Source organism: Gopherus evgoodei, chromosome 7 (assembly GCF_007399415.2).
Source record: "Gopherus evgoodei ecotype Sinaloan lineage chromosome 7, rGopEvg1_v1.p, whole genome shotgun sequence".
NCBI classification, from domain to species: Eukaryota; Metazoa; Chordata; order Testudines; family Testudinidae; genus Gopherus; species Gopherus evgoodei.
Window position 1 is genome coordinate 66903984 of NC_044328.1, and position 144179 is coordinate 67048162.

Below are 144179 nucleotides of genomic sequence, written 5' to 3' on the forward strand. Positions count from 1 at the left end.
CAGCTAGCTGAAAATGTCATTAAAACAGTTAGCCTTTTCAGTGTCATTGATTGTCCCTACCAAATAACTAAGAAACACTGTTAAGTGTTCCAGACTGCCAATTCAAGCTTGAGTAAAGTCCACGTGTCATACCACCATATGGAAACTACTGGAATATACAGTGCATAAATGAGAAGTGTATCTCTGGGATTACAGAATTCATGAAAAGAGAATCTTCAAAAGTGAAAAGAATAAAAATTGTCAATGTGTTGGAAGCAATTTTGAGATGCTTTCCGAAGATGTTTAAATGCATATTTTTATAATTAATGCCCTTAGAATGGGGCATTAGCATAAGCTAATTTTAAGATCATGTTTACAGCACATTTTGCTGTTAAATTCTCTTCTGCTTCAAAAAGGCTTTTTATATTACAGAAGATAATGTTAGTTGGCAGTTGTTTACTGATACCAAGGAGTCTTTCTAACCCAGCGAAGAGTGAATCCAGCATCTGTTCTAATCTTAATAGACGCTGCTTCTGCTTCTCTCACAGTCTCCTTTACAGATTGCATAAGGTTCTGGGCATTGTGAACCAACATCTCAGTAGCCTGCAGACAAAGGAAAGGTGTTATTCTTTCAAGTTCTTAAATACGCATAGAGGTAGAACAGTGTTCACATAGATGAGCAATTGTTTAACTCAGAAACATAAATCCCACCCTGCCTGGGGACTTACAACAGGAACACGATGTTACATCATTCTTGCTAATTTACGTTTCATGATAGTCAACTGTAAAAAAAAACCTTTTCCATAATTTGGAAAAAGAAGCAAGTGATTCTCTCGTTCACAATTAGAGGTTACACACCTTATGCTGTAACTGGAGTTCTCTCAGACATGTCCCTTTATGGGTGCTCCACTTCAAGTATGCCTGTGCCCTGCAACTTTGACAGGAGATTTTTGGTAGCGGTGCCTATTCAGCCTGTGCATGCACTGCACATATACTTGTGCCCCGCACCACGGTTACATAGGGCTATGTGGATGTACCACCCTCAGTTCCTTCTCTACCGAAGCAGAGGGAAAGGAGGATGGGTAAAAGACGGTTACTCACCTTTGTAACTGTTGTTCTTCGAGATATGTTGCTCATATCCATTCCAGTTAGGTATGCGCGCACCGCGTGCACGTTCATCAGAGATTTTTACCCTAGCAACGCTCGGTGGGCCGGCAGGGCGCCCTCTGGAGTGGCGCCGCTATGGCACCTGATATATACCCCTGCCGGCCCATCCGCTTCTCAGTTCCTTCTTGCCGGCTACTCCGACAGTGGGGAAGGAGGGCGGGTGTGGAATGGATATGAGCAACACATCTTGAAGAACAACAGTCTTTTCTTCTTCGAGTGCTTGCTCATATCCATTCCAGTTAGGTGATTCCCAAGACTTAACTAGGCGGTGGGGTCGGAGCGAGACGTTGTGGAATGTAAGATGGCATCGTCTCTGGATTGTTGGACCAATGCATAGTGCGATGCAAAGGTGTGGATGGAAGACCAGGTGGCCGTGCGGCAGATTTCCTGTATGGGATCATGAGCCAAGAACGCGGCAGATGAGGCTTGAGCCCAAGCAGAGTGGGCGGTGAGATGGCCAGTCGCGACGTGAGCCAAGTCATAGCATGCCTGAATACAGGATGTCACCCAAGATGCAATCCGTTGGGAAGAGATTGCCATGCCCTTCATATGTTCTGCTACCGCTACAAATAGCTGAGGTGAATGCTGAAGGGTCTGGTCCTCTCAATGTAAAAAGCGAGAGCCCTGCGGACATCCAGAGTATGCAGCTGCTGTTCCCGTCGCGATGAGTGCAGCTTTGGGAAAAAGACTGGCAGGAAGATGTCCTGATTAACGTGAAAGGCAGAGACGACCTTAGGGATGAACGCCAGGTGTGGTCGCAGCTGTACCTTGTCCTTATGGAACACCGTATACGGAGGATCCACAGTCAAAGATCGAAGTTCTGAGATTCGCCTAGCCGAGGTGACAGCGACTAGGAACGCTGTCTTCCAGGACAGGTACAGCAGCGAGCATGTGGCTAAAGGCTCAAAGGGGGGCCCCCCATGAGCCTGGTTATGGGTTCAGGTCCCAGGTAGGGGTTGGGCGTTTGACCTGGGGATAGAGTTGCTCCAAGCCCTTGAGGAATCTGGAAACGATAGGATGGGAAAAAACGGAACTGCCAGCCTCCCCAGGATGGAAGGTGGAAATAGCTGCAAGATGCACTCTTAGAGAAGAGATCGCTAGACCTTGCTCTTTGAGAGACCATAAATAGTCCAAGATAGTGGGGACTAATACAGACTGCAGAGAAAGGTCCTGCTGGGCGCACCAGTGACAGAAGCGCTTCCATTTAGCGAGGTATGTTGAACGCGTGGAGGGCTTTCTGCTTCCCAGTAGCACCTGTTGCACTGTGGCGGAACAACGCAACTCCGATTGGCTCAACCAGCCAGCAGCCATGCAGTCAGACGAAGGGACTGCAGGTCCGGGTGGTGCAGCCTGCCGAAGTCCTGCGTGATCAGGTCTCGGCAGAGTGGCAGGAGAATCAGGTCTGAGAGACAGGTCAAGCAGCATGGTGTACCAATGTTGCCTCGGCCAAACCAGAACGATCAAGATAAGGTGGGCTTTGTCCCTGCGGAGTTTGAGAAGAACTTGGTGGACGAGAGGAAACGGTGGAAAGGCATAATAGAGGTGGCCCGTCCACGGGATGAGGAACGCGTCCGACAGGAAGTCCGGGGAGCAACCTTGTAGGGAGCAGAACACCTGGCATTTCCTGTTCTCCCGAGAGGCAAAGAGGTCTATGTGGGGAAAGCCCCTCCTCCAGAAAACTGAATGGAGAATGTCCAGACGGATGGACCAGTCGTGCGCCAGGAGGGACCTGCTCAGGTGATCTGCGAGCATGTTCCGGACTCCTGGAAGGAAGGAGGCTATTAGGTCTATGGAGTGGGCTATGCAGAAGTCCCACAGTTGGATCGCTTCCTGACACAAGGGGAAGGACTGTGTCCCTCCCCGTTTGTTTATATAATACATGGCTGTTGTGTTGTCTGTGAATACTGCAACACAACAGCCCTGCAGATGGCGCTGGAACGCTTGGCATGCCAGCCAGACCGCTCTCAGCTCCCGGACATTGATGTGTAACATCAACTCCTGGGACGACCAAAGGTCTTGGGTACGCAGGCGCCCTAGGTGAGCACCCCAGCCCAGAGAGGGTGTTTTAGGGACGTGGAGGGCTGGGGATGATGGAACGACAGGCCTGCACACACCTGAGACGACGTTCGCCACCAGTCAAGGTAGCCGAGAACGCTCGGCGGAACTGTCAGAATGATGTCTATGGCGTCTCTGCCTGGCCGATAGACGGAGGCAAGCCAGATTTGGAGAGGACGCATTCGCAGCCTGGCGTGCTTTGTGACGAATGTGCATGCAGCCATGTGACCGAGGAGACCAAGGCAAGTGCGAGCAGAGGTTGTTGGAAAACTCTGAAGACTTTGAAAAAGAGAGACTATGGCCTGAAACCGGTGGGGGGGGGGGCGGGGAAACTGGCCGTCGCCAGGCTGGAGTCCAGCATTGCCCCGATAAATTCTATTCTCTGTGTAGGCACCAGAGTTGACTTGTCCAGATTGAGGATCAGGCCTAGACGCATAAACAGGTCCTTGATAATGGTCACATGGCTGATGACTTGTGCCTTGGAGGCCCCTCGGATAAGCCAGTCGTCAAGGTAAGGGAAAACGTGTATTCGACAACGGCGTAGGGAAGCGGCGCCGACCGCCATGCACTTCGTGAAGACACGAGGGGCCGAGGAGAGGCCAAAGGGGAGGACAGTAAACTGGTAGTGTCGATGATTTACCACAAAGCGCAGATACCGCCTGTGCGGGGGATAAATTGCAATGTGGAAATATGCATCCTGCATGACGAGAGCGGCGTACCAATCTCCGGGATCCAGGGAAGGAATAATCGTTCCCAGGGATACCATGCGGAACTTGAACCTTTTGATGAATTTGTTCAGTCCTCGCAGGTCCAGATTAGGCCGGAGGCCCCCTTTCGCCTTGGGAATTGGAAAATATCGGGAATAAAAACCTTGCCCCTTAACTCCTCCAGTACCTCCTCTATAGCTCCGATTGAGAGGAGCCTGCGGACCTCCTGGATGAGGAGTTGCTCGTGAGAGGGGTCCCTGAAGAGGAACGAGGAGGGGGGGGAAGAAGGGGGTGAAACAAACTGAAGATGGTATCCAAGTTCCACCGTACGTAGGACCCGACGATTTGACGTCAACTGGGACCACGCAGGAAGGAACGGGGAAAGGCGGTTGTAGAACTGAAAGGGATCCGGGGAGGCAATTGGTACACTGCTCTCGGGCGCACCCTCAAAAGTTTGATTTGGGTCCCGGTGTTGGTTTGGTGGGACCGGAATTGTTACCCCCTTGAGGTCCAGACTGACGTCTGCGATTGGTACAACCTCATCTTCTGGCAAAGTCTTGCCTTGGCCGAGGCGGGAGGTAAGGACGCTGAGGTTGGGAACGGAAGGACCGTCTTTGAGTCTGCGGTGTATGCATTCCCAACGAGTGCATAATTACACGGTTGTCCTTCAGACTCTGCAGTCTGGGGTCCGTCTTTTGGGAGAACAAGCCTTGTCCATCGAACTGCAAGTCTTGTATGGTGTGTTGCAACTCAGGTGGCAGGCCGGACACTTACAACCATGATATATGGCACATGGCTATGCCAGAGGCGTCCGTTCTAGCTGCTGAATCAGCGGCATCTAGCAAGGCTTGTAAGGAGGTCCTCACGACCCTCTTCCCCTCCTCCAGGAGTGCTGCAAATTCCTGGCGGGAATCCTGCGGAACCAACTCGGCAAACTTCCCGACCGCCTCCCAGATATTGTAATTGTATCTACCTAGGAGGGCTTGTTGGTTCGCTACTTGGAGTTGGAGGCCTCCTGCAGAATAGATTTTCCATCCAAACAAATCCATGCACTGGGCCTCCCTGGATTTAGGTGCAGGGGCTTGTTGGCTGTGGCGCTCCTGTTCGTTGACGGACTGTACCACCAATGAACAGGGAGCAGAGTGCACATAGAGGTACTCATACCCCTGGGAAGGCACCATGTATTTCCATTCAACCCCCTTGGCTGTAGGTGGGATGGAAGCCGGGGATTGCCAGATAGTGTCTGCTCTAGCGTGGATCGAACGAATGAAGGGGAGAGCCACTCTGGTGGGTGTCTCTGCGGACAAGATGCTAATGACCGGGTCCTCCACCTCTGGAACCTCCTCTACCAGCAGGTTGATATTCTGGGCGACACGCCGCAGAAGGTCCTGTGTGACCGGAGGTCAATCAGAGGTGGCCCCAATGCTGACGTGCCCGCTACCGCCTCATCCGGGGAAGAGGAGGATGACAGCCCCGGGAGGAGTGGGTCCTACACTGACGCCTGGTCTGGGGGGGACCTCTGTCTCCGGAAGATCATGCGGGTCCGGAGCGTGTGCACTGGTTTCCTCCGTGCCAGCGGGGGGAGGTCGGCTGACGGTGGCCTCGGGCACATGGTGCTCTGAGTGACCGGAGCATGATGGGCCAGTCAGTTCACCTTGGGTTTGATGATATGCCCAAGGCGTCCAAAAGGACCACTGGTGAGGTCCGTGGTCCGGGCCATGGGCATGCGTATCCAAATCCCCATAGGAGGCACTGTCCTCATGGGAGGAGATGGATGGATGATGCGAAGGCCACGGAGGAGCTGAAGTCGATTGGACTAGGTCTCTGCGTCCATTGGACTCCTGTCTGCGTGGTACCGGCGAACGGTACTGAGAGTTGTAGCGGTGCCGGGGTGGGACCGGGACCTGTGACCAGCACGGTGCCGAGAGGTCAACCGGTACCTCACATCTCCATGCTGAGATCGGCTGCGAGAGGTACCGCGGTGCCGGGATCTGGACCGGTGCCGAGAGTACCGTGATGGAGACCGGGATCTTGAGTGGTGCCGCGAGTACGACCGGTACTGGGATGGAGAGCGGTACCAGGACTGCGAGCGGCGCCGGGAGCGGGAGCAATGGCGGGACCGAGAGCGTCCATGGGACCTGGATCGGGACCGGCGGCGTTCCGCAGTGCCTAGCAAAGATGGCCTCATCATGGCGGGCTTGCCCAGTGACTGAACAACCCGCACCGGCGGTGCCAGGGGTTGGGGCAGCTCAGGCTCTGTCAGAGCAATCAGTTCCCAAGCCATAGAGAAAGTCTCTGGCGTCGAGGGCACGACGTGCTCGACCACAGCGTGCGCTGGGGAGCTGGCAGGCACCGGAATCGACAGCTCCTGAGAGACCGGAATCAATGGTGCGGAGGCAAGCGGTGCCGCGGTAGTTGACGGTGCCAGGCGGTCCGCCTTGGATGTACACTCTGACTGTGGCGTACATACAGGTGCCGCAGGAGCCTTGTGCCTCTTGCTCCTCTGGGAGAGGGATCGGTGCCGGCCAGAGGGTTGAGACAGTGAAGGCTGGTGCCAAGGAGCCTTTACTGGAACCGTGCGTTCCGGTGCGGAGGAAGCACTCGTCCCCAGTGCTGGAGTCGGTGCCGAGGATGGAGGAGTTAGAGCTGCCTCCATCAAAAGTTGCTTGAGGCGAATGTCCCGCTCTTTCTTCGTCCGGGGCTTGAAAGCCTTGCAGATTTGGCACTTGTCTGCAACGTGGGATGCGCCCAAACACTTTAAACAGGAGTCATGCGGGTCTCCTGTGGGCATCAGCCGATGACCGGCCGCGCAGGGTTTGAAGCCCGGTGAACCGGGCATGGGCCCCGGTACCGGGGGAGGAGAAGGGGCTAGCCCCCGATCCCCTCTAACTATATGCACAACTACTATAAAACTACTACTATAAAAGTTAACTAGAACTATAGAGAACGAACTATGTACACAATTACTATACAAACGAGCGAAGAGCTAGGGAGGTGGAGATCAGCTAAGCTGCGCTCCACTGTTCCAACGACTGACATGGGTGGTAAGAAGGAACTGAGGAGCGGATGGGCCGGCAGGGGTATATATCAGGCGCCATAGCGGCGCCACTCCAGAGGGTGCCCTGCCGGCCTATCAAGTGTTGCTAGGGTAAAAATCTCCAACGAACGTGCACGCGGCGCATGCACACCTAACTGGAATGGATATGAGCAAGCACTCGAAGAAGAACAGAGCATTCACAGGGACACGCATCTCAAAGAACTCCAGTTACTGCAAAGAAGTAACCTCTCTTCTGTGGGTGCTCAACTTCAGGTGTCTCCAAAGGTGTCCTAAGAAGATGGGAGGTTCAGACCGGAGTCCACCAGAAAAAAGAACGGACCTGCCTACAAGCAGCATCTGATCTAGCTCTGGGCACCATGGCATAAATGTTTAGAAAACATATGAACAGAAGACCAACTTGCCATTCTACAGATCTCTGCAATTCGTACATCCTTAAGTAAGGCTATAAACATAGATTGTGCTCTTGTCGGACATATCACTCTCAATGTGGGCTGAACAAATCTTAATACAACCGGAGATCCTCTTTCGTAACCTGTTTTGAAACTGCCGAAAAGACGGTTACTCACCTTTGTAACTGTTGTTCTTCAAGATGTGTTGCTCATTTCCATTCCAGGTAGGTGTATGCGCCGCGCATGCACGTCTGCCGGAAACTTTTTACCCTAGCAACTCCAGTGGGCCGGCAGCTCGCCCCCTAGAGTGGCGCCAGTATGGCACCAGATATATACCCTTGCCAGCCCGCCCGCTCCTCAGTTCCTTCTTGCCGGCTACTCCGACAGTGGGGAAGGAGGGCAGGTGTGGAATGGATATGAGCAACACATCTCGAAGAACAACAGTTACAAAGGTGAGTAACGGTCTTTTCTTCTTTGAGTGATTGCTCATATCCATTCCAGGTAGGTGATTCCCAAGCCTTACCTAGGCGGTGGGGTCGGAGTGAGAAGTCGCGGCCTGGAGCACTGCAGAACCAAAGGCCGCATCATCTCTGGACTGCTGGACCAGGGCGTAATGGGAAGCGAATGTATGGACCGATGACCAGGTCGCTGCCCTACAGATCTCTTGTATTGGCACGCGGGCGAGGAAAACCAGCGATAATGCCTGTGCTCTGGTGGAGTGAGCAGTCATACGGCCCATCGGAACTTGGGCCAGATCGTAGCAGGTCCTGATGCAGGAGGTAACCCATGAAGATAACCTTTGGGAGTAAATCTGCAGCCCCTTGACCCGGTCCGCTACTGCCACAAATAACTGAGGGGACTTGCGGAAGGGTTTGGTCCTGTCCACATAAAATGCTAGTGCCCGTCGGACATCTAGCGAGTGGAGCTGCTGCTCCCTGCGGGACGAATGGGGCTTGGGGAAGAAGACTGGGAGGAAAATCTCTTGGTTCACATGGAAAGCTGAGACCACCTTGGGAAGAAAGGCAGGGTGAGGCCTCAGCTGTACCTTGTCCCTATAGAAGACGGTATACGGTGGGTCCACCGTGAGGGCCCTCAGCTCTGACACTCATCTAGCTGAGGTAATGGCCACAAGGAAGGCGGTCTTCCACGAGAGGTAGAGCAGGGAGCAAGTAGCTAATGGTTCGAATGGAGGGCCCATGAGCCGAGTCAGGACCAGGTTGAGGTCCCATGAAGGGGCCGGAGGGCGAATTTGTGGATAAAGCCACTCTAGCCCCTTCAGGAATCTCGCCACCATAGGGTGAGAGAAGACAGAACATCCGTCCACTCCAGGATGAAACGCGGAGATGGCGGCTAGGTGGACTCGGAGGGACGACAATGCCAGACCCTGGGTGTTAAGGGACCAGATGTAGTCCAAAAGAGTGGTGACGGGAGTCTCCATAGGGCGAAGAGCTTTCTCTGAACACCAGCAAGAGAAACGCTTCCACTTAGCTGTGTAAGTCGCTCTGGTGGAAGGCTTTCTGCTGCCCATGAGAACCTCGCGAACCGGGGTGGAACATCGCAACTCGGAGTCTGTCAACCACGCAGGAGCCATGCCGTAAGGTGTAGAGACGGAAGGTCTGGGTGACAGAGCCTGCCGTGGTCCTGAGTGATCAGGTCCCGATGAAGGGGCAGGGTAACTGGGCTGGCTACTGAGAGGTCCAGCAACATGGGGTACCAGTGCTGTCTGGCCCATGCTGGAGCTATGAGAATCACCCGGGCTCTGTCTCTGCGCACCTTGATGAGAACTCTGTGAATCAGCGGAATGGGTGGGAAAGCATAACACAGGTGGGCTGTCCATGGGATCAGGAATGCATCCGCTATAGACCCTGACTCCCGACCCTGGAAGGAGCAGAATGTTCGACACTTCCTGTTCACCCTGGACGTGAAGAGGTCCATCCGGGGACGACCCCATCTCTGGAAGAGTGAGAGGGCGACGTCCGGACGGAGGGACCACTCGTGCGAACGGAAGGACCTGCTCAGCCGATCCGCTAGGGTGTTCCGCACTCCCGGGAGATAGGAGGCGGAAAGGTGAATCGAATGGGCTATGCAAAACTCCCAGAGACATATTGCCTCGAGACAGAGGGGAGAGGACCTGGTGCCGCCCTACTTGTTGATGTAAAACATGGTCGTCGTGTTGTCGGTGAACACCGCGACACAACAACCTTGAAGGAGATGGACAAACGCTTGACAAGCAAGGCGGACCGCTCTCAACTCTCGTACATTGATATGGAGGTTGATCTCTTGTGGTGTCCACAAGCCCTGAGTTCTCTGGGTGCCGCAGTGAGCCCCCCAGCCCAGATCGGAGGCGTCCGTGGTCAGGGATGCCGAAGGTTGGGGCGGATGGAACTGGAGCCCCGCACAGACTACGGATTGGTCCAGCCACCAGCGAAGAGAGTCCAGCACCCTCTGAGGGACGGTGACGACCGTGTCCAACAACTGTCTGGCCGGCCGATACTGCGCAATGAGCCATGATTGAAGAGGTCTCATGCGGAGTCGGGCATATGCCGTTACAAACGTGCAGGCTGCCATGTGGCCTAGGAGGGCCAGACATGTTCGTATTGAGGTCAGCGGGGCCGCTTGCAACCGTAGAATGATATCCGACAACGACTGGAACCTGGGCAAGGGTAACAAGGCCCTGGCCAGGGCAGAGTCTAGAACGGCCCCGATAAACTCTATCCGCTGCGTGGGGAGTAGAGTAGACTTGTCCACATTGATTACGAGGCCCAAGGCCGCAAAGAGGGTGCTGATCCTGGCGACATGGTCGCGGACATGCAGTTCCGACGTGCCTCGGATCAGCCAGTCGTCCAAGTAGGGGAACACGTGGATGCGGCAGCGTTGAAGGTGTGCGACGACGACTGCCATGCATTTTGTAAACACTCTTGGGGCCGTAGAGAGGCCAAACGGAAGGACCGCAAATTGGTAATGTTGGCGGTCGGCCACAAAACGGAGGAAACGCCTGTGTTGGGGGGCAATAGAGATGTGAAAGTAGGCGTCCTGCATATCGAGGGCGGCGTACCAGTCTCCGGGATCCAGGGATGGGATGATGGTTCCAAGGGATACCATGCAGAACTTCAACTTCATGATATACTTTGTTGAGTTCCCGCAGGTCGAGGATGGGCCTGAGGCCGCCCTTGGATTTGGGGATTAGAAAGTAATGGGAATAAAACCCCTTGCCCTTCTCGTTTTCCGGAACCGCCTCTATGGCTCCCTTGGCAAGGAGCGCGTGCACTTCCTGACGGAGGAATTGCTTGTGAGAGGGGTCCCTGAAGAGGGACAGGGACGGGGATGGTGGATAGGAGGGTGGGGGCGAAGAAAACTGCAGGCGATAACCGGCCTGCACCGTACGCAAGACCCAACGGTCTGACATTATTTGGGTCCACGCCGGGAGGAAAAAGGAAAGGTGGTTGGAAAACTGCGGGGAAGGATCCGGAGGGGAAACTGGTACTGCGCCCTCGGGCGCACATTCAAAATGAAGGCTTAGGCCCTGGAGGGACCTTGGTGGAGCCTTGGTTCTGCCCCGTTTGCCCACCAGACTGCCTGCGGCGGTTGTTTCTGCCTCGGCGCCTCGAAGGGTCCTGCCGCGGGCGGAACTGAGAGTATGGCGGCCGCTGCTGCTGCTGGTTTTGCTGCCTGAATGGCCTGCGTTGTGTCGCCGGCGTATGCATGCCCAGCGACCTTATTATGACCCTGTTATCTTTAAGATCTTTCAGTCTAGGGTCTGTTTTATCCGAAAACAGGCCCTGGCCTTCGAAGGGGAGGTCCTGGATTGTGTGCTGGAGCTCCGGCGGAAGGCCAGAGACCTGCAGCCAAGAGATCCGGCGCATCGTGAGCCCCGAAGCTAGGGTCCGAGCGGCCGAGTCGGCAGCATCAAGGGAGGCCTGTAGCGATGTTCTTGCTACTTTCTTGCCCTCGTCCAGGATGGTGGAAAATTCCTGGCATGCATCCTGGGGCAAGAGCTCCGCAAACTTCCCCGCCGCTACCCAGGAATTGAAGGAGTAGCGACTGAGGAGGGCCTGTTGGTTCGATACCCGGAGCTGCAGCGCCCCCGCTGAATAGACCTTGCGGCCCAGGAGGTCCATCCGCCTCGCCTCCTTCGACTTGGGCGCTGGGGCCTCTTGCCCGTGGCGCTCCCTATCGTTCACTGACTGGACCACCAACGAGCAGGGGGTCGGGTGAACATATAAATATTCATAGCCCTTTGAGGGGGCCATGTACTTTCGCTCCACCCCTCGAGCGGTCGGAGGGATGGAGGCCGATGACTGCCAGATGTTAGTGGCATTAGTCTGTATCGTTTTTATGAAGGGTAGGGCCACTCTGGTGGGCGCATCAGCTGAAAGGATGGTCACCACCGGGTCCTCAATTTCCGACACCTCCTCCGCCTGCAAGTTCAGGTTCTGTGCCACTCGGCGGAGGTGGTCTTGGTGTGCCCTCAAATCCAGTGGGGGGGGACTGGAGGACGAGGTACCCGCCACTGCCTCATCCGGAGACGAGGACGAGGAGACCCCCGGCAACAAAGTGTCCACGGGGAGTTCCGTGAGGGGCTGCACCTCCGTTTCTGCAGGGAGCTCTGGGTCCCGGTGAGTACCGTCTGTTTCCGGGGAGTGAGGGGGTCTAGACACCGTCGCCTCCGGTGGTCTGTGCTCCGCCACAGGGCAGGGGGTAATGTGTTGCGGACCCTGGGCCTGAGAGTATGCCCATGGGGTCCAAAACCCTCACTGTGGAGGCCCTCGTTCTTGTGGTGGAGGGTCTTGGAACAGGGCCACGTGTCTGTCCTGTGCCATGGCATAGGCACTGTCAGTGTGGGAGGAGACTGACGGCTCCCTAGAAGGCCAGGGGAGCGCTGAGCTTGGTTGGTATGCAGCTCTATGCGCCATGACTGACGCTCCCCTCGGTGCCGAGGCTCGGTGCCGCGACCCACATCGGTACTGGGATCGGGACTGAGAACGGCGTGATGATCTGTGCTGAGATCCCGACCGGGATCGGGAGCGATGTCGGTGCCAGGAGCGGGACTGCAACCTTCTGAGAACATGGTGCGGGGACGGCAGCGGAGACCGGGACCTACCACCAGCACGGTGCCAGGAGGTCGACCGGGTTCGGGACCTGCCACCAGTTCGGTGCCGGGAGGTCGACCGTGGGGCCGAACGCCGAGGTGAACAGCTCCTGGAGTCTCGGTGCCGGCAGTGAGATGAGCCCGACCAGGACCGTGCGGATGGTGATCGGTGCCGCGAGTACGACCGGTACCGTCTGGGCGACCGGTGCCGGGACTCCGAGCGGTGCTCCGAGCGTGAGCGTTCGCGCCTCCGGGGTGATCGGTGCCGGGACTCGGGAGACAGCGCTCGAAACATTGGCTTACCCCTGGAAGTTATGCGTCCCGGGGGTGCCGGCTGAGGCTGAGATGGCTCCGTCAGTGCAATTAAGTCCTGAGCCGAGGCGAAAGTCTCCGGTGTCGACGGGACCCTTAGCTCGACCCCTGATCTTATGGGGGAGCTAGGTGGGGCTGGACTCGACGGACCTTTCGGGCCCGGAGTCAACAGCAGTCCTGCAGGCGGTGCCGCGGCTAAGGTAGGTGCCGGGCGGTCCACTCGGGCCTGCCTTGATGGTGTCGCAGACGCCGAGGAACGTAGATCTGCTCCCGGTGCCGGAGATGGTCGGTGCCGGGGAGTCTTGCCGGTGCCGGCGCGGTCCGGTGCCGGAGTAGAACTGGCTGACTGCGCCGCCGGTGCCGGAGACAGAGCCGCTTCCATAAGGAGAGCACGGAGTCTTTGGTCTCTCTCCTTTTTAGTGCGAGGGTTAAAAGCCTTGCAAATGCGGCACTTGTCGTTAATGTGCAATTCCCCTAGGCACTTAAGGCACGCGTCTTGGGGATCGCTCGTGGGCATTGGCTTCTTGCACGCCGAGCACTGCTTGAAACCCGGCGAGCCAGGCATGGGCCCGGTGCCGGGTGCCGGGGAGGGCAACGGCCCACATGCAGGCAACGTTAGATAACTATTTACAAGATTCTAACTAACTATTTCTATACTAAAAGACTATCTACTACTTAACTAAGAATTATTTACAAGTCAAACGACAAACAGGAACAGGAGAGCTAGGGACGTGGAGGTCAGCAAGCCGCACTCCACAGTTCCAGCAACCGACATGGCGGTAAGAAGGAACTGAGGAGCGGGCGGGCCGGCAAGGGTATATATTTGGTGCCATACTGGCGCCACTCTAGGGGGCGACCTGCCGGCCCACTGGAGTTGCTAGGGTAAAAAGTTTCCGGCAGACGTGCACGCACGGCGCGTACACCTACCTGGAATGGATATGAGCAATCACTCGAAGAAGAACCCTTGTTTCTGTCTGCAATGGATACAAATAGTTTAGGAGATCTTCTAAATGGTTTGGAGCTGGGTGACAACATAGAAACTCTGGTTCCATGGCAGGGACATAATATTTTTCCCTCTGCCCTCTTGCAGGTAGGTAGTGCTGTAGCTGGTGTTTGTCAAACAGTCTTAGCAGGCTCCATAAGCGCTTCAGTGCCCGGAATGGCAAGCCTCATAGATGTCAAAGTTTGCAAGATATCCAGGAGTTTATGGTGGGACACCTGAAACACCTCAAAGAGAATCTGCAGCATGCCCACAATTCGCTTAAATCAGTTCTTGGAACTGCCTGTAGTCATCTGCCATAGGAAGAGGTGGAGGCATCACAGCTTCATCAGGTGATGAGGAAGAAATATTAGAAGAGTCATCTCCTTATCCCTCCCTTGCTTCGAATAGGAGGTTGAGGAGAATGGGCCCTTTCCTGCTCCCTCCTGTGGTGTGAAAATTTCTTTGTAAACTGTTAAGAGAACGCCCACAGGACCCAGTGAGGCCATGGATGGGTGTCACTTGAGGTTTATTCTCCTGTATTACATCAGTGGAGGAGGGACAACGATGTGTCCTGGAATACACTGGGGAACCCTACACTGATATCTAAGTCAGAAATATCCTCTTCCATATACTCCAACATGGGGAAAGGGGTGGAGGGGCAGAGGCATAGCTGTCCGGCTTGCAAAGATGATGAGGGCAAGTATGGTACTCCAGGCGTTGGTGACCTAGAGAGAGTCTCGATGCTGACAACTCCCCACCCCCCTCCGCTTATTAAGAGATGAGGCGCTGACTCCCAAGATAACAGCAGATCTTCAGGGTACCTAAATTCTTTTAGTCCTGATGGTATAAAAGATAGGGTTGAGCAAGAATCTGTGGAAGACAGATTTCTGGTGATGAAGCTGGAGTACCAAACATTTGGCATAGGAGTAAGTCAACTCAGATTCCACTGGTACCACAGGTAGCTGAACGGTCTTTGTCCGGTACTCAGTGCTGCTCAGGGACAGGCTCAGAACTTTTTTCACCAGTGTCTCTGCCGCTCTGGGTACAGGTACCTGAATTCAGTACTGTGTCTGTCTTAGACAACTGCCTCCTATTCACCTCTGAGGTACCAGCATCACTCAGAGCCTGAATAGAAGTCCCCTTGGGACCAGAGGTCTCTGTAGTCGTCATTTCCGTTGGTGATGAAGATTTTCTTGTAAAAGCAGCAAAGAATCCTGTGGCACCTTATAGACTAACAGACGTTTTGGAGCATGAGCTTTCGTGGGTGAATACCCACTTCTTCAGATGCATGTGGTCGAAATATCCAGGGGCAGGTATATATATGCTAGCAAGCAAGCTAGAGATAACGAGGTCAGTTCAATCAGGGAGGATGAGGCCCTGTTCTAGCAGTTGAGGTGTGAAAACCAAGAGAGGAGAAACTGGTTCTGTAGTTGGCACAGAACCAGTTTCTCCTCTCTTGGTTTTCACACCTCAACTGCTAGAACAGGGCCTCATCCTCCCTGATTGAACTGACCTCGTTATCTCTAGCTTGCTTGCTAGCATATATATACCTGCCCCTGGATATTTCGACCACATGCATCTGAAGAAGTGGGTATTCACCCACGAAAGCTCATGCTCCAAAACGTCTGTTAGTCTATAAGGTGCCACAGGATTCTTTGCTGCTTTTACAGATCCAGACTAACACAGCTACCCCTCTGATACTTGACACCATGGAAGATTTTCTTGGTGATTTACTCTTTACTGCCTTCTGCTTCAAGGCAGATCTTGAGGCTACTCATAGAAGAACAGCACGCTGGCTCCTGTTCTTCACAGCCTACCTTTTGAAAAGCTGAGTGAAAGCTAATGTCTGAACACAAGCTGAATAACTCACTATTCCTAACACATCCATCTACCAAACGAAGGTTTCAGAGAACCTACAGGAATTCTAGATCAAAAATGTAACTAAGTATACCCAGAGCCATTGAAGGTAGCTGCAGAAGTCAAAGTTTCACAAAACTATGATGAAATTGCTGGTTAATGAAGCAGGGAGAGCTGAAACTAAAAATGTTTTAAATGATTGCCCACTTTAGCTACAGTATTCTTAAACTAGTATTCATTGTAAACCACCAGAGGGCACTAATGAATAATTTCTTATGCCAAAAAACAGCTCTACCTTTTTATTTTAGACTGTGGATTGTTTTAAAACAAGAGACAAAGTCAGGTTAGAAGCAAATTAAGTCTTCTCCATGAGACAGAGGAATGTACTATTGTTAACTGCAGAATATATACCAAGGTGTATTAAAATTAACACTTTTACTGGACACTGGGTCAGATTTACTAACTCTCAGTATCTGGGACACATCTGATTGTATAAAGGACACACAACTGATCGCCCTCTCCCCACCCCACATCAGGTAGCAAGAAGGAGTTTATATTACAATCAGTTACGCAGCTCTTACCTGTTCTGACTCTTCATCACTGATGTTCGTCCTACCCAACATAGTAGCTTTAACAGTGGAGAGAATTTTGAGTTGTGTGCTGATGGTTGGGATTCGCTCACAGACCTAAGAAGTCGGGAAGGTGCATCATTTTAATTTTTAAACTTGAACCAAATGATATTTCATTTTTAAAGTAAAACTAAGATTTTGCTTAACTCTACAGCAGTTTCTCTTTGCTTATGGCTAAGGTACAAGCATACAATGTACATGTAAACTTCAAGGGTGATGTCCCTAAAGCCATGTTTACAAGCTGGGTTGGAAATCTACAGCGCTCCAGCATGCTGTGCACTAACGCACCATATGGACCCTGCTGCTACACACTAAAAGTTCCCTAGAACACATTGATGTACTGGGGTTTGAAACAGAACAACGTCAAAGTGCACTCAGGAACTTTTAGCAAGCATCAGCAGGAACCATGTGGACAGTTAGTGCCCAGCACGCTGGAGTGCTATAGATTTACATTCCCATTCCTTCCTGATAAGTTTGAGTGACCATTCTAGCAGTGTGGATCTTCGCTAAAGCAGAATTCACTTTTCCTTTGCCCCAAACAGTCTGTTTCATCAGGAATGGAGGATGAGATTTGGGGCTGTATTGGTTTATGCTATTGCCAATACCCTCTGACTTGATAAGGTTGACTGTGTGGATGGCCAAGGTGATACAGACATTGCTAGACTGGTCTCTTGACATTCATGGATTTTTCAAAGTGTTTCTTACAGGACACTGATATATCTTCTCCCATCTGAATAAAAAGGACCTGATCTTGCAAAGTGGGAGTTGAAGAAAATCAACATTTCCATACTTGGGCCTCAAGACTCACAAAAGCGGGGATAGGGAGCCAAGGGGATCCAGAGGTGACTCTCCAGCCGTGAGCCATACTGAAAGAGCAGGACACAGAAAGGAAAGTGATATGTGCATGGTTTTAAAGTTAGCCCAAGTTATTACCTGCAAGAGGTTTGTTCTAATGCGCTTGTCAGTGCACTGCTTTGCCACCTCCTTGGCCAATCGAGTCACTTCATCCGATGCTTTAGCAATATCCTTGGCACACTGAATAAGGGCGCGCTTGTTTCCACTGACACCTCTCACTAGGCGGGACATCTCTGCCATCAGCAGGGCCATTCGCTTTGCAGCAGCAATTATATCATTACCCTGCAGGGAACAAATATAACAATGAATGTTAGACACAAAAGGTTAGACCTGAACTGTAATCCACGCTCACTAGCAAACCCTTTCATTAAGTCAAGGAAGAAAGAACAATTCAAGTCTATTGAAAAAGATTCTTCATAAGGAGCACTGAAGATTTGTACAAATGTTTAGGAAATACTTTCCCCTCCAACACTCAATGACAACATTTCAAAACTGAAAAGGAAAAAAAAATGGTGACCAAAGTGATAGTTTGTCCCTGGAGTGGAAATGACTAGGCTGCTGTCTGGATTTTAAGACCAAGTGTGTTCAAGTGTTATAGACATTCTAGATTTCCCCAATAAAAGCAGCATTATTGAAAACACAAGTGCCAATTAAAAAAAAAAGTAAGTTAAACCAAACAGTACCAATTCTCTGAAGTTAAATGATCTACTGTGAACAGCTGAACATAAAATTTTAAATGGCATCTGAAAATGAAGTATGAAAGTATGTCAACTACACTACCACTTAATAGTATCCACAGAAGACAATGGGAAAGGAATTTATACATAAGATTTGCCACTTAACTGGACATTCTAAAGTGGAAACCATTTGTTAAAATATTTTTTCCTTCCAGTTGGCCATCTTTGCTAGTTTTCTCATAAAAATACCAAAATATATATATGATTTTTAACTAAAGAAGAACAACTCCAATAGATTACCTTTTAATGCTTAACTGACTCTTCTCCTAGAGATGTTTCAAAGGGGAAATTATTTTTCAAGTGAAATTATAGTAAAATACTCTTGAGAAGTATTTGTAATTGGTGACATATATGCATGACTGAGGCAAAAAGTATTTTGTCCTCAGTTCCAAAGTCAATACCACGTGCAAGAGAAGTCAAATCACTGAGATGAACTGTTAGTATATTCTGTCTCACTTTTATAATAAATTCTAGATTTGTGAAATATTCACATTTGTGGATAAAGTGAGGTATTAGCATGATGAGCTGACAAAGGAGAACAAAAATACAGCTCCTTTTGTACACTTCTTTTTTTAGGCAAAAAGGTGTTAATCCTTGGGTAATAATGTGTAGAAAGTCTGTTGCAAAAAGTACACACTGAAAACCTGGTTCAGTGAATTTGTTTCCTACATCCATGGAAATTCCCTCCAGGGTTTGGTGGTATTAAATTTAAAGATATTCTGACTTTGTCATTGCAGGTTGCATAGTGAGATCATATAAAAAGATTTGTTACTTGTTGTTATAAATTTCAACAGTTTACTAATCCACTATGCCATTTCTAATCCATTAAAGAAAGAGGTGACAGAACAGGCAACTTTTCAATTCATTCGTAAAGAGGGATAAAGTAATTAGGAATATTCAATAACATCATTTGTGAAATCCTCTAATTATCCAGCACTAGAAACTGAAAAGGACAGGAATTTTTTTTTTTGAAGGCCCTTTCTATTAAAAATGAATGACTGACCCCATATGACACACACAAACACACTCACTCTCTCTCTCTCTCTCACTGGAGAGCAACAACCTTACATATCTTGAAGCACGCCGGTTCCACAATGAAGTAAGTGACCAGCCTTGCAAAAACTTTTTTGTGTTTAGACACGAGAGAATACTTGTGAATGTCTGAACTGCAGCTTAGCTCTCCATTGGTACCATATAAACAGTTTTGATCATAGCAACTAATGCATTCAGTGGAGGTTCTTTAAAAGGAATTCTCTCATCCAAGCCAGCATTTGCAGTACAGCCAAGTGCAAGTCAGCAGAAAGTCCTCTTTGATAACACTGCCATACAAAGCCATTCCTTGTCACACGGATTTTAGTTGAAGCCGTCAACAGAGGCAAAGCACAACAGACATGTTAAATGACTTCTTGAATGACTTAGGTTCTATTATTATCTGGAAGTCATTGAGAAACCAACCATCGCTTCACAGGTGATCAGAAAATTGCCTTTTACATTTTTGAATACTGCCATACGCAGAAAGATAGACAGATGCAATCAAAGGGAAAATAAGCCTTTTTATTCTAAAAAGTGACCCAAAAAATCAAGCTGAAATCTGGCACTGACAGACCTACCGAACTTGTGAAGCCACTCTCAATCCTTAAAATGAAGTGCAGGCAAACTTTTATTCATTCAAACTCATGGGGCCCAGCAAGTATCAAGAGTGATGCAAATGTGTCAGCGTTCCAAATGGCTGGATGCACACAGATCAGTTGCCAGTGGGAAACTGAGGAGTACCTTACTAGACCACTTGGTTGCTTCCCGATGCAGAGACTGAGCAGCGGCCAGAATGGGCTGGTTAACAGGCTGACTGGTTGGCATTAACAGCAGCTCAGGCTCGTAATCATCTTCAGTGTCAGAGGGGAGAGTGAATTCAACATCATCTGTATCCTCCTGCTCATCTACATCTACATCAGCCTCAGTGGCTTCATTAGGCTTTGAAGGTGGCAGGGAGATTGGAGAAACAGGGACAGTTAGTATTAGAAGCAGGATTTGGTAGAAGAGCTGAGCTGGTTTAGTAATCAAACAACCTCTTGATCTATGAAAGGAAAATGAAAGCAATCTAAGGATCAGCAGAAAGGGGGCCAACCATTTCACCTGTGAACCAGTATTACTAAGAAATTAAGGAGAGAAAAAGTTAGGATTATTTGAAAGATGTGGAAAGAAATATTATTCAGATGAGTACACATGATTTATCTTATGCATTTCAAGGAAATCTGAATTTCAGAACATTTTCTGGCAAGACAATGATTGTATTTTTTTTTTTATATAAGCCAATGAGACTAGAAGTACATGCATAGCAGACAAGGACCCAGTACTGGTGAAAACAAACTTTGCCTGTGGATGTGGTTTCACATAAGGATGTCTAGATGGGATAAGAATAGGATGAGGTAATACAGGTGCCGGACACTGCTTTCTGTTCCCTTAGGGCATGGCTACACTTGCAGATGTAGAGCACTGGGAGTTAAACTCCCCTTCGGAGAGCACAGTAGGGAAAGCGCTGCAGTCTGTCCACACTGACAGCTGCTTGTGCACTGGTGTGGCCACATTTGCAGCACTTGCAGTGGCATTGGGAATGGTGCATTATGGGCAGCTATCCCAGCATGCAAGTGACTGCAATGTGCTTTTCAAATGGTGGGGGTGGAGTGGAGTGTAACAGAGAGTGTGTTGCATATATGTGGAGGAGCGAGAGTGGGGTTTTGCGGGGCTTAGAGCATGTCAGCATGCTGTCTTGTTAGTCCAGACAGTAGCGGACCCCTCCTTACCGCCCCCTTCTCTCTCTCACACACAGCATTGCACACTAATGGCTTGCATGCCTGCTATCAGAAACAGAGCTGTAGGGATGTGGAAATGCCCTTTCAAAGGAGTTCAAAACAATGACAAGAGTGGCCACTTGACTTACGGAGATTATGGGACATTTCCGGAGGCCCATCAGAGTGCAATAACCCAACACCTCGTTCACACTGACACCTGTGCGTTGCAGCCAAGGTGCAGCAAACATTATTCCTCTCGCCAAGGTGGAGTACTAGCAGCGCTGTAGCCGCGGAGACAGAGCATTCTACATGCCTTGCCAGTGTGGACAGGGAGTGAGCTAGGGCGCCCGGGGCTCCTTTACTGTGCTGTAACTCACAAGTGTAGTCAAGCCCTTAGAGAAGTAAAGAAAAGAATTAACAACAGAGTAGCAGCAGGATTGGATATGAAGGGCTATCAGAGTACACAGAGAACAAAAAGATTAAAGGGAAAGGAAATCATTCTTCGTAAATGAAGTTATTAGTGTTTGTTAGACTGAAAATGGAGTTAGGAAAACAAAGCACTGTGAATAAGAATGTTTAGAGTACAAAGGGATTATGAAGAGGACTATATTGCTTTGCCATAATGTTGCAGTTATTACCTTTTTGTGTGTGAAAAAATGATGATTTAATGCCTATAGTGCAGAGTGTGGGGAGGAGATACCTAAGAAAACAACGTCACAGCATATTTTGCATGGCATGTTACCATAGCCAACACTTTCAGGACCATTGCATTATACAAAATTACTAATCACATTCTTCATACCAGATGAAGAGAGTGAAACAAGCCAAACAATCCTTATCAAGAAGGTATGTATTTTGTAATGTGCCTTGTTTTTAAGGCAAGGCCTTTTATGGACAAAATCTACACAAGAAAAACATTGAAAGGGAAAAGCTATAATTTAAACTCAATAAATGACTCATCTTAAAAAAAACACAAACGTAATCATGCAGAGCATTTTCCAGACATTACAAAATATAAGCCTCTTTTGATTGATGGGCTTTATAATTCTTTATACTGAAGCCTAATTTAACTCTCAAAACCTAATGCCAAAGCTATGCTGATATAGAGAATGCAGAGGCGGAAACTGACCTACCTGGGCTTATGGACCCTCCATAAGACATTATGGAGGTGAGAGAACTCCAGGGTTTGCCCAGTGAAAAACGACATTTGTAAAAGGATTAAATTGGTAACTTTTGAGTCTTATAAAGACAGAGCATTAAGAAGCCTGTTAAAAAAATATTAAGCACTCCCTCTTCGTCCCCCCCAAAAAAGATATAGACGCGTCTGTTTGTGACAATAAAACCCCAGGAAAACACAAAAGTGAAAGATTGGCTTTGTGAACTGACAGCCTGCCTCAGCCTGAAGTCCGGCAGGCTTGGGATGAGCTGATCTTGTGTCTCATGATCTGTCAAATCCCACACACCATGCTCAGTGTCTGCCATGCTAGATTTTCTCCATAAGAGAAGGCCACCTCCTGTGGCTGCAGTGGAAAGTTAAAGAAAGACTCATCTTTTAAATACACCTCTACTCAGATATAACATGACCAGATATAACATGAATTCGGATATAACGCGGTAAAGCAGTGCTCAGGGAGGGCAGGGCTGTGCACTCCGGCAGATCAAAGCAAGTTCGATGTAAGGTGGTTTCACCTATAATGCAGTGAGATTTTTTTTGGCTCCCGAGGACAGCGTTATATCGGAGTAGAGGTGTAGCTTCTCTGAGGATCATTACTGCTCAAAAGAAAACATTTTAAAACTAAACCCAGAGTAAATCCAAGATGGTATCCATGATCTGTGGGGAAGAGTGGGAGCAGGGGACACACACCATGGGACACTGCAATTTCCTGAAGTTGTACTCATGGGACCAGCTTGCTTTGCAGCCGGTGTGACTTTAAAACCATGAACAAAGGATGAAAAGTTAGACTTCAATTTCCTGGTTTTGTTGGTCTGAATCACTCTTCTTGAAAGGTTCTGAAAATGTTGTTTTATAAGCCAGAGTTTACCTTAGAGTTTAGACTGATGCTAAAAACAGGAGAAGTTGTACATTGTTATTTTTTTAAGCTGTATTGGTGTTTTGCTCTCATAGGTAAATATTTTAGTGGGCATATTACTTAACATATAAACTACATATGGTAACCAAATATTTCAGTACGTATTGTATTTAATTGTATTGTCAGCTTTAAAATCCAAACCACTAAGCACTTTTTGAAAAGTGCAAATTATAACCCATTGTTCCTCAAAATTACCTTTCAAGATGATTAACACGATAAAGGAGTAATCCTTTTGGGATATAAACACACACAGGTAACAATAGCAAGCAGAAAATATACTGAACTTCTCATGTAAAACACAGTTCTAGTCGGAAAAGTGGCTCCAAAATGGATTTGTGAGGTTTCTTGTTTATTACATCAATGATCCTGATCAATTTTCCTCATTTTACAAGTAAAGAGGCCTTTTCCAACTCAGTGCTCCTAACTCATTAGAATTTGTTCTCATATCATCCCAAACAATGGCAATGCTGCAGACCAAATTCTGGCCTACAAGTTACACCTGTGGAAGCCCACACCTAATGCCAGAATGGGCTTTTTACAGCTGCAAATGAGGGCAGAATTTGTTTCTATAACTGTAACATAGCAAAAACCTACAGTGATGTGCAAGCCAGAACAGACTCAGTGTGTGTAAGCGTGACTGAATAAAAAGGAGTGAGGTGGTCTCATTTTTATACTATCACTTTGACCATAACTGCACCTTACAAACTTTAAAGTAATTTCTACACAGTATATTTATACAGCTATTGTAGAAAGGCTCTCCCCAGAATTAACACAACCCAGCTCACAACTGCTGCAAGTTTCACTTTTCCTATGCATGGAATTCTAATGCACCAAGCATTAATGTCCCAATTCAGTGCTAATTATAACTCTTTAAACTGAATGATCTTTGACCCCAAAGTCATACAATGGCTTTTAATAATAAGGTGTCTTAACAAATAGTACCTTCCTAGAACACACAGCTCAAAAGGAGAGGGGTTATTTTAAACAAAGATGATACATCTTCTAGAAACAGATGGCTCAGGAGGAGAAGAGTTAAATGGATGAGCCACCTACAGTCACCCTATCTAGCCTGATGGGTTGGTTTCTGTGATGTCCAGCAGAACTACTTACAGTAGTTGTAACATAGTTATCAGTTTCCTACCTTAAAAAGGCAAAAAATATCAATTGTTCTGTGACATACTCACCAGCTTTGATGACCACAAACACAAAGTGAGCATGGAAGGCAAACCCATGTTTACACAGAATGTAAGGTGCATTATAGTAGCTCTCCACATAAGAATAACCTTGAGAGAATCTGTTCTGCTATTTTATGTTTTGAAGGTAAAAAGCTTCTAATTTCTCCAGCAGCAATGATTCAAGAATCGCTATCCAGTGGATGGTATAAACATTCAAACTGAGTGGCTATAATCAAGGGCCTGTCTACTTCACAACAAGCCTGGCCTAATTCTGTGGCAATCCTCTTGTGTTCTGCAGCCACATTATAGCAGTGAGGAGATTCTGTGGCATCTTCCAACTGCATTTTCATATTTAATTAAAAAAAAACTAATTATAAAATTGTACCCTTTGTTTCATGTAATATAAAATTCCATTTATTTTATTCTGCCCCCAACATTTACATTTTCAGCACACTCCAGAACTTAGGGTAAGTCTACTCAAGTGCAGCTGCAGCTACACCACTGTAATGTAGACACTTCCCTTCTGTTGCTGTAGTGTGTTTATTCCAGTTGCTGTAGTAAATCTGTCCTCTTGAGAGGAAGTAGGTAGGTCAATGGTAGAATTCTTCCATCGAACTAGCTGTATTTACAGCAGGAGTTAGGTCGATCTACTTACATCACACAGGGTGCAAAATTTTTCCACAGCCCTGAGCAATGTAGTTAGGTTGACCTAAGTTTTAGGTGTAGATCATTGCTTAGCAGAACAAATGTATACATTCTTCTATAAAAGGAGGTAGGAGAAAGCAGGAGGTTTGAAGCAGCAGAAGGGGAAACTAGGAGGTGGTTCCAGCATCTGAGAAGCTGTGGAAGGCAGTCTGGGTTTGTGGGATAAGCACATTAATTTGGCATGTTAACCTGTTCACTAGCACTTAACGATATTGCCACTGAAATATGCATCATTAGTTTTCAAAATTAACACCCCATGAAGGCATATGGAGCATGTCATGTCTCACAGAGCCATTTTTTAGGGATTTACACACATCATTGCATTGACTCCTAGTCTGAGAAGTATACAAGGTTGGAAAAATGAATGCCTGTAATCTTCAGCATAATGCTGTGACAAATATCCAGCTGTTTAATCATGGCATACACAGAATCCCACCTACAATGCTTCGTTTTATCCAGGAAATCAAAGGAATGGCAACAGCTGACTTTGGACAGTCAAGCTCATGATTGGTTCTGGAGAATGATTCTGATTTCTTTCAGTTCTAGATCTTTGACTATTATTTCTCATTTCCAGAGATAAACACCTTTCTTACATTAGTTATTAAGAGTCAATAGAAACAAGCCCTTTTATTCACTTCACTTACCTTGCTAGACCATTTTCGGGCTTCATCGTGTAGCTGCCTAGCTGCCATCATCATGGGCTGATTAATCACCTCTCCCGCTTTCTGCTCTGGGAACTCTTCATCCTTCTCTTCGGGAGGAGGTGGTCTGGGTGGTGGAACTTCACCCTCTGGAAGGGGTGGTTTTGGAGGCGCAAGTTCATCAGTCAGCTAAGCAAGAAAGGAATATATTCTGTACACTTGAAAATATACTCGCACAAAACGTGGTACCAGGTTGTTAGACTCTGCAGGACAATGAGCAGCTCATGCTGTCCCACATTTAAAAAGGACTCTCCATCACAAGAAAAGTACGTTCATAGTAGTTTACGCCTTTTCACACTGAAGGCTGACCCGCTAAGTTTCTGGCGCTGACTGGCCAAATACAAACTACCATTTTTATTTAAAGAATAAAACAAATGTTTTCCATTTGCTCAAAATCAGTACTTCTCCTCTACCTTAAACTCAAATCATTGTCCTGGACTTATGGCCTCTGCTTAATAGAAAGGGTAGGCCAACTCCATATAAATTCACAGGGGTTCCTTTTCTCCCAAAAGCACATTGCAGGATCCATGTAACCAGAGATATAAATGGATCCAAAAGGATTCATTTTAGAGGGGCAGGGGAAGAGTGGCATGAAAGTAGCAAGAAAAACCTGTGCTATTCCCTTGTCTTGTAGTTAGAATATGCTCTGTGGCTTACCTTCCTAAGTGCTGTTTTACACTAGATGAGGCTTAAACTAAACCATATCACAGGCAAAAGTATGGGAGATCATAACGAACATGAACTAGTGGGCAGAATTTGAGACTTCCCCACTCCTCACTACATGAGATAAAGCATAGAAGAGTGAGGTGATGATATTTCTAATCATTTTATTTGCTAAGACAAAAATTACAACCATTGCGCTGAAAGACACTCTCTTTAGAAGATGAAGTTAATTTCTGTATTTCCTGTTTGAAAGTCCTGTCACTTAAGAAACATGGATCTATAAAGCAAACAATGGATGGAGTCTAGCTGTCTCAAAGGTTGCCTCTCTCCCTGCTTCAGAAGGGTTCTGTGATGTTTGTACCTCATCCAAAGTCCACTGAAGTCAACTAAAGTCTTCCATTGACTTCAGTGGTCTTTATATCAGACTCTTTCATGAAGTGCTTCAATCTTAAATTAAGCAATTATGCTAGCTTCTAAAAAAGGACCACCAAAGCTATTTAAAAGTGAAAAGTGAAGTCCAGTACATCCCCGCACGACTCTACCTGAACCGAAGTGTCTCTGAAAAAAGTTTTATTGTCACTGGATGCAATCAGTATTTTAATCAGTGCAACTCAAATATACTATTACTGAGAAAATGAACTGCACTTACATGAAGCTGCTCAATGTCAGGGGGAGGAGGAGGAGGGAAATCAGGTTCTTGAGGCTGGAAGGCTTCTCTGACTTTTGCCACAGCTCCCAGAATCCTATATCCAGAATCCAGGAAGCTCTTCTGCAAACCTGATCAGAAGATCCAATGCTTAATTTAATATGTCCTTGTTACCTTGCATGCTTGGGGAAGGTGGGGGGCAGGGGGAGAAGCACTACTCTCAGGAGTATTTGCAGTTTGCACAATACCTGGTTCAAATTATTTAGGTACCTTCAAAATTTAGTTGCAAAATATAATGGTATTTAAACAACAGACAGCATGTTGTACAGTGAGTTTTAATTTTTGGAATGTTAATTGTAGAATAGCCAGTGGGTTTAAACCAGTGCTAAGGCTGGAGTAAGAATCTACTATGAATAGCCAAAGTAGACTCAGGCACAAACAAACATCTTGCCATTTTACAGAAAAAATACAGGTGGTCCTCTTGCCAGCACATTTCAAATATTCACCTGGGACAAAGATCACAAGACACAAGTCTCTTCATAGGTGGTAACAAAAGTAGTAACAAACTAAGGGCTATCCTGTTCCCTTTAACTCACTGGAGGATTTCTCATTGAATTTAATAGAAGCATTAAGTAATGTGCATCTTGATTGCACAATACTGGGATTTTTGAGGTCATGATATATGAACAAGGAGAAAAACTAATACATCTCTACCTCGATATAACACCGCCCTTGGGAGCCAAAAAAATCTTACCACGTTTAGGTGAAACCATGTTATATTGAACTTGCTTTGATCCACCGGAATGTGCAGTCCCGCTCCCGCCCCCCACCCCCGGAGCACTGCTTTATCACGTTATATCCAAATTCGTGTTATGCTGGGTGGCATTATATTGAGGTAGCGGTGTAATTTCAAATCTGCAAAAGCTTCAAGCATTAAAAAGGGGAAAAATGCTCTTTGCTTAATCCTTACCAGGATCGGAAATGTTTCCTGCCACAGCTTTAGCATCCATTACCATTGGTGATATAGTTTTGCTTAAGTCGTCAGAGGCTGCCTTAACAGCTTCACGGAATTTGAGATCCTCTGAATTTTCAACCTCCTTCTTTGCCACCAACAGAATCCGGTTTGCTCGCCGAGCAATGCTGGTGGCACCAGCTACAAGCATCTGAGGTTGGATATTGGCCATTGCAACTTTACATTTATCTAGGTCTTTCTTAATAGCTTCTTCTGATGCATCCAACAGAGACTTGGTATCAATTGCTTCATCTACCAACCCTAGGATAAAAATTGAACATGTTAACATTCCACTTCCATGTATGAAAAGGGAAATGGGTATTTAAGGCTCAGGAGGTTGTTCACATTTGGAAGTATTTACTTTTCTGAATGTTTGGTTCCTTAGATACAGAGTTTAGATTGTTAGAGAAAAGTGTGCCAGAGAAAAGTTACATACGTAGCACAAAGATACAGCATCATCTTCATCATCTGTAACAACTTAAAACAAATTTTCCCAACTATTGTCATAGGTCACCTTGAAAGAAAGGACAAGAAATGCCATATCTAGAAATGTTATTGCATGAACAGTATATAATCCACAATCCACTCATGCCTGCCCTCATCCACAGCATGCCTGCAGCAACATGTACCACATCAGAAAGGGTGACTTCTAGAAGAAATTTGTTTTGATTGACAAGATATCCCAGTGTGGAAATACCATGTTGAAAGTGCATTAGAAATACCTATGTAAGTTTGAACTAGAGCAGCAGTTCTCAAACTGTGTGTCGGGACCCCAAAGTGGGTCTCAACCCCATTTTAATGGGGTTGCCAGGGCTGGCTTAGACTTTCTGGGGCCCCCTGGCCTGAGGCAATGGCTCCCCGCTAGGGTGGCGAGGCATGCACAGGCTCAGGATTTGATCCCCTCTCCTGGGGTCCTGTAGTAATTTTTATTATCAGAAGGGGGTCGTGGTGCAATAAAGTTTGAAAACCCCTGAACTAGAGAATAATGGATGGGTTTCATTTAGCACCTATATTGAAACAAGAAACCAGTATTATTAGTACTATGGAACATAGGTGTTTTCCTGGGTCAAACTGTAGGCCTGCTATTTATTTCAGACATAAAAAGTTGTGCAGCCATTATTTTCTGCACGTTTCATCCACCTTAACAGGAGAAAAATACCAAAAATTAGCAATGAGTAACAAAGCTTTCAACAAGAATTCTTTACCTGTCATTTTTTCCACATTATCAATCCATTGGTTTTTCATGGTCTCAAAATGTTCATAAGCAGCTTGATTTCCAGGGTTTCTTAAGAGAATACGAGCAGCAGATATTACCTGCCAAATGTCAAATATTTAATACAAAAATATTGTTACACAGGGACACTCTACATTGTCATGAAAATACACTACTTTTAATACAACTAGTTGTCCAGTTTTACTTTTAATACTTATATGTCAATTTTAGTTCCACTATGAAAAGCCTTCAGCTGCACAAAGAATTCCACAGTGTGAAAATGTTTTAAAATTGCCCTTGGACACCAGGTATCTCGAATTGCAATTCACGTGTCACACAAAAACATCCACTTTCATGATACAATTTTGCTCAAAGGAGTTAAAGCAAATGAGCAGTATACAGCAAACACAGATCTATATGACTGTACAAAATTATGCTTTTACATAAAGTTAGAAAATCATTTTAAAAGAAATGAAAAATTATTTTCTACTCATATATGTTTTGTTAAAAATAATTTGTTAGGAGGAAAATTCATTGGAATTACTGCCCAAAAGTTGGAGAGCATGAAACTGTCTCCATCATCTATTCAGCCTTGTATGTAATGGCTAAACACAATATCCTCATTTTTATAGTTCCACTTTAAAATGGACGTCACAACACAAATACATACAGAGTTCTTCACGTTAGTTACATCTTAACACAAATGCTAATGGTAATATCACCAACAACTTGTTTTGGTGAATGGGATCATACAGAAAATTCCTTGGGAGATTAACAATGCCAACTAATTTATCATATTTCTGAGATAAGTAAAGAGACCTGCGGCGTGAGTTCTCTTGCTGATTTAACAGCTGCCTGAATGCCTTCCACAGTGGTTTTATTAGCAGTTCCAACAGCAGCTGCTTTTTCTGCTGTTGCTCCAAGTCTCGCAGCATGGTTTTCAAAGTTTGCTGCCCTTTCATCAAACACCTGTGAGAGAAAGTGCATTAATAGCAGTTTGCCCTCTCAAAGAGATGCTTTCTTTTCTATTCAGAGCGTCATATCATACCCTGCACCATGATGTCTGACCAACTAATAGATTTACTTCAGACACTGGGGGGATTTGAACCCAAGATTTCCTATTTACTAGTCAGGTGCTTTTACCAATTAGCATCTTCAGACAACAATGTTTTACTTTGTAATTCTTATGTTATTGCGAAGTTTTTCTAATCGAATTAACAGCATTTTAAACTGCTAATCCATCCTGTACAATCTGTTGGCAAGGGGTGTTATCACACTTCCACTGATGCATGGTATTTCTTACATTATTCTGTACTAGAACTAGTCAGGAATGCCTCATACTGCATAATAAAAGGCATTTTGTCACAGCAGCTTTGAACCCATAGCTCCCTAGGAATTTGCCTACCAAAAACTAGGTGTTGTTGATGGGAAGAAAGCAGCATATGCCAAAGGTTATGACTGTCATTCTTGATACAATTATTTCTAATTCATTAGAAGTTACACAGATTTTTCCTAAAAGGCTTTCATATGTTTAATTTTAAAAGTAAGAGAAATAAAACAGAAAAGAATTTTCCATGGAAGGTTATAATAAAGTGGATATTTATTCTAGAAACTAAAACGTTCTAAATAGAAAAATCTCTACACACACACACACACACACACACACTCTCTGTTTTATGTACTTATTTTCGGAATATATGCTCTAGTCTTGGGGGTGCATTCTGGCCCTATGCCAACCAGCTGGCCAAATACAACTTTCAAGTACAGTACTTCGTACACTTTGCATAAAGCCAGCGATCAGAAGCATAGAAAGTGGGTTTCATATTGAAAAAAATTAGGTCTAACACATTAATTGATGCGTCCTTGCATGAACATGATCAGCATCTATTACATATAAAACTATAAAAATGATTAACTAGTTTAAATACCCATCTGTCATACAAGTAGCTTAAGAATGTCAATAGTATCAGGACAGGAAGATCCTTGGTAAAATCCTAGGATTTACTGCATGTTTAAGGATTAATTTTCCAGTGAATCATGACACAGCCTTCAACTCCCAGTAGTTCAGACTACTGCTCTTCCATTCTTTATTAGCAATTATGGATCAGAAGAGTAAGGGCAAAACCTTGTTTTGTAAAACTGTGTAGTTAGTATTAGAAGCTGAATGTAAGAAAATATTGGTTGTTCCTACCACACTTACCTCATCCCTATTGGGCGCATCAGGAGGTGCAGTGGCTGCCACTGCCAATAGTTTAATTGGGGTTGTAGTGTCACTAAAAATATCAGAAACCTCCTGGGTCATAGCTTCTTGCATCCTTGTTTTCAGATCCTGAAAAACATGGCATGAAAATTATAAGATTTTGTAGGACCATCAAATCACAGAAACAGCATTCTTGCAAAAACAAAGTTCATGGGACCACACAAAATGGCAACCAATAGAAATATCCTCTACCAAGTATTTTTAAATACTGCTTCTTAAAGCCATCTGTAATGTTAATCCTTTGGCTACTAGTGATTACAGACCAAATTACCATTGAAGGAATGAATAGTATAGTATGAGACCTTAGATAGCCTCACATAAATAGCTGCTGATGTGGTATCTTTGGTAAGTGAAAAACTTTAAATACTTGGCCAATTTTCTGAGCAACCCCTTCCATGTACAAAACACATCCTGCTACTCATCAGGAATCGCAGATAGAATAGACTCTTTAAATTAATCTGTCTATCCCACAGCACATCAAGATTTGGTCCCTAAAGTATGAAATCAAGTGCTTTAAGTCTCACTTGAAGCATGGAGCTCTCTATACTTCCAGTGAAAGCTGCTTCCACAGTCACGTATTCAGTGTAAGTTTTCCTATGCTACTTCATACTGAATTTAATATTTATTTAACCACCCCACCAGCATGAGCAGAGGCTTCCATAGCACTTAAACTGCTATAAAATGGTGATGGTTCTACCTATAGTGAAGTTTTACCTTCAAAGAATCCTGGAGCTGAGTGGCAATCGCCCTAGCCTGAGGAGACTCTCCTTCTCCTCTTGCTGCCAGATCAGCTAGCTGGGCAGCCAGCTGTTCTACACGATCACATTTGGCAAGGAGATCTTGACGATAAGGTCCTATCATGACATTGGCTAAACGACGACCTTCAGCCACCAGTCCCCGGATTGCAGCCTGGCCTACAATAAAATGAAGTACTTCAATAATTCACAGACCCCAGAGGTAGAGGGAGAAACTCAGTTATACTGTCACGTGAGTAGCAATTAAGGACAAATTTTATTTTTTGGTTCAACAATTAACCTTCTGGTTATTCAGCTGTATTTGAAGAAAGAGATTTGCATTCAGCAGCAATGGAGAGTTAAAGTGTCTTCAAACTCTCCTTTTATGCAATAATCTGATGCTTGGCCTGAGCCTCACCATCCTTAGCTAGGGTAGGTTGGCAAGAACAGAATATTAGTTAATTGTGTTCCCACTGATCTAATCACCATGAACTTGATACCACTTTAACAATACTCACCAATTCTGATTACTGTAAATTGGCCTCCATCCCTCAAAAATTATTTTAGGAAAAAAAAGTTTAGGTGCAGTAACTCAGTGTTTCTCAAACTGGGCTCACAGCTTGTGTAGGGAAAGCCCCTGGCAGGCCGGGCTGGTTTGTCTACCTGCCCCGTCTGCAGATCTGGCTGATCGCAGTTCCCACTGGCCGCAGATCACCACTGCAGGCCAATGGGAGCTGCTGGAAGTGGCACAGGCCGAGGGACTTACTGACCGTGCTGCAAAGGCAACAAGGAGGAAGAGACAAAGGGATAGAAAACAGAGTAGTGATGTGCATTATATCCTCTTTTCTTCAGACATCATAGATAGGAGAGATTTATCAGCTGTGATGTGAGACTTAAGTTTCCACGGGTTGGGGCGGAGGTGGAGGGGGGGGGATAACAACCATTTTGTTTTGCAAATTATCGCCACATTTAGTCTTGACAATCTCTTGTGTTCATTTGTTTAGAGATTGGTGCTCTTTGTTTTTCTAATACCACAGCAAAGTTCTTTTAAATAGGAGTAATTACATGCAAGTCTTAAAGATACATGGAGTATGGCTATCTTCACTTAAGTCTAACACATACAAATTTGGCTGACTGACTGTGCAACAGAGAAGTTTAGAGCTCAGGAAATAAATTTACAGATTTGGTCATGGAGAGATGAGAACAATTTTGTCACAGTCCCAGAATATACGAGATGCAACGCAGAGTACTGACAGCAATGTTTTGTGACATCTCTTAGTTTAGCCAAGTAGAGTCTTGTTAGAATCCAGTAATATCTATTCAGGTTGTTGTTTTGGAGTAAGCAAAGAGAAGGTGATGAAGACATTCGCTTGACATTTCACCCTATCCTGCCCAATTTTTAATCTGGCAGTGAGAATTAAAGATTTCAATCCATTTATCGCTCAGTAGAAGCAGATTACAATAAAGCTGTTTACAAAGCAAACAGAGGAGATGCCAGCAAAATGACCTATACCATTATAGAACAACATATGTTTTATGGTTCAGAATTTAAATCAATCCATACTATAGTGTCAAGTTTTACACTGGGAGAAGTGTAAACATGCAAAAAATTATTTGAGACACGGTCAACTCCCTATTCAGAGAACAGCACAGAAATATTTTCATAAGGCTAAATTTACCAGGCCAAATTCTTTGAATAGTACCGTACAGATCTAACAGAGCACTGTGTTCTCAATGAATCCTTCGTAGAGAAATCTTACCAACGGCCATAACAAATGCAACAGATTTAAAATAAAAGTCAAAACCAACACACATTAATGCAACATTATGACAAATTTTTAAACACTTAAATGCAGATGTTAGGGCTCCCACAACTACTTATTCTGTCTCTTCACACATTTTTGGTATTATATATTATTGTATCTATTGACTAAAGCCTTACTTCCAGTGCAGGAGAGTTCCAATTCCTATGGAAATTGGATAATTTGCATATAAAATCTCAAACGTAACTATGCAATTATATATTTTTTTCACCTACATTTTTGCTTATTGTTTCTTTTAAAGGGGAAAGAGTGATCATATCTGTTTACATTTCATGCTTCCAGGAGCTGAATGCTGATGTAGGATGCAGTGGATTCTGGGGCAGTTTGAAATTGGAGATGCTTCCATCAACCAGACCTCCTGGGACACTTTTTCACAGTTTCCAGAAGGCCTGGGAGTCTCATCACACTTTGGTGTATAGTTCCTGCATCAGGAAATGGCTAAAATTGCATGGTATAGTTCCATGTTGTCAACTTCCAGAGAAAATGTGCAAAGTTCAAAAATAAAAAGGTCTCTTTAACTGCTAGCCCTGTAATCCCTACCTATGATCTAAAAATCAGGTTGTTCATGCACCAACAGAAGTAATCCTGACTGCACCGAAATATGGGGGCAGGCACTGAAGGTCTACAGCTGCACTACACCTGGGTCAGGTTAGGATTCCTGGTGGTCTTCACAGCTCTGCTGCCTGCACCTCACTACTATGATGAATGAGATCATAAAACAAAGATTTCAAAGAAGCCTTTACTGAAACTATTTTTTGGATAAAAGCCATCCTGCAAGCTAGAAAGCTGGTCAGAAAACAAAAACACCACAAATGTGGTGGGCGTGGATGAATCATTTGTCTTCGTAGAAAGGTTTAATTAGTTTTCCCACCACTTCCAATTATTAACAAAAAAGTAACTCCTGAATCATTACTATATGCCTGCAAGTGACATACCATGACTATCTGATCACTTTTTCCATTGTTTGCTGGCAACAAAATAATACTGCTGTTCCATAAGATTGTGTAGAAACTGTACCAGGTGAAGCCATATCTTTAAGAAAAACCTTACAGAATGAAACATCTACTTTCTATTTACATGGGAGTTAATTTCCTAATTTGCCAGCCAATATACAAATGTGTATTTTAGGTATTGTACTTCAATTACAAACAATACAAAGCAGTGTAAAAATATAGCACTATGTTTTGTTCCTACTTACAGGTATGGATATTAGAAAGTAAATCCAAGGCATGAATGGTACCACTTGTTGACTCATCAAGTTTTTTGTAAGCACAATGATTTTATACCAATTTTTATTTAGAATAGCGAACGCTTGTTAAATCCAATTGATCTGACCATCACCTTAGAAAGTTTTCTTAGCCTTTATGCCCTATCTACATTGCAAGCTCTCCCATCTTTGATATGATGCTCATTTTCCTCTGTATAGGTTCAAGTGGAGCATCCATCACCACACTTCACCATTCACCAGCAGAAGCAGCACAGAATGCTGCAATGAGCCACATGCTATGAACTACACACGTCTACATAAATCAAATGTCTCAAATATGCTAAACAAAAATCTCAGGAGACGCAGTTTTATTGTTCCGATTTATTATGAAGCCAAACAGTGATTCAGCAAACAGCTCACCTACTCCACGGTCATCAACTGTTGGACTGTCAATCCACCTTTGAGCTTGCTCAATCTTGCCCTCCAAATGAACAGCTGCCTTAACTGGCCTGGTGTTTGCTACGGCCCTGTTTGTTTTAGACTGTAAATTCTGCAGTGATGTAGCTACTTGCTTAGCCAGTACCCGGGCCTCTGGAGAGTCTCCTTTCCCACTGAAAATCCAAGAAAGATAGTTGCAGTCACACACTCAACTGAAATCAAGACATTATATATTTTTGAAAACAGATTTAACTATCAAGTATCAGAGAGGGGTAGCTGTGTTAGTCTGTATCCACAAAAACAATGAGTAGCCATACAGAACGCAACGCCATCCACAGCCTCAGAAATAACTCTGACATTATAATCGAATGGGGCTTCTAAAAGAAACCACAGAGCTACAGTTCATTTGCAAACTTAACACCATTAATTTTGGCTTGGACTGGGAGTGGCTAGCTCACTACAAAAGCAATTTTCCCTCTCTTAGTATTGACCCCTTCCTCATCAATTATTGGGAGTGGACCACATCTACCCTGATTGAATTGGCCTTGTAATCACTGGTTCTCCACTTGTAAGGTAACTCCTTCCTTAGAGGGTTTTAAGGTCAGGCTTGACAAAGCCCTGGCTGGGATGATATAGTTGGGGATTGGTCCTGCTCTGAGCAGGGGGTTGGACTAGATGACCTCCTGAGGTCCCTTCTAACCCTGATATTCTGTGATTCTATGATTGCCTTCTCTTCATGTGCCAGTATATTTATGCTTGTATCTGTAATTTTCACTCCATGCATCTGAAGAAGTGTTTTTTTACCCACAAATGCTTATGCCCAAATAAACATGTTAGTCTTTAAGATGCCACCGGACTCCTCATTGTTTTTGGAGATTTAACTGCGATACTCTCGTGACTCAATTCACGATAACGATGTTCATTACATACAAAAACAGAAATTAAGAATAATGACCAACTTTATTTATGGGGTTAGAAAGACATCAATGTAAGGACTGTAGAGTTGCAAAATCTGAAGAAAACCCTATGTTAAAAGCACTAACTACAAATGGAAAAAATGAGATTTAGTATTAAAGGCCACTGTTGACACCACATAAGCGTAACCTTCCTATTCCACCATGCACTTTCTTTTCTGATTTGATACTGAAACACTTTCTTTAGCTAAGCATTGAACTTAAGCTGACAGATCCTTGTGGGGCCATTTTAATGCTACGCTTTTCTAAGATTTATCTGTATTAGAACATAGGTATAATGATTAATGATCCAAGTACTTGAAAGATCATCTGACAGTTTAGTAACTTTCTTAAAGAACCAGAGTTATCATTTGGGATGGCAATTGTATATGTAAATGCATATGTGCACCTTAGTTAGTATTACAGACTGTGGCAAAATTCTGTGTTATTCTGCAGCTCCTTTCTACTACTTCAGTGGTGCAAAGAGGACAGTTTCTGGCTTCACTTTGCCTGTTGAGAATTTTTATGGCAGAGGAGATAAATATCTTCTTATAGGAGGACCTCAAGCCATCTAATGTTCTGCAGTAGAGATATGGTACAGGAAGGAATCCTTTGCTACAAGCTACTAGTCAATCTGAAGTGTAAGACTATGATATTCTCTGTCCCATGAAAATGTTTTGCTCCATGCAGGAGGAAAACCCACAGTATGAGAACAGCTAATTATACTTTCAGGATGCAAATTTCTCTGTGTAACTAGTTTGAATTTCCTGATCCATCGAATTCATGCACTCAAACTACAACTGCAAGATGCTCAAATACCACAATCTGTGCAGTATAGATACATACTGTCTTCGTAGATCTGACAGTTTAGCTGTCAGAGCAGAGATTTCTCCCAGGGAACGCAGAATATCATCTCTATCTTTGGGGTCCTCACAGAGTTCTGCAATTTTCCTGGCTTCGGCCATAATTCCCCGAATTTGTTCTTCCCCTTCACTTCCCCCATTAGGGTCTGCGAGCCAGTTCTTCATATAAAGAAATAGGTACAAATAAAGATTAAATCATCTACTTCTATAAAATCTTTTGAACAAGGGCATTTCACAAGAGATTCTTATATTGATATTCCAATGGCAACCAGGTATTTTGTTATATGAGGCAAGCATACAAAAAGTTATGTACATCTTAGCTTCCACTGTCAAGTCCCACTCACATACACAGTTTTCACAAGTGCACTTTAACTAGATTCGGTTTAAGTATTCACAACTGTTTTATACCTATGTTTCTCACAAGATAAGATTTTTTTTTTTATTTTGACAATGTAGAGTTCTTTTTAGGAATCATTCTAAAAATGTACAATAGAATGTTGGATAATAGTTCTTTTTTAGCACTGAATTAATGGAGTGCATGACCTAACAATTGAAGATTAAGTTTTGCTGTTAAGAAGATACTGTAGTACATATTCTTCTTCCATTATAAAGCTGAATAAACTACTCTCTTGATCAACAATGTACTGTTTTACAATTTGCATAAACACACAGCAGCTCTCAAACTGCATTTGTTTTTCCCACAGAGAGCCAAAAGGAGTTTAAAATTGCAAAACTTTCAAAGTATTGGCTCCATAATTCTTTAACAAAAATGTTATGGCTAAAATTAGACTGTGCCTCCCCCTTTATTTTCAGAAATGTATCAGCTTACATCTGTGTTAAAAGAATTTCCATCTTGAGAGAGAGAGAGATTGTGAGAAACTGTATCAGAACTTCTGTGAGCTCCCACTAGATAGTGAAATCAGAAAGAAGAGACTTACGTACGTTCAAGAAAGCATCCCCAATATATAGCTCATGTAAAGTAATCACTGTGTTTGGGGATGCCTGCAATAGTTCAGCACAGTAACTTAAAGGCACAGTTTGAGAGACTTTGGGAATTCATAAAATTACTATGTACCTGAGCAGCATCAATTTTTTTAGCAATCGCCTGTTTAGAGTTAGTCATGGCCTCCAGTTTGTGGGCTGCATTTTCCACTTTTGCTGTAAGTAAATCCAGACCTTGAGACACCTGCTGTGCTTTCTGCATGGCCATTGGTGTAGCACCTTGTCCTCTACTCAAAAAACACAAAGATCATCATAGGAATATCATTTAAAAAGTATTTTTTTAAATTACAAAAGGCACTACCTGTTATTTTTAAACTTTTCATCAATTCTTATCACAGCCATGATATTGCAAAGGTGTTCAGGAGACATGTTTAAAAAATACGCTGGGGCGCAGGAACAAGAAGGCAACAGCTCATCTGAACACTGGCTAGGACAGGTGCCTCTTAAAAAGGAAACACAAATGGTGCCTTTCTCTTACTAGAGTTTTACATGCAGCATCAGCACAAGAACTGAATTTTTTGAAGGCTCCCTAGTATGACAACGAGAAGAGGAAAGGGCATTATGGAAGCCGAGTGCAATTGAATTATCCATGGCAGAGCTCGGTGTCTACTTCCTCTGTTCATTCCTCAGAGGCTTCCCAACACTCCTAGGACAGTTTAAACAATGGCACTTAGGGGGAAGGACAAGGAGGACTGTTTTAAATGAGTTATGTACTGCAATTCAAAGGGACACTCTTCTTTGGTTCCCATATTTACACCAGGTCAAAATACTGAAAAATACACACAGGCTCTTGGTAGGACATCTTACTAAATTGGAACCCGAGGGAAGGTTATTGAAATACATGTAGGAGATCAGCAAGGTGCTGCAGGAGAAGAATTGAAACCACTACAGGTGGCTGTTCAAACATTTAGAAATAAAGTACAACTGAAGAGGAACATTCTTTAAAGTAAAAGCCCAAGAATCTTACAGGTTTTTAGATGTGGCTGTAGAAATCTCAGGTTCTAAGTGTGTGAAGTACTTGGGTTAATAAAGAGATTTTTCCTCTTATAAAAGAATACTTTGTTAGTTTAAGAGAGCATGCATGGATGATGGGGGGGAGGGGGAGAACACCAAACAAGGAGGTTGTGGATAATTATGTAACAGGAAGTATAAAGGTCCCCTCTTCTGAGTCAGGCCAGATCTCTAGATATGCCTCTTCAACCCTAACCTCTGAGAAATTAAGTATAAGGACTTTTAACTATTTAGCCAGCACAGAAATTAACTGGTGGGGGGTGGGGGGTAATGGGGAGAGAGAGGTTTGTCATTGTCCTGGACGTCTCAAGCCAATACAAGACTGGCATCAACTGTTGCTTTGTGAAAGCAAGAAAACGCAACCTTGAGACTGAATTTGTCCTTGATGCTCTGCAAAAAAACAAACAGGTAAAATTTCAAGGCAAATCCTGCATTATTTCTTTATGAATCTGCTAGAAGCTTTCAGACTGAAGTTTTAACTTTTTTCTTCCATTGCTCCCATGAAGGCTGAAATGGATCGACACCTTGAAACTGGTTTTGAGGACAATGCAACTAATACATTTAGAGACTGCTTCAGGTTTAAGAATTGTACAAATGGAATCATTAAGCAACTAAGTTAATATTCTGAACGTTGGAACAGATTTGTGCCTTTTGATGTACAAGGACTGTGAACTGATAACGACTGTTAATGTACATAGGTGCTTATTTAGCTAAATACGAAAGAAGTATTCCAAGCATGAGCGTATACCACCAAAATGTTTTACGGTTTAGCATACAGTGGATTTAATAGCCTTTTAAAAAAAAAAAAAAAGAGAGCGAGCTCAAAATAAGTAACTTGTAAGTAATTTCTGGCTTTGTTCACGTCTCACCCATATTTCACTAGGAGGCTTATGCCAGAAGAGGCCATTTGGTTTACGCAAGTTTGAAAAACATGCTATTTATGAAGTTTTGTTTTACATGCCCTCCTCTTACCAATTTCTGTTGCCACTCCTGGCAATATGCAAGATTCATTAATATTTCAAAAGAAAATAATTGTGCCAGGAAGCCACTGCATAACTACCTAATGGATCACTGGAACCGTTTATTTTGTTGAGGTTAGATCAATGTTAGGAAACTGACAGTCTTCAACTGCATATCAATTTTGTGTTCTCAGCCACCAAAATTCAATTATAAAATTCATATTACAAGGTATTTTGAAACCCTCCTGCCTTTCCACTTTCACTAAGGAACAAAAGATCCCCTGAGCTTTTGAGTATAATAAGTTCTTAGTGCTTTGGCAGTGCCTTTCCTGTTCAAAGTGCTCTACAAAACATGACCTAGTTGATCCCATTAGGCTACCATATATTGAACTGTGTCTGCTACAAAATTGCTCTTCCAGCCCAGAACCAGAATTTCATCATGGGACACTGGGCATGATTCTCCTCTCAAAATACTGTATAAGTCTGGAGTAACTCTTGCAGTCAATGAAGTTACACAGATGGAAGACTGGTGTAAGCAAAAGGATCAGGCTCATCAAGGTCAAATGCAAAATTGAAACAAAAAGAACGGTAGGTGAAGACAAACTTCTACATTATTTATCAGGGTGATGAGCAACTGCTATCTTCTGGTACATCACCTCTGGCAACCCAAAAGACTAGGGTACTCTGAATCACATGAAATGTATTGATTTATACAAGGCACCTCAGCTTGTAGAATGATTTATACTGAGCTGAAGACCCCATTTCTGCTTGTTGATTTTTCAGGCAAATGTTTGCAATTGAGTGAAGTCTGAATGATCTAACTGAACTATTTTGTTTGCTTTGTCCCAAGAACACTTGTAAATATGAATTCACATATATGTTTTATCCTTCTGGAAGAGACGGCAAGACAAAACAAATAAGGTAATGTATACGCTTTTACAATGTAACCTGTTGTACCACACAGTGATGAACATCACAGCCTAAACAGCTATATGCTTCAGAGACTCCCTTTTATTAATAATAGAAGGTTTACCTAGCTCGGAGATCAGCCACTTGATCAGTCATCTGGCCTAGCATTTTACAGGTTCCCAGAATCTCTCTGCGTTCTTTGCCTGCACACAGTTCTCCCACTTTTCCGGCTTCATCAAGGATCTGCCGTATAGCTTGCTCACCAGCATCCCCTAATATGCAGAGACAGTCAATAAGTACACTGAAAGACACTCATTACTTATTAAGAGGAAACTGCTAATTCCACCAAGACCTGCTGCACTAATCATACTGCTTTCACTGAGTAAAGTACATTAATTTAAATGGTTGGAAAGGCATCCAGAGTGCAAGAAATCCAATACCTTGTACACAGACAAATGTTCCTGCAACAGTATAGTGTTGTTTTAATAGCATATCCTGTCCCATGAATTAGGCATGAAATGAATCCCTAAAAATGGTTTCATTTCTACTGATGAAGTTTCTATATAAAAGTTTAGGAATGTAAAAACATTTTAAAAACATGATTTTGGATTGTGGGGTGGGAGGCAAGGGAAAGAGGGACTAACTTTCAAATTATTAGCTGTAGCCTACAGCAAAGCTTTCTTGGTGTTCAACAAAGAGCATGGTAGTTCTTAATTCTCTTTTTATTTTTAAAAAACCACCCAGGTGTTGTAGGCACCTCCAGCACTCACAGAACAACGTTCATGTGCCAAAGAGCTTACAATTTAGGAATGACCAATGAAAGGGGCAAAAAAACAGTAGGGACAGCAGATTTGGGATTACTTAAGTTACTTCAATTAATTTAGTGTGCTACATGATGGACTCATTTTTTTTCATCTAGAAACTAATAAATTGTCTCACTTCTTAAAACTGGATTATGACTTTTCTATAATGCTATACACACCTAGTTAATACAATAATTAAAATCCAAGTGTAAGATGCAAAAATTATTTTAAAAGGAAAGTTACAATCCAGTTTTAACTGGATTGTATTAGTAACACATTCATTAAATTGCTATTTTGTAGGATGCATTTCAATTACTTTTAGCCACAGGAAACCGAAGTTGCCACGGTTGACTATGCAGAGGGAGGGAGAGAGAGAGAGAGACTGAGAGGGAGGTTTAAAACAGTGACACCATACACAGCAAAAAATAAACACTTCCAGTACTGATACTCAGGTGTACATTGACCTCTACCTTAAAAAAATATATATTGTTTAGATCTTTGATGCACAAATGAAAAACAAAAACTGGCAACTGGTTATGTTTAGCCACAGGAAAGTCTTACAGGAATTTTTTTTTTTGAAGTGTCAGATAGTAGTTTTATATGTTAATAACATATTTCTGAGAAGACCAATGGGGGGGAGACGGGTATAGGTGTAAATATAAATAAATAAATAAATAAATAAATAGTGGAAATATAGCCTGATCAATACTATATAGAACTAAGAGTATCAAGCACGGAAGTGAGGAAGGGATTTTTTTATTCTCTGGGCTGCTGAGCCACATTTTCCCATATCAATTGTAGCATATTACACTTTTTTACTTGCAAAGGAAGATAAATACACTATTAAATATTGAACACATTTTCTAACAAAATGGAAAAGAGAAGATTAGTTTACACATGGTTTGAACTATATCATTTGAACAACGGGGGGGGGGGGGGGAGGAGAAGCTTTCCAAAGCACTTTGCATATACATTATGTTCTTAACATTAATATTTGAAGGAAGGAACGTCTAAATATTTCTTTTCAGAATACTTCACCTGTGATTTAGTAATATACCAGAATTTTCTCTAAAAGAAACACAAATCATTTAGACAGTAAGGCTCTGAACACTGCATGGTGGAGTATGATTATTACCTGGTGATGCATTGGGATCCCTTAGCCAGCCCTTCGCCTGGTTCATCTTGGAATCTATTAAGGCCAAAGCTCTCTTCATAGCTTCAGTGTCCTTTACAAAATAGAAAGCTTCATAATCATTCTCTTTGCCAAAGCACAGATAGTAAACACAATCAAAGCTGACAGAAAATTAACCTTAAAAACAAGTCGATTCTCCTATTAAAACAGCTCAAAAAAGTATTGGACAGAAGCAGGTCACAGTCTTTTCTTGAGAATTAAAACCAATAGATATGTTTTCATTTCACGCAAAATGCAAAGAACTCTTACATGCAAGTTTTTAGTTACTTTTTCTGTTCAGTTATTTTCCCAGTGCTACAATTCCTGCAGAAAAAAAGCTGCAACAATTTTCAGACATAGTATCTTGGAAATCAGGATTTTTAAGAGTATACCAAGACTCTGTAGCAACTACAGTAAATTTAGCAATAAGATTATGGTTTACAGGTGTTTTCAGAAATGACTTGATACTACTGGAAATGATGTCTTATAGTTAAGAGGTCAATGACAATTTTAATGCCCCTTTCTGCCTAATCTGTTGAACAGCTACATGTTTGGAATTCATCTGCCCTTCAAAGTCAGACACTAGCTTAATGTCACTTTCAATGGAAGAAGATACAGATTTACTGTCAACTATTAGGATTCAGAGAATAATCAGAACTTTTAAATCTATAGAGACTAAGGCACACATACACTTTAGGTCCTTTCTAGTAAGTAAAACCTTTATCTACTCTACTCCTGGCAATGAGAGTTTCTTCCTGAGAAGCGCTATTCTAACAATAATAAATGTATTGGCTCACTAACACTCCTTCACCTAGAAAAGCCGAAAACATGGGGTCCTTTCTCTGTGTGTACTTGCCAGTGTTGATCTGTTAACTCTCCACTAGAAGGCACTGTGAGTTTTCTATCCAACACAGTAGGAGGGAACAAGAACAATCAACTGCAAGAAGTCTGGGCAGTGCCAAAATAATCGCTCTTCAATAAGCATGTGATAAAAGTAACTTACATTTGTTTATTCTAAATGGTGTTAATGAACTGCTCCTGCCACAGAGGCATGTCTTTATGACAGCATCTTTATGCAGAGTTCTGGTACTTAACACAGTAAGTCAGCAGAACCCAGCCCTCCTTCTCCCTCCCCTACCCCCACCATTACACAACCCCAATGCACCCATGTCAGATCTCTTATTTAGACTGCAAGATACTTGGGACAGGATTCAGTGTCTTGAATACTTGCCTGTGTCTTGCACAAAGAGGGGTACACTGGCGGCAATAAAGAGGTTGAAACCCTTCTTTGAAGTGGATCAGTGTATCCCAGAGGTGAAAGTAAGCCGGTACGCACCAGTATGCCATACTGGACCGGCTTTCCCAGGTGGCAATTTAAAGCGCCGGGGGCTCCCAGCAGCGGCTGGAGCCCCAGGCCCTTTAAATCGCCACCTGAGCCCTGCTGCCAGAGCCCCCGGGTAGTGGAAGTGGCCGGGACCCCCGGGACTCCAGCAGTGATTTAAAGGGTCCAGGTGCCACTGCTGTAGCGGTGCCCTGAGCCCTTTAAATCACCATCAGAGCCCCGCCGCCACTACCTCAGGGTTCTGGCAGCAGGGCTCAGGCAGTGATTTAAAGGGCCCGGGGCACCAGCTGCTGCTACCACCCCGGCCCCTTTAAATTGCCACCACAGCCCCGCTTCCAGAACCGGCGGCGATTTAAAAGTCCCAGGGCAGTAGTGGCAGCAGGAGCCCCGTGCCCTTTAAACTGCTGCCTGAGCCCTGCTGCAGCAGCTGCAGCCAGACCCCTGGGGCTCTGTCAGCAATTTAAAGGGCTCTGCTGCAGTAGTGGCGACTGGAGCCCTGGGCCCTTTAAATGGCCCCCGAGCCCCGGGACTCCCAGCTGCCTCTGCAGCTGGTAGCTCTGGCAGTGATTTAAAGGGCCCCAGGCTCCCAGCCACCACTACAGCAGGAGCCTGGGGCCCTTTAAATCTTGATTTAAAGGGCTTCAGGCCCTAAAGGCCCTGCCTCTTCCAGTTGAGGCCATGCCTCTTCCGGTTGAGGCCCTGTCCCCTGCTCAGGACACTGACATACCAGTAAGTCCTTTAAAAGCAGCAAAGAATCCTGTGGCACCTTATAGACTAACAGACGTTTTGGAGCATGAGCTTTCGTGGGTGAATACCCACTTCCTCAGATGCATGACAATGCAGACACATGCATCTGAGGAAGTGGGTATTCACCCACGAAAGCTCATGCTCCAAAACGTCTGTTAGTCTATAAGGTGCCACAGGATTCTTTGCTGCTTTTACAGATCCAGACTAACACGGCTACCCCTCTGATACTTAAGTCCTTTAAGTTACTTTCACCCCTGGTGTATCCATGTCTTTGTAATCCCAAAAGTAGATTGCAGGTGTATGTTATGGTTAGGGCTAAACACAGAAACTTCACTTGGTGCAGTACACAGCTACTCTTTTCTTAGGGTGAGCTGTTTTCAACAGACTATACCCTGCTCCATGACCTGCACCAGCTACCTATTCACCTCTGGGCATAGTTCAAAGGACTGGTTTCAATCTATGCTGTCCTATATTGTGTGGGACCCAGCTCCTTAAAGGTCACCTCATGCCATATTGCAACTTCTAGGTGGCTCTTGGAGTCAGGGGCTGGGTTTGAGTTCTCCAGGTCCAGTGGCAGAACATGCTCATTGGAAGGCCTAGGTCTCAGAACCTATCTTCTCTACAGTCTGTCAGAACTAGAGATTGATGAGCTTCAGGGTCAAGTGAAAGACCTGTACTTAGAGTGGCTTTTAAATTACTTCAAACCATTATAGGGCAGAATATACTGGTTTTTATTAACTTTAGAACTCTATAATTTGTGAATTCTGTATTTAATATAAGGCAAGTGTTAAGAAAATAAGCACCATGCATAAAGCTATTAAACATTCAACTAAGCTGATAAACTGATGATGGCTGCAGCTTTCAGTTATTGCATATGCAGATTAAAGGAGTTTTAGCTCTGAATGGATAGTGGACAGCAAGACAGCCACTCCATAAATAATCCAAAAACAAAAGCATTTACTGAAGCTTTAAAAAGGTATACATATTAGTCACTAATCTCTATATCAGTGGTTCCCAAACTTTAACAACCTGTGAACCCCTTTCACTAAAATGACAAGTCTCGTGAACCCCCTCCTAAAAATGAATATTTCCAGGGATTTTCTCCTTTACCCGAATATAAATTATAAAAAGCAGTGATCTTGGAAATATAAAATTTGTTTTTATGACATGCTTATTACACACTATTTATTATTAATTATTATTAATAATTACAGTATTTTTATTACATTATGAAAATGGCAACACTCTTCCAAGATCTCTTTCCTATCTTGTATCACTTTGAATAAGCCTGTTATAAGACAAGACTCCTATGTTTCATCAAGGAGTATCAGAGTGAAACTGCATGAAGGTATTTAAGAAGCCAACTCAAAGAGTTCCTTCTACACAAGCATTCAGGTCTTGAGCAGTCCAGGCAAACAATGCATGTTACAACAAAGTTTAAACTTTTTCTTCATAATAATTTTTAAAACAATACTAGCTGCCTATTTAATTTTAAAAACAGCAAAAAATATCCACTTCCCTTTCTATTTCTTATAAGGAGTCTTGAAGTTTAAATCTCCTCACTGTGATAGATATGCTTGCTTTGATCTGCTTAGCTCTTGGAAGTCCAGGGGCTCCAAGCTGCTGGTCCCATGCTGCCTGGGGTCCCTAGGGACAGCTCTGTCCGCCATTAGGGATTTTTTCCCCGAGAACCCCCTGTAACATTTCACAAACCCGTTTGGGAACCACTGCTCTATATTAATACTTTGAACCTGTAGAGACTTGATGGGCTCACTCAGTGCTTAAAGTTAAGCTTGTGCATAAATCTTTGCAGAATCAGGGCTTTACCATGGAGAAAGGGGGTTATAAATTAAAGGATTTAAAGTTGTGTTTGTCCACCATACCCATATCTCTGAGGCATTCGGTATAACTCTGAACTTTAATACATAGTATAAATCCAAAGCTTGAAAGAGGTTTCAAGAGGACAGACTGAAAAAAAAAAAACCTCATCGATTTTTTCCCATTTAAGTCTACTTAAAATTTTTAGAAACGCATTATCTTCCTCCTCGGTAATGTGCGCTGATGATGCCCAAGAATTGTATTTAATCATGCTAATTTCAGTCCTCTTCATTGATTTGTGTATTTAAAATGATACTGAAGGTTTCCTGTATTTTACTGAGTCTCTTGTTTAGTCAACACAAGCCAACATGATTTTCTTTTCTTTTCTTTTTTTTTAAGCTTTTACACTTTTTATTTTGAAAACTCCCAGCACTACATACTCAACCTGGGATCTAAAAGAGCCAAGTTGTCTTCTGTCACCTTTCCCATCAGCACCAGGGCTCCATTCCTGATCATTCTGTTGTCTAAGTCTTGCCATCCTGTGTATCAAATACATCAATTCCTGGCGCTCCCCAAAAGCTACAGACATAATGCACAGATTGGAATAGCACCTTCCCTCCAACTTTTTTTCCCTTTTTTTTTTTTTTTTTTTTGGTAGTGGTAAGTCAAGGTCTGTTCTGCTTGGATATTTCAGACTGCTGCTGGGAAACTCATTTGCACAGCTGATAAATTGTCCCAACAAATTCAAGAGCATCTCTTCTGTAAAAGCATAGTTATCAAGCTTCCCATCAACCCCTGGACTGTCCAGATAGGCTACAACTGTGGAGCTATCAAAAACACGGTTGTATGGTACTAGAGTATCTGCTTTTGAACTGCAATGCATAAGATTGCGCTCAGCTTTTAGCCTGTTTAAACATTTTCATTCTACCCAGAAGGATTCATTTCTAGTTGACTCACTCCATCAGAACAGGCCCCTTAACTGGACACACTGATACTGTACTTGTTGTATGCTTCATCCCTTAAGCACTGACAGAGCCTTCCCCACTGTCAGACTTTAGGAGAGAGTTGGAGCACAGAAATCATTGAAACCTACAGTCCTGTTTATTGATAAAGGTTGGCAAGCAGGGACCTGGAACTAAAAATGTATCCAGGGAAACCAGTTTTAATACAAAAACATTAAGCAAGATATTTCAGTTTCTGGACTTCGATTTTCTTAGAGTTCTGAAACTGTTCCACAGATTTGTCTCCCTTCTGACTCAGCTAAATTTATGGTGTCTAAATTTTCCTCAGATAAAGAAGGTGGAGCAACAGAAACAAAACTGGTTTTTCACAGAGCTTAGATAAAACAGGCAAGCAATCAGCGTTACCACTGCCTGAGCGGGGAAGAGGCAATGGACACTTTACAACCCAATCCTCCAGCAAGGATACCTCCTAGATCTACTTTCCTCTTTTTTGCAGCTTCTGCCATCACTAGTAATTTTGTGAAGAGCCACAGAGCTAGTCCAGATTGGAAAAATGATATTGGCAATTCTCCTGCCTGAGAGGGAATCTCCAAAATCTGACACTATCCCTTGTTGCTAAATATTAACTATAATCTCTGAATCATTAAGTACTCCAAGTCTAGAGAAGTTGTGCAATATTTGCATTTCTTTACCAAAGAAGGCAATGTTGGGTAAAGTACAGCAAGTCCTGTTTTTTGGCATATCAACTAGCTTAGTCAAACAGGATTCAATCCTGGGAAGCATCCAACAAGACTGCTGGACACTTCCCAACAGCCCTCAACTCTCAAGAAATGCTCAGCTTCTTTCAGAATCCGTTCCTTACTCACTACAGGCTTGCTCGTCTTCAGCCTCAGTGGGAATTATATGAATTAAGCACTGCAGCAGCAGATTCTCTTTTCCTAGTTTTGTTACAGCCTGTAGACATTTGAACTGAAGGAGAAACTAAACATTTATATATTCAAATGTATTCCATTTGTAGTTTCATCCCCACTCACCTACTGGGATTTTTCATTTAACTGTTCATTGAAAAAAAAGCATGCACATGAAAAACTTGTTGCAACCAGACAATTCAACAATTAATTGCTTCAGAAAAATGTCAACATTCATTCAGCATTTAAATTCTAAACCAAACACTCAAATTATGTTTAATCAAAAACAAAAACAAAACAAAAAAATCTATATTTAAGCAAATTTATGGTTTGCCAGAAATACAAATATTGTCTAAATTTGAAATTAAGACCCAGTCTAAGAAACAGTGTTGGAATTATCTTAATGACGTTAATAATGGTGTGCACTTGATAGGAAAAACAGTTCTGCTCCAAATTTTTTCCTCCACTTACTTTATTCCCCTTCCCTTCTGTAGGAATCATCTCCTTCCATTGGAAGTCTCCATCAGTAAGGAGAAGCATGCAACAGGTACAGCAAATATAAGTAAATTAATAGTTCCTCTCTCCCCAAATCAAGCATTTGCCATGTGTATCAACAGAGGAATATCTGCTGTGTGGGACCACTAGCAAGACAACCAATACCAGAATTTACTTCTTCTCACAAATGTTTAGTTGTAACACTTAATATCCTTTGTATCATGAACAGTTCAACACACAAGCAATGCCCAATGCTACATGTCTAAAATGCAGGCAGACTATCATAATCCTGCACATTGAAATATAGTTTATAATTAAAATATTACTCTAAATTTACCTAGAGTACACAATGATGTACTTGGAATACTGACCACAAAGCATACTTATGTATAATGCACACTGGCCAAAATCTTCCACTTACTGTAAATATAAATATTTTTATAAAAGCTCCTCGACTTGTTTTACTAATAGAAATTTTTCACATGTATCTTAAGAATTTTGAAAATCTCACTTACTATCTACTTTGTACTATCTACTTTGTACTGCATTCATCTTTGGACAGTGAAAGCTTCCTCGCTTCCCCATGCACTAGAATAGTGAGATTGTGTGTGTTTCAAACAAAGTGGGGAAACGTTTAAATTCATAAGAAAAAGCTAATTTAAAAAAAAGTAACAAGTTATGATCCTAAGCCATGTGCCCTGCATAGAAAGCTTAAGCTCTCCGAGGAAACTTATTTATTGAGGAGCCATGCTGATGAAAAGTAAGAGATTCTTGCCACAAACTGTAGGATGGGCAAAATTACTGAAAGAAGCTGTATAAAGCTTTCCAGACAACAGATAACCTGCTTCTGCATAATCGGACTCTATGATCATGAGCACCAGAAGCTAGTAACATAGGTTAAACAGGAACCTGTCCTAAAAACTTGGGAAGACTCCTATCAAACTCTGAAAGGCAGTCTTTGCATAGTCTGGGCTGTCATCACCCACACCTAACAAACTTCAGATACCTTAGAGCTGAGCAGCAGTAGTTAAGCTCATTTAAAAACCTCTATTAGACCTACATACATAAGTATGGTGTTACAACTGGTACACAGAAAAAAATATACACAGCACACAGTCTGCACACAGCACAAAATCCCACAGACATGCTTTTTTGTTTTAGTACAGAAGTACAGGTGTGGGGTGTGGAAGAAATCTTACCTTCTAAAAGGTGAGAAAAGATAAGAAACAGGAGAACAAAAACAAAGATGCATAAAGTAGTCATAATAAGGAAGTAGCAGAGTGGTAAAATACTTCAAATGCAAAATAAGGGTCAAGGCACCAGTACATAGGCTAAAGTGTTTTTAATGTCTATATCACAACAGGTTTTCTAAGGGGGAACTAGTCTGTCTTAATGTCTAAAGGTTTTTTAAAATATAGTTTTTCAGTTATTTGCTGCTGTGCCACTGATCCTAAAAAGCCTATTAGCAGCATACTTTAAAGGCCAAGCAAACACAGTTAGCATCCCAACCACTAGTTGTGCTGCTGTGTTTGCTGGTAACTGCAGCTACACAGGATGTGAATGCACACAGCAATAGCTCTCCATTCTGCCTGTGCTCTATCCATGTAAGCAGGCAGGCATTGACATAGGCAGCATTTTCTGTACTGAGCAGTCAAGTAAAGCAGAGCAGTGGCATCCCTTGCACACTCCATGTGCATGCCAGCAGCTGCAAACAGACTCAAATACGCTGGGTTGACTGGGAGTCATTTTTGTAAAAGTTCCAACTTCTCACATCTCATTTCACATCTCTTCTCTTCCAGAAAGACTATTCAGAACACAGAGCCTTTTTGGAGGTGAGGGCAAGGAGAACATATACTGATACTAAGCCCATCCACACCTAGATCAGTACAAAAAGACTTGATCAGTTAAGATGTCGAGTTCTTCACCTAGTCTTTACATCAAGTGACAAATTCAAGTTTCTAGTGAGAATATGAATGCAAACTAACTTGCCTGCTAACACATATGGAAGGGCCTTAAGGTAATAATAGATTGGGTGTTTAAGTACTGTACTGAGTTGGACAAATTTTGTACAGAGCACAAGGGACAGCTAGTGTGCCCAACTTACCCACACACAGAGTGTAAAATTTGGTCACCACATGACAGATTAAACACACTCTTTCCTTGAAAAGACATACTATATTCTAGCACTTCCCTATAAAGCCAAAGAGAGAGACCAGAAATGAACACAAACCCTGATCTCCTACATGGCAGTACAGAGTGCTTCCAACAAGCCACTGAGTCATGTGCCATGCGTTTTAACCTTCTTATTTCTATTAAAGAAATCAGCAAAGACTAAGCAATGAGACAGGCAAGTTACTTTTAAAAACAAGTTTTAATAGGGACCAAATTATCTCCAAAGATATTCTTTTTACTTTGGTATCTTGTGATTAGCTTGGCAGAATTCAAATTTTTTTAAATAATTTTGATGGACAATAATTGATGGTTTATTTTAAGCACTTGATTTTTATTGGTTTAAAATCTTTCACAATTGTGAGAAACTATGGGGAGCAGACAATTTAATGACAGACAGACATTCAGATTCAAAAAAAATTAAAGCTTTATAATGGCTAAAACACAAATTTTAACCTATGTCAAAATACACAACATAAATAGCCTGAAGTCAAACTCTGGTAAGTTCTCAAGTAGCATTTTTCTTACATTGCCTATCCATAAATTTTGATCAACATCAATGGAAACATTTTTCATTTTTTTGTGGGTATACAGTGAAATGAGCATATACTGAAAAATCTAATAGTTCCAATCCTATTCATAACACTATATCGCGTTACATGATCTGGTTGTGTACACTCTAATCAAACATTCTTGAAAACCTCAATTTATAGTTGCTGTGAGAAGCTAAGTAGAATCTGACTTCTATTTCCAGAAGAAACAGTGAACATACCTTGCTAGCCCAGGCATCCTCATCCCAGGAAGTGAGCTGTAACACACGGATGATCTCATTTATTTCAGCACTCATCTTCTCTACTGTGAAATTGCGGTTTTTCAAGGCCTCTTCTATTCCTTGGCTTTTGGAACTTTTAGTAGTTACAAAAATCTTCATAGCTGTGAACATTGCACTCTCGATTAGAGAAACTATCTAAGAATATATGATTGCTGTACAAGATCTCCTCCCCCTGCATAAACTCAGGAACAGTAAGCTATAGGTTTTGAACAGGAAAGGAAAACACTATAAAGACTGATGATTTTAAAGGCTGGTCTACACTTCAGTTTTACTGGTAAATCTATGTTGATTAACAGTGTGGGTTTTTTGCTGATAGTTATAAATATGTCTACACTAGGGCTCAAACAAGAATAAGCTATAGTAGTATAAGCACTTTTATACTAGTATAACTGTTTCTACACCAGAGAGTGTTTTTTTGCCACATTAACTATTCTGTTTGTTAGTTTGTGAGAAGAGCTAGAATATATTTCTTAGAATTTGGTTAGACCTTGACAAGTTTTCTGCTCTATAGCTAGGACCAATCAATCTACATCTTAGACTAGCTAACCAAGTGTCAAAGTTATGCATCACAGTTACTCCCATATTTCTGTGAAGAATGATACTAAGTACATTCCACACTGCAAAACACACCCATAATCCTCTGATCTTGAAGTGGAGGGCATGCAGCAGCTGAGGCAACATAGGAGAGCTGCCCAGGTTTTCACAGAATGCACAGATGCAAAAACATGGTTGTGCAGTATAGGTATGCAAAAGCTACTAGAGTCAGTGCAGTTTTTGCTGGGGGAAATGGCGCTGTGTGGATGCATTCATCAGGCTCTGCCATGGTTACACAACAGTCCCATTCTTAGACTAGATACATGTGGTGACAAAAAAAACCCAAAATACTCTCATTTAAAAAGAGAAAGAAAAGTTCTCCTAGTGGTTTTTTTTTTACATCAATGTAACCTATAATCAGCAAAAATGCAAAAGCAATCATAAGCTTGCTTCCCTCTCTTCCCCATGTTGCCAGTTAAAATCCACCCCAGGACAACAGTAATTAAAACACCCTATCTGCATTACAAACACCACTGAATTTAAGCACTGGCCTTATATGGAGACATGTATTACAAGTTGGTTTATCTTGCCACTCAGAACCAAAGCCATGTTAGAATCAAGCTTTAACTCTGGTTTGACACTGTTTAAACATTCAACTAATCCTCCAACCTCTGGAATCAGTTCCACAGACTAAGACAGAGGCATGTTGGCAGGGCATTACCATTGCTGTAAATTCTTCTGGAGATAGAGGCCGAAATCTGAGTGGCCCTTGGACAGTAAATTCATCTAAAAATCAAAGGCAGGACTAAAGTAGAGCTTTAAGAGGAATTACACATGGGCCGGATGCAAGCAAGTTCTGTGCAGCCTTCCTACATGGCTTTGCTCAAAAGCTTCCATCCTCTGTCCTGATCTGTAACACTGATAGCTACTCCAGCTTGGGCCTCTGAGTAGGTAATTTGGTTAAATGTGCTTTATGATGTACAAGATGACACCCACTTAGAAGCTAGAAGCAACTGTCAAATGCATTTTAAGTTTCTACTTCGTTTTATGGTAAGTTCATAAAATAAAAGCAACACTTTAATGTTCTAAACCACCTATACCACTACGTAAAACCCAGCTCAGTGCCAGGAAGAGGGTGAATATGTTCACAAGTGGAAAAACCCTGACATACTAAAATGTGCTCAGTCCTATTACATACCTCCCTCTTCCCCAATCCCTCTTTCATCCTTGTCTTGGGGAGGATATTCCACCTGCCTGTTTAGTTTATCAGACCAGCATTCCCTCTGGCTAACCAAATGAATTTTGCTAAACAAGTAAGCTATTTCAGCTGTTGGATTGGCAATTCTGCTCCTGAACAATCTTCAGCTGTTAAGCCCTCCTTTCTTCTTGCCCATTTGCAGGATAAAAAAAACCCATATCATGCCAGACAAAAGGGTGAGAAACACAGCAGAAGTGTGCCCCATTTTTGGTATATTTTTCAATGGTCCTCACCTCCGTAAAGCTTTTTTAGATTGTTCCCCTTAATCCTTCCATGATGGCAACTAGATTGTATTAATGTGAGACATGTTATGAATAGATACTGAAAAAAATAGAACCAACATGAGAGAGTTTATCCAGATGAATGCACACATGCATACTGCCATTTAAAAATAATCATTAAACCTTATACACTGTGACAAGTATGCATGACACAAATACATCTGGTATAAATAGTGTATCACTAGTTTATGTAGCTCATTTTAAGTCTGAGGTGCACAGAACTTAAAATAGGAAATACGCAGGGTATGCAGATGGAGAGTTGGCATTACAACTTGCCATCCCCTCCCAGTTTGCCACAAATCAGCAAAACATCTAAATATTTGCAGTCAGCCGAAGAGGCATGTCAAAGCTTCTATTTTTAATGGCATAACACACATGCGTCCAAATTCAGATCACGTATTTGCATCTAATAGTACAGCAGAAACTACCTGAAATAAGGACAGGCAACAGCTCCTTCACAGTGTTCATGGAGTTCACCAACATCACTCTGTGTTCCTGATGAGTCAATTCCTGCTGTCTTTCATCAATCATTTTGGCCATCTTTGTCATTCCTAGGTCATATAATGAAGTTCAAGTGATAAAAAAAAACTGTTAATATTGAGTTTCCCCAGATTTATGAACCTTTTACAGAGAATGTCTAGGCTCAGTTATTTGTTCAGCTTTCCAAACAAGAACACAAACATGTAATGAGTTATGACACCACTAAAGAAGTTTTGTATCACCTACTTTTCATTAAACCATATTTCAGTAGTTTAAGGGAAGCCATAGATCCAGTTTCTAGTTGTTAATTCAAGCTAGAATATAAGTCTCATAATTTTGACGTTCATTTATCATGAATTTTAAGAAAACAGCTACACAAATACAGAAGTGATGAATAGTCTACTTCATGGAAATTAGTCAGTTCAGCAATGTGTGACAAGGTAGTTTAGAGCTTTTTTCCCTCCTTTAGCTTTGATCAGTTCTCACCTAAATAATGGGGAGGATGACAAGAATAGGAAAATATCACTGACACAGGTTTAGTTTTGTTGGCTTCAAAGACTTTCATTGTTTGGAAGTATTACGTGATTGTATTAATTTACACTGTCCTAGAAAAATTAAATAAAAATATCTTAATTCTCTAAAAAAAATTATATTGGTGATGAAAGGAAGAGAATCAAAGCATGTGTTACTTTGGATTTCAGGAGTAAAGGCACTTTCAAGAATTACATGAGGAACATAGTATATAGAATATATATGTATAATCACACTTTCAGTTGGCCAGAAACTATAGAGGAAACCATGCATTCCTCCTCACCCGCATCTTAAACACAACATGCAGTCTGCAGGTTTTAAGATATGCATTATTCATGCTTGCATATGTTCATGGAAATAGTATTCATGATGGGAGTAAGATAAAGTTGCACATAGGGTTAGCTAAAGAGAAGCCAGAATTCTGCCTTGGAGAAGCTGACAAGGTTTTAAGGTGGTTCTTTAAATTAGAACTAGGGGGAAAAGATGTGCTGAGGAGCACTTATGCAAAAAGACATCTCTAGAGGGATACCAGTAATACCAAAGGTCTGGTCTACACTATGCGTTTAAACCGAATTTAGCAGTGTTAAACTGATTTAACCCTGCACCCGTCCAAACAATGAAGCTCTTTAAACCGATTTCTGTACTCCTCCCTGACGAGGGGAGTAGCACTGAAATAAGTATTGCCATGTCGGATTAGGGTTAGTGTGGCCACAAATTGACGGTATTGGCCTCCGGGTGGTATCCCACAGTGCACCATTGTGACCGCTCTGGAAAGCAATCTGAACTAGGATGCACTGGCCAGGTAGACAGGAAAAGCCCCGTGAACTTTTGAATTTAATTTCCTGTTTGCCCAGCGTGGAGCTCTGATCAGCACGGGTGGCGATGCAGTGCCAAAACCAAAAAGAGCTCCAGCACGGACCGTACGGGAGATACTGGATCTGATCGCTCTATGGGAAGACAAATCTGTTCTATCAGAGCTCCGTTACAGAAGACTAAATGACAAAGCATTTGAAAAAATCTCCAAGCTATGATACAGAGTCCACAGCACAGCGCTGTGTGACAAGCGTAACGGAAAGCCAAAGAATCAAATGGACGCTCATGGAGGGAGGGAGGGGGTACTGAGGACTCCAGCTATCCCACAGTCCCCGCAGTCTCCGAAAAGCATTTGCATTCTTGGCTGAGCTCCCAATGCCTGAAGGGTCAAAAACATTTTCCCAGTTGTTTCAAGGTATATGTCATCAATTTACACCCTTCCCCCTCCTCCGAAAGAAAAAGGGAAAAAAAAAACATTTCTCGCCTTTTTTCAATGTCACCCTATGTCTACTGCATGCTGCTGGTAGATGAGCTGCTGCAGCGCTGAATACCAGCATCCCCTTCCCAGTGGCAGATGGTACGATGTGACTGCTATCCATCGTCATCATCAGCCCGTGAATGCTCCTGGCTGGCCTCGGTGAGGTCAGCCGAGGGCGCCTGGGTAAAAATGGGAATGATTCACGGTCATTCTCGGCAGATGATACAGAATGGTTGGTAACCGTCCTCATCATAGCAACTGGAGGCTGAGCTCTATCAGCCCCCCCCCTTTCATGTCTAAAGAAAAGATTATGTACTCTCCCCCCCACCCTTTAATGTCCTGCCTGGACTATCATAGCAGCTGGAGGCTTCCTTCCTCTCATTTTATCTCACTAAAACGTCAGTGTTTCTTATACCTGCATTCTTTATTACTTCATCACACAAATAGGGGGACACTGCCACGGTAGCCCAGGAGGGTTGGGGGAGGAGGGAAGCAATGGGTGGGGTTGTTGCAGGGGCACCCCCTAGAATGGCATGCAGCTCATCATTTCTGCGGGATCTCTGGGGCTCTGACACGGAGTGGCTATGCTCTCTGTTTCTCTAGTACACTTGCCCCATATTCTAGGCAGGACTGACTCTATTTTTAGACAAAACATAAAGAAGGGAATGACCCGGGGAATCATTCCCATTTTTGTCCATGCGCCCCCAGCCGACCTCAGCGAGGCCAGCCAGGAGCACCCATGACAGCAGCAGACGGTACAGAACGACTGATAACCATCATCTCATCACCAATTTACAATGGCATGGCAGACAGTGGAGTAGGGATGGTAACTGTCTCTGCTACCTTGCAAAGGTAAATGAATGCTGCTGTGTAGCACTACAGTACCGCGTCTGTCAGCAGCATCCAGTACACATACGGTGACAGTGATAAGCCAAAACAGGCTCCATGGTTGCCATGCTATGGCATCTACCAGGGCAATCCAGGGAAAAAGGGCGCGAAATAATTGTCTGCCGTTGCTTTCACGGAGGAAGGATTGAGTGACGACATTTACCCAGAATCACCCGCGACACTGTTTTTGCATTGGGATCTCAACCCAGAATTCCAATGGGCGGTGGACACTGCGGGAACTATGGGATAGGTATCCACAGTGCAACGCTCTGGCAATTGATGCTAGCCTGCGGACGTGGCAGGTAAACAAACCGGCCCGGCCCGCCAGGGGCTTAGCCTGACAGGCCGTGTGCCAAAGGTTGCCGATCCCTGCTCTAGGATACTACACTGCCAAAAAACAGCAGAAAATAAATAATCCCAGTAAAATCACCAGTGAGAATACTTAAAGCGTTTTAGGTCGCAGATCAGGAAATAAAATTTCCCAAAAGCAAGCAAGGTCACTGAGGGATACGCATTTTTAGTGCTATCTGGGGAAAACACCCTCTAATTGGCTGCTCTTCCTCAGAAGGTGGGCCAACAAGGAAACAGCCAATTAGGGCAAAAACAGGTAGAGCTCTCTCCCTTTAGGAACCAACATCATTCTGTCTATGAGGGAGAGGATAGGAGGTAGCAGGGAAAAGAAAAAAAAGAGGAAAAAAACACAGCAGCTCAGAATGGCTCCACTCCCTATTCTCATCCTGTGAGCAACAGGAAGACTCCTTTGCCCCTACTGCCCCCACTGCAACTGGGCAGAAAGGTCCTCACTGGAGCCCCCTCATCCCACAGGACTGGGAGAGAGAAAGAACATCACAAGCTGCAGAGATGAGGGTAGAGTGGTAGGATTGATTTGGGGCTGGGGGCAGAATTGATTTCTGGGTAGATGTGGGGGTGACAACAGACACCCCCACACCCTTTTTTGGAGACCACTTTAAACACTAACTATATGACTGGTAGATAGAAAATATTGCATTTGGCTATATGAAAGACAGCAGGCACTATCATGGGAATGACAGACCCATTAAACTTGTTTCAGTGTCAATTGAACTGGCTGGAAAATTAGAGTTATAGAATACTGAGATAAACGTGACAGGGACAAACCAGCATGATTTCTGCAAAGCCAAATCACGGCTCTCCAATCCACTCTAAGTTTCAGACTATCAACAAAGCAGACAACACAAGAGATATATTTAGTTTGAGAACTCTCTCACAACAGGCCATAAAATAATCCTAGTTATGAGGAGCAAGAGAGAAGAATTGTCATGGATTAGAAACTGTCTAAGAGTCAGTTTTCAGCATGGCAAAAGAGATTCACAGTGAAAGGGTACTGCCCCATCAATGACCTGGGCTAGGACTGGAGTTTAATATGTGCTAATGTTAACACGTTAATATTCTGGAGTAGGGGGATCAATGACGAGGTGGAAAGTTATGGAGCTAACAACATTTATGGTGATATCCCAAACTAGAGAAGACTGAAGAACTTCAGAGGAGCCTAAGAACACTAGATAAAATACACAATATCATAGCAGATGAAATTCAGGGTTGAAAAATGCAAAGTTTCTAAACACTGATAGGCATAATCTGAACTACGCATACACATTATTGGATTCGAAATTAATTGTAACCACTCCAGGAAACCAAGCTGTGCTTATTGTGCACAGACGAATGAAAATATCTGCTTAGTAAGTTATTGCAGTCAAAACAAAAATGTTAAGATGTATAAACAAACAACAACTTGCTCTGTATAGCACTTTTCATCAGTAGATCTCAAATTGCTTTACCAAGGAGGTAAGTATTATCCTCATATTGTAAATCAATTGTGTATCCTCACCTGAAATAACGTTAAGTTCTGGTAACCTTAGCTCCAAAATAAATAATTTTATATATCTCAGAAGTAAAGGGAGTACAGAGAAAACCAATGGAAACAATTAGAGCTATAGAATGACTTCCATATGAAGAAACCAGCAAGAGTATGACTGGTGATTTAGAGATGACTAAGTGGATACATGAAATATGTATATAAAATAATGAATGGTTCTTATTTCTTTAAGCACAACAAGGGGATGCCAAATATATTGCCTTCAATTTCATTATTTCTCATAGGATTTTTTTTCATCACAATGCATAACCGACTTACTACCACAAGGTAACACTGAGGCCCAGAGTTTGAGGATGAAAAAGATTAGCCGTTGTGGCAAGGCATCTCCTCCATCTTGCCAGGCTCAGTACTTCCCCCTTTGATGTCGCAGGACCTGGAGTAAATCAACCCCACTCTGGACAGTGTTTGTTTTCCCACTTTGAGTTTGTCAGTATTTTCAAGGTAGGCCTCAGCACAGGCCCAAGGAGTACTCCTCCACCAAACAAAAGAAACCAATTCACAAACACAAAACAAGGGGATGCATCTTTCCCTGCTGCTTCGCTGGGTGGGGGGTGGCAGTTCTCCCCCCAAACAGGCATTCAGTTTTGGTTGTTTCCCCTGTAGGGAGGGGAACAGCCTCTCACTCTTGAAAAGCCTATCTCCCTGCCACCCCTAGACCTGCAGCAACTGATCTCTCTTCCCTTTCTCTCACCAGAGGAGGGGTTTTTAAAGGTCTCAAGCAGCCCTTAATTGGACTCAGATGTCCCTAATTGACCTGAGGTAACCCCTTCTCAGCTTGTAGGAAAAAGGGCACATCACTCTTGGGCTCACATACCTGCACTTCCACCACTCTCTTGCAGCCGTCCAGCCTGACTTTGTCACACCTTATATAATGGGACAAACGTGTGTTCTAACAGGTGTTAGTTAAAATTCCCCTGTGAGCCAGTTATTTCAGGATATGGTTTCTTGGTTCTCTCTTTGAAACAGCTAACACTGGCCAATGTCAGAGATAAGGTACTAGACGAGATGGCTCATTGGTCTGATATGGTATGGTAACTCTTATTTACATGGACATATTTATTTTTATTCAAATCAAAGTTTAATATCTGGTATTTTCCTGCAGCACAACTAGCACCTCCGCAAGTCATACAGGCTTTATCAGACTCTTGGGCAAAGGCATCAATACATGTAATAGAAAGACCTCATCAGAAGGTAACAGGTCATAAAAAGGCTGCAAACTAGCTGGGAAGTAAAGAAAGGATGGTGAATAATGAGGGGGGAAAAGGGTCTTTTATAACATTATGCTGGTCTTTTATAACATTATTTTCAGCATTCTCACTAACATGAAGATGCCAAACTCATATGGTGGTTTAAATGTATACCATCCCAAGAGATGCCTTCAAGACATAAACCATCTGAATCAGAACACACTGGGTCTATTTCCACAAATGGGATTCAGCTCTGTGATAGTGAGTGCACAGCTTCCACAACTGTATTTTATGATGTACAGCAAAAATACAAGAGCAAATGCTAACTTTTAGCACATTACTCCATCAAAGTAAAAGACATTGTAGTGCATTCCATTAACCTCTTTTATGGAAATTCTGACGTGAATAAACCAACGCTGGTCAATTAAATCATGGTGCACAATTTTCTAATCAGAACTACTATACATACTGAAAAGAATATTTGTCAAGCAGAAAGAGGTAAAAAACCGGTTGGCCTCTAGTTGTTTTCAAAGCCTCAGTTTTAGCTCTCTCCAAGATCTTGTCTCTGAATTACTGGAGAAATAGAGTTGAATGCAAGAATACAGTCACAGGACTGGAAAGGTCTAACCTGGACCCAGATTCTTTGTGTATGTCACCAAATCCTCCATAGTCTCTACCACCTCTGCTACAGTTAGGTATTCCAAAATTCCTTTGCAGACACGGATGATTTTACGGACCTAGGGAAAAAAAAAACATTCCAGCATTTATTAGATCAAGCTATAATATAATAAATTAGAAATACTTGTTTATTACTGAAATAGAACAGGTACAGCATTTGGTAGCATAATTTATAGAAACGTATGTGGTTTGGAATGTTGAATCAGCTGCTCATCATTTGATTATTCAAGAAAGCCTCATTAGCCAAAATCAACATCTCTGTACTTAGAAATGCAAATCCTGCTTTTAACAATTTCCAACTGTATGATGACAAAGAATATCAGAGAAGTAGTAAAATGGTGAGGACGTGTATTTAACTATTATGGCACTAGACAACATGCTGTGAGTTTGAAGACAGCATAATTTCAAGTTTACTGTTGCTATTCAACTGGTAAAAAAAGAAATCACATAAGCCAACCTGTATCAGAGTAGCATACTCCGAAGTCTACCCTATGAAAGGTTATCCATTAGGCAGTTTTGCACATGCAGAACACAATATACAATATCCTTTTTTGAAGGGCAGATCCAATTTCTTAAGTCTTCCAAAAAAAAAATGCACATTTGAAGAGAGGTACTTATTCTCCTTTTACTTCACTATAGATTCTGTACACTTTGGTTTAATACTCTGTTAATCCATATTCAGTTTTTAACTGTTGTTTAAAAGATTCACACCAACATGTATAAATATTGCCTCTTTAAGTCTTCTACCACATACTTCAGAGCACAGCAAAACAGACAGATCCTGCGGCACCATGAAATCTTATTTCAGAGGATGTAACTTTGAAAATACTGCTTGTAGTGGATTCAAATCAAACTCCAAGTGTTGATAAGTCTGAAATTATGCTTCTAGAAATTGTCCTCAAAAACAGTAGTTCACAGCTACCACTAAAACTAAGGTAGATAAACCAACATTAGGGCAAGAGATCTCTTGAAAGTGGTTGGGAACATGCTGGATTTGTGAAAATCAAATCCAGGGTCAAATATATGTGTCTTGTTGAACTTGGGTATGTCACAGCTGAGGTTGAGAACATCTAAAAAAGTTTAACTTAAAAAAACCTGAATCCTCTAAGCATTGGATCTATAGTTGGAATATGTGAACATGCCCATAACTCTTTGTGGTACTGATTATAATCACCTGCAAGAATATACGTGATCACTAGTGCCACAAAGTAATTCCAAGCATTAGCCTCATCTCATGATATCATGATAAGAACAGTTTCAGTAATCAGTGAGTTAACAGTGAAGGAGCAACACTGGTACTGGAGTGCTAACATACCATGGGAAGGAAAGCATATGGAGACTTTGCAGGTCGAAAAGTATGATATAGGTAAACATTGTAAGCAGCATCAATTTTTCCTCAACCAAATGGCAGATGTTTATCTTAACTTCATTCCCTCTTAAAGGCATGATGCTAGTTGCTAAAAAATAGGAGATACTATATTCCTAAGAAGGGGAAACATGGTCGCAAAAGTGAAGCAACCCAATTGGTTCCATTACTAGCACCATACACACAAAACATACACAAGATGAAGCAGGAGCCTCAATCTCACAATTCCTTGCATCTATGGGTTTATATAAGGTCCTGAGTGCTATTTTTTCGTGGGGGAGGGGAGTGGGAATGCGGGGGATTAAGAAATACACAAAAACCTATCTTCCTGCAGCATGAAAAGGCTTTTCTTGGCAGGAAGATAGGCACAAAGAATGCTTTCAATCTATCCAAACAGAGTCCTTGTCACAGACAATGAATTTTGGGAAGTGCTGTAATTTAGCAAATATACATTAAGTGGGTATTTGAGATAACATGATACTGATATATAAAAGACGATGTTATTGACACTAGGACACCTACCTCAGCCTCATCAAATGTTAGAAGCAAGTCTGATGTACCAGAGAGGATGCCTCTTGATCCATCAATGAGATAATCACGAGCAGGTACTGAATAAGGATCTGCTTGCAGCATCTGGGCTGCCTGGACAAGTTTAGTGCAGGCATTCTCCACTCTGTGTGCAACAATAAGATACAGCCATTAATACTTATTCTGCATACTCTGCCAGAAGTGAACAGACGTGTAAACTTATAGGGGGTTGAAATCTCATTATTTGTAACTATCAAAACAAAGCAAGCAAACTGTTTATCCATCCCAACACACACACAGACGGTTTAAATGTGCAAATATAAATATTTACACATCACTGATGAAGTCAGCCTTTGTCTTTAGAGCAAGATATACAAGTTAACAACACTGAGGTAACAGGTTAGAGACACTGACATGAGTCACAAAATACACTTTTAGTTCCAACAAGCCAGGACATTAGGTAGAGGGGAGTTTTTCCAACAGGATCACAGAGTCAATGTAATCACTGTGAAACATCCTGACATTTGCATTATCTGCTACTAATGTTAACAGGCAAATGCATCAATAGGTAATTAATCAGAGCTGTAAGTTAAGATAACAAAAGGATATTTTGTGAACAGTATTGAGGCTCCTCAGATCTTCATTTGTTAATTAAGAAGCTTTCCAGCTCTTCAATGTATATTACTACTTGTGCACATCAATATCATGTGAATAGGCATATGGTCTGAATCTCCTCTCTCTCAAGTTCTCATACCAAGTCGGAGGCCATGTCTACATCTAAAATTTTGCAGCGCTGGTTGTTACAGCTGTATTAGTACAGCTGTATAGGGCCAGCGCTGCAGAGTGGCCACACTTACAGCAACCAGCGCTGCAAGTGTGGCCACACTGCAGCGCTGTTGGGCGGCTTCAAGGGGGGGTCGGGGAACGCGAGAGCAAACCGGGAAAGGAGACCAGCTTCGCCGCAGTTTGCTCTCGCGTTCCCCGAACCCCCCTGCAAACCGCAGGGAAGGAGACCTGCTTGCTCGGGGGTTCGGGGAACGAGAGAGCAAACCGGGAAAGGAGACCAGCTCCGCCGCGGTTTGCTCTCGCGTTCCCCGAACCCCCCTGCAAACCGCAGGGAAGGAGACCTGCTTGCTCGGGGGTTCGGGGAACGAGAGAGCAAACCGGGAAAGGAGACCAGCTTCGCCGCGGTTTGCTCTCGCGTTCCCCGAACCCCCCTGCAAACCGCAGGGAAGGAGACCTGCTTGCTCGGGGGTTCGGGGAACGAGAGAGCAAACCGGGAAAGGAGACCAGCTTGATTACCAGAGGCTTCCTCAGGTATGCTGGGATACCTGCTTATTCCACGGAGGTCAAGAAAAGCGCTGGTAAGTGTCTATACTTGATTACCAGCGCTGGATCCTCTACACCCGAGACAAAACGGGAGTACGGCCAGCGCTGCAAACAGGGAGTTGCAGCGCTGGTGGTGCCCTGCAGATGTGTACACCTCCTAAGTTGCAGCGCTGTAACTCCCACACCAGCGCTGCAACTTTCTGATGTAGACAAGCCCTAAGAGAGAAGGTCCCAAATGCAGAATGTCTGAGTGTTATTATAACCCTTAAGTCAACACAGTTGATATGAGCTTTAAAATTAATATTAAACTAATTCTATCCAGCTATTTGAAATACAGCCCTAAAGAAAACTATTTTTAATTAAGGAGTTAACCCTGTTTCAGTTATCAATTTCTTTTTCACTTTTCGCCAATGTCGTATTCTTTGAACAAGTTAATCAGAAGCTTTCTGATGGCAGAGCAAAAGCTTGCTTTCCAGCCAAACTCTAAAGCTTTAACACAGAAGTTCAAACTAAGCAACTGTTAATTTGGCCTCTCATGTCTGGATAGTATCCTGGCACACAGATTAGCAAGCAAGCATCTGCTCTGCCACCATTTAGTTGCAGGGCAAAGCTATCAACGGAACGTTTTGCCAAGTTTAACTCATTGATCAAACATTATTCATACCTTCTATGTTCACATATCCCTGAGCATTCATGGAAACAGAAGCATTTGAAGTGGTGCTTCTTAGTGTGAATACAGGCATTTGTATAGGTGTGCATATATTTTCATGCTCACCCAAATACCTTTTGTATATTTATTCCCACCAAAGTAAATATTTGACAAAACCAAAAAAAAACAATTGTAAAATTTTCTTAACAGCTTAAAAAACTAGCTTCCACCTTCCGCCTTCTCCACAATAATTGTGCTATAAGCTATCACAGCTGGGCACGAACACCAAACAGTGCAACTCTGAATACTTGTCACTGAACACAAGTTAGGAATTTATATTAGATTTGCAGAAGTGGGGAAAAGTAAACACACACATCCTGAAGTTGGGGCATGGGGAGAGAAGGAAGCAGAAGACATTACATATCAGGTGTGGTGGGATAGACAGTGAGGGGCTGAAGGAGTAGAATTAACAATTTTAAACTGTTCCTTCCCTATAAAGTACCAAAATTCTCCACTACTACTGTACTCAAGTGTGTGCCAACAGGGAGCCAGTTGAATACGAAAGATTCAGTAGAGTTGTCTGTAGTTAGCTAGGTGCAGGAAGGAAAGCAACTGAAAAGCAATAGTGTATTTATAAGACAAGGAACATTAAGAGACTGTAAAGAGGAAACTGAATGGTAACATGACAGAAATAAATCTAGTACCAAAGTTTGTTTGCCACACAAAAGCATTCATGTGTACTAACAACAACTCTAAGTCATCCTGTCTTCTTTCTGCATCTGCATACAAAGGAAGAAAACCTCCTTGGGGCTGCATATGCAGAGGTGCCCAGGCAGTGTGCACTGTGAGAGCAGTGAATAGGAGCCAACTGCACAACTTCCCCACAGTTACCTTCTCCCTGCTTCCCAGGGGGATCCTAGGGGGCCGTGTTGGGGATGTACTTCACTGCCCCACAGATGGCAGCAGCCAGGCTGGGGGATGTGTGTGCTTTTCCTCTAAAACCTACATTTTATGTCAAACTCCAAAACAGACAAAAATAAATAAAAATACAGTTAAATAAAATCCTCTTCACTGAACATCCCATTCCAGTTTGACAGACCTGGACACTGATGTCCTAATTATCCTCAGAACAGGTGCGCATGGGCCTTTTCCTGCAAACGTGATTCAGCCTAGAGGTGGAGAACTCAGTTCTCAGATTTGATGTCGGTTCAGTATAAAGTCGTCTCACACTGCCATCATTCTACTGAGACAGCCATGAAAGGAGCTAAGTATGCAGTCTATGTACTCATCTGTTCCTTATGGGCATCAGAGCCCCGTCAGTAGCACCATCACAGTTAGGAAACAGGTAGCATTTTCCCACTGTGCAACACATTCTTAGAGCTAGAGCGTTAACAGGGTGGAGGCAAGAGGGGGGAATGCTCGGCCCCCTTGGGTCTGTGCGCTGGAGCGTGGACACCAGAGCCCTAGGTTTGAGCACAGGAGGAAAATCCTTAACCTAGGGTTAAAATGCAGTGTAGATGCTAATGCCCATGGTTCCCTGATACAGGTCAACTGACTTGAGTCCCACTAGCCCTGGATTAACATTGATATGTAGACATAACCTCACATGCATCAACCACATATGAGTCAACAGTGTGATACTGTTGCAAAAAAAGCAAACGTGATTCTGGGATGCATTAACAGGTGTGTTGTAAATAAGACACGAGAAGTCATTCTTCTGCTCTACTCTGTGCTGGTTAGGCCTCAACTGGAGTATTGTGTCCAGTTCTGGGAACCGCATTTCAAGAAAGATGTGGAGAAATTGGAGAGGGTCCAGAGAAGAGCAACAAGAATGCTTAAAGGTCTTGAGAACATGACCTATGAAGGAAGGCTGAAAGAACTGAGTTTATTTAGTTTGGAAAAGAGACGACTGAGAGGGGACATGATAGCAGTTTTCAGGTATCTAAAAGGGTGTCATCAGGAGGAGGGAGAAAACTTGTTCACTTTAGCCTCTAATGATAGAACAAAAAGAAATGGGCTTAAACTGCAGCAAGGGAGATTTAGTTTGGACATTAGGAAAAAGTTCCTAACTGTCAGGATAGTTAAACACTGGAATAAATTGCCTAGGGAGGTTGTGGAATCTCCATCTCTGGAGATATTTAAGAGTAGGTCAGATAAATGTCTATCATGGATGGGCTAGACCGTATTTGGTCCTGCCATGAGGGCAGGGGACTGGACTCGATGACCTCTCAAGGTCCCTTCCAGTCCTAGAGTCTATGAATCTATGCCTAATGGACACTGCTGGCCAAAAGAGTACAAACTGGAGTACATGACATACACATGCACCAATGGTGGAATACACTTGGACAAGTACTTGAAGATCACAGATCCCTTCAGTGTTTGAAGCTCACAAAAGGAAGAGTCAGGGCATCAAGATTACAAGACTTTTCTGCCCCAGCTACCCACTTTTGGGGGCCTAAAAAAAGCTTCAAACAAAGTATTGTTAAAGTGACGCATTCTAGCTTTTTGGGTAATCATTGCCGGCCTAGTAACAGATACAAATTCAGATGAAGGACTTTCCTGGAGATATGACACTGGTTATGTTGATCATGGGTTTCCCTCCATTTTCTGGTTTCCTCCCACAAGACAGTTAAGTACAACGCAGGACATAAATTCTCCTTACGCTGATCTTAGTGTCATCCATCAATTCGATCTTAAGTGATCCTTGAATAAAGTTCAGTCAAACATGAAACTCTTACTACACCAGTTCTGAGCTAAACCAAGATTTACTACAAAGAAACTGGATCATGATATCTAACTTTCTTCATGCTGATCAGAGTTCCTCCTAATAAGCATTTAGACATAGTGCTGAGAGCAGTGAAATCATTGAAAATTGACCAATCCATCCTATTTCGTGACCCCACTAAGAAATAAAACACAATATTTTAAAAAGTCGTGTCAGAACAATACAAGATTTTCAGCCAGCGATTCCCCTGAGTAGACTCACATGAGCCTTATCACAAGATGTAGTCTACAACGAAACATCTGGTCTGTTCATTAGGAGCAATATTGACAATTGCATAAGACAATCCATTAAGACTAATAAGAGTCAGAAAACAGGAATAATCTGGTCTCTGCTATGTAAAATGTAATTGTAGCTTTCAGTCCAACATAGTTCACTAAAGTTAGTTTAACTGCTTCCAGCAGTGGGAAACTAAGTTATATTTTTTCTTTTTAGTCACACTAAGAAAGGCATTAAACAGGTCACCTATCCACCCAAATCAAAATAATAGGCTGGATTTGCATTATGGAATTTCATGGTCATTTGTATAAAAGTTCCAATGCAGGTAGGGCTGTATTTCCCATTTGTGAACAACTGATGTAAAATAAGAGCTTTTTAAATCTTCATGTCTCAAGGACTCAGCATGTGAATGGAATGTCTTAGCTACAATGTAGTTTTCATTTAAAAACCATTTAGATGATTTAGAGGTGGATTTGTGTTTTAATCATATAAAGCCCAGTTTAGTGAAATGTTCCACACCATTACCTCTCAAAATACTGCAACTTCGGAATACGTGCCTTTGCCTGCAGGAGTGGGGTTTTTGCAAAAGAACAAAATAATTTATTGCTCAATTGAAAAAAATTTGTTTGAGTTGAAAGACATGCAAAAAACACAATCACAGCACTCAATTGCTTTTTTCTTCCAACAGGATCTATATGTAGTATGTTAAAAAAATTGAACAAAAACTAACCGCTAGATTTGGATTCAACCAGAGAACACAAAGCTTTCAAGCTACAAAATCATTCAAATGTTATTGGCTGAAGACAACTCTCATATCTTATGCTCTTATTGTGTAGAAAGACAAATTGATATAGAGGATCCATAATTATCTAGACAAGATTAATTACTAGGCCAGCAAAAATTTCACGTAAATAGAGTGTGGGTAGGTATAAAGGACAAAAAAATGCTTAGAAACTCATTCTTTTTTATGCTTAAAGCTATATGAATAGTTAAGCAATGAACTAATTACAACTTATGATTCAATTTATTTTTTCCCCATCCAGTAAAATTATTGGGGGACTACAGGGAAGACAGTAGGCTAAGATTTTGTCAACACCAATCCGGGGGGAGATGGGAGAGCTAATTTTTATATCTAGTGTTTAGGTTTCTTAATCTTTTCTGGAAGATTTTGAGAGCAGTTTCCCCTCAACCTACATTAATGTCAGTTTATACATTCTGTAAAGCAAAAATACTAATCTGACACTTCTCTGCTAACATCAAGGCTATTTTTCAGGGTTGGAGGGGGTTCATTTTAATATACAGAATGCACGCTAATGACAATAATTTGAAATGGAAAAGCCACTAGACAGAAAATGGTAGCTCTAGAAATCTGACTGCCAGACTTGTCAACTCACCTCTGCTGTAACACCAGGTAGCACCACCACATTTATTGACCAGATTAATTATATATAAATATATTTTGATACTCTTGTTTTAGACATGAGCAGAACATTAGGATGACTTGTGATGTAATTGGATCCGTATGTGTCAAAACATCTGTTTATTTTTTAAACACCAGAGCCAATCTTTAATTTTAAATGCCACACAAAAGCTCAGTTGCTAAAGATAAAGTTTAATTACTGCAGGTGTGCCAATATATCTTTCTCATGTTTTATTCTGTGATGTACTTCTCTTCTGGTACAATTATTTTATATTACATTTCATTACAGTCAATGACATTTGCATCATTGTGTTGGAATTACTGACATCAGAGCAGTTTCAAGCTTTTCCCATAATTACAAAAATGTTAAAGGACTCTTGGCAATCAATTATCATTTCTTTAGTTTCCATAAGTGCACAGGATACACTTGAAATTTATAGAAACAGTGACATCATTTTACAGTGGCTCTCATCCCAAATGATCCCATGTGACACTTCAAATCACACCCAATAATCTCTTTATCTACCTCCGAGATGGAATAGGGCAATTGGTTGATAGTATGTAGTAACAAAATAATAGGCCAGGGCAGGAAGTTAACACTCAAGTTATTTTTGAAAGTTTCATCCAAAATTACTTAGGCTGCTAAATCTCACTTTCAAAAGTATCTTGGAAATTAGGAGCCTTTGAAAATTCTACCCTTTGTCCAAATGAAACTAATTACTTTATTGCCATTCAGCTAGGACACAAGATTCAGAGACTCTTCTCTTGCCATCACTAAAATTCCCATGGCACTCCTCATCATGACCTTTTTGGGTCTCACACAAATATGGCACCTCCAACAAGATGGATCCATTTAACCTCATAAAAGGCATTCCTCAATACCAACTATGATGGAAGTGTGCCACCTATTTACCGTAATTCACTAATAGCACTGCCCACAACAGACTGAACAGGAGATCTGCAAGGAGTATCTCCAGCTGAAAACCTGGCCTAACCAATCTGAAAGGGTCACAGCGCAAAGTAGAGTGGCTACACATTTTCCACAAAAAAGCTCCAAGTTTCCTGAACTGAATTGAATGATTATCCCCTGGCACTATGATGAAGGGCTACAGCATAGAAACTTATGATAAATCATTAGGAGAATAAGATATTCAGCAAGTGAAAGATACTGTATTTTAGATAGTAAAATGTAGTTGCAATGAACTCATCATGATAAGGAGCATTTCTTCATTCCTGAAAGTATCTAACATACTTTCAACGCTGTTTAAACAACAGTAACAATTTCTTGCAAGGTCTTAAATTTCTACAGTTTTGCCATATCATACAAAAAGTCAGGTCACTTTACTGATAAAAGCATTTTTGTTATTAACAAGAGAATAAAATGTAAGAGCCCTCTCTGCTGCAAATTCTGGGACACAACAGTAGTAAAGATTAATAATTTTTCAGTATACGGTTCCAATATAAGTAATTAAGGAACAGTTATTTAACTACATAGGTATCTATGTGAAACATTATCCTCTATTTTAGTACCATTAGGAAGTGTGCCAAAGAAAAGCTAGCCATGTGAAAAGATATTAAAATAGTTCGTAACCCACCCACACAGATATCATTTGAGGTAGCTGGTTTGTAACTCAAGAAAAACAACTAGGGCTGTCAAGCTATTAAAAAAATTAAACAATTAATCGCAGTTTTGGATTTTCTATATTTTCAAGTATAGGGTCAGGGCTGGGCACTCTAGGCTGCTCCAGCCCCCCAGTTGCCAATGCCTCCTGCCCCACCCACAGGTATGCAATTAAGACGTAAAAAAAAAAAAAGCATTACTTTTGCTTTCAGTTAATTACAGGCATTAACTGCAATTAATTGACAGCCCTAAAAATAACCCAAATTGCATAACTGATATATTTGTACTTAGTATACTGTATCGCAGTGCTTATAAAAAATGGTGATTCTATGGTTCTATGGTGATTCTGCATATGGTGATTCTGCATATTTATAATGACAATTTTTATGTTCAGACATTAAATTCTTTAGATTCTGTAAAGAATCAGGAACAATCCAATTGTAGTGGAATAATTAACTCTCTGGAGGTATTAGGTATTACACCAATATTCAACATCAGACATGTATATCAGTTAAGCATGTACTCCTGTTACCAAGGTTTTACTTTGGGCCTTACAACAGAATAAGGTCTATAATAAAAGCTGTGAATATACATCTCTACCCCAAGATAATACTGTCCTCGGGAGCCAAAAATTCTTACCGCGTTATAGGTGAAACCGCATTTTATTGAACTTGCTTTGATCCACCGGAGTGCGCAGCCCCTCCCAACCGCTCCCAGAGCACTGCTCTACCACATTATATTCGAATTCGTGTTATACCAGGTCACATTATATTGGGGCAGAGGTGTACTTTTAGTCACTGTTATGATCTAATCAAATTAAAAAATGCCCAAAAGAACTTGTGAGACCCACACTGTCTCTTAAAGAAATGTGATATAAATGCTACACATTTAAACAGCAAAAGTTAACTTTGTATTCTACACTTCAGCATAGTTAGTTACGAACTTTTGTGGGCAGTACATGTTATTTTCTTACCAGCAAAAGATAAGGGAATACAATACAGTTGAGGCAGCACAAGTTAAGTTACAGTAGGCATACATCATTATGAAGGTTACATGTTTTTGTTATTTTAAAATCACAACCCGTTTTGCTCATTTTTCCTTAAACACTTCAGATATTTAAGACACAGGCAATAAATAGTTCCATTTCTCTTAACTTTTATTCTAACAAACCACACTTCTGTGGACTGCACTTGTTTTTGCAACCATAGTGATTAAATATATTTATTGGGCTTCAGTTACAAATACCTATTCAGTATTACTTTAACATCAGCAAATTTGTTTTCAAACTGAGCCCTGGAGGTCACTATAATCATGTTTCCAAAATGACCAAAGTTAACTGATACCACTACAATTTTTGAAGAAAGCTACAGATGTACAAAACATATTCTACAATACGAAGTTGTGTTATCACTTCTCTGTCAGTAGACCATGTAAAAGAAGAAAATCTAGAAGTTTTTCACCTACTTTGCAAGCAAATTTTAAGACAAGGGAACAATATTATTCACTTGTACTGCTTTATTTTGTGCTCCCAATTAGAAAAAAGTGACCATTTTCTATTTTACCTATGTATTGATGCTACTTCCATATCCTCCCCCAGCTTGGCAGCCCCTCAAAAATGTTAAAACAGCAAAATGCAGAGGACATACCAAAATCATTAAAATACACAAAAGAAAGGATTTGACCAGAAAGTTGTACTGTAATCATTACTCTATAAAAATTTATATTTTAGCACCTACTAAATACTGTGCTGACAAAATACATAAGTAATCTCTCTTAAAAACCACCTCTCCAAGAAAGCCAAGTTTACCCATGCGGGCAGCTTTATTCAGCGCACTGACGGCTTAGGCCCCTTTTGCAAATATACAGATTTTTTTATGTCCATTTTTAAAGACTTGAGTAAGTCTGATACCTGATTTGAGTCCATTTTTTACTTCTGTTCCCAGCTGGAATAATCATCTACATGAACAAATATTTCAGAAATAAAATATAAAAGACCAATCTTGTACAAGTACACTGTTTTGCTAACTGTTTTGATACTTGGCAAAATATTTATTTTTAAAAATGAATTTGTTCAGGGTTGACCCAATATCTACTGCTTAGACAGCCTTCATAAAACTTCTAACACAATTCCGCTTCAGTCTAACATATAGTGACTTAATGACTGATACTTAAAAGTTTCCACAAAGCAGTGCTGGCTCACTAAATTCCAGGAAAGTTATTAATTTCTTCCATCTGCTTCTCTCATCATCCTCCTAAATAAAGAGTATCAACTAAACTATGGCTTCACTTCATTATCTATACATCTTGGACAGCAAAAGGCAACAAAATAAACCATTTTGCATAACTCTAAAGGAGCAGCAATATATAAAAAATGTAAGCCTCCAAAAGAATAAACATAGCCATGCCATACATGTAAATCTTCACAAAGTCTGTCTTGAAAAATTATTCAAAAATGTTTCTCTTTAAGAACCATTCTGTCCCCTCCCCCCCACCCACACACACTCACAGTACTCATTTGTTTAGCATTTTAGTATTTGGTTCAGTAGTTTCCGGTTCTGGTTCTCAAGCATCTTGTCTCTCTCAAGAAAACATTAGGATATTCAGTGACTTAGCATATGCCAGCAGAAATTGCTAATAAAGAAAACACTGAATTCACAGCAGGTGGCTGGGTAAGGGAATTCTTTTCAATGAGAGTTTGTCATTTGACATGACAGGTGTGGCAGTTTAATGACCGCTAAAATGTGATGTTTCATTTTTAAGACTCAAGGCCACAGAGGAGAAAATCATTTGTCTTCAGTACTGAGTCATGAACTTAATTAGAAGTGCCAGTTAGTTCGTTTTTAGGTGTCTTAAAAATATTTCCAAGTCATGTTATGCAGCAACTGGCTATACAATCACTGACATACTCCTTCTCTAGCCAAAAAAATGGAAAACACTTACAGGGAGAACAGCACTAAATGTTAGAAAAATCCCTTTACCACAACTTAATACCGATGCATGAAGAAATACTGTGTACCCACCCTCCAACAGTGTCCCTCCAGAGGGAAAGAAAGGTATAATGGGGTGGGGACACTACGCAAGTAAATGAGGCCAGGGAAATAAAAGGCATATTAAAATAAAGGCCATTAAAAATAAAGTTCCCCTCCCCCTCACTGTAAGGAAACATTTACTTCTAGATCAGAGGTACGTAACGTATGGCACATGTGCCAAAGGCAGTACGCGAGCTGATTTTCAGTGGCACTCACATACTCAGGTCCTGCCCATCGGTCCGGAGGGAGGAGGGCTCTACATTTTAATTTAATTTTAAATGAAGCTTCTTAAAATATTTTAAAAACGTTATTTACTTTACATACAACAATAGTTTAGTTATATATTATAGACTTCAAGAAAGAGACCTTCTAAAAACATTAAAATGTATTACTGCCACGTGAAACCTTAACTCAGAGTGAATAAATGAAGACTCAGCACACCACTTCTCAAAGGTTGCTGACCCCTGTTCTAGATGTAGGTTCCTGGACCTATGGCAGACATTTTGAATATGCTGATAAACTTACTTGATAAAGGCTGGTGGCATGTCCCTTTTCAAAATCTGGTCTTCAGTTGTCTGCACTGTTTCTTTTCCAACCTGTATGAAAAATCCAAGAGTCATATTTAACCCCTCAGCTTTGGAGTTTCAGTTTAATGCTTACATCAATCACATCATATACCAACAATGGGAACTAGAAACTGACAAGCCCTTTTATTAGTTTTGGTAATGTTTGTATACAGTTTTGAATATGTAAAGCATTATATAGGTACTCAGTAGTAGAATTTTTAAAGTTTACTCTTTTTGGAAAGCACTAAATTCATGGACAATAAACTGCTTGTTAATCACTGTACACGTTTTGTGGAGTGCAGTATGGTAATGTTCCCTATACAGATCTGGTCAAATTAATAATACCAATAAAAACATTGCTTTCCAATATTGCTACAGTCAAGTTCTGAGGAAACAATTCTCGCTACTGCTGAAAGACAATTATTTTTTACAGGTACATATCTACCTTGATATAACGCTGTCCTCGGGATCCAAAAAATCTTACTGCGTTATAGGTGAAACCAAGTTATATCAAACTTGGTTTGATCCGCCGGAGTGTTCAGCCCCGCCACCCCACCCCCGGAGCACTGCTTTACCGCATTATATCCAAATTCGTGTTATATTGGGTCGTGTTATATCGAAGTAGAGGTGTAATATGCATATCGAGAACACCAACTGCAGCACTGAGCCATAAAAATAAAATATCTAATCATTTTTATAATGCAAATTACATGAGTTGAACATTTAGTATTATAGCAATCTTATTTAAGGGTTTGTGGGATTCCACTTATGTGAGCATGAGTACATGCTAAATAAGAGCACTTTTTTAAAGTGCATATTAATAGCCAAATAAAACTGGACACTGCATCTTTAGTGTACGTACACCAACATTACCTTGGTGCTAGTCATGTTATGTATTACGAATAAATGCATTGTATGTCCTGTGTAACACCTCTGTTAAATCTCAGTGCAGAAACAGAGAAGCTAATTTGTTTCTTCTTCCTACAGAAATTGTTAGAAAAAATCATCACTATACAATTATGCAAGAAAAGAGAAGGAACTTTATATCCCCAACAAGCTTTGCAGGCTTGCCAATAAAATGTGAATCAGAAAGAAGGCTCCAAGGTAAAAAACAAACAAAACAAATCCCTCTTCTACCCTTTGACCTGACTTGCCTATTAGAAAATGTAATTAACTACAGGAAGTAAACACACACAAGACTATCCTCAGGCAAAGTAATGGTGCACAATTTTCCCCTTATAGTTAATAATGAAGGGACTAAACTAAGATCGGGGTAACAACATTCACTGTTTTCATACACAATAGCTCTTGTGTTACACAAATCTTTCAAATCAGCAGCTGGTTCTCTGTGGTCTATGAGATCATAAACTTGACAAGAGTCTTCCCAGTTGCATTGTTCACTGTATTTTCCAGCTGAATAAATCATTCAGCAATGCCCGGGGAAGCAAGGTCTTTAACTCAGACACTAGTTTATATTAAGTGCTTCCAGGGCTGCCTGAGCTACAGACAAAACAACATTGTATCCTAATTTTTACTGTAACAAATATGTTTTAACATACAAGCATTAAACTGAAGAGGTTTGCCTGAGTTACATTCCCAGACCAGAGAGATGTTAAAGCTGGCGCATTTTATTAAAACTTTTGTCAGAATCCATAAGACACACATAGAGCTTGCATAAACCTCAGTGCTCGAGTGTCTTCCAGGAGTACAAGCTACTCTGCTCATCAGCACTGTCCCCCTTTGACCTCTTCAGTACAGTTCTAAACTTTACAGGGACAAGACATAGGAAAATATAGCCCTGACATTTTCTAGTTCTTACACCAAAAAAAGTCCACGTTTACCACTAACAAACATATTGTAACTTAGGAGTGCTATACTCGCAAGGTACAGGGGTCATTTCTGGCTTTGGATACATCACAGAAACTCCCAGTCAAGTCCATGAGAACTGTGTGCATATATGAGAAAAAAATATCCAGACTTCAGGTGGAGGTAGTTCTCAATCTCTTTTTCGCATATACGCAGACTACAACAAGGCAAAATAAATCACAAAAATCTGTGTCTTTTGCAAAGTTGGTACAATAGAGCTGAGCAGTGATCTGTTTACCCATCTCATGAAAAACTGAGGTTTCGAAATTTTTTCCCCAATACTCGCTGGGATGAGAAAAGTAAAAATCTCAAAAAAAATTCAAACCAAAAACTTGGGGAAAAAAAAAAAGCCTGTTTGGGTCAACAGAAACACAGATAATTTCAAAACATTTCAGTTTGATTTTGGCTTTTTAAAAAAAATGGTTCTTCTACTGTCATTTTGAATGAGAAAACTAGAATTTTTTATTAGAAAATTTCAAAAAAATTTCAAGTCAAGAAATTTGTTGAAATCAGCCCATTCCTACAAACTGTTTTGATGAATCAGCATTTTCCTGACAAAAAATGTTTCAGAAAAATTCCCAAACAGCTCTTCTGTATAACTTAGTGCAGGGGTGGGCAAACATTTTGGCCCAAGGGCCACATCTGGGAATAGAAATTGTATGGCAGACCATGAATGGTCAGAAAAATGGGGTTGGAGTACATTGGGGAGTGAGGGCTCTAGGGTTCCATGGTGGGGCCAGAAATGAGGATTTCAGAACATGGGAGGGGGCTCTGAGGTGGGGTGAGGGCGAGGGCTCCGGCTGGGGTGTAGGCTCTGGAGTAGGGCTGGGGATTAGGAATTTGGGGTATAAGAGGGTGCTCTGGACTAGGATCAAGGGATTCCGAGGGCAGGAGAGAGATCAGGGCTGGGTAGGGTGACCATATGTCCCGATTTTATATGAACAGTCTTGATTTTTGGGTCTCTTCTTATATAGGCTCCTATTACCCCCCACCCCCAAGTCCTGATTTTTCAGATTTGCTGTCTGCTCACCCTAGAGATGGGGGTTGAGGTGCAGGAAGAGGTAAAGGCTTCGGCTGGGATTATGGGCTCCAGGGTAGGGTTGGGGATGAGGGGTTTGGGCTGCAGGAGGGTGCTCAGGGCTGGGATCAAGGGGATCAGAGGGTGGGAGTGGGATCAGAGCTGGGACAAGGGGTTGGGGCATGGGGAGAGACTCATAAGTGCAGGCTCCAGGCAGCGCTTACCTCAAGCAGCTCCTGGAAGCAGCGGCATGTCCCTTCTACAGCTCCTAAGCAGAGGCACAGCCAGACGACTCTGCACACTGCCTCCTCTGCAAGTACCACCCCTGCTGCTCCCACTGGAGCACCAGAGGGGGGCCATGCTGAGGTTTCCAGGAGCAGCATGAAGCGGCCTCACACTCTGTGCCCCAGCTGAATGGGGCCATGCTGCGACTTCTGGGAGCCATGTGGAGTGGCCCCCAACCCTGTGCCCTGGTTAGAGCACTGGAGGGGGGCCATACTGTTTTGGGGAGCCACATGGAGCAGACCCTAACCCTGCTCCCTGGCTGGAGTGCCAGATATCGGGCCATGCTGCAGCTTCTGGCAGCCACACGGTGTGGTCTCCAACCCTGCTCCTCAGCTGGAGTGCCGGTGCGGGGCAATCCCTAGACCCTGCTCCCCAGAGGGAACTCGAGGGTAGTCTTAAAACGGCTGGTGGGCCAGATCTGGCCTGCAGGCCGTAGTTTGACCGCCCCTGACTTAATGGGTGGTACAGTTAACATAAAAGGAGTATCTATGTTCACTAATATTTCAAGAACTTCTATAGTTTGATATTTTCTACACAACATGTTTTAATCAGATGAATAGTAAAGCAAACTGAGTGATCTTAATCTGGACTTGAAAAACTCACTCTCACTCTGTGCGAGAAGCTTGTCCTGGCAAGTGACAGGGACCACCCCAATTTCTGCAGAAACGAAGCTTCTATTTTTAAACAAAATTAAGTGTCAGCACTTACAATTGCAAAGAAGGCCTTCCAAAGGTGAACAGTGTCTATGGACACTTTCAGTGACTCTGTTGCCATTCACAGATTGACCAAAAGCAACAGTATGAAATTGAGAACCTGGCTGTTGCTGGGCAAACCAATAAGCCGCACAGTTTGGGAGGAAGGGGAACGAAAAAAGTAAGGAATGGAATCTGAGAGAGATTAAGGGACATATATAGTACGTAGAAGAAACTTCTTTCATCCTATTATCTCCTCCCCCCCAGTAGCCACTAACTAGACTCAAAAAGAGGAGACACCTCCCTTCTAGAAGCTAAAGGAGTCGAGTTTCAGATTTATCCCACACCCACAAGCCAGAGGCAGATATGAAGAATAGATTCTCCTGCACAAAGGTAAAGGACAATAGGCTGGTAGGAACTCTTAGCAGTTAGGGTAGACAAGAGGCTGGGCTCTTCATCAAGCTGTAACTCTCTGATCTTGTCAGTGAGGACCTTATCCCCTCTTATCTACCTGTGACTAGTAGAGGTCTAGTACCTTTGAAAATTCCTGCCCACAGCTAGTAACTTTTTCCCCAGGCTGCTGCTGTGGGAGAAAGAGGCAACCTGGAAAGATTCACAGTCCTGTTTAAAAGGTGCCATCTCTGGTGCCTATGTTCCCAGAACAAAGACTGAGGATCCAGTGTTGCCAATGCTCACAGTTTTATCACAAGTCTTGCTATACTGGATATTTTTCTTTATTTCCCAGCTCCTGGAATTATGAATTTTCACTGAACTTTCTTTTCATTTAAAAAAAACCCAAGTAAGTTTCTAGCCCTTATGGTTGTGGAGAACAGCTTGAAAATGCGAACAGAGCGCACTGTAAAGCCTCACATACAAACGAAGGATCCAAAATTGATTTTAAAAAAATGATTTTAAGCCAATCTCAAGTTTTTGTAACGCTTAGGGTTGGCAATACTGAGGACCTGCTGAACCTCAGGAACAAGAGATTCAGACTTAAAAGTCAGAAATGAAATCTTTACTTACAGCTCTCATCCTTTTTAATTGAAGTGGGAAGGTAAGAAAGTTTAGTGTTTTCTAGAATGTTCTACAATGTTTAAAACAAGATCTGTTTTCCATAAAATTATTCACTAATGTCAAGCATCATGACAAAAAAAAAAAAAAGCAGGGGCGGAGGCGGTAGTCATAGTCCTCAACTTTCACCCTATTAGAGACCATCACAAATAAATTCAGCTGCTGTAGCTGAACACCTGTGTGTTTATCAGCTGGATACCGGATAAAAAGCGAAGAGGTAAATAAACAAATTTAGCATAACAAATGCTAGGAATGGCTTGTGCAGAAAATGACCTTATCTACTGAATTTGTCTAGTTTATATCCTAGAAATATCTCATCACTACCCCAAGCCACTGCACATGCATTAAGTCAGCACAGGATTTAAAAATGTACCCACATTTTAAAGCAAGCCAATAAGGAATACACAGACTGTGAAAGAGAAAATGTTTTAGCAACTGTGTGTCAAAACATGTCAGAAATTATCTACTTATCTATGTAACTCAATCAAATCCTCTGCAGCTTCTGCAATTTCTCATGTTCCCCATCTCTTAGAAATTGGTCTTGAAAACAAATACTAATGACCTACTGAAGCATTAAAGGGCAAACGCAAAACAACTTCCTGGTTATACACATATCAGGATCCACATTAATGTCAAACTGCAATATCCAGAGGAAAATATTTAGGCTGTAGGAGCTGATGGTCAATATAATTTCTGTCAGCTCTAAAACAATAAAAAATGGCCTAGGCTGCAAGGCTAAAAATAAGCATCTGTCAAATGCTACTGGAATGAGAAGCAATTATGATAAATTTAGGCCTGCCTCCTGTTTGTACAGAACTGCCAAGTTTGAGGTCAGGTAAGAGAAAATATTTACTACACTGGCTCAGATTACCAGATGCTTTATTCAGATCACTCTGATTTGAGACTGTAAACTCAATGTTTAATTTGCAGTTGATTATATATATTTAGCACATAAATACAGGACCAAATTTAGCAACCACACACAGTAATAGCCACTGAAACAGGGCAAAACATTTGGCTCCTATAGGCAATCAACAGCATTTTTGAACGTGGCTCAAGTTCAAAGTTGCTCTATGGGATTTGGTTCCCAGATACTGCCACCCAGCAGGATTTAATTTAAAAATTTACTGAAGAATAAACTAGGTCAACTCTACTTTACACACTCTGGTTTGGCAATTAAAAACTGAATTTTCTGAATAAAGATACATAAAATTTGGGTGGCTCATGAAAGCTGTGAGATTTAACGCAGGTTTCACTCGTCACTCCTCAATCAAAATAAATAGTCTGATGGGATGATGACCTCAGCGTCCTATGGAGAAGATATGGTATGTTTTACAAGCAAGAATGAATTAAGACTATGGAGGACTTGTGAATAGCTGTTTCAGGATAACACCCATTTATAGGCTACTCCCTGCCCGCTACTCAGTTTATTGATGTCAGTGGGACTACTCACATATTTAAAACTAACTTGTTAAACCAAGGTCCTAATGAGGTGAAGTGAAACATTTTGCCATTTTACAATGTATTTATCCAAGTGGAAATAATCTTGAAAATTAGTTAATAAATAATCTTGGAATAATGAGGGAAAACACAAGCTAACAGCTTTACTCTAGTGCAGTGGTTCTCAGCCAAGAGTACACATACCTTTGGGGGTACGAAGAGGTCTTCCGGGGGTACATGAACTCATCTAGATATTTGCCTAGTTTTACAACAGGCTACATAAAAAGCACTAAACTAAAATTTGATACAGATAATGACTTGTTTATACTGCTCTATACGCTGATATGTACATACAATATTTATACTCCAATTGATTTTATAAATATATGATAAAAATGAAAAAGTAATCAATTTTTCTGTAACAGTGAGTTGTGACGCTTCATATTTTTATGTCTGATTTGTAAGCAAGTAGTTTTTAAGTGAGGTGAAACTTGGGGGTACTCAAAACAAAACTACTGAAACGGGTACAGTAGTCTAGAAAGGTTGAGAGCCACTGTTTTAGTGCATGTTTCTTATTCAAAATTCATCCCTATCGAATTTAGCACCTTGAACTTTAATTTGTTCCACTTCCACTCTTAAAGCAGTTGCACCGGCTCTAATGAAGAGATTAAAAGGTGTTACTGACAGATGTTTAAAAAGTATACTCTAGCACTATTTTACGCAAGTTTTGATAAAGCCTGTATATTGCACTTCTTCTGTGAAAAGTAGCCACATCTGCTTAGGAGCTGCAAGATAAACACGTATGTAAACCAACAAGAAACCAAGCTCTTCCTTTCTTACCTGTAGTTCATATTCAGTATCTTATGGTCCTCTAACACAATAAATCTTTACCATTGCAACATTAACTCTTGACCCAACCTCAGTATAGCCTGATTCAGCAAGGCACCTAAGCACATGTCTAACTTTAAGCATGTGAGTAGTTTCAATGAAGTCAACAGGATTACTTACACTGTAAGTCAGGCACATGCTTAAATACCTTGCTGAACCAGTTCCATCTATAGGCCCTATCTTTTAATTACATATGCTTTTTTTGGCTGGTTTTCTCAGCATTACACTGGAGACTGAATTCCAGAAGTTTCAAGGCACCATTCCAACATCCTCCAGCAATAAATCAAGAAAATTAAAGCTCGGTCATCTGTCCCCAACATCAGTAACAAACCTACTTGCTACAGTGAAATTTTTAACACCAGTTCCAACTGCCCAGGGCCAAGGAAATCCTAGAATTCAACTAAAACAATTTAAATACAGAAAAAGACTAGACAGAAACTAGAATAAGTTACATTATTTGGGCTGCAAAATTGACTTCTATTGATGCTGCAGAAGTCTAGTAACCCTATGCAGATAATGAGTCCATTGCTTAAGTGTTCTGATTAAACGTAGGGCACATAAAGCAACAGGAAAGAAACAAAAGCAAATCTTTTGTATTGAACAGTTCACTGTGGCATACCTAATATTTTAATTGGAGAATTTTTCCAGCACTATTATGAAAAGCTTCTCTCCTGCTGCAATACTTCTTAGACTAGAACTACGTTAAGTTTATAATATACTAGCCCCACTCTAATCAGGCCTATACAAAGATTAACTCTTTCCTCCTAGATTTTCCAGATAAAGTTAATATATGCACAAGAAAAATGGCAACCGTCTAGTTGGTGAAACGCAAAATTGCAATATGTCATCTCTGCCTCACATGAAGGAGATGCAGGAAAATCTTTCACAGCAGATACCAAAAAACTGTTCTCTGACCCATTTTTCAGACATCTATGGCTGTGAAAGATCCCTAAGGCCATGTCTACATCTAAAATTTTGCAGCGCTGGTTGTTACAGCTGTATTAGTACAGCTGTATAGGGCCAGCGCTGCAGAGTGGCCACACTTACAGCAACCAGCGCTGCAAGTGGTGTTAGATGTGGCCACACTGCAGCGCTGTTGGGCGGCTTCAAGGGGGGTTCCGGGACGAGAGAGCAAACCGGGAAAGGAAACCAGCTTCCCCGCGGTTTGCTCTCTCGGTCCCGGAGCCAGCCAGCAAACCGCAGGGAAGGAGACCTGCTTGCTCGGGGTTCCGGGACCGAGAGAGCAAACCGGGAACGCCGCGGTTTGCTCTCTCGGTCCCGGAGCCAGCCAGCAAACCGCAGGGAAGGAGACCTGCTTGCTCGGGGTTCCGGGACCGAGAGAGCAAACCGGGAACGCCGCGGTTTGCTCTCTCGGTCCCGGAGCCAGCCAGCAAACCGCAGGGAAGGAGACCTGCTTGCTCGGGGTTCCGGGACCGAGAGAGCAAACCGGGAACGCCGCGGTTTGCTCTCTCGGTCCCGGAGCCAGCCAGCAAACGGCAGGGAAGGAGACCTGCTTGCTCGGGATTCCGGGACCGAGAGAGCAAACCGCGGCGAAGCTGGTTTCCTTTCCCGGTTTGCTCTCTCGGTCCCGGAACCCCGAGCAAGCAGGTCTCCTTCCCTGCGGTTTGCTGGGTGGCTCCGGGACCGAGAGAGCAAACCGGGAAAGGAAACCAGCTTGATTACCAGAGGCTTCCTCCTTCCACGGAGGTCAAGAAAAGCGCTGGTAACTGTCTACATTGGATTACCAGCGCTGGATCACCAGCGCTGGATCCTCTACACCCGAGACAAAACGGGAGTACGGCCAGCGCTGCAAACAGGGAGTTGCAGCGCTGGTGGTGCCCTGCAGATGTGTACACCTTCAAAGTTGCAGCGCTGTAACTCCCTCACCAGCGCTGCAACTTTCTGATGTAGACAAGCCCTGAGTCTCAAAGTGGCTCCAGTAGGCGATACAGAATTCTACAGAAGTACATAAACATTTGGAGAAAGACAACATGTGAACTGAAGCATACCACCAGGGTGTTTAATGAAAAGTAGGCAATTGTGATATCGTAGGGTTAAACCCCTCTGCATAGCTAATAGAAACATACTAGTCTGAAGAGCAGGGCAGAGTATATCAACGATAGGTGGGTATGGTTGTATGTTTGGTCAACAACCCCAACTCCAACACAAAAATAAAAGTTTAGCGGCTTTTTCCAGGGGGAACCGGAGATGGAAATATATGGAAAGTATTAATGGGAATGTTTGAGAAGGAAGGAAAGATAGAAACTTCCTTTCAGCACTCTAAAATATAGTAGGTCAGACAGAGAACGTCATCACAAAATGTTCACACTTCTGCTAATGGGGAAAGAGAGCTTTCCTCCCTGAGAGGGAGAAGTGGCCTGTATGAACTTGTGCTCCCAATCCTAAGAGCTCACTTATTGATGCGTGAACGTGACCCCTAAACCAGTAAGGTTAATGGTTGGTTTTCCCCCTTCAGCAAGATGACAAACTCAAGTGACACAGATCTCAGTACTGTAAGTACCAACTATAAATTATGTATTTATATAGTAGGACTGATCAAACCACAGCTTGTAAGCTGCATGGCTCTTTTATAGTTAAAGTGTGGCTCACGGAGTCCCCCATCTCCCTCTTCTAGAACTACTAGCTTCTATACCTACCAGACTGGGGGTTCGAAAAGGTCTTCTGCCCTGTGGAGAGAGGGGTCTCGGGGCTTCAGCCTTCCCCACAGGACTGAAGCCTCGGGCCCCAGCGTGCGCACAGATGCGCACGTGCGCACACACACACACACACACACACACACACACACGTGGGACAGAAGCCCTGAGCTCCCCGTGCCAGTTGGGTAATCAGAGAATGGGGGAAGGCACAGGGGCTCCAAGCAATACTTTAAAGAGAAGTTAAGCCTGGGTGAATCCAGTAGTGTGAGAGCGAGACCAATAGAAAGAGAAGCTCACACATGCGCATTATATCAGGAAATAGCGTTGTTCTGTATTCAGACATCATGCTGTGCAGACCTCATGTGCTTGTCATCTCCCTGCATTCTGCAGAATACAGGCTGTGTTTACTGTTCATAAATGTAAAACTATTCAAATGCCACTTAAGTGTTAACCCTACGTTTATTTCATGATGACAATGACGACATCTTCAAATTGTAAGAAAGGCAAGTATGAAGAAAACAGAATAGGAGGAAGATTTTGCATTCACTGTTAAAGGTCGCAAATGCCTGCACCTTACCTATAATGCATCCATCGCTCACTCATTACAAAGCAAGCAGCTTAAAACATCACTATGAAATGAATAACAACTTTTTGTCTAAATACGCTCCTGAATCAGAATTAAGGAAAAACAAGTAAATGCATTAAGATTACGCCTAACCAGGTCAGACACTACTTTCAGCATTCAGTAAGGAAGCTGATACAACCAAAGCTAGTTTTGTTATGTCATGGAGTATCGCTCATGCTAAACGTCGATGGTGCGATGGAAAATTTGTTAAGAAGAATATTGCAGAAGTGGTTGCAATTTTAGATCCAAGTAACACAATACTTCAACGACTAATAAAGCAAATTCCAATTTTGCGCCACACTATGGAAAGGTATTTCTTCCATATCAATGCTGATGTTGCAAGCAAGATACAAAACAATCTAAAGAATTCTCTAGCATTTAGCCTAGCAATCAACAAATCCATAGATTAAACAAGATAAACCACAACTAGCGATGTTTGTTCACTATGTTTCAGCTGCTATAATTGTGAAAGAAAAAGTGTTGGACTTAGTGGCGTTAAAAGAAACAACCCAAGGTGTTGACGTAAAGAACACACTTGACAAAACACTGACAAATGCCAATGTACAACTGAATAAATTTGTCACTGTTGCAATGGATGGAGTCCTGCCATGGTAGAGCAAAAAGTAGGCCTTATCAGACTCCTGAAAAGCAATTCCAAATTTCCAGAGTTTCTCCCTGTTCATTCCATCATCCATCACGAACATCTCACAGGCAGATACTTCAAGTATAGAAATGTTACAAAAAAGGTTCTAGAAATTGTGAATTTCATCCACTCAAATGGGAAGACTCATCGACAGTTCAAAAACTTCATCAAAGAATTGCATCTTGAAGGCAAACCTAATGATGTCTCTTTCAGATACAGACTAACATGGCTGCTACTCTGGAATCTTTCCATTGTGTTTATATAGTAAAAGGTCAGGTACATTTATGGCACTAAATAACTGAATGTACAGGGATAGAGCAGGATGCTTCATTTTGTAGAAAAGGCTAAAGGCAAGACAAACAGAATGATCACACCCAGACTCTAACATGTTCCCACACTAAAGCACTTTATCTTTTTAAAGCTGTTGCCTATAATCTTACTTGACCACAATAAACAGTTTACTTATTTTTTAAATGTCCAAAGATTCACTTCAGCATTTAATTACTGTAAAAATCTGAATTACTTTCTTTACAACATTGCCGTGATCAATCAGCCTTGAAACGTTCTGCTAATTTTTAAAAGTAACTGGGAGTTGCACAAAGAGCTCTAATGTATCCAAATAAAAATGCAGCTAGCTGCCAATTACTGAATTTTAAGGTCTTACATTCATCATGTGCAAATACTTGAACTGACTTTCTAAATACCAAATTGCTTAAAACACGGCAATCCCTTTTCAGTGGCAACAGCAAAGCCAGCCCCCTGCCTTTCTTAGGAGTGCCAGTATTTTAACAATATCATGGTAATAATTCCAATATATCTCAGGCATCTTTCTTCTGAAAATCAAGGTAATAGTAGTTCTATGTCTGAAGACAGGATTGAAAAGCGTGGGAAGGGTAGGAAGAGAATAAATGAGTGCAGTCAGTTAATTTTGAATTCTAAGTTTATTTTGAGGTATAACTGCGGTAACACAAGTGAAAATTAGATCGGTCACTATAGACTCCCAAGCCATGGCAAATTTGGCTAAAGATTTGCTTCTTCCACATGTACAGTTTTTTTTTTAAATGTATCAGAGGACTGCCAGTTCTGAGAAGACTTATCATATCTATTGTTATTCACACATGCATTTGAAAACTGATAATACAATTAATTATTTTTCCACCATCATCCTTTAACGATACTTTTACTTCCAGATCCTTTTTTAAATTCTTATCTTAACATTATTTCAAGGAGATTAAGTTGGTTTTCTTGGTGCCTGCAGGACTTACTGCTCCATCACAAATATCTCAGCCTGCAATATTCTGGTGGATTATCAGCATCCATATGGATCAATGCAGGCAGACAGAAGTCTGTCTACAGTCAAAAAAGTAATTTTCTTTCCAATTTTGAGCAGATCTTTGCAGAGTGCTAAAAACTGCTTGTTAGAGAATATTGTGAGCCACGGAAAATACTATAGAAATGCTACATTACCCTTTTATTTAACGAGTCAACTTGCAAAGGAAGAATCTAACCCTATTTTACACCTTCACTGTGTCTAAGGTTTAATGAAAATGTATTTCACTACCAGGTAATTTTGTCAAATCAAAAATTAATTTGAAATTTTCCACCTGTGTAATCCATCTTTGTTTTTTGTTGCTTTCTCTCTCCCTCCCTTCCTCCTTTTTCAATACGGGGCTATAATGGACGTGATTGCTGTGAATCAGGCTCACGTTGCATGCAGGCCTTCATTTCAGCTCTACAGCGTTAGTCACAGTATAGTCCTGCATCAATACATCTTCACCTGAGTACAGAGAGAGATTTACTGATCCTCTGCAGAAACATAGGATTTTTTTTATTCAAACTTCACTGAGTTCCTCATTTCTCTTGAATAATAAACAACCGTAACCCATATCCACATTAGGTTAATAATGTAAACCATTGCTCACATGCAGCTTATATTCACTGCAGTACTACTTATGTTTACATGAAACAGAACAAAGTATCAAACAATGTGTTCAATGGGACAATATTCACTTAAGGCAACTTAATAGGAGCTCAAACATGGATTAATTTTAATTAGATGGCTTGTCAACCTTCTGCACTGGGTTTGAAAATCTTCTTATCTATTTTCATTTGAACAAGAAAGACTCCAATCTGAAATTTATTTTTCTGTTTAATTTACACACACAGAGCAGCTTGAATTTGCACTATAATGAAGCCTATATCATCTGATACACAGTATACCTAGCACAGAGTCAGCCACAGATTTTCCCCACATGGTCACTGCACAAGAACAGCCTGATACCATGCATGAGGTGACTGCTCAATTCAGAAAGCTTACTAAAACCGTTGTGATTAGGTTGCTGCTTAGAGCATTTAAAAATAAATAAGACACTTATGGCCTTGCATTAATTTTTAAATTAGATAAAATTTTAACTGACATCTGGATAAGTTTTGATATATTTAGTAGGACTATGATGCTCTAAAAAAAACTAAGCTACTTCACACACAAAAAGCATTTAATTAATATCTCTTTTTCCTTCAACACCAACAAAAGGGCTGACTACCAGTAATTTATTTACTGCCTTAAGAAACTAGACTTTTTTTGACTAGAGAGATAAAAAGTTATTTTAAATGTTAAAGGCCGCCAATATTGAGACCACAGCATGACTGAGGGTATGTCTACATTACACCCACTACAGCAGCACAGCTATGATGCGGCAAGTGGGCCAACGTAGCACTGTAGCATAGATACTTCCGTAGATGTAGGAAGAGGTTTTTCCATCAATGTAGGTAATCCACCCCTCAGAGGTGGTAGCAAGCTCAAGGGAAGAATTCTTCCCTCAACCTAGCCACATCTACACAGGGGGTTAAAAGTTCACATAATGATGTCGCACAGGTCGCAAAATTTTTCACAGCCCTGAGCAACATAGCTAAGTCGATGTAATTTTTAAGTGTAGATCTGGCCTAAGATAATTATAATACCTCCCACTAAGTAAGAATACAGCTGAACCACAAAGTTACTTCAATATCAGGGAGTCCGCACCATTTTTTTTTAAAAGCTTATTCAGAAATAGTAGTGGATCTTTTGGAACATGTTCTCTCACATATTTACATAACAAACAATGAAATCGCAACAGGTCAGTTTTCCCCAGATTCACACCATCGTTCTTCCATTACCTCTTTTACTACACTCTGCGTTTGGCTGCATCTGAAAGTCTACTTCAAACTGGTAATCATGGTTCAATCCAAGACACTGTTTGCGCCAAAATGGTGTTGGAAATTGCTTTAGTTTTATTCAAATTGATTTTCAAATGTGGTCCTCTTTACACTGGCCACCTGAAATATTGACTTGACCCTTGAAGTCCCTAGGTACATGCATTAGAAGTCCCACTGGCTTCAGTACCATTACTCACATCTATGTATCTATAGGGCCCCATCCCAAGTGTCTCAAAACCTTTTTAAGTGTACATTTTCACAATGCCTATAAGAAGTGAAGTACTATTATAATCCCATTTTACAGATGGGAAATTGAGGAACAGATACCAAGCAACTTGCACCACAGAAGACCAGATGACACACTGATGACCAAAGCACTGCAATATTCTATACAGAAGACCCAGATTCATAAAGGAATTCTTGGGCTATTGATTCTCAGGCCACCTGGGTCTGACAGTCTTGAGGAAAGGAAATGCTCTGTTTTGAAGAAAGCAGGTACAAAATGCATCATGTTTATGAACCCTTTACCAGTTTAGGTACTCAGATATTATTGTTATGGGCACCATATAAGAACAGGAAGGACTCATGCTCTGCTAGCTGTAGAGAATAACAGTTCTCAAGAAGAGTGAGAGAAAGAGCAAGAGGCAGCCTTAAACCAAAGCCAAGTGACAGCTCTTAATATCAGTTAACAGCAAGAGTCACTCCGCCAAGATGGCAAGGCCAGCTTCTCAAGTGTCACTGTCAGGAGTAACTGGAGAGCATCCAGATACCTGGGACCTAATCTCCAGAATAAAGTAGTATTATTACAGACTTCTGTTTTATTCTATAGGTTTATTTTTATATATATTCTCTGAAAACATCTGCTTAATGTGCAGTGGCAGTCAAAAAAGCTAACAAATGTTAAGAACCATTAGGAAAGGAATAAGAAGACAGAAAATATCAGAATGCCTCTATATAAATCCATGGTACGCCCACACCTTGAATACTGCGTGAAGTTCTGGTTACCTCATCTCATAAAAGGTATGAGAACTGGAAAAGGTACAGAGAAGGGTAACAAAAATGATTAGGGCTATGGAACAATTTCCACACGATGAGAGATTAAAAATATCGGATCTATGATAAAGGTCTATAAAATCATCAATGGTGTGGAGAAAATGAATAAGGAAATGTTGTTTACTCCTTCACATAACACAAGAATTAGGGGTCACTCAATGAAATTAATAGGCAGCAGATTTAAAACAAACAAAATCAAGTACTTCACACAACGCACAGTCAACATGTGGAACTCATTGCCAGGGGGATACTGTGAAGGCCAAAACTACAACAGGGTTAAAAAAGAACTAGGGTAAGTTCATGGAGGATAGGTCCATCAATGGCTATTAGCCAAGATGGTCAGGGATGCAACCTAATGCTCTGAGTGTCCCTAGCCTCTGTTTGGCAGAAGTTGGGACTGGACAACGGGGGAATCGATCACTTGATGATTGCCTATTCTGTTCATTCTTTCTGAAGCACCTGGCATTGGCCATTGTCAGAAGACAGGATGAGCTAGATGGACCATTGGTCTGGCCCAGTATGGCCGTTCTTATATTCTTAGATAGAAGCTATAGTAATTATCATCAACATTAGGCTGGAAAATCAGGTTAACACCAAAATTACGTTTCCTTTGGAACAGTTTAATGACGGGATCTGTCATGGGTAGTTTTATGCCAACCTGCTAGAAACTCAAAGAGGAGGATGCAATGTAGAGCCACTACATGTTTCCCCCACACCTTTCAATCTCTTTGAGGTGGTCAGGATTTATAGGGTCACTGATGCAGTACCATGTTAATACCAAGTTAGATGTCAGAAATGGTCTAGTAATTATGTAGTCCTGCCTTGAGTGCAGGGGACTGGACTAGATACCTATTGAGGTCCCTTCCAGTCCTACACTTCTATGATTCTATGACACTTGCTAACAAGAGAGGCACACAGACTGTATTAGCCCTCCACAGACCATTAGGAAAATGCATTACCTATTGGCAGAGTTAACACTATAGGAATGTGTGACTAAGTAACTGGGAATCAGGGTGGATAAAAATCAACGATTTTAAAAAAATCTGATTTTTTTTGATAAAAATGCTTTTTGAGGAAAAAACCTATCTAATGATAGTTTTAATTAAAATATCTTTGAGCTATAATGTATCTCATCATGGAATAGGGATTATAAATTCTAATTCTATAGTATGAGACAATATATTCATGTAACGTTTAAGAAAAGTTTTGTAAATGAGTTCCAATAGTTCATAGATTAGGGATCCAATTTTATAGATTTAGGTTAATCTTTCTATCTACCCAATGGGACTCGGTGCTCAGTCTAGAAGAGATCACTCGAGATACTTAGTTTTACAGTTCTCAAACTTGTGGATTTGTGTCTCCGGAGATAACATGCTTGTTAACAGCTAAAAAGTTTTTAAATAAATAATATATAGAGGTGAGAAATAACAGACCTTAATTCTATTGTCCCTCTGCAAATTTGTGTACACAAAGTCAATCCCTTACCTCTCTCTAAAAGTGCAAAGTTTCAAAAAGTTCAGTGAATAGAAGATTGTTGGAGGTGGAATAGATCTGAACAAGGAGAAGAAGTCTGGAAAGAAATGGGAGAAAGGAGGGACAGGCAGCAGAAACAAAAGTGAAACTGTTTGAACAGCATATTCCAGAAGTCTTGAGGTCTTTCTGAATGTGGTCTTCATTGATTTGAGATCTACCATACCATTCTCTCACTAGAAGGGAAAACCTGTAATGGCAGCAGGCCATAAAAGAGACCCAGTTTGGGAATATTTTAACGGAGTTCCTCTACCTGTGGGTAAGACAGGCACGCGTGCAAAACGCAAACAGTGCAACAAAGAAATGCAAGGCCTTGTTGCCCAAACAAAACAACATCATGAGAAGTGTTCCTTCTCAGGAGGAAGCAGCGTTGAAGATGACGACAGGAACATGTCTGAACATTCAGGATCTTCAGGTTGGTAAACTTTTTTATTTCATACTTCTTTCTTAAGGACTGCCTGTCTTCTTTCTGGACTATTCTCGAAATCTCATATTTGAGCAAAAAATATAGTTGTTACCCTATGGTACTATCATTTTAGATGCAGTTGTGATAAAAAATAAATAGCTGATATAGACAGATCTTCCTTTTACAATTTCACTTTTAAAGTAGTACGGAATATCAGTGAATGCAATGAGTAATACTAAATGAGCAGTATGGTAATAATAATTAAATAACTGCATTGACTTCTTTTGTTTAGGAAAATCCATCCTCAACATACAGGATTCTGAAGACTATCCACCTTCAAGATCACCATCATTTTCTATAGTTTCAGAGTTATGTGTCAGTGACAGTGTTTCAGTCACATCATGTATGTCACATAGCCATAGTATATCACATGTAGCAAAAAGAAAAAAAACTCCATCATCCAGAAACAACCATACATAAGTTTGTGACAAGAACCAGCAGATTACAAAAAGAGGTAATAGATGAAAAAATTGCCCAGTTTATTTATGCAACAAACTCTCCATTCCGTATGTTTAAGAACCCACACTTCATTACTATGGTTCAGTCATTAAGACCAGGATACAGGCCATCCAACAAAGCAGATGTTGCAGGCAAACTGCTGGATAAAGTGTATGAAAGAGAAATTGAGCAGTGTGCAAAAGGTCTAGAGAGTAAAATTGTTAACCTGAGTCTTGATGGTGGAGCAATGTCCACAATGATCCTGTTGTATGTACTCTCCCGTCAGCATAATATTCCATTTCTGCGAGAGGCAGAAGTTATGTCAGCATGACATAGAGCCAGTGTGGACAGCACTTAGGTCGCTGTAACTTGCATCCCTCAGTGGGTGTCTTTTCACACCCCTGAGTGACGTAAATTAGATTGACTTAAGCGGTAGTGTAGATCTGAACTAAGTCTGCTCTCAGGGCATACCAAGAAGGAGAGGGAGAGGTGGGAGTGCGTGTGTGTGTCCATCCATCCCCTAGCTCTCTGACCTGACTGAAGTCATTACAGGATTGTCCAAAGCCAGCCAACATCAATGGTAAATCTGAGAAGACCATTGAAAACCCGATCACCAGAACACTGATACCTATAAACCAACAACCCAGAGGGTGGAGGGTTTCCCTGCCTCTCAGAAGATAAACTGAGCAGAGACTCCCAGCTTAAGAACAAAGGAGCAGGAGGCAGGCAAATAAAGAGTTGGCTTCTGGAAGAAGCTTGGAGGCTCTCTCTCACCTGGGAACTGACTAAGGAAGGAAGTCAGTGAGAAACACAGCCTGAAAACAGAGTTCACTACAGCTTGGCTGGTGAATTGCTCTAAACTGACCACAATGGACAATGCTTTAACCTTTATTTCTCTGCATTAACCTAAGGACTTCCAGTTCTGTGTTCCAACTAACTAATAAACCCTACTATTCTGAAAACGCTGCTTCAGCATCACTGCAAATACTGGGTGAGGTGCATTAGTTCTGAAGACTGTACAAGATTCTACAAGGAGTATCTCAGGCCTGGTCTACGCTACAGAGTTGGGTCGATATCAGGCACCTTACACTAACCTAAGTTTATAAGCATCTACACTACAATGTTGCTCCTGCTGATCTAAGTCACTTACTATATCTATCTAATAATTCCATCTCCGTGAGAGGCATAGCACTTACTCCCAGTGTACACACTGTGTTGACTGTTCCGGCTGTCAGACCCAGGTGGCTGACAGTCTACAGCCCCTGTCAGCCCTGGGCGGTAGAGCCCCTGGCATCTGTCAATGCCCCATACTGTCAATTAAATCGGTGGAAGTGCTCCTGGAGAGGACGCACATCACCGACAGAGGGGAGTGTGGACATGCAAAATCGATTTAATTACTGCAGTGGCTGTACATCAATGTAACTTAAGTTGACTTAATTTTGTAGCGTAGGCTTGCCCTCTGTTGGAGACATTGAGCCGGGTTCATGGTGTGAAACAGGAGTACCGAAAACCCAGAGGTTCAGTCTCAGCAGTTAGTAAGGCTGCTTGATATACCCTGAAGGAAGGGTAAGATCTCTTGGGGGTCTGACACACTGACCAGGATCCTCCAGGAGACTGTTCCAAAGGTGGGGACATAGCACTGATCCTGTGGATCTGTAACAGATGGTCTACCAATGAATACCTGTCCTGCTCTTACCTCTCATACAGTACTGATCAGGGAAATTCATTGCCAGAGTTAGGAAATTTGAAGATACCCCCCGTTAAGAGCAGATTAATTCTAGTCATAACCAATACCAATCCACAAGGATCTGTTCTTATTTCAGCTTTACCCAGTTTCTCTGGATGCGCAGAATGCCTGACAATACTTTCTCTATCAGGGCTTGAGTCTTCAGCAGACTATAAAACCATTTGAGGGTAGGAGTGGTGGTTTTGGTACAAAGCTGACAATTTGTGAGGCCTGTGCTGTCAAGTGCAAGTCTCCAAGTAGGAGTAGGGTGGGGCAGAAGGCAAAGATGGAAGGGAGGAACCTGAAATGGCTTCTCTTCCAGTCCCCCTGCTAGAGGGCATTTCGAGAATCTCCTTCAGTTACTATTAATCTATCCTACATCATGAACAGCGACAAAGGGGAAAAACATAAACCCTTGCGTACCCCATCCAACCCCCAGAAAAAGGTTCATTTTTCTGACTACAGCTGCACTTCTATTACTTGCCTGCCACAGTTTGGGCTATTCAATATGGCTTCGGTTTTTTAGGGTTTATTTCCGAATGTTATACAAATGTCCAAAAACTGAGGGTTTTCGGGATTCGTTGTATGTATACTGTAAAAATAATACACAGTCTATCCATTATACATTACAGTAGTATATATTGTAATGAGTAATGTCTCTGTATGGTTTCTCAGTGTGTTTTATCAAGGTTCTGTTTCACATTAAAGCACTGTAGGGAACTTTTAGTGAGTGCCAGTAGGGTCTGCACAGACGAATTACCGTGCAACGCATTAGTGTACTTTAAAAATCACACCCACACAGGTTATGCATTACTGCTTTGAACAGACAAGACCTTAGATACAAGTAGCCATTGGTGTTTATCTAATAAACACTGGATATTTTTTTTAATGTACCAGGGTGTTTTATGAGTGTTTATCAGTTAAAACTGAAAATCAGAAGCCCTACAATTAAAATATTGATATCAGTCCAGTTGGAGTACCGTCATACTTCACTATTTTCACAACCAGAAGCTAAATGTGAAGAACAGATCATCTACTAATGCCATCATTGTGTCACTATTAAAAAGCTTCCCATCATCTCTTTGAAAGCTCATTGCAGGATAACACCATCCAAAAATAGCAGGTACTTTTAATATCTACATGAATAGCAAGTGCATTCTGTAAGACTTTCCTATCATTGGAGAACAAAGCTTTCTACTGTTTAACTAGTGCCAAGCTGAGCTGAAGACTGCCTTGAAACAATCTGTACCTTTTTGAACTGCTAAGGAGTCAAGACAACTTTGGAATTACCATACACAATTTACTGTCTTCTATTTATCTGAACTGAAGGCTGATCTGCTGAACAGTGAAACAAGAGAACAGCTGCTGTGTCTCCACACAATTTAAACTGGCATACACAAAGATGTTCAAGTATAAAGAAATTGTAAACCAACCCAAGCAATATTTTGCTGTCTGAATCCTCTCTTACTCATCTGTTACAGCACGTTTACATCAGAACACTAAGATTAACCACCGACCACATTTGCTCAACTCAAACTTTCTTAGAGATTGTGTTATATTACTTTTAACTAATTCAGTATAACCAATGTTCCCCTCCCCCTCAAAAAGCAGTACATGTGGGTATGGAATGAGAAATATTGGATCGTTCTTCCAGTGTAAAAACAAGTTCACAACCCCTGAGATATTTAGAAGACATTCTACTAGCTTTAAAACATTTTTTGTTCATCCAGCTCAGAGCCTATTAGCTATTCTGTGCATAGACATCTCAATTATTTTGAGCCCAGTGTCAAAGCTCCAACAGACATTAAAACGAAGGGGGAAAGCTACTACAATTGGAATGCTATCATAAAGCAAACATGCTGCAATAGAAGTGATCCTTAAAGGTTTATGTGCAATTCAGTGTTTCTTAAATTTTTGTAGTTTGCTAGAAGCATGTTCACTACAAATAGTTCATAGAAAAATGAAACTGAGATAATAGAAAAAGAAACCAGTGTTCAGAGTCTGATTTCAAATAAAGTTTGCATTAAAAACAATATAACATATTTTAGCAATAACACTGCTCTACAGCCAAAATGCTTCTGAAATAAATGTAGTCCAACTTTACTAATTCTGGGTCACTGAGAACGAAAATGATGCTTAAAATTGTTGATTGGCTCTAGTTTTCAAGATATGCTATTGGGTCAGTATATACGAACCTTGACTTGGGAAGGGCGGAGGATAAGTGAGTTATAAAGGGAAGGGATCTCAATTTAAACCAGAAATGACTAAAATACATCTTTGACTGGATCTATGAATAAATCTATGACTGGGTTTGGACAGTACTTGCTTTTGAGGCAAAACAATGAATGATGCAATCTGAAGCTGGTATTGCGTCATACATGATATGAATTGCATCATGTTATTCCTAGAAGTCATGGATGATGCAATCATAATGAAGCTTACATCACTCTGCTGAACAAATTGCCCTATATCAGCTCTAGAAATCATACAGTGTCGTGCTCTCTTATTTGTCAGTGTTTGATTTTGCAAAGGGACACATTTCTGTTTAGCCAATGTGAGCAGAGATGCCTCGTACTTGTGTGAACAGTGCAGATAACTTCTGCTATGTTTGTGGTGAAGTGACTTTTGCATCACAAAAGCGCAGTATAACCACTATGATTAAGAAAGCCTATCACCTTTCTTTTGGCTGCAAAATTGGAGATCAGGACAAGAGGTGGGCCCCACACATATGCTGCAACACTTGTGCAACAAATCTTCGCCAGTGGTTGAACAGGAAAAGGAAATCTATGCCTTTTGCAGTGCCAATGATTTGGAGAGAGCCAACAGATCATACCAGCAATTGTTCCTTCTGCATGATGCCTCCAGTTGGGAAAGGTGGGTCAAAGAAGAAAAATTGGACTGTGCATTATCCAAACATTCCATCAGCTATACGCCCGGTACCCCACAGAGAAGGATTGCCGGTTCCTGATGCACCAGAATCCTTCTCACTTGAGTCAGACGAGGAAGAGGAAGAGGATGAAACTTCTGGTCCTGAACCATCAGTGTCACAGGACCCACATTTTCTCCCATCCTCCTCCTCTGAACCACACCTCATAACACAAGGTGAACTGAATGACCTTGTCAGGGATTTGGACCTCCCCAAGAGTAAGGCAGAGCTGTTGGGCTCCAGACTACAGCAGTGGAATCTCCTGGCAGGTTATCAGGGGCAAATGGAGCCCATCAATGCTTGCAGACTATTGCTGGACAGTGACAAGAGATGCTCCATTTAATGAATACAAGAGACAAGCCAAGAAGCGCCGAGTAGACACTGAATAGGACTAAACTATGTACATAATAGTTTTTTGCCTTTTGTTTCATAATAAATTTTATTTATAGAACCCCTTTGCTGATTTTTAAAGTCTTACATAAACAGGACAGGTGAAATATTATCATGTAAAGCAACCATAAACACATGAAAAGACCTAGGTTTACAATTTATGATTAAAACTATCTATACAATATACATAGACATAAAATGTAAAACCTTAAATATCTTAGAAACAGTAGCCAATCAGTTGTTTTAATTGTCATATTTGAATTCAGCACATCAAAATACATAATAAATATCACATTTTATCTCTGAAGCAGACAACTTCTCAAAAATTGTAGACCAGTATAATGTAAGGATGTGTATGCAATCTTCTCAGCATATGTGCAATGTGCCTCAGGTGGCACGTGACCTGGATTCATCACCAAATTTGGTCCACTGGTTGGATCATTGGCTTCCCCAGCCTGGCTGGGTACTGATAGGGAGTCTGACATGAATGCTGATCCATTCACCCCTGTGTACGCAATGACAGGGAATATAGCATGCACTCAGTACAGTTTCTGTCTCTGAAGGAAATTGAAGCCCACATCGAACCACTTATATATATTAGAAAGACCTTTTAAGACTGAACCATCTCTTAATTTGAAGACCAGTACATGAATCAGAATGCTTACCCCTGCCATAAAAGTTATGTGATATCACAAGAGTGTGAGTTTTGCACACAACAGACAACTCAGGCTATAAACTTAACCCAGTTGTGAATTTAACTGTAAAAGTTAATAAAACGTCAACCCATAACAATAAATATTGATGGGAAATGATCTGAAAGGGAGACAGAGAAACTGAATTAGTCCACACAAAAAGGCCTACTGAAATAATTCAAGACCTGTGTCAAAATCATGTCTAGTAAACAAGAGAAGTGTGGAATCAGAAATCAGTGAACCAAAACTGATGTGTTGGAAATTAGGCTATTCTGCCCATCAATCCCCCTTTTGGGGTCCTTAAGGGAAGACTTTGAAAAACTGGCTACATCACCATCATGACTGCCACCATCTCCTGGGACCCTGGACCTTCTTCATCCTAATCCTGAGAGATGTCTTGACCAGACCAGGCCAGAGAGAGGAACCCAGATGACACAGTCACTTCCACTGGGTCAAGCTAAGTCCCAAATACCATCTGTAATGTGAGACTTGGTCTCTCTTCCCTCCCACTCCCATATGTCCTTTTCCTTCACCACCTTATTTCTTCTCTTACCTATTCCTCTTTTTTTTCCCTTCTGTCTAATAAGAGTCCAGCTTAGAAGGCTAAAACACTATTTTGTAACGCTACTGCAAGCCTGTGACCAGAAACAAGCAACTAAAAGCAATGCTCTCAACAGCCCAATGCTGGTACAAGTTACCAGATCTTGACGAGGCTGATAGGAACATGTGCTGTGCCTGTGTTTCTCCAGCACTGAGGTTGCAAGGGAAAGTCAACAGCAGATAGAAGCTGTATTTTCCATCTTTGCTATTTTCTTCTCTTCCCTTTTGTGTGTGTGTGTCTGGTTTTGTCTTAGAAGAAATGGGATTGGACTTCAACAACAGCAGCAATGACAGCGCCAGCTCATCTTACTAACTTCCCTTTTCCCACCGAAAGAGGAGTTATCACCATCTTTTATCTAAAAGACTGTCAAACAAGGGCGAGGGGGAGGAGTTTCCTTCTAAAAACTCTTGCCAGCTGAAGGGAAAGGGAACAAGGGATGTTGTTGAAATGAAAGCCTTACTTAATACTTTACATTACAAGTGCTTTAACTGTTTTTCCTTCTTTTTTGTATCTTTAATAAAAAGTTAACACTGATTTTCAATGTTGTACTTGCCATGGTACTAAGCAGGCTGAGGTCTCTGCATGCCAAACCCTGAACCTTGTTTAAAACTGTTTATATTGGACAGTCACTGGTTTACGTTAACACTTTTGGCCCATCTAGTCCATCTAAATCAAAAATTTGTGAACTGTTCACAAAACATTCAGTTCCTTCAGTGGTAGCAACAGAGCTGATCATCCTCTCTAAAAGCTTCCCCAAAAGCAGTTGCCAAGCTCAACAGCTAGGACACTTACAATACTTTATGCCAGTAGTTCTCAAACTGATTTGATTGCGCCCCCCCTCTTTGTGTCTGTAGTAGTTTATGCCCCTCGTCAACCCCACCCCCCAAAGTACATATACCGATAAAAAAATAAATCAACATGCAATTCCCACTAAATGTTAAAAACAATAAGGCATTGATTCAAACAGAGTAATTTAAGTATATAGTAATGTGTATTTTAAGTGAGATACCTATTGGGGGGGGGCAGTATTGTCACCCTTACTTCTGCGCTACCTTCCAAGCTGTGTGGCCGGAGAGCAACAGCTGCTGGTCGGACGACCAGCTTAGAAGGCAGAGGCTCCATCAGCAGCAGTTCAGAAGTAGGGGTGGCATGGAATATACAACTGAATGAACACATCCACAGAATTTGCTCTTTATGCTCTGACCAACCTGTGAAATATGTATGATTTCTCTATGATTTAAGTAGACCCCTATTCACTGCTGTGGGTAAAATGTGCACAGTTTGTTTCCCTTAAAGCTTCTCACACTCCTCAGCCTCCTAGAACACATTCCACACACTCCAGTTTGAGTACCTCTGGTTTACACAGTATTTTGCAGCGCATGGGACCAAGCCTCCCAGCCCGAGTTGACAGACATGGGCTAGCAGGGTTGGCACTTGCACTCCAAATATAGCTGTGCAGGCTAAGCATTGAAGTTACAGCTTTGGCTGGAGCTTGGGCTCTGAAGCCTAGAGGGATGGACTTCAGAGCCAGAGCTTCAGTCCAAATTGCAACTTCAAAGCACAGCTATATTTGGAGCATGAGCACAAGCCTTGATAGCCCAAGTCTAACAAACTCGAGGGCTTAAAAAATCTGTATAGACAGTCCTTTAGGGGCTTCTCCCATTTCTACCCTTCACTTCCTTAGCCACACATTTATGACTGCACTATACACTGAACAAAGGGTCAGCAGTCCATATGAGTAACTGTACAAGAGATGCACAAAAAGGCAAAATTAAAAACCAAAGTTCACACAAAGGTCAGTCTGACTTCACAAAAGTGATACCAATTTCTTGCATAAGTTCATGCTAGGTACAAGGCCTCCCATTTGGAGGCGTTAATGTTAGCTGATGTCACTAATTCCATTTACACTGTTTTACTCAAAAAAACTGTCAGAGGCAAGTGAAGGTATTGCAGGTATCTGTTTTGATAGCCATGTCCAAGGGTAATATGCCACTGACTACTACTGTACATAAAAAAGGAGAGTGTATTAGGAGCACCTTGTGAGCACACGGTAGCACAAAGCTTTACCGTTCGGCAGGTTAGAACAACTTGCTATAACTTTTTCAAGAGCAGCATGGATTCTCATCTCAGGATGGGAGCCTACTCTGCTGATGGTAACCCTGTAGATTTCTTTAAGTTCAATTGGAGAGTATGGTTAGAGGAATGGCTCAACCTCTGTGACATTCCTATCCAAGACAAGAAAGATGTTTAAAGCCTTTTCATGGGTTTGGAGAGCAACTATGACTTGAGCTCATGAGAAAGGTTGAGCTAATGCAGCTGTTTCCAAGCTTTAAACCTAAGGAGACTTTCAAAGCCAATTTCTGAGTTGTTAAGAGTGCTGGTCAGAGTCCAAGAGGACTCTTATGAGACTCCAATTCTCCAGGACATCATCTGTAATTGCAGGCCCTAACTTTTAAGACATGCTTGTTTATATTGTGACTCCATACATCTGCATCAGCAATACATTATTTTGGAACTTGACTAGAGATGCTGAGATAATATATTCATAAGGGCAGACCCACTCCTGGGCTGATTGATATTACAGAATATTGAAGAGGTAAGAAATTATAAATGCAGTTAAGACACCAAATAAATTCACCATAATGTTCTCTTCATGCAGAGAAGCTATTTTATTGCCCAAACAAGATATTAAATTGCTCCCTAATAAGGTTTGTGCTTCTACAATTAACAATAAATGCCAGAAGAAATTATCTTTCTGCAGCAATTAAAACCCCTTGAAGCACAGTGAACTCTATATCAAAGTGGACTGCTTACCAGTGTCTGAATGAGCATGAGAAAAACTGTGAGTGAGGCCTTCATTTAAACTTCATTCATATGTCGGCAGAAACATTTTAATTAGGTAGGGTAGGGCAGGGCCCGTAGCTTTAAGGGGAAAAAAAGTTTCCAATTCCTCAGTGTAATAATATATTTATTTGGCTTTCTCCATCCTTATTTTGGGGTGGGGGACGGCAGGAGAAGATTAACACTGGCAACCCAGCATTAAATTTTTACAGTCCTCATGCTTCCATTGTAACACAAACCAAAGACTATTGTGTATTAAGGCCTCAATTCAGCAACAATTTAAGCATATGAATAGTCTCACTGCCGTCAGCAGGCCTTAAAGCACTCTACATAAATTCTTCACCAAATCAAAGTCTTAATGCTTTAAAAGCCAGTTTACTCCATTTTTTCCAGTTAACTTCCCCTCCCTTCAAAACCTTTTAGTATGCTGAGTCATTTTGATGCATAAGCCTCCCATATGCTTTTGAATATTTGAAGCTTGGTAACAAAAAACCCAAGTAACTGGCTCTGCATCCACTGTGCTGCATTATAATCTAACGCTTGAAGCTGTCTAGCAACTGGGGCTTTGTGAAAGAAATCTATATATCTGAAACTACTAGGACAGTTGAAACTGAAGCTGTTCCACACGTAAAAATGACTATCCCTAAGTCAGAGGAGAAATGACCCAAACTACCTCTCTGCATATGTTCACATTTAGAAGTAGCATCTGTGGTATGACTCCAACAACATAACTGCAGAGGCTATAACCCAAGAAGAATGAAATGTCAAGTTTATGGAAAAGGAAATTCACTATAAAATGAAAAAGACTTACAAATATCCACCTCAAAAGGACAAATGGTCTGAGGAAGAATAATATAGTCGTAGAGAAATATGAATTAAGTTTGGGATAATGAGAAGTGAGGCTTTCTGTTCAGTGTTTGAGATAAGGCTCAGTCTATTTCTAGTTCTCTGTTCCAGCTGTCATTTCAACTATGAATGTTCTTAATATAGTGAGAGCCATAAGATATGCAGTGTTACCTGACTAAAAACATTCTTAGGGACAGTGACTTTGCATGTAATGAGGTGCATCTTAAAGAGAAGATTTATAATGGATTTCAATGCAACTGGAAGCAAGCATTTAGAAACAACATATAAAAAAAGTTTGTAACGAGAAAGGAGATGACAAGCAAGCAAATCATGTGACTATATAAAAATCAGAAAACTTTAAACAAGATACCTCTAGCTACAGTCTAGGCCAGTAGTCACCAATTGGTTGATCGTGATCTCTGGTGGCACAGCGGGACTGCCGCAAAGACAGGCTCCCTGCCTGCCCCAGCCCCACGCCATTCCTGGAAGTGGTCCTGTGGGCGGGGAGTGGGCGGCCAGGGGGCTCGCTGTGCTGCTCCTGCCTGCAAGCACTGTCCCTGCAGCTCCCATTGGCCGGGAACAGGGAACTGTGGCCAATGGGAACTGTAGGGATAGTGCCTGCAGAGAGGGACAGAGCACGGAGCCACATGCCCCCTGCCACCTCCACAGGGGCGCATTGGCCTCTTCTGTGAGCCGCATGGGGCCACGGCAGACAGAGAGTCTGCCTTAGCCTCACTGTGCCACTGACCGGGAGCTGCCCCAGGTAAGTCCTGCCCATCGGGAGGCCGCACCCCAACCCCCAGACCTGACCCCCACCCAGAGCCAGCACCCTGGACCCCTCCTGGACCCCAACATTCTGCCCCAGCCCTGGGCCCCCTCCTGCATCCAAACTCCCTCCCAGAGCCTGCGCCATGCACCCCCACCAGTGGTCTAGGCAACATCAGATGAATTGAAGTGGATGCCTACAAACTCTCATTCAGAAGCAAATGAGGGCTATGAACTGTTCCCTGTCCTTGATGAAGGGACTAACAGGGGAAATGTAGTGTTCATTAGGTCTGATATTAAAATGTCCATTTGGAACACAAGAGAACTAGAAACATGTACGAGAGTTCACCAGAACCAACGAATATTTTTTAAATGCAAGTCTCTAGTAATTAGGTGCTACGTAGTGTTTAAAAATCTTAATACGAGTTGGTCAGCATGTGTTAAAAAATACCATTTGTTCACCCAGATTACACAATCTTCTAAAGGAGCAGCTACACACTCCAAATTCCAGCCATAAGGGGAAAAATAGCTGTAAAACAAACTGCTACGTCTTGGCGACTTGATGTAGTACACTGGTATTCTGCAGTTTCCAAGACATTCCGAACAGTTTTCTGTCCGGCCCAGCATAGTCAACTTAATAACTTCTTTTAAAAAAATAATGTAGCAAGAGCGTGATGGCACTTCAGAATTTAAAAACCCCCACACGCTTTCTACAAAGCGCTACATATCTCACGTCGACACTCAATAAGTTATCACCAAACCACATCAATCCACACACAGATCCTCGACCTGTCTCAACCTACCAACCACCTCAGACATAACCTGGCTCTAACAACTCAACTCCTACTACAGTGGTTCAGTTATAAATAGGTATCTGCTTCCACACACAGCCTCAGATATGCAGCAAGCTATTGGCCACAAAAGTTGTCAGATAGAAAATGGTCTCACCACAATACAGTAAAGTTACAGGTAAGAAATAAAATGTTTTAAAAGACAGCTTTTCAGATGACTACTCAGACTACCTTCAAGTTATAGATTTTCTGTAACATGGGTGGTATGTAGCACTTCAGAATGCTGACAATATGCTATATCCAGTCAATCACATTCAGGTAACCAATCAAAGTTCCCAATTTTTCTGCCTAGAACAAGTTGAGGAGATAATCACTAATTGTTTAGCTAACTTAAAGACAGTTACAGTCATAAATAAGAAATGGAAGATTTCTTAATATTCTCTGCCATCCTTTCTGAAAGGAAAGTCATAGAACGTATCAACAGAACAAAAGATTATCTTCCATTCAAATGAAGGATTGATTCATCTCCTTTACAGATCGCTCCCAAATGATGAAAACAAGGAACTAGCTATTGATGTGTGCCGGTAGTATCACAAAGCTGGTTTCTTTCTTTTTTACTATTCATCTAAAAATATCAACTTACTTGATCAAAACAGATGACTGCTGGTTACAGAGAATATCTAAAGATCACTAAATTATCAAGCGGTTGCAGGTACACTGAAGAAAAAAAAGATGTTTTCAACCCCTTTCTGAATAGAAAAAACTCAGACAGTTGTACCTGTAAAAGTTCTCTCCTTAAATACAATTACTACATCGTATATTTTATTTCACAAGTGTAAGCTATACAAACCTACAGTGAATTTTTTTTATCTTCTTATTAGCTAGGCAGGACTCCTCCAGGAAACAGTTATTTTTCATTTGGCAGTAGCTTTAGGAATACAACAGAATCCAGATGGGCTGGCATAAGAATTGGTTCCAGTACCAGAGATTTATCAAGGCCCTACTTTTTAAAGCAGGTAAGATTTGTACACCTACAGGTTAAAAAAAAGTCAAGAATATTAAGCACCGATGAACTGGAAGGGGCATGCACATGTCCTTTGTTACCCCAAAACATCCTTTGTTAAGTCCCACAAAGGAGAACCTCCATTTTTTAAAAATTCTCAAGGCCTTTCCCTTGCAAAGATAACCATTGGAAAATCATTGCTATCCCAAAGAATCATCTCATTAAGTCCCTGCAAAAACCTTTAAGACTGCCCTGTTCATACTGGAGTTATAATCACACAAATCAAATAAACTGGGAGAGACTGGGGGGACAAATGGAAAATAAATTGTTTTGCAATCCCCCCTCCAAACACTCATGTCATTTCGGTTTATTAACAGTGTTCAGACCTGAGCGTTGTGTGCCCACTATTGCTATTTACTGTAACAATGGTTGCAGATCCCTGCTTGTGTCCCCCCCAATGCCTCTAGGCATACATACCATATAGTTCTCACAACCTCCACTGCCAACTTCTCCATAAGCACGTGAAGAAAACAGGAGATAGGGACAAGCTACTGAGTGGGAGTCTCACAGCCGCAGTAGCTGTAGTCCTTATCGCTGCTTATTTCTGCCTGCTAAGCCCCAGCATAGAGTCCGAAGAGTTGTGATTGGGAGGGAACCTTGTGCATCCACCAATAAACTGTCTATGAGCTTAATGAGACACTCCCCACACAAACATACAGATAAACTGAAGGAGACCTCTCTGCCAGTCAGGGATAACCCCAAGAACCAAAGGGAACCCCCAATGCCCAACAACCCAGCACACATTAAGGAGGGCCTGCTTCCTCCTCTTCCCCCACAAAATAATCACAGCACACCCAGAGACCACTATCTGCCACCACTATCAGCAAAGGCTGCAAGACAACCCACCTGCTACCACTGCAGCTCCAAGTAACAGCTGCAAGGTAGAGGAGCCTTGGGCCATGGGTACACTTGCATATGTAGAGCACCGAGTGTTAAACCAGCCCTCGGAGATAACAGCAGGGAAAGTGCTGCCCTGTGTTCACACTGTCAGCTGCAAGCGCAGTGGCGTGGCCACATTTGCGGCACTTGCACTGGCATTCAGAGTGCTGCATTATGGGCAACTATCCCACAGAGCACTTCTTCCCATTCTGGCACTGAGGCTTGTGGGAAGGAGGAGGTGGGGCATCCAGCAAGACCTGTGCTTCTGTCCACATTTGGTTCCACCTTTCAATCTTTTTTTGAATGGCACGCTCTGTCTTCCCTTTCAGTCTGCAGGAATGGATCCTGAACTGCCGAGGAATATGCTGATGGGCCTTGCCAGCACATCACAAATTGCAGTTGAGTTACTCCCTGTCACTTTGTAGCTTAAGGAGTCCGAAGACGATGTTGACACGCATAATGGATATGACACGACATGCTCACCACCGTGGAACACTGCTTTTGTGCTTGGGAAACAAGCACTGAATGGTAGTATCACATCATCATGCAAGTCTGGGATGACAAGCAGTGGCTGCAGAACTTTCAGATGAGGCATGCCACTTTTATGGGACTGCGTGCTGAGCTCGCCCCCACTCTGCTGCGCAAAGACACGAGATTGAGAGCTGCCCTTCCCATGGAGAAGCGGGTAGCAATCGCAATTTGGAAGCTGGCTACTCCAGACAGCTACCGATCGGTTGCTAACCAGTTAGGAAGGGGCAAGTCTACAGTTGGAATAATGTTGATGCAAATGTGCAGAGCCCTTAATCAAATCCTGCTCAGAAGAACTGTGACTCTGGGCAATGTGCGTGACATTGTGCATGGCTTTGCACAAATGGGTTTCCCTAACTGCAGAGGGGCGATAGATGGCACATATATTCCAATTCTGGCACCAGACCACCTAGCCTACATGTACATAAATCAGAAAGGGTATTTCTCGATAGTTCTCCAGGAACGTGTGGATCGCAGTGGGCATTTCACAGACATTAACGCAGGCTGGTCCGGAAAGGTGCATGACACATTCATCTGTCAGAACAGAGGTCTGTTCAGGAAGCTGCAAGCTGGGACTTTATTTCCAGACCAGAAGATCACCCTAGGGGAAGTCGAAATGCCCATTGTGATCCTTGGAGGCCCCATCTACCATTTAATAAAATGACTCATGAAACCATACACAGGGAGCCTTGACAGCAGCAAGGAGCGGTTCAACAACAGGCTGAGTCAGTGCAGAATGACTGTTGAGCGTGCTTTTGACCATTTAAAGGGCTGCTGGTGCTGTCTGTATGAGAAGCTGGACATGGCCAACGACAACATCCCTATGGTTATAGCCAGGCGCTGTACCCTCCATAACATTTGAGAAGGGAAGGGTGAAAGCTTCACTCAGGCATGGGCCGCTGAGGTTGAATGCCTGGAAGCTGAATTTGAACAGCCAGAGACCAGGGCTATTAGAGGGGAACAGCGCGGGTCCATAAGGATTAGGGATGCCTTGAGGGAGCAATTCGATGCTGAAAGCCACCAGTAATGTTTGGTGCCCTGCACGGGAGTGAAGTGCAGTGGTTCCAATACTAGCAGACATTTGTGTTTGCTATGTATGATACACTCACTAGCAGTGCCTGTTGCTGTCCTGGGCTATGCTATCTTTTACTTAATGCAATAAAGAATGTTTCCAAAAAATTCATTTATTGAAAAGAAACAACTGCTGGAGAAACACACATGGCATGACACATCTGTGCTGTGTGGGAGGAGTGAAGGGGGCGGGGTGGGGAACAGAATAATCACAGATTTCTGTATGTCCTGTTATCATATTCTGCCTTCCTGTCTGGAGTGCCGTGCAACGAGTTCTGTACTTCAGGCTGGCTAAAATGCATGGTGATGGGGGCCAACTGCAGGGGGTAAGAGTCATAGTTTGCAGGGCTGGGCAGTGAAGCTAAAGGTTTTGGAGGCAGCTGGTGGCAATAAGAAACCAGATGTTGGGAAAAGTGGGTTGGCAGTGATCTGGGGGAACAAGAGTTTTGAGACAAGGGCTGCGGCGGGGAAGGAGGAGGGACATGGATCTGCTCCGTATGCAGTGCCATGTGTGCTTGCAGTGAGCCCGATCGGCACGCCATAATGCTTAGAAGCCACTCCATGGTTTGTTGCAGATGATGCACATTCTCCTGGGGGACCCTCCTTTCGGTCTCCCATCACTCCTGGACTTTTTTATTTTCAGTAAGGGACTGCTGCATGACTTCATGCAGAAGGTTCTCCTTGATTCTTCGTGGCTGCTTCTTGATCTTTGCAGCCTTTCAGCCACTAATAACAAGGACAGTTGAGATCTCAAGGTTGCATCTGTAAAGTCAAAATGCAACATTTAAACAGAAGCAGCATTGTTAACACTAGACAGAGCAATGATTCGGCCGAACTTCTAGACAAGCACAGTACACACACTAGCACAAACTGCCTGTCCCAAGCTGAGTAGACATAAGAGCCCGAAAATGGTGAGTAACCACAGGGGTGGGGGGACTGATCGTTCCAGAGCCTTACTGTCCTCTGGGGTCCTGTGCCCTAGGGAGAGCCAACGGTTGCAGGGGGCCCCCTATACTGAACACTGTCCCCACATTTTCCACAGGATGTGTTTGTCCTGAAAGATATCTCGCTGCTGAGGGTGACCTGGGAAGCAAGGGAGGGTCTTCTGCAACAATGCGGCTTTCGACCTGGCCCTATGCGTCTTGCCTGTGTGCAGCAATGGTCCCCCCGCCCCCATAGCACAATGGCACAGATATGTTAGGCTTACTGGGACAAGAAGCACAGTATCTCTGCCAAGGAACTTGCACAAGTGGATTGCCGAGCTTCTGCATGAGACCTTTGATGAGATCACTGAAGCCGATTACCATGATGTAAGAGAGCACATCAATGCTCTATTCCACATCTAGGCATGCACACAGCCCTAACCCTTCTTTCTGCAACCCTCTTTGCCCCAACAGCCTGCATCCAACAACCCGACTCAAAATAAAAGCTGCTTACCAAGCACCTCATCTGCTGTTTGTTCTTCTACAAACACTGTCAGCTGCGACCAGCTACCTTCCACCTGGCTTGAGAACAGCTCCTGGCTGCATGCATCTAGGGATGCCGGACCGTCCTCTGGCTCTGGGCCCCCCTCCTCCTCAGCACCCTTGTTCCCGCTTTCCTCCTCGTGCCTTGTTGCACTCTGGGCTGCCACAGCCTCCGAAGTGTCCATGGTACTCTTCAGAGTGAAGGTCTGGTCGCCCCCAAGTATCTCGTCCAGCTCTTTGTAGAACCAGCAGGTTTGCCTCCCGTGCTTTCTAGCAGGCGTTGAGCAGCTCCTTCACTTTAACCCTGCACTGCAGTGCGTCCAAGTTATGGTCCCTTTCTCTCATGACCCTTGATATCTGCCGGTAGGTATCATAATTCCCTACGGCTGGAGCGCAGCTGGGACTGGACACCTTACTCCCCCCAAACACTGATGAGGTCCAGCACCTAGCCATTGTTCCATACTGGGGATCGCCTGGCATGTGGAGGCATGGTCACCTGGAAAGATGCGTTGACAGCACTCCAGGCCTAGCTGAGCAAACAGGAAGGGGACTTTTAAAATTCCCAAAGAATTTAAAGAGCAGGTCTGATGGTTGTTCACCACAGGGCAGAGCAGTATACTTCAAAGTGATGAGCAGAATGGCTAGAACAGGCATCATGGGACACTTCCTGGAGGCCGATCAGAGCACATTAATAGACCAGGGCATCTACACTAGCACCGAGGCGCTCCAGCCAGGGAGTAGTGAGCTCACTGCTTCTCATGGAGGTGGATTACCGGGGGCACTCCAGCCGTGGAGTCCGGGCACTCTATGTGCCTTGCCAGTGTGGACACCTCAGGAGTTAGGGCACCTGGGGTTGATTTAATGCACTCCAACGTACGAGTGCAGCCAAGCCCTCAGTGAAGTACTGGGAAAGGGAATGCATGATGATTTGAAAGACAGTGGGAAAGAGGCTGCAAGGATTGATAGAACAGAGGTAGCAGGAAGAGTGTAGAACTGATGACTTTTTGTGGGGGGACAGGGAAGAAGCAGCACTTTACCCAGAGAATATCAGTTTTATCCAGATAATGTTATTTTTATTTTAACTATTAAGGGTATATCTTAGAGTGTGGGAAACATCTCATGAGCAGTATCAGCACCTTTCATTCTCACACACGTTCTATTCATAGGACATTCCCTTCACCCTCCCTCCCCCACCCCCGATATCACAGATGACAGGTATTAGTTGTAGAAGAAAGCAGTCATTTAATTCTAAAAGCCTAAGACAGTCTTTTCTGGAGTATGCACGAACAGACACACACACACACCCCTTTCGCAGAGCTAAAGGCCATGTTTACTGAAGAAATCCCCACTGATCTTCATTGATCTATGATTGATAATTATTTGTGGCTAGAAATGGCTTAATCAATTTTAGATAATTACTCTTTTGCTATGCAGTATGTACAAGGGAAAAGTGTTCAAATTACCACAGCTGCAGGCCAAGATATCTACAACCTCTCATGAGACATTTATTGATGTATAATAATCTCCTATGCTCATTTGGGGTTGTTGCTGAAAGGCTAAAAGATATTCCCTCAATTCTGCAAAACAATTATTTTAATTCTAAAAACCACTGTGCTTAAATACTAATAGAAAGCCAGAACACAGCACAAACTAGTAGTTGAATGCGCTTATAAATAAAATTCAGTCTGAGCATACGATATATTTACCTTAGTTTTACTAGCTCTGAAAGATACATTTCCAGATTCACAGCTTAGCAATAATTCTGTGTATGTAATTATGAAGAAACCAGTCTATGATCAAAGACTTGCCAGGAAGATAGTTCACAAAGCTTATTTTATAAACTACTTCCTAATTACAGGTAATTGTTCACAGTACTATAACTTCTCTTAAAATGGTAGATTAACTAGTGACTCAGTTTTAGAAACTTATTTTATTCATCACCATTATGCTAAACTTTGTCCAGTCAAGTTTGACCGGAGTTAGAATTTTGAACTTCACTTTACAAAGCAATTAATTCAATAGGGCTGTCAAATATACTTGCCTGTTCACCACACCAGTTACTGCTCAGTTTAAGCTTTCTGTTTTACAGTTATTAAGAGAGCCCCAAAATAGATCAAAACCCAATGATTAAAGCAACATGAAACAAAAAACTCACCCTGCTGCAGCAGTTCCTGTTCCTTGTGTCCCGCTCAGGTTTGGCCCAGCAGCCCAGTAATCATGACGGAGAGGCGGCTGGGCCAAACTTGGGCCCAGCAGCCCAGTAATCATGACGGAGAGGCGGCTGGGCCAAACTTGGGCAATGCTATCATCCCAAAAGCCAGGTTGCAATGCCTGGAGCAGGGAGCTGGACCCAACGCCATGAGACAGCTCCTGTGAGAGTTTGGGGCAGGCTCACTCTGCACCACCACCCCCCACCAACACCATCCCCACTGAGGCCTTCCACGCATACCCCACTGGAGCAGGACCCAACCCTAGATGGGTAAAGAAGATGGAAAATACAAGAAATTCCTAAAAAATAGAATGAAAAATTATACAAAAATAAAAAGGATTTCATGGGATTCTAGTTTTCAGCCCACTAGCAGCAAAGGAAACCCTCTAACAAACTACTTATGGCACTGACTTCTTCAATCTACAGAGAGACTGCTTAATTTAGAGAGGTGTGTATTGCCTCAATTTGTGTCAATTGTGTGCTAAAACTGAAGCTTCTCCATCATTGTCTTAGTTTTACCCCATAAAAATACTACATTTGTGCAAGAAGCTTCAGCCACCCACCTTTCTCTCCAAACACTCCGCATGGGATCTGAGCACTGATAGTACATGGCATAAATCTTTCCGCTAGTGACCCACTGGATGTTCTGTCAAAGGTCAACTTCAAGGTGATTTCTTTATGAGTGTTGATTAAACTTAGAATTTTTTGTAAAAATTCTGACACTAGCAATGGAAGTTCCAGAGTGTGGACAAGTGGCACAACCTGCCCCTTCTTTTGCACACACATTATTCAATTTCAATGTCACCACATTATCAACTGAGCCTTTTTATCCCTCCATCTTCATCTCCTTGCCTGTAAATATCGGGCTGCTTTTTTGCTGTTTTTCTTAATTATGTAAAGGGTCCTGCAGATCTCTTCAATACCTACCAATTGGCTATGCCTCCAACTTCTAAGTTTGACAAAACACTAAACTTTTGTTTAACCTGAGTAAACAACACAAACAGATCAATAAATTTTCAGTAACCTTCCTAGTTTATACTGTAATAGGGATTGCATATGGTCACAAAAGCTTCCTTTCTCCAGCCACAGGAGCCAACCGATGAATCTGCTCCCTCTCTCCAGCTGCTGAGTCTTCAAATTCAAACCACAATGTTCCTAAAGAGCAGTCTGGGTGGAGCATCCCTCCAGGGTTCCAAGCCTCTGTGTCTCCATGCATCCTCTGGCATATGTGAGGTTTTTTGGTTTTTGTTCCGTAACATACCCATCTTACAACTTTGCTTAACATTTACCCTCTGACAGCATCTCGTATCAAACAGTTTTCAAACCATCTAGTTCCTTCTCCACAACAGGGCTTGGTAGAACACTTTCTAGAACACCTAAGGCACCTTCTTTTTTCAGGAACATTTCTGACTCACCACCACCTCTAGTTGCTCTGTATTTTTGAAGCAAGCCAAAGCCAAATGGCCACAGGGAAGAAGCAATACTTGTTATAAAAGCTCATGTTTAAAATCAAGTTTACACAAGAAGAAAGATACTGTACATCTGGGGTCAGGCTTGAGTTACGAGAGATTACAAGTATCGGTTACAAGGTTCACAAGATACATACATAGTACACAACCAGCATAGACCCAGATTGCAGTGTGAGAGTTTTTAAAGCATCAGTGAATAAGTGATCTCAGGTTTGCCACCCATAGAATGTATTTAGAATCCAAGTCAGTATTGGTGTAGTGAATAGGTACATGGGCGGGGTGGTTCATCAGGGGAGGAAGTGGGATATTTCCCTGACCCATGGTCTCCATATAGCTAATGGACAATTATTTGTTAAATAAAGCTGAGATGCCTCTCATAGCCACAGCCCAAAATGGAAGACAAACTTAGTGGCGTTAATAGTCAAGAATAAGGGAATCTTACTTTGTGACTTTTTTACCAACAGAATCTACTTTTATTCCATTAAAGTTCTTTCCATAATAAAATGATTACATAATGAAGTGAAATCAAACTAGATTGACACAGTAAACACCACAAAACTTCACTACAATATTCTCCTTGAAAGAAAAATTTAGGTATAACTACCCCAGACACCTAGGCTTCACCTCCTCAGAGCCTATATACTAAATTCCTTTGCCCAGAGGGAGCTAATCAAAAAGCACAGGTATTCCAGAGAATACATCACTATTATTAAAACTCTGTGCCCAAGATTCTTTCCCTGACATGTACTGTTACAATGTAATAAAGTTAAAAGTGAGTATTAATACCTAGAGCTGCGGGCAGATACAAAATTTGTATCCTCATCCAATCTGCAAATGTGGTCCACAGATATCCACAGATTTGCAGGGCTCTACTAATACCACAGTAATAAGTATTGTATGGCACGCCTAGGGCATTACGATGGCCTGTAATCACACAATCCACATATCCTTTACAGAGGCCTCCCTGCCATATTTTTCCCCTATATTTCCCAGCAGCCCCGTGGTCTGAGCTTGAAAGTCAGTCCTGTTTGGCATGACATTCAATCTAAACAATAGATTTTGTTTTATTTTCTGAAGCATTAGTATAGCAGTCATCCAATATTTATCTGTATGTACAAAAAGAAGTAGAGAGTTAATATTCCAGGGTAGATGTTATGTCCTGCAGCAATACCACATTGAAAGTAGTATAAAAATCTTTTCTAAAATGGACAACAGGATTTTTTGGTGCAGATTAATGCTTAGAAGGTGGGGAAAGAGTTGTGTCCAAGTTTTTAAAGAATTTATATTGACAAGGCAGAAATTTCTTTTTATGAGCATCTTAAAAGATTAATGACCAAAATTAAGAATGTAATGTGATATGGGAGTAATTCTTCTTCTCTATAAAGCCACAGATGTGTGAGGAAAAGATAAGTGCAACCTCTAGGGAGTTGTGGAGATAGGAAATGGTACAGCAATCTAACGATTTACAAAGCAAAATGTGCATGTTTGCTGCCTGTCTGTAATTCATTATTCTTTAGATATAATTTAGTATCAGTGTTTGAAATCCAATGAAAACATTTTAATACTTTCCAGTCTTTTGGACTTCCCAGACACAAGGTCAGTTAGCAATTAAGACATGGCAAACTGTTAAAGTGATGCTCTGAAGGCAACACTTGAAAAAAAAATCAACGATTAAAATTGACTTTTCATTGTCTCTAGGTAAGGTCAGCATTTTGGGAAGCAGTAACTCATTGCTGAAAAACACAATCCCAGCTTTTTTATCTGAAACAAACAATTATGTGCTAACTATGCAACCCTCTTCATTACAAAGGAACACTAATATCATTACTGATTTACACACTGACAAAAAAAAAAGAAAACAGTTTATCACATCAAAGCAGCACTTGGACTCAGTGAGAAAGCAATGTACAAAATAGAGGTAAACACTCTATTGACAAAACTAAGGGATTGATTATGCATTATCAGATCAAAGATATCCATCAAGGTTTCCAAATGTATCCCTCACCATATGGAAAGCATGATGCAGATACCAATAATTATGGTGCATTACTGCCTCTGAACAGAGTGCATAAAATAAAAAAGAATAGATTTTAAGCCATTAAGATCTGAAACAACTGTTGCATATGGGGCTATTGAACAATAAGCAGAACTCACAAAACAACTCAAGGGGCAAACAAGAACTAAATGAAGAATCTGATGTATTTTTTAAATAAAAACCGAAAAAAAGCTTGTCGATGTTGTATCCAATTATTTCTGAACTGAAATGTCTTCACCACTTAGGAAGCCAGTATCTTTCCGCCACGCAGAAAGGAGCAAGTTACTGTGAGTGGACAGTTTATATGTGAATATAAAATATAGATGCAAAGTGTTATTGGGTGGGGAGATTTGATAAACCCTGGCAAAAGAAAATAAGACAGAGAGGGGCTGGAGCTGTCCCCCATACCTAGGGGAGAGCTGTAGAGTGCCTGTGACAAGGAGGGATGGGAAGAGCAGGATCAGAGCGAGTGGCCCTGCGGCTGGTGCTATCACTTCTCACCGCACCCTGAGGAGGCTGGAGCGGGGGCAGGAGGAGAAAGGAGCTGGCGGTGACTAGGGCACACGGAGTATCCTTTGCCCTGGGCGCTGAGGAGGAGTAGCGAGCTGAGGAAAGACACGGTCAGGGGTTGGCACTAAGCGGAGAGGGAAGTTCGAGGCAGGGGAGCCGGGCCCGGGAGCGGCTGGCGCGGGAAGCCCTTCCCAGGCGGGTGCCCGGCTGTCCTCGTCCCACACTCACCCGGACCAGGTTGCTGACGGCAGCCTGCACTGCGGCCACGGGGGCGGTCAGGTCCGGGATGGCCTTGCCGTCCACCTCCCCCTCCTCGTGCATGATGACCAGGTGGGAGATCTGCTGCGCCACGGGCTCCAGGATGCTCTCGATGGTGCGGGTGTGGAAGACGGGCATGGCGGCGGCGCGGCGAGGGAGCCGGGACCCGAACTCTGGACAAACTCCTGGTGAGCCTCTCTCCTCCGGCGGCGGCGCCGCTCCCCAGCCAACCCCGCGGAAAAACTACAGCGACCCGACAGGAACTCTCGGCTCGGCCAGCCGCGGGACTCGAACTCCCCGCACTCCTCACTCAGCAGCGACTGCCCCACTGACTCGTCTTCTCCCGCAGCCCGCTAGGGGCTCTCAACAGGTGCAACCTACCCCTCCCCTTCCCCGCCCACTTGCCGCTCCCGCCCAATAGCGGAGCCCTGCCTGTGGCTCCCAATGGCTGCGGCGTTGCGTCCATCAACATTCCAACGGCTGCGGCCCGCTTTTCCCGACCAAGTTTGGTTGCATAGGCTCTGGTTTCCCAGAGTTAGATGACGTCAGACATTCTGGTGTCCATATAAGGAGATGGTTAAAGCCGAAGCGACCGGGCTAACGTGGGAGGGGGAGACGGGAGTGCGGGATTCCAAAAGCGTGAGGATAAGGGAGCGCCCTGTCCGGTCAGCTGGTCACACGGCTCCAGCTGACGGGCTAGTAGGTGCGTTGGGGGGGTCTGGTGCGTCTACTAGGCTCAATGCACCAGTCTATGGTGTTAGCAGCTACTTTTAAGGCGCTGGTTTTCCAAGGGAGCCGGGGGGTGGATTAAGTCCTACTCCTGTAGGGAAGGTGGGGTGGTCAAAAAACTACCGATTTGTTTTCAGATTCCTGTGTGTTGCTGCGAAAAGCCGAAATTTTGTTCCTAGGTACAACTTGTAAGATTCAGTGGGCTTTTTTCTTCTCTCTCTCTCCCAGATAGCTCAAAAAAACCTATTATTCAGTGATAGTTTCTGGGACTGCTCGATAGGCTGTACGTAGTTTTCAGAAGTGGCTTCCACACATGGGGCTGTGTGTTTACACACAGGCATATTAACCACCCCACCCAGTGCGGGCAAACCACTTCTTGCTTTCTCTCGTGAAAGAATCTTACTTTGAAGAAATGACTTCTTGAAACAATGTTCTCCGAGAGACAGGCGGAACTTTACACGTCATGCGCCTATCGCAGAAACGGTAATCCCCTAGAGATTGTGGTGCAAAGGAATGTTGTGCTAACATAGTTTTCCATCCTCGTTCTGAGAATTCCAGTTACATCCTTCATTTGTGACCCAGGATCCCTTTTGAATGTTTTTAATATATTACATTTTGCACCTTTCCTCGCTGATAGGACACTTATAACAAGCACTTCTGCTGTTTGAATCTTCTTTATTCCAAGCAAAGGTCGTGTTTATTTGCTTAAATAGTCTCTTACGCTATTTGCATCTTTAGCAGGATTCGGCACCTGAAAGTGAAACTGACTCTGGTTTTCCTTGTCCTATGTGAATGAAATCCGGAAATTAAACTGAGTGATGAGTAAAATGGACTTCTAAAACTATTGCAGCTTCATAACCATCCATCTAAAGTGGTGGTAGTAACCATGGTATGGAAATTTGCTTTAAAATATGCTTGTGTATTTGGAGGAAAACAAACACTACAACTAGGGAAACCAAATAGAAGAAAGAGCAGTAGTAATTCTGTTACATCCAAAGCAAGACTCTTACCGCTTGATAGTGCGTATCATATTATGAATAAAATGCCTTAAACGCTGAAGTTCAATAAATTATAGATGAATTTACGTAGGTGAATTTCTTGACCACATGTCTCAGGGGTAGGCAACCTATGGCACTTGTGCCAAAGCTGGCACACAAGCTGATTTTTAGTGACACTCACACTGCCCATGTCCTGGCCACCAGTCCCAGGGGCTCTGCTGCTGGCTTGGGGTGCTAGCCACCTACCAGCTGGGGTTCTGTCCACTAGCCCTGCTCAGTCAGCTGCTGGCCCTGAGTCCTGGCCACTGGTCTGGGGGGCTCTGCTGCCAGCCTGGGGTCCCAGCCCCTGTCCCAGGGCTCTGCAGCCTACCCCTGGTGTAGCCCACTGGTCCCAGCCTGGGGCAGTGAGGAGTGCAGACATAGGCAAGACGGGGCACAGCTCAGCACCCCCACCTTAAAAATTGTTCCAGCGCCATTGTACTTGGATATTTTTAAGTCCTGACTTGCTGCTTATATCACCATCATGCCACGTAGACCAGCGCACTGCATTTGACGTTGAGATTAGAATGTACATGCAAGAACTGGAATCAGAATTTTCTTACAGATTTCAAGATTTCCAGCATTTTGGCCCAATGCTTTCTTTTCTCATTAAACCTGAAAAGTTCAACGAAAGCAGCTTGGATTTGTCTGTATTGAAGCTTTCAAAATGCAGCTCATTCAGTTAAAAAGCTCAGAATTATGGGCATGTGTCATAAACAGATGGTTAAGGGTTAATGCCTCTTTTACCTGTAAAGGGTTAAAAAGTTCACCTAGCCTAGCTAACACCTGACCAGAGGAACCAATGGGGGAACAAGATGTTTCAAAAGGAAGGAAGGAGGTTTTTCCTTTGTTGAGAGTTTCAGTTTCAGCCGGAGTGAAAAAGATCAATGAACCAGCCTCTTATCAGAGTAGTAAGTTTTAGAAAGGAATAAATAGGTTTATGTTTATTTCTTTGTGGCCTGTCTTATGCAAATTAAGGGAATTATCAAACATTGGGTATTTGGGTATTTTTTCTTTGTGTAACTAAATTTGTGCCCAGGGGAACATCCTCTATGTTTTGAATTTGTTGTCTGTGAGAGTAGCTGGTATGCTAATCTCTCCCAGAAGGTTTTCTTTTACCTTTCTTTTCTTTAATTAAAAGCCTTTTTCTTAATACCTGATTGATTTTTCCTTGTTTTTTAGATCCAAAGGGACTGGATCTGGACTCACCAAGGATTGGTGGGGGGAAAGGAGGAGGGATGGTTTCTCCTTGTTTTAAAATCCAAGGGGTTTGGATCTGTGTTCACCAGGGAATTGGTAAAGTCCCTCAAGGCTACCCAGAGAGGGGAAAGTTTTGGGGGGACAGGGAGTGCTCCACACACTGAAATTCTGGATGGTGGCAGCGATACCAGATCTAAGCTAGTAATTAAGCTTAGAAGTGTCCATGTAGGTCCCCACATCTGTACCCTAAAGTTCCGAGTGGGGAAGGAACCTTGACATGAGCATCAAAGTTTGGAGATGGGCAGAGTGCACTTGAAACTACCAAGAGAGATCATGGGGCCTCTGTTCTGACCTGCTGGGCATCCCTGCCAGTGAAATTTGACTGTTTTGAAGAAAATTGCATTTGCAATGCTTTCAGCATTTGGATCTACATACCTGTGTGAACAGGTATTTTCACACATGAAATCTGTCCTCTGTCTCTCTCGGAGCTGGTTAACAACTGATCACTCAGAAGCCTGTGTTCAGTTTAAAGTATCCAAATAGTGCCAGACATTGGAAAACTCAGCAAGGAAAAGCAAGGGAAAGGATCACACTAAACTGATAAGATCTGCATTTTAATTTAATTTTAAATGAAGCTTCTTAAACATTTTAAAAACCTTATTTACTTGACATATAACAATAGTTTAGTTGTATATTATAGACTTATAAAAAAAGACTTTCTAAAAACATTAAAATGTACTATGGGCATGCAAAACCTTAAATTAGAGTGAATAAATGAAGACTCAGCACACCACTTCTGAAAGGTTGCCAATCCCTGAAATGTATCATTCCCACACAGGCCTATAGCACAGTGTTTTTCAAAGTTCAGGTTGCAACCCAGTACTGGGTCGTGGCGTGTAAGGCACTAGGTCACTGTGGTGAGCACCACCGACTGGGATGTTAAAAGTCACATTGGCGGTGCTGCCCAGCTAAGGCAGGCTAGTGCCTACCTGTTCCGACATTGCACTACGCTCCGGAAGCAGCCAGCAGCAGGTCCGGCTTCTAGGCAGAGGGGCCAAGGGGCTCTATGTGCTGCCCCTGCCCTGAGCACTGGCTCTGCACTCCCGGCCAATGGGAGCTGGGGGATGGGGGAGGCAGTGCCTGTGGGTGAGAGCTGCGTGGAGCAGCTTGCACGCCTCCGCCTAGGAGCCAGACCTGCTGCTGGCCGCTTGCAGGGTGCAATGCAGGAAGCCTGCCTCTTCACCCTTGCTGCGTTGCTGACCAGGAGCTGCTAAAGATAAGTTCACATATGCCCCAACCCTGCGCCAGCCCTGAGCCCCCCGTCCCCTCAACCTGGAACCCCTTCCTGTCTCCCAATCTCCTCATCCCTGGCCCTACCGCAGAGCCTGCACCTGCAGCCCAGAGCCCCTCTTGCACCCAAACCCTTTCCCCCTGCTTGAGCCCCCCAAACCTGGAGCCCCTCCTGCACCCCAAATTCCCAGCTCAGAGTCTTGACCCTCTCCAGCACCCCAGCCCACAGCCCCCTCCCACACCCTGAACCCCTCATTCCCACCCCTATCCCGCAGCCCTCACCCCTGCACCCCAATCCTCTGCCCCAGCCCTGAGCCCATCCCACATCCTAAACCCCGCATCTCTGTTGGGTCCTGGGCATCAACAGTTTTCTTCAGCTGGGTCCCCAGAAAAAAAGTTTGAAAACCACTGCTATAGCATTCCAGAAAAAGGTCTGCAAAATGCTGACACACTTCATGTGAAATCATTTTATTTATGAGATTGCTGTGTCAGGGCCTCCAATACTCCTCTGAACCTTAATAAACTATTATGTGCTCCTCTGTATATAGTCCACCCCTCTCACCCATCCCACAGGTATTGCTTCTACTGTGCTTTGCCTATATATTGTCTCTTGAGACATCTGGACTATTCACAGTAATAAAGTTAAGCATGTGCACCAACTTTTTAAGGATTTGAGACTTTTATATCCCACATTTGATGAAATTTGGACAACATTTCTGGATTCTTTCGTCTTTTTTTCTTGTCCTAATAGTGCTACTTTGTGCTGTGAAACGGTTTGGAGGCTGCCTCTGAGAGAGCTCTTGAATACGTCAGTACAAATGGGACGACTTTTTTATTTGAAATTTCCTTGGCAATATATGAATAAAGAATCCATTAGAACTCTCATCCCACAATGAAATTTGCATAGATGGACCACTGCACCTGTACAGAATCCCAGTGAAATCAGTAGGGTTCCTGGCATGGATGGTGAGCTGCCAGTACCCCTGATTGACAGATTAGAGTGTAATGCTGCAATTTCACTACTAGCCCTTCTAGCATGGTGGGATTATACGTGTGTGTATGTGACCGAGGGGGAGAGAAAGGTATAATGGGGAAGTCAGACAGTTTATTTCCATTTTATGGGATCCAGTGCTGTTTGGGAGCAGATATGTTAATACACTCGATAAAGTTTAGTTGAGTTTTCTAGTAACATTCAAAATGTACTTACGAGCGTCCCCCACCCCCACCTCTTAGTTGTTCTTGAGCGTGGAATCTAAATGCACATTAATTATGACTTGCATGTTATTGAGATTTAAGCTATGACACACTTTGCATATAATTCTGTGGCATGCTGGGGGACAATCCAGACTATTAGGGACTGTGTCACCCCTCCCTTACAACTTGGGTGCTTAAGTGACTTGCTGTAGTAACTCCCACCTGGGCTGCTCACAAACAGCCTTCCAGCATGCAAGCCACAACCTGAGTGTCTGTATGTAACTGCAGTCTGCCAGTTACACCCTGACTCTCACCTGCCTTGGTTATACTGCAGGGTGACCCACAATACATCCTGTACTGTATGTCCTGTACTACCTAGCCCACTCCTGCACAGTACAAATATATTGTGTGCATTATTCCTTAAGGGAATAATTTGCCAATTTATTACCTTAAATAGTTACTAAAACACTTCAGGAATCAGAGGGGCAGCTGTGTTAGTCTGGATCTGTAAAAAGTGACAAAGAGTAACTCTAACTCAGGAACCAATCCATGCAACAAACCTCGATGCCAGCTCTGCCCACATATTTACACCAGCGACACCATCACAGGACCTAACCAGATCAGCCACAACATCACTGGTTCATTCATCTGCACACCCACCAATGTAATATACGCCATCATGTGCTCGCAATGCCCCTCTGCTACGTACACCGGCCAAACTGGACAATCCCAACGTAAAAGGATAAATGGACACAAGTCAGATATTAGGAATGGTAATATACAAAAACCTATAGGATAACACTTCAGTCTCCCTGGACACACAGTAGCAGGTTTAAAGATAGCCATCCTGCTGCAAAAAAACTTCAGGACCAGACTCCAAAGAGAAACTGCTGAACTTAGTTCATTTGCAAATTTGACACCATCAGCTCAGGATTAAACGAAGACTGTGAATGGCTAGCCAACTACAAAAAGCAGTTTCTCCTCCCTTGGTGTTCACACCTCAACTGCTAGAAGAGGGCCTCATCCTTCCTGACTGAACTAACCTCGTTATCTCTAGACTGATTCTTGCCTGCATATTTATACCTGCCTCTGGAAATTTCCATCACATGCATCTGAAGAAGTGGGTATTCACCCACAAAAGCTTATGCTCCAATACGTCTGTTAGTCTATAAGGTGCCTCAGGACTCTAAAACACTTCAATTTAAACAGACAGGATTCGATAAAATAGTAAAACAAGTTTCTTAACTAAAATGAGATTTTTAAGTGAGTACAAGTAATGAGGCACAAAAGTCAGAAATGGTTACAAGAAAAATACAGATAAAATGCTTTTCTAGCATTTATTTAGGAAACTATCTTAGTTGCAAAGCAAACTTTCTCATCACACCCTCCAGCAGAGTACTGACCAAACTCTCAGGTCGGGACAACTCTCCCAGAGTCCAAAGGCTGTTTCCTTTTGTTTTATCAGCTGTGGAGAATGGGGGTGGTCTTGAGTCTCTGCCCCTTCTTTTTATAGTTCTGTCCCCCTTTTGAGGAACATTTCCAGCTGGGAGCAAGGTAACAGGTGGTCTAGTGAAGAAAGGAAACTCCATGCTGTGTTTTTGCTAGAATGTAGTTTTTTTGTCTCTGCCCCCTTCCGTTCCATGCCAGAGAATGGCCACTTAGCAAGTAATCATCCATGAGCCTTGTTGACACCTGGCTGAGGCATCAGCTTGCCTTTTGTTTCCAAGGATGTGGTTTAGCCACTCCCCAGACTTGTCTGGGAAACATACTTCAGTCATGATTACAGCTTATGTTTATAACTTTATATATAATGTTGCTATGTGCATTTTGCCATGATATTCTTGATCACCAAGTTATGAGTTTGTGTTGCTAATATCCTCCTTCATTATCTACTCTATGGCAACGCCAATCAGTGAAGATAAAGTGCATCCCTGTTTTACACTGGTGTCCATGTTGAACCACTATGGACAACCAGACAACATCCTTACAGACCACTTTACAGATTTGTACACAATCTTGATGATGATGACTTTAGCTGTGATTCTGTGGGACTGAAGAATATTCCACAATGTATGTCTGTGCAGGCTATCAAATGCCTTTTGAAAACCAGTGAAATTGATGAAGGGGGGAGCTTGCCATTCTATTCATTCTTCTCTGATGGTTCTCACTGTGACTATCTGATCTGCACAAGTTTTCCTACTCAAGCTTTGCATCCGCTGCATCTTTCGTCCTGGGTAGTATCATATTGCAGAAGCTTTCCATGTAACAGAGATTAATGTAACTTCTCTCCAGCAGTTATAGTCAGTAAGATCACCCTTTTTGGGTATTCTGACTGTGATTCCGTGTTTCCTGTGGTCAGGATGGATCTCTTACCCAAACTTCATTGAACAGCTCTGTCACTTTAATTAGGATGGTGGTATTAAGCATTTATGTTGTAATTTAATCATCTGCTGATTTATATTTTCAGCATTTTTTATTTACAGTCAATACTTTTAACACCAATGTTAATGTCAGCTCGATCAGGTTCACATGTTTCATCAACATCTGGTGCTGAGGTGGGGTTGGGCCCATTGAGGACTTCCCTGAAATGCTTTGCTCATCTGTTTTTCTATTCTACCTCATATGTAAGCATTTTCCCATCTTTGCTTTTTATTGGCCTATGTCCTGTTTTGATATTTCCACACAGAGTTCTAGTCACTCGGTAAACGTCTCTGTGGTTTCCTATCATAGCTACAGCTGCTAGGTCTTTAACTTATCTCTGTTTATCTTTCCTTATGTCGCTTTTCACTGCTTTGCCTTCTTTCTTAGGGTTTGGCTATGCTTGCAGCTGTAGAGCACTTTAAGTTAAACCAGCCTTTGGAGAGCGCACTAGGGAAAGCGCTCCAGTCTGTCCACACTGAGAGCTTAAAGCGCACTGGCGTGGCCACATTTGCAGCACTTGCAGCTGCATTGGGAGTGGTGCATTATGGGCAGCTATCCTAGCTTTCAAGTGGCCGCAACATGCTTTTCAAATGGGGTGGGAGTGAGAGGGAGAGTGTGTGGTTTTGGGGTGCTGTCTTGTAAGTTCAGACCCCCCTCACTCCCCCGCCTCTCTCTCTCTCTCTCTCTCTCTCTCTCTCTCTCTCTTACTCAAAGCAAACATTAGCTGTTTATTTTTTTCTCAGACCAGATAAGCAGCCAGCACTCCGAAACGGAGCTTTGAAAGGGCACTTCTGCGTCCCAAGTTCACAACAAAGACAAGAGAGGCCACTTCAGTTAAGGGGATTATGGGACGTTTCCGGAGGTCAATTAGAGCGTTGTAACGTTACTTCTCGTTTACACTGGCACTGAAGTGTCTCACCCAATACGCAACAGCTGTTAATCCTCTCAGGGAAGTGGAGTATCAGGAGCACTCCAGCCAGGGAGTCAGAGCACTCTACATGTCTTGCCAGTGTGGACAGGGAGTAAGGTAGAGTGCTCTGAGAGGCTTTCTTGTGGTATAACGTGCAAGTGTAGCCAAGGCCTTTGCTTTTTCCAACAGCTTATTGGTCTTAGTATTCAGGAGTTTTCCTATTAGTACAGTGGAACCTCAGAGTTATGAACACCAGAGTTACGAACTGGCTGGTTAACCACACTTCTCATTTGGAACTGGAAGTATGCAATCAGGCAGCAGCAGAGACCAAAAAACCAAAGCAAATACAGTACAGTACTGTGTTAAACCTCTTCAACCTTTCTCGTCTCCGTGCCAGAACTAAAATAATATCGGCAACAATAACTGAACTCCAGTACGCAGATGACTGTGCTGTAGTTGCACATTCAAAGGAGATCTTAAAACAGCCCTTAATTGCTTCTCTGAAGCTTACAGAAGCTTAGGACTAAATCTGAACATCGGCAAAACAAAAGTTCTCCTCCAGCCAGTTCCCGGTCAATCATCAGACCCAGCAAGGAAGTGCTATATAGACAAAGAATTGGAAAATGTAGAATACTTTGCCTATCTTGGCAGCCATCTCTCACAGAGGGCAGACATAGATGTCGAGATTCAGAACAGAATTCGCTGTGCCAGCCTTGCCTTTGGCAGACTGTCTTGCCTGGTGTTCAACAATCACAACATCAGAACACATACTGAACCTTTAGTTTACAAAGCGGTGGTAATCCCAACTCTCCTCTACGGCTATGAGACTTGGGTGACCTACAGAAAACACCTGAAAAATCTGGAATGCCTGCACTAGCACTTTCTTAGGAAGATCCTCAACATAAAGTGGGAGGATCATCACATTAATGTCAGTGTCCTCACAGAGGCCAACATCTTCATTGTTGAAGCCCTGATTTTCCAGCACCACCTGAGGTGGAGTGGGTACTGTGTGTGCATGCCTGATGTACACTTACCAAAACAACTGCTGTATGCCCAACTCACCAAAGGAAACAAGGAGTCCAAAAGAAACGCTTTAAAGACACCCTCAAGATAAACATCAAGAGATGTGGCATCGACACCTCACACTGGGAGACAGCAGCCCAGGGTAGGGATAACTGGCGAAGACTTGTCAGAGAGGGAACGTCCACTTTTGAGGAAAATCGCCTTGTACTAATCACAGAAAAATGCCAGAAAAGAAAGGAAAGAGAATGGTCACACAGCAATCGCGGCCCAACCCTGTCTTCCAACACTACCTGCAACATCTGCAATGAGCCTGTGGTTCAAGAATCAAACTCTTCAATCACCAAAGGACCGATGAAAAATAAAACCTGTGAAAGAGATCATCCTTTCTTTTCTGGCACTGGTAGTGGTGGTGTGTTTGTTTGTTTGTTTGCTGCTAGCATGAAACTTTTTGGGATCCTGGCTTCTGGAGACTGACTTTTGCCAGAGCCTTCATGCAGTATGAGAAATTGGCAGTGTTTGTTTTACTAGAATGGTAGCTTGGTTCAATGTCTGTAACCACTGAAATGTTTTTATGAGTCTAGGTTGGTATTGTGCTCAATCCTCTCCACTTTACCTGTGGTTGGGACTGGCAGCCACATCAAAGCGCAGCAGATGGAGTTTTGCATATTATAAATCAATAATAATGAGCGCCCAGTAAAAATCCTCCTGGAAATAAGTGTGCAGCAGCTGGGAATTACAAAAAGCAATTAGTTCATGTTATGAACTAATCATCTGTGAAATTCCATTTTGCAGAAGTATGCAAACCTGATAAACTGCTTAATTATCTTTTGTGGAAATTAAAAAATAAGCTAAAATCTGATTTTAAAATCCCCCAATTGCTTTCAGGGTTTTTTAGTGAGTTGTAGCCCAACTGTGCATACATGTATATGTTTTAAAGGACAGAAAACAAATCTTGCTTGGCAGTTCTAAACTACTACTTTACAGTGGCTCCAATAGGTACTGTTACTGTATGCATAATAAAATAGAAAAGAACAGAAGGCCATTTTAGCATCCTTCCAAAATCATGCTCACCTAAAAGGTCAGAGTGATTAGTTATGTGTGTTTTTTAAAGGGCTGAGTAAGTTGCTGCATCTTGGTCATGGTAATAGTGGGCAAAGAGAGATTTTTGCCTGGTTTGATCAGTTTTCAGGACTATGTTATAAGGCTGCATTATAGGTCCATCATTTAAATGCAATTTTGAGATTAAACGCTAGCATATTTACCAAAAGATTAGCTAGTAATGTACTGAGTGTTCAATATACTATTAAACAGCAGTTGCCTTTAAATTGTTTTTCCTTTACTTTGCAATGTTCAGGTCTGTCTCCTTGACTCCAGATGAGTAGTAGTTTGGCAGTTGTCTCTTGTTGTTTAAATCATATTCTTTTGCTTGGTCTAACATTCCATATTTGTAATTTGAAATTAATTATGCTTCTCCTGTCAGATTCTTTCTCCGGCATATATGGCTTTATTCATTCACTAGCTCCTAGCTGGCTAGAATATGATGGATTTTGATCATAATATTTTCTGGTTATTGAGTGCATGGTGGGAAGTATGAGTTATTTTATTTGTGTCTGTGTTTGGTCTGGTATTACAGACATTCAAGAATTTATTCCCAGACCAAATTAAAAAAAAAAAGTTGACGTTTTCTTCCCTCTTCAAAAATATTTCATATAGTCTAGAAGCAGTACCTATTATGATTAGTAATACAGTAATGCTTAGCAGCCCTAGGGTCCTAGCGGTTAGAGTGAAGGGATTAAGAGTCAGGAAACCTCTATTCTTTCCCCATCTCTGCTACTAATTCATGGTGAGTGTCACAGTTCCTGAAGTAACTTGCCCCTCTGATCCTTTCTTGGCCTCCTTGAGGGCACCTCACTAAGGGCTTAGACCTCAAGCTGCCACCTTTCTCAGGGAAGGAGATTTTCCTTCCAGGCTGGGGATTTAGGATGTGGTTTCTCCTGCAATTCATTGTGATCAACTTAGCAAGCCTGACTTTATTTCAGCACCTGCTATCCTGTCTCAGGAGCAAAGACGGGTTAACCAGTGATCAGCCAACCTTCATAAAACAAAGTATTATTTATCCAGAACAAAAAGCATTGCAAAGAAAAGGTAGCTTGAAAACAATAAATAGCTTGTATTCGGGTCTTAGCTTATCAGACAATCATCCATCTTCCACAAAGAGAGCCTGATAGGAACAAAGTACTTCAAACCCTTTCTGAAGGCTCTATCCCTTTTGTTACAGTCTCATGCCAATTCTTGGTTTGGGTGAGAGTGAACCTTCCTCCTATATCAGGCTGGTCAGTTGATACAGTTCTTTGCTTACCAGTCTTCTCCATCCAAGTAGAACGAGTCTGTGCTGTTTCCCACAGTGGGTGAGGTTTCTTCAGGCTTGTTTATCTGCCCAGGTATTTACGTATTTACCTCCCAGCAATTTTAGTTCTTGCAAGAAACTCTGATACCTCCCCCATGGAACTAAAATAGAAATGCTAGTGCATATAAATAGGTATGACATTTATAAAGTTGATATGATGGTCTTTGAATATTTCATGATGCTATGGCTCAGGCTGATAGTTTCTAATAGTTAGTTCATGCTTACATGAGTTCCCTGCAGTCACTGCTTTGCTTGTCCTGTTTGAAGAAAGCAATTAATCCCATCACACCTAGAAGCACAAGGTGAGAGAGAAAAATGAGTCACATTTTTCCATAAAAATAAAAGTTTCAATGTATCTGTAATATCTGTCACAGTGAGAACTTCAGTAAGTGTCATTTAAGCTTTCAAGAAGCTCAGTAGAGGCAGACCTTTCTACCTGTATGGAGCGTCATTGACTTCAGGGCTGTAACCTCTCTCTCTTTATTACAGTCTGCTCGTCTGTAAAATTGGGATGATAATAATAAGAACCTTAATAAAGACAGAGCTCCTTGGCTGTAAAGGTGTTAAGTTGCTTAAAGTATCAACGTAGACCTTTTTTTTATAAAACAAACTTAACACAAGTCCAAACAAAGGGGGTGACCAAGACCTGTCCTAGGGCCTTATCCAACTTGGAATGAAGTCATTAGGATTCTTTCCACTGACTATAATAGTAGTTGGATGAGGCCCATAATGAAGTAAGGAAATACTAATGCATCTCTGTCCCATCATCTTAGCCCTAAAGATCTCAGTGTGCCCAAAATGTTACTCAGTTCTATCTTGTACTGATCTGTTACTTAGTTCTATTGCTCACTTTAGCTGAGCAGTTGCTGCCCTGAATTTTGTTGGAAATATACTATGGGTCACTGGATTGTATGCTAGTGCTCTTTTCCCTCCATCAGTCACTTCCTTTAGGGATCTTTTAATAAGTAATAACTTTTATTTTTACTGAAAGTAGAATAAGTTTGGTGTGAGAATTCACACACAATGGTGGAAAAGACATGGCGGCCAGTAAGTCCCTTGGCCCACACTGCTTTCAGCAGCTCCCACAGGCCTGGAGCAGCAAATCGCGGCCAGTGGGAGCCGCAATCGGCCTGACCTGTGGACGAGGGCTGGTAACAAACTGTCCCACCCGCCATGGGCTTTCCCTACACAAGTGGTGACCCCCCAGTTTGAGAGACACTGCTGTACTTGGATGTTTGCATTGCATGCTACTATGTGGGGATGCAGTGTACTGTAATAGCAAGTGCCGTGGTCAGTGGAGTAGAATCTCTAAGGGCTTGATGCTCCAAGTGCTTAATGTTGAGGGATGTTCTTGCTACCAACTGAAGTCAGTTTGCCTGCTTATAGTAGGTAGTAAGTTCCTACACATGGCAGTAAATGTTTGAAGGATTGGACCATAAGTATCAATACTGTATGTGCAGGATTGCATAAAGGCCCTGATCCTCCAAAGATTTAAACACATGCAGAAGGCCTTGTTACACTAAACAGTTTTGTCAACAAAAGTCAGTTTTCATCAACAAAACAGTGGATGTGTAAAACGCTGCAAGTCCTTCTGCTGACAAAACACTCCTGCTTTGCCAACAAAACAAAACCACCTCGATGAGAAGCATAGAGCTTTTTGCAGCAAAGTTATATCAACAAAGTGTTAGTGTAGACACTGCACTTGGTTATGTTGCTGTTAATGGCCTCCAGGAGGTGTCCTGACTGCTCTGGTAAGCATTTCAAATTCCACTGCCCTGCACCCAGGTACACAGCATCTGCCCCCTCCCCCTTTAAAGGCCCATGACTTTTTGAAATTCCACTTCCCGATTGCTCAGCATGGACAGCTAATCTCACATCTTCCCAGCTGACCATGGCAGTTCCATGCAGCAAAAGCTCTCCCACTTGGAGCACACCTGAGTTGTTGGATCTGCTGGCACTGCAGGGAGAGGATGCTGTGCAGTTCCAGCTCCACTCCAGCCATAGGAACTTCGATACTTATGGGCCGATTTCTCATGGCTTCTTGGATAAGGGCTACAAATGGGACATGCATCAGTGCCATGCGAAGATCAAGGAGCTGAGGCAGGCATACCAGAAGGCAAAGGAGGCAAACTGTTGCTCTGGTGCTGCGGTGAAGATCGGCCACTTCTATAAGGAACTGGACACCAACCTTGGCAGTGACCCCACCTCCACTGCCAAGAGCCCCATGGATACTTTGGCAGAGCTGGAGGCAGTGGACAGTGGACCCAACCCCAAGGACTAAGTCATGGATGAGGAGGTCAAGTTGGAGGATGATGTGGAGCACACAGCAGGGTCGTATGGTGGCGTAGAGAGCCAGGACCTCTTTTCCACTCCAGAGGGATCTAGCCAGTCCCAGCAGTCTGTCTCTGGTGTGCATGATGCAGGAGAACAGAGCCATAGTAAGTGATCTTTTTGAGTTGATGCTGCTCGGTTATATGAAGTAGTGTATATTGTATATATAGTGTATATTGTAGAAGTGGGTGAAGGGCTAGAAATGTACAAGACTAGCTGTGTTTGAGTGTGCTCCACAGTCCCCTGTGCAGCTCGATAGTGCGGAGGAACAGCGTGTTAATGCAGACTGAGATTATACTCTCCTGGAGATACTCGCCAATGCTCTGCTGATGGTTCCTTGGAAGAGCTGTTTTGTTCCTTCCCCCCTTTGTAGGAAACTTTCCCATGCCAATCAGCACTTACTTGTTGCAGGGACCAAAGCGGCACACGGGCAATCAGCATAGGACCGGGTCGGAAGCCACACGTGTGCAGGAGATGTACCGTTTCATCCTGCTTACCCTCAGGAGTGATATATTGGCTTCAGTGACCCCTACCTGGAGAAAATAGTGGCAGAATTTACAATATTGTCCCTAGTCATCTGCAATGATCCCCTTAAGAAAACACCTAGACCGTTTGCCCATCTTGAGCTTCCAACCCCTCCTGGGCTGAACTCACCACTTTAGGGTGTTCACGTAAAGGTGTTCTTGCCAAGGGACAGTGAATGTTATGTTACAAGAGGTGTATTTTACTATAATGATTCAATGCTGTGTGTTAATTATCAAACATGCTTCTGTGTATTGCAGTGTTTCTCAGACTGGGGTCACCGCTTGTGTAGGGAAAGCCCTAGTGGGCTGGGCTGGTTTGCTTACATGCCCCGTCTGCAAGTCCGGCCGATCGCGGCTTCCATTGGCCATGGTTTGCTGCTGCAGGCCAATGACTGCTGGAAGTGGTGCAGGCTGAGGGACTTACTGGCCGCTGCTTCCAGCAGCCCCCATTGGCCTGCAGCAGCGAACCGTGGCCAGTGGGAGCTGCGATCAGCCGGACCTGCAGATGAGGCAGTTAAACAAACTGGCCCTGCCCGCCAGGGGCTTTCACTGCACAAGCGGCGACCCCAGTTTGAGAAACACTGGTGTATTGTTTCTTGTGTTTCTGCAGATATGGCCTTCAGAGGAACCCCCTACACACCAGTGTAGTGCCTCTGCCAGATTAGGAAGCAACCAAGGTAGAGCAAGGAGGACATGTTATAAGAGGTGCTCCAATTCTCAGAGGCTGAAAAAAGAGAACACAGGGAGTGGAGAGAGATCATGAAGGAAAAATTGAAAACAGAAAGGCAGGACAGAAAGGAGAATGAAGAGTGCACTGTAAAGAGCCAGGAGCAGATGATAAAAGTGATGGAGGAGCAAACAGATATTGAAGTCCCTCATTACACTCCAGGCAGGACATATGCCTGCTTCTTACAGAACTGCTTTCCATGTCCTCCCCAAACTCCTCCTACTCTGTTCACTCCATCCCTAGAACAGCTTCCAAAATGATAACTGGATTTACACACAGCTCTGAGAGCTTCCCACTGCAGGGTGGAGGCTAACTGCTTACCAACCGAGTGCCCTTATGACAGTGTTTCTCAGACTGGGGTTGCTGCTTGTGCAGGGAAGCCCCTGGCAGGCCGGGCCAGTTTGTTTACCTGCCCCGTCTGCAGGTCCAGCTGATCGCGGCTGCCCACTGGCCATGGTTCGCTGCTTCAGGCCAATGGGGGCTGTTGGAAGTGGCGGCCAGTAAGTCCCTCATCCCAACGCCGCTTCCAGCAGCTTCCATTGGCCTGGAGCAGTGAACCGCAGCAGTGGGAACCGCAATCGGCCGGACCTGTGGATGGGGCAGGTAAACATACTGGCCCACCCGCCAAGGGCTTTCCTACACAAGTGGCGACCCCAGTTTGAGAAACACTGCCTTATGACAATGGTACCGTGTCTGTTATGTTGTATTCACTTCTCCTTATTACACTAAAGAGTAGGTAAGCACTGAATGGTCCTAGCAGTTGTATACAATTTAATAACAAAACTAAGAAGCTATTTTGTTTTGAAAATCATTTAGTAATTTTTTAGCGAGTTTGCTCTTGTAGGAAGGTGCTGGATTGTTATCCTCAATTATAGGTGGCTTAAACAGAGACACAGAGAGGATAAGTCCCATCGATGAGGTCAGATGGCCAGCAGAAAGAAGTCTTCTATCTTCAGATCAAATTAATCAGAGGCAAGAGCAATGGAAACTTGAGCCCTATCATCAGGACTAATGTGCTTAGAGCAGTACAGGACACAAATTCAGTCTCTACCCCCGCAGGCATTTGCTTTCTTGAAGACAGACCCAGCAATGGCAACATTCACCTGGAAGCCCAAACAACTGTGAGTTAAGATTATTTCCTCCTCCACCACCACCACTGAGTTTTTGTGCCAACTACTCTGGTTCAAAACTCTTTATTAACCACATTGCATTCTTCAGCAGGTTATGTGGAGTATTAATAAAGATTGTAACAGCAAAGATACTAGCGTAAGTATTGGCTAGAGGAATGTTTTGAAGGACAGAAAACAGATGTGGTGGGGAAGAAAGGGGACGAAGCCAAATATAACCTCTGGTAGAGACTCTGGTGACTAAGCATGAGGGTCTAATACAATCTCCCTTGTTTTGAACAATTCCAAACAATATATCTTCTCTTCTCTTTCCTCGTGTGTGCATATCTATAAAATAGGGGCTGTGATGTATATATACTGTTAAAATACACAGACTATAGGCAAAGAAAATTCCTTACTCTTTGTGGTTTTAACATTACTACTCTTTATACACAACACAGTTTGATTTTCAACAGACTGTGGGCAGACGTAAGTGGTTTGAGTCTGTGATCAAATATACAGTTACCATGCACCCAAAAGGAATGGCAACAAAAGTCAGCAAATTGTTTCTAAACATCCCATAAAGCATAAGTATTTCTGTCATTGCTGTGTGCTCTCCAATAAACATTCTGAGTACTGATAAGACAGTCTGTCTCCCCATACATTTTTATTTCACAGGTATTCTGGCTTACAACTGGTCTTTTTATATGGTGGTTTATAGTTGATTTTAAAAGACTTCTGAACTTGCTTGTATTTACAAGAAATGACTACTGATCTTCTGGGACATGCATTTGTGGGAGTCAATTGCAGCTGAGAAGGCGAAAATCTCTCTGGTGTGGTATTGTATGTTTGCCTATCACAGCTCCTTTTCCAGGACCTCCACACTCTCACCTTCATCCAACAAACCAATTAAGCATGTGTTAAGTACGTTAGTAGTTATAAACTCAAGTGGTTTTCTGGTTTGTGGCCTCTGTTGGTACATCTCTGTGCTGTGGAGTTTCAGGTTCTGGGTTTTGCTGGCCTTTTGTGAACATATTGATTTACCACACCAGCCAGCACCTATGACTTTCCAGGGCTTCTGTGGCACAATATGTCACTGCCAAATATGAAATGACAAGCTATATTCAGTAATAACAAGTGTGTATGTGTGGCAGGGAGTTTCACTTCTCTTTACGGGCTAGACTCAGAACCCTTTAACTCTGTCATAGATCCTATGTGACTCTCAGTAATTCTCCTTTAGCTTATCTGCCAAGGGCCTGCGATTTTTGGAGCAGTGGGATCTGAAATCTATGCCTACTGTCACTATGAAGTTCCAAGTGGCCATGTTGTTTCAGTATAGAAACAGAATTAAGTTCCTATGGAGCCACAAATTCCTTATATATACAGACCTCACATAGGTGCTACAGATATAAATCCATGTGATAAATTACTTTGAATATGCATCTTCGATAGCCTTATCTACACTCTGCTCATTAATTCATTTCCAGATATACTATTCCAACACAAAAATCTCAGAGCAGCTTCAAACATCTGCATTAAACAACAACAAAATAGGCTAATACAACAATATTGCCTTCTTTCTATCCTTAGGCCTTGGTCCTCCCCTTACCTCTACATGACTTGACCTTGCATTCACACAGAGCCCCACAGAACCTGGGCTGGGGGCTCTGCACAGGAAATATGCCAGGTGGAGCTCACTGCAGGATCAGAGCCTTAATGCATCATTAACTTTCCCCATCCACTGTCACCTCACATTGATCTAAAGCCCAGAACAGGCAATATTGAACTCTGCACCACTGAGAGTTGTAAAAAATTCAAGATATCAGGGCTACAAGTGGGAGTTTGCAAGCGAGGACTCCCAGTTTTCCAGGGGGACATGCAGCACATGCTTCAAGACCTGGAAAATTTTGCACTTATGACATACTTATGTCTATAAGAGCTGTAGTAAGTAATTTTATATGGTTCTTTTTAAATGTACTGGTCACATTCTTTTCTCCTCCTGCAACGCCTGTACAATTGCATGGTTACTAAGGGTCAAAGTGTCAACCCCTTACCCATACTGAAACTCACTTCACTCTGTCTTATTATACTCCTTAGGGATAGGTGTTACTCAATGGCTTAGACTATGACTTCCTTACAGTGGGGAGCAGTTATCACAGGGCAGGCCTACACAACGGGGCACAGTCGACCTAAATTACACATCTCCAGCTACGTGAATAATGTAGCTGGAATCCACGTAGCTTAGATCAACCTTTTGTGGTGTCTACACCACACTGAGGTCAACAGGAGAGCCATTAGTGGGCAATTTAGTGGGTCTTCACTAGACCCACTAAATCGACCCCGGTGGATCCATCACCACACATCGATCCCCCGGTAAGTGGAGATAAGCCCACAGACTAGTCCCATATACTTAATGGACACTACTCATACGAGTAACTGTTCAGCGCTGGGAGTGACACGTATGCACACCTGGCGCTTATGTGGGATGTACTCATTCATTGTTTCACCACAAGTGAGTATTGTGGCCATCCCAAATTCATGCTGAGAAAGACTTTAAGCCACATTGCGACACATACAACATTGAAGCAGGACAGTATGTGGCAAAACTGTACATAGCAACATGAAATGGAAGTCCTATGGGCTGTCCCTAGACCAAATGGTTCCCCAAGTAAAAGCATCTTTGGTGCTCCCCCTCGATTTGTTAAAACTTTTGAATACTTATTTGTTTTGCATTTATAGTCCATTTCACAACTTTTATGCATGATTTGCATGCATGATTTCTCTCTGTCATATAAGATGATCAATTTGCATGCTAAGATCTGTAAGTCTGTATTATTCATGCCATATATAAGCAAATAAAAAGTACATTTCTTCTATGCTTATTGAAATGTTTTAATTTTAAGAATAACTGAAATGTACTAACATTAAGAAACTGAACTGTGCACCAACGTTGGGTGGACTATATTAAATAAAGCTACAGGGGGGTGACAGCCTTAGAATGATAACCCTAGTCCATTAGTTCAAAAGTTTGCTTTTCTCATCTTTGCCCTCCCAAACTGAAACACAGCTTCAAAGAGATCCAAAGACTTGCCAATGGCATTTTCAAGCGATAAAATAGCAAGCGATGTCAGTCTCATCATTCGGCCATCATTGATCAAAGATATGTTTAATGAGCCTGAACTTTGAAAGTCTTAGAAATTCATCAAACATTACATTGTACATGTGTGGGTGCCGGTGCTCGACCCTCTCCGGGAGGAGGGGAGCCACGCCGGCCACTCTGCTCTGGTTGGCCTCGGAAGTAGCCCGCAGTCCTTGTGGTACTTGTCCGCCCAATGGGCAAGGGGGCTCAGGCCCCTCCGGCAGGGCTGCGCCGTAACACCGCGAGGCACCGGTCCTACATCAGGGTGGATAGCAACACAGAATCAGTAAGCTCAGGCCTGGGTCAGGGCTGAGCAACGGTAATAGTTTAAGGCCCAACTCTTGGTCAGGGCGGGGCAGCAAAACACTGAGACAATAGGCTCAGGCCTTGGTCAGGACTGAGCAACAGTGGCAGTTTAAGTCCCAGCCCTTGTCAAGGCGGGGCAGCAACGCTGGGTCAGTAATAAGAGTTATCGGCCTCCTCAGGCCAGGGAAAGGGGGAGTCTGCCACCCCTGAGTGGGGTGGCAGGGGGGACGCAGGCCCTCCCACTCCACTGCGTCCCAGCCCAGGGCCCTAGCAGCGGCTGTCACTCCACTGGTCAGTCAGTGGGGATCCTGGCCACAACACACTGACATAGGCTCCAGCAATTCCGCAGCCTGACTGGGGTCGGCTGCCCCCGGGCTGCTTCCGTACTCCCCCTCAGGACCTACCTGGGTCCTAACGTCGGCCTCAGCGGGGTCCAGGAGCATGGGCTCATCACGACCGGGGCTGGGTGGTAGGCCCGGGAGCTCCTCGGGATACTCGGGCCACGGTAGCACCGGTGGCTCCTCCGGGTAGCAGCAGGTTCGGGGAAGCTCCGGCAGCTCCTCTGGATAGTAGGTGCGGGGAAGCTCCGACAGCTCCTCCTAGTAGCTAGTGTGGGGAAGCTCCAGCAGCTCCTCCTGGTAGCGAGCGCAGGGAAGCTCAGGCAGCTCCTCCTGGTAGCAAGCGCGGGGAAGCTCAGGCCAGTCCGGGCAGCTCCCCTGTGTCGCCGGCGTCTCCCGGTTTTGAGCTCCCGGAGGGACGTCTGTTCTCTCCTGCCGCTGGGGCATGACTGAGCTCTGAGGGCTGGCTTTTATAGTTCCAGGTCGCCCCCTGACCCTTTGAGGGGCGGGCTCAGAGCTCCGTAGCTCCGCCCACTCCAGCCTCTGCTGGGGCTTGACCCTCTCAGGGGAGGAGGGGAGCCACACTGGCCCACTGCATACATATTAAGCATGGCAAAAGAAGTAACAGTATTTCTTGTAAATTGTTGCATAGATAGGAGTTTGATAGATATCTCTGGTGTCTCATTAAATAGGTCCTTTATTAGTCGCTACTTACACTCCTCAAGTTTTTTAAAACACAAGTACAGTTTCATAATTACACAGTAAAACAAGTTTCAGAGTAGCAGCTGTGTTAGTCTGTATCTGCAAAAAGAACAGGAGTACTTGTGGCACCTTAGAGACTAACACATTTATTTGAGCATAAGCTTTCGTGGGCTACAGCCCACTTCATTGGATGCATGCAGTGGAAAATACAGTAGGAAGATATATATACACACAAAGAACATGAAACAATGGGTGTTACCGTACACACTCTAGCGAGAGTGATCAGTTAAGGTGAGCTAATACCAGCAAGAGAGAAAAAAACTTTTTGTAATGGTAATCAAAATCATCCATTTGCAGCAGTTGACAAGAAGGTATGTGGAACAGTGTGTGTGGTGGTGGGGAATAAACATGGGGAAATAGTTTTACTTTGTCTAATGACCCATCCACCCCCAGTCTTTATTCAAGCCTAATTGAATTGTGTCCATTTTGCAAATTAATTACAATTCAGCAGTCTCTCGTTGGGGTCTGTTTGTGAAGTTTTTTTGTTGTAATATTGCAACTTTTAGGTCTGTAATCGAGTGATCAGGGAGATTGAAGTGTTCTCCGACTAGTTTTTGAATGTTATAATTCTTGACGTCTGATTATTGTCCATTTATACTTTTACGTAGAGTCTATCTGGTCTGGCCAATGTACATGGCAGAGCGACATGCTGGCACATGATGGCATATATTACATTGGTAGATGTGCAGGTGAGCGAGCCTCTGATAGTGTGGCTGATGTGATTAGGTCCTATGATGGTGTCCCCTGAATAGATATGTGGACAAAGTTGGCAACGGGCTTTGTTGCAAGGATAGGTTCCTGGGTTAGTGTTTTTGTTGTGTGGTCATGGTGAACAAGGTTCACAGTACTGCAGCTGGGCTCTTACTTCACTTCACTTTGTTCCTATATCTCACTGACTGATTGGCGACGCCCCACCCCTTATATACCTGTGATGGCATGGCTGACAACATTCTAGGAAATTCCAGAAAAATGTAGTTCTCAGAAAGTCTAGAAGGTTCCATGAGATTCTACAAAGGTCTAGAACATTTTAGAAAATTAGTGAAAAATGAATCCACATGCGGAATACCTGAAACATTGACCTCAAACATTCTATTTTCCCTTTTGTCGCTAATAACAAAAACAGTACCCCCGAGCCAGCGCTCCCCAAGCCTGGCGCCTCAGGTGGTTGCCTGCTCCTAAATCTGGCCCTGAATATGCTCTTCTACAGTAATTATTACGTGAATTTTATTTTCAAAAGGACACTCAAGGCTGTAATGTTTAGCACTTACATTATGCAGAGCTTTTTATTTTGCAGCATTCTACAAACATGAGCTAATCCTCACCAAACTCTGTGGGAAGGCAAAGAATATGAACATTTTGCAGATGAAAAAAAGACAAATGAAGTGATTTTCCAAGGCCTTTGTGGAAGTAATTCGGAGGCTTGAGAACAGAACTTGAGAGTTGTCCTAGGGTTCATCTACACTGCAGGAAAAAACCCTGCAGTACCAAGTTTCAGAGCTTGACTCAGCTGACCTGGGCTATCAATCTGTTATTGCAGTATAGACGTACCCTTACTGTTTATTTCACCATTATCTATTAGTGGCCTTTAGGGTTACCATATTTGAACTTTCAAAAAAGAGGACACTCCACTGGAGGGGGGTAGACCCATCCCCTATCCACTCCCTCTCACTTCCTGCCCCCTCACTGCCCCCCACAGAACCCTCAACCCATCCAACCCCCCCCACTCCTTGTCCTCTGATTGCCCCCCCGAGACCCCACCCCCTATCTAAGCCTCCCTTCTCCTTGTCCCTGAGTTCCCCCTCCTGAGACTCTCCCACCCTAACTGCCTCCCTAGGATCCCACCCTCTACCTGTCCCCTGACTGCCCTGACTCCTATCTACACCCCTTCTCCCTGACAGCCCCCTTCCAGGAACCCCAGACCCATCCAACCCCGCCTTCTCCCTGTCCCCTGACTGCCCCATGGGACTCCCTGCCCCTTCTCCAACCCCCAGCCCCATTACTGTGCCGCTCAGACCAGTGTGTCTGCCTCCACGTGAAGCCAGACATGCTGCCGCAGACATGCTGCTGCACTCCCCCGCAGAGCGCACAGCCCCACCTTCCCAGAGTGCTGCCGGCGCGGCGCACTGAGGCTGCAGGGGAGGGGAGAGCAGTGGAGGGCTCTGGCTGCTGGAGGCCCTGATGCAAGCGGCTCCATCTGGCCCAGTCGCTCTGGTAGCTGCGCTGCGCTCTTCTTTGGAAAGGAAATCCTGGACCTTTATAGATTTTTACAAAGTCCTTCCCGGACAGCTATTAAACCCCCCAAATCTGGACATGTCCGAGATAATCTGGACATATGGTAACCTAGTGCCTTACTCCTGTTTCTACTGCAGTCAATAGTGATTTTATTTGGTGGATCCCCAGTTGCCCGGTGACTTAATACTGTATTTTCAGAGAGGAGAACAATAATAAGGTTTGGCTGTTATAGTGCTTTTCATTTGTAGATCTCAAAGAGCTTTACAAAGTTTGTCAAACCTCACTACCTTCATTTTACAAGTGGAGAAATTGAAGTACAGAAAGCCTAGGGGTGTGTCTACACAGCAACTGTTCCCTGGTCGGCTGTGTGGTAGGGCTCGGCTGCAGGGCTGTTGCACTGCTGTGTAGATTTCCGGCTCAGGGGAGCCCACGCTCTGGGACCCTCCAATGCTCCAGCTCATGCTTCAGCCTGACCCTGGAAGTCTACACAGCAATGAAACAGCCCATGAGCTCGATCCCCACAAGCCTGAGTTGGCTGGCACAGGTCCCCACAGGTTCTAGTTACTGTGTAGACAAACCCTAAGTGGCTTGCTTGAGACCATGCAACATACATTGGAAGTTAGAAATAGAACCCAGGGTTCCTGACTTCCAGATGTATGCCCAGGGCCGGTGCAACCATTAGGTGACTTAGGCGGCTCGCCTAGGGCGCTGGGATTTGGGAGGGAGCCATTTTCTTCAGCAGCGACCGCGGCAGATGGATTTTCGGCCACCCCAGTCGCCGCCCGGCATTTAGCGGAGGGAGCTGGGCCAGGGGAGCGCGGGTAGGGGCCACCTGCAGCCAGGGCCGCTCGAGCCATTTCGCCGCCCCAAGCACGGCGGTACACCGCAGGGGGCGCTCTGCTGCTTGCCGGTCCCGCAGCTCCGGTGGATCTCCCACAGACATGGCTGTGGAGGGTCCGCTGGTCCTGCGGCTCCGGTGGGCCTCCCGCAGGCGTGCCTGCAGATGCTCCACCGGAGCCACGGGACCACCGGACACTCCGCAGGCACGCCTGTGGAAGTTCCACCAGAGCTGCCTGCCAGCCTTCCGGTGACCGGCAGAGAGCCCCCCGTAGCATGCCGCCCCAAGCATGAGCTTGGCGTGCTGGGGCCTGGAGCTGGCCCTGCCTGCAGCAAGTAAGAGGAGGGGTGGCATGCAGGGAAACTCCCCGTCCCAGCTCACCCCTGCCCCGCCTCCCCCCCCAAGCATGCAGTGGCTGTTTCACTTCTCCTGCCTCTCAGGCTTGTGGCGCCAAACAGCTTAGGGGCTGCAAGCCTGGGAGGTGAGAGAAGTGAAGCAGCGACGGGGTGCTTGGGATGCTCGTGCTCGTGCGTGGAGCAGGGGTGAGCTGGGGAGGGTACCTCAGGCGGAGGGGTGAGGGGTGGAGAGCTGCTGTGGGGGGGGCCCCCCTCAAGGTGGAGGGGGGGGAGCTGCTGTGAGAGCGAGGGGGCACCTCAGGGTGCGGGCGCGGGGAGGGCGCAAAGTGGAAGTTTTGCCAAGGGGGCGAAACATCCTTGTACCGGCCCTGTGTACGCCCCCACAGTCTACTGGATCATTCTGCCTGTACTGCCAACCATATTAACATAGCTGTGGTGAGGGAACAAAAAAAACAAACTTGGCTGAGGGCAGCAAGAGGATGGGGAAAAGTATGGAAAGACTGGCTCTCTGGGCAGATGCCTGAGGTCTTTAGGGAAGAAAGTGAGTTTCCATATAGATCATTGGTTACAAATGCCCCCTGTGCATAGCCACAAACACCTCCCATGTGAGTGGAGAATATGATAGCAACTCTGTACTTCATACACAGGTGTAGGAGCAGGATTTTATGATGTCCCATAAGAATTAATGTATGATTTGATTTCCTCTTTTCAGCCACCCTTTTTGAATAACAGAAAGGAATGACAGACCAGAACAATTCTTCTGGCTGATTCTGGTCATCTTTTTGTTTTAAGATAAGTTATAATGTCTACTATGGTTTCCTATACGTATTACAACATTTCTTCGTTTTTAGGTTTTAGTAAGTAAGAGACAGGATCTTGTATTGTATCTATGTCAAGGTTAGAGGAATGTTGAGGGCCTGAAGCCCCAGTGTGAATTGTTTTAGTTATAAGATTTAGCAAGGCTTGATTTATGATGTATTCTGCTGAATATACAGTACTGCTGTCTGTATACCTTTGAAGGTTTCTGGAAGAGATTGTTTGTGTGAATGAGGAATGCATGCACCAGGAAAAAATAATGTGTGTAAACCATCACAAATGTCCAGATGGTCAAGAAAACGTGAGAGACTTGGAAAGACCAGGAGACAGTCAGAAAACATCCATTGTATCCAATGCTAAACATGTTAGCAGCATTGACGACCTCAGAGGTGAGGCAGGCACCCCCAAAGGCAAGACAAAATAGAAGATAATGACGGGAAGCCTGACAATAACCATCAAATGATAACACCACTTAAGGACTAATGATTATAGGATGACACTGCAAAATGTATGGACTCAAATGGGAATTTACAACTATAAAGCTGGGGCATTTTGCCATGGAACTCTGGGTTCAGTCCTGCAAAGCCTCAGAGATCGGATCACAACCAGCAAGAGCCCAGCTCCTCACTTGTGCTCGATCTAACTGGCTATTAGATTGACCCGAGCTACAACAGACTGGTAACTATAAACATCAACTGGCAGGACTCTGTGTGTGTGTGTGTGTATGTGTGTGTGTGTAACTAAAAAGCATATGCTAATTGTTGGATTTTCAATAAATGCTACATATTTGCCTTCTCCTATAAAAGATCCTGTGTGCTTTGTATAACATAACACAGGGCAAGATCCTCAACTGTCCTGCACTTTATGGTGTTATTTACATCTATGCAAAGTGTAGGGGGGAAATTCATACCATATCAGAATCACAGGCTAAAGGACAATACCAGCGTGCAAGGCAGCGGCATTTCAAGCCCACCAAGTTTTTTAAATATTTTCTTCTTCCTGCAACTTTCTGCATTAGCTTAGTTAAGTAGTTAGTTAAGGCTGGACCTCACATTTTCCTTCATACGTATTTGATTTACATCGGTTCAGGAATGGTAATGTGTAACAGTGACTTTGGAATTTAAACAGCAGCCCGCAAGGGATTTCCAAGCTGCAGGCTGACTTCCAAATATAGGAGCATATAAGCAGCAGTAGTTGTGCAGGGAGCCATCCTTAGTATGACAAGAAGCAAAATTCAGAGCTTGCCAATAGCTGGAATATTCGAACTGGCTCAGAAAGGTGACTGCTGTATTAGTTGCATTAATCAAAATAAGGGGATGAAATAAATATACAGCTGCAGCTGGAAAGGCAAAAACCATGGAGGTTTAATCATATTGGCACTAGCACTAGAGCAGCAAAATCAACATTTCCCCATTATCATCCCAGTTCTAGTGCATTAATGGTGCATGTACTCCAAGAGTTCAGATGCTTGTGCAGGTTTCAACCAAGATATCCCCATCGCTTGAGTCTGCAAACTTGCCTTGAGGTCTTAAGAGTTTCTCTTGTTGCGTGAGAAAATGGTGGTATTTATTACCATCCCTGGCCAGAAATTCATTCAGAACAGACTTTCTGATTCAGGCCTAGGAGCTTTAGGCCCCAGTCTTGTAAACACTTGTTCAAAGGCTTCACAGATTCATGGCCATAAGGCACAGCACCTTTTGGGGCACTGTTTTAGAAAAATAGTCAGGAAAGTGGAGGAGTAACATTAGCAAAGAGTTCTAAGAAGTAGTGGGCTGATTAACATGTATTTAGCTGTTTCAGATATGCCAGCCTTTTAGTCTTGAGAAGCACTGATAGCTGTGTGTCAGGCATGTGCAGCAGACTAGTATCACACAGTCTAGTGGAGTGCGGAGCCAGACAAGGCAAGCCAGCTCTGAGAGCAAAGGGCTGCAGACTGCTGGCTGTTTCTAATGTGCCACTATAGTATTGTTTGCAAAAACAACCAACCAGTTCTGGCCCGCTTGCTGACTGCCTCTCAGCAGGGGTTAAACCCTTCAATTGGACTGAAAGGATAAACCTAACCCACATAAAGTACTGGTAGCTGATGCCAGTTAGGCTGCTGGGAGGTGGAATTAACAACTTTCCTCTCCCCCAGCCCTCCAAACTGAGAAGCCATGAAAAAGCAAGCCTGGAATGATGCCCTTTTAAAGAAGAAACAACCTCTGTCTCCCTTCTCTGCTTGAGAGGGAACAGGTAGGGGTTTGCTGGAGTGAGGGGCAAACCCAGAGCCCCTCAGAATGAGATGTGAAACTTACTGCTTAAAGGAACTGTAGTAGCTGTAAGTCAGACTGTTTTATCTTTGGGTTTCCCTTTGGACTGGATGGAAGGAAGCTACCCTGTTTGTGTTTTGTTCTTAGCTGGACTGGGCTAGTGGAAGCTGGTTTGGGCTTTAATATTTCCAAAGCTAGGGCATGCGGCATTGGCCCTGTTATTGTGTTGTCACTCTGACACCAATGCTGAACCTGCATTAAATATTTTTTAAAGGGGTTGCAAGATTGTTAATTTGTTGTTGCATAGGTGTAAATCTCTGTCCTGAAAGAAAACCTTCCTCTTTCACTATCTTAGTCACTATCTTTCCCAGATTCAGAACAAAGATCTAAGGCCATGTCTACATCTAAAATTTTGCAGCGCTAGTTGTTACAGCTGTATTAGTACAGCTGTATAGGGCCAGCGCTGCAGAGTGGCCACACTTACAGCAACCAGCGCTGCAAGTGGTGTTAGATGTGGCCACACTGCAGCGCTGTTGGGCGGCT

The 144179-nt window shown here is 43.1% G+C and overlaps 1 protein-coding gene across 4 annotated transcripts; it reads right to left on the reverse strand.

The window, feature by feature from the left end:
• Nucleotides 1-344: 344 nt before the first annotated feature.
• Nucleotides 345-116084, reverse strand: VCL (vinculin). Of its 4 annotated transcripts, none has more exons than XM_030571341.1 (22): nucleotides 115672-116084; nucleotides 74728-74798; nucleotides 63148-63298; nucleotides 61210-61318; nucleotides 54718-54840; nucleotides 52157-52317; nucleotides 42908-42998; nucleotides 41094-41241; nucleotides 38164-38317; nucleotides 37072-37247; nucleotides 35255-35445; nucleotides 31785-31984; nucleotides 31011-31139; nucleotides 29630-29779; nucleotides 28803-28911; nucleotides 27556-27858; nucleotides 26589-26716; nucleotides 25220-25405; nucleotides 19590-19787; nucleotides 17158-17361; nucleotides 16177-16281; nucleotides 345-582 (listed from the first exon to the last, which is right to left on the reverse strand). In XM_030571341.1, the coding sequence occupies exons 1-22, from the start codon at nucleotides 115837-115839 to the stop codon at nucleotides 436-438; spliced, it is 3402 nt and encodes a 1133-aa protein (XP_030427201.1). In that variant the 5' UTR covers nucleotides 115840-116084; the 3' UTR covers nucleotides 345-435. The 4 variants fall into 4 exon arrangements, with proteins under 4 accessions (XP_030427201.1, XP_030427200.1, XP_030427203.1 ...); XM_030571340.1 differs by having other exon boundaries at nucleotides 42908-43001; XM_030571343.1 differs by lacking the exon at nucleotides 19590-19787 and having other exon boundaries at nucleotides 115672-116082.
• Between the last annotated feature and the right edge of the window lie 28095 nt (nucleotides 116085-144179).

What these genes read in the sequence shown, in the direction of transcription:
- VCL (XM_030571340.1), bottom strand. Translation starts at nt 115,839, where the DNA reads ATGCCCGTCTTCCACACCCGCACCATCGAGAGCATCCTGGAGCCCGTG. An exon ending in GTGGCTGATCTCCGAGCTAG is followed by an intron (nt 38,318 to 41,093) that starts GTAAACCTTCTA and finishes TTTTTTGAGTAG; the next exon opens with AGGACAAGGTGCTACACCAA. An exon ending in CTGTCAGATCTACGAAGACA is followed by an intron (nt 35,446 to 37,071) that starts GTATGTATCTAT and finishes TTGGATTTTCAG; the next exon opens with TGGGAAAGGAGACTCTCCAG.